This window comes from Neovison vison, chromosome 14 (assembly GCF_020171115.1).
Source record: "Neovison vison isolate M4711 chromosome 14, ASM_NN_V1, whole genome shotgun sequence".
In the NCBI taxonomy this organism is placed as follows: domain Eukaryota; kingdom Metazoa; phylum Chordata; class Mammalia; order Carnivora; family Mustelidae; genus Neogale; species Neogale vison.
Window position 1 is genome coordinate 39228555 of NC_058104.1, and position 111696 is coordinate 39340250.

Here is a 111696-nt window from a genome sequence, read left to right on the forward strand (position 1 = left end):
CAGCCCGTTCAGGGCTCGGAGATCCACCAAAGGCTGACCACAATCTGAGAAGCGAAGCGTCTGAAACCCACTCGACTTTGAGTTAGAACAGGGGGAGTCTCGCTTCCCAGGCTCTGGCAAGGTTGGGGGTGGGGGGTGGGCTTTGAGGACTGGAAGCTTCCCTGCTGCAGGGGGTTTCTTTGATTTGGACGCGTGGACGAAGGCCACGCCTCGTGATGTCGCCGGAGGAAGCTGCCGGCTCAGTGGCAAGTGAGTGGGGACAGCGACAGCCCACAGCGCTCTTAGCCTGACTTGGGGTTGGGGTGGAGGCAAGCATGCTCCCTGCTGAGGCTGTGGGCATTTGCAGGCCTAACCCTGGGGCTGCGTGCGCGGGGGCGGGGGAGGAAAGCTGGGGTCAGCCTGAAAATGGCCCGAACTCTGTCCTCTCCCACGCACATATAGAGCGTTGTCAGAGGACGGAATTCTCACTGGCTCAGGGTGGGGGGCTCGGTGGGTTAAGCGTCTGCCTTTGGCTCAAGTCATGATCCCAGGGTCGTAGGATCAACCCCCTTTCGGGCTCCCCACTCAGCCAGGAGTCTGTGTCTCCCTCTCACTCTGCTGCTCCCCCTGCTTGTGCTCTCTCTTTCTGTCAAATGAATAAATAAAACCTTAAAAAAAAAATTAGCTGATCATGAAGCTGCACAGACACAGGGGCATTCCTAGAAATCCGAGCTTAAGAATAAAAACAAGAATTATTTTAAATGGGGCAGAGACAGCAGTGGCCACCCACCCTGGGGGGAGCAGATTCACTGATTTGGCCCCGACAATTGTTAAACAAAGAAACAAACAAAAGCCAGTGACAACAACCACCTGTAGAGGGCATCAGAATCCAGTCCAAACGCAGGAAAAGCAAGTACTCTAATCTGTCTCTGACGGTGCCCAGATGTTGCAGTTAGCAGACAAAGACTTTGGAACAGCTATTATAAAATATGCTCGAAGAACTAAAATAAAAAGACTCAAAGGAAAGTGTGACAACAAAATAAATAATCTTGATAAGGGCTTAGAAAAAAAATTTTTTTGAGAGAGAGTGGGGAAGGAGCAGAGGGAGAGGGGGACAAGCAGACTCAATGTGGGGGGAGCCCAAAGCAGGGCTCGATCTCATAACCCTAACTGAGCCGACAACCTGAGCTGAAATCAAGAGTTTGCCGCTTAACGGACTGAGCCACCCAGACGCCCCAGAATTTTTTTTTTAAAGGAATGAAGTACTGATATGTGCTACATTATGGATGAGCCTTCAGAACATGCTAATTGAAAGAATCTGGATGCATAAGGAAAAATACTGGGTTTGGGTTTTTTTATTTTTATTTTTATTTTTTAAGGGAGGGAGGGGAGGGAAAGAGGGAAAGAGAATGTTAAGCAGGTTCCACACCCAGCAAGGAACCCAGCATGGGGCTGGATCTAATGACCCTAAGATTATGACTTGATCCAAAATCATGAGTGGGCTGCTAAACTGACTGAGCCACCCAGGTGCTCCCAAAAGGAAAAATATTGTATGACTCCACTTATATGAGATACCTAGAATATGCAAATTCATACACAGAGACAGAAATAAAATAGAGGTTATCAGGAGCTGGGGGAAGGGAGGAATGGGATGTTGGTTAATGGAGTTTTTGTTGGGAAATGAATCGTACATGTACTTAATGCTATTGAATTATACACTTAAAAAATGGTTACAAGGGAGGCAGGCCTGTCTGACTTAGTTGTTGGAGTGTGCACCTCTTGATCTCAGGGTTGTAAGATAAAGCCCCACGTTGGATGTAGAGGTTACTGAAAAAGAAAATCTTTTTTTAAAAATGGTTAAAATAACAATAAAAAATAAATAGGGGCGCCTGGGTGGCTCAGTGGGTTAAAGCCTCTGCCTTCGGCTCGGGTCATGATCCCAGGGTCCTGGGATCGAGCCCCGCATCGGGCTCTCTGCTCAGCGGGGAGCCTGCTTCCTCCTCTCTCTCTGCCTGCCTCTCTGCCTACTTGTGATCTCCGTCTGTCAAATAAATAAATAAAATCTTAAAAAAAAATTCAGTAGAGGAGCACAATGACTCTTGATCTCGGGGTTGTAAGTTTGAGTCCCACGTTGGGTATAGAGATTACTTAAAAAATAAAATCTTAAAAAAAATTCACTAGAGCAGCTCAACTACAGATCTGAGCTGACAGATGACCGAATCAATGAACATGAAGATGGGTCGATAGAAACTATCCAACCTGAAGAGGGGAAAAGGAAGAAGAAATGAGTCCTTCCTCAGAAATCTGTGGAATGACATCAGATATACCAGCATAAGAATAATAGGAGTCCCAGTAGGAAAGGAAAAGAGAGAGCAGAAAAAGAGACTTGAGGCAAAAATTGTAGAGCTTCCAAGTTGTGTTCCACTAGAGTTCCACATACTGGGAGGGTAGCACACCCCATTTTCATGGGACCCAAAACTCCTGAGCTTGGGACCCTTCCAGACCCCATCTGCCTAGAGGCCTGTGCCTATTCCAAGAAGTCCCCCCTGTGTACTTCTTCATCTGGCTGCTCATCTGGTTATCTGTATTCTTTTTTTTTTGCTAAAGATTTTATTTATTTATTCGACAGACAGAGATCACAAGTAGGCAGAGAGGCAGGCAGAGAGGGGGAAGCAGGCTCCCCGCTGAGCAGAGAGCCCGATGTGGGGATCATGGATCATGACCTGAGCCAAAGGCAGAGGCTTAACCTACTGAGCCACCCAGGTGCCCCGCTTATCTGTATTCTTTATAATACTCTTTATAATAAAGCAGTGAACATAAATTAAGACTCAAAGTCATGAGTCTCAAAGCCATGTGTCCAGATTCACACAACTCATAACTGGTGGAGCTGGAATTGAAATCTGGGACTCTGTGTCTAGGAAACCAAAATTTTAACCATTTTGTCACAGAATACATCATCACGAGAACTCATAGAGTACTTTATCAGGGATAAGGAAAAGAAAGAGAGAAACAATGGCCAAAAACTTTCCAAATTTGATGAAAAACTAATCTACACATCCAAGAAGTGCAGTGAATGCCACATAGGAACAATATGAAAAGTCAGTCACATCATAGTCGACATAGTCAGACACATCATAGTCAAACCACTGAAAGAGAAAACAATAAAAGCAGTAATGAAAATGATTCATTATGTGCAAAGAAGCATTGATACTGATCTACACGAACTTCTTGTCTTAAACAATGGAAATCAGTAGAATGATATATTCAAAGGGCAACAGACCAAAAATGAAATTAAGAAAGTAACTCCAAGAACAACTTTGTGCCAGTAAATTTCAGTCATATAGATGAAATGGACAGATTCCTTAAAAACAGCAACTGCCAAAGCTAACTCAAGAAGAAATAGAAAACTTAAATAGCCCCACAAATAATTAATGAAATTGAATTTGTAGTTAAATCTTCCCATAAAATTAATTGGAGCTCTGTGCCTAAAATAAAAGCATTATTTTTGGAATAGGCACAGACCTCTAGGCACTGAGAGGAAACCTGCCTAGAGGTCTGTGTCCATTCCAAAAATAATGCTTTTGTTTTTCTCTTTCATTCCCAGAAATACTCTTTCATCATAAAATTTTGTTGTTGTTGTTGTTGTTTTACAGGAGCCAACTTTCAAAATATTTGGAAACAGAAAGGATTCTCTCTCAAGTTTCTCATCATTGCTTTGCTGGTGAACTTGATAAAACCTATTGAATTCTTTTACATTTCCTATATACTGGAGATAATAAATGGAAATATTCAGGGGAAAAAATACCTACAAAAAAAATTCCAGGTACAGATGGTTCCCTTGGTAAATGTAGTAATTTTACATAGATTTTACATTATTCACATCAAACTCCAAAAACATTATTTAAAAAGATTTTATTTATTTTATTTGTTTGACAGAGAGAGATCACAAGTAGACAGAGAGGCAGGCGGGGGGGTGGGGGGGCGGGGGGAGTAGGCTCCCTGCCGAGCAGAGAGCCTGATGCAGGGCTTGATCCCAGGACCCTGAGATCATGACTTGAACCAAAGGCAGAGGCTTTAACCCACTGAGCCACGTAGGAGCCCCTCCAAAAACATTTTTTGAGAAATTGACAAGCTGATTCTAAAATCTGCATAGAAATGCCAAAGACCTAGACTAGCCAAAACAATTGGGGAAAAAAAAAAGTTAGAGGATGTTCACTACTTGATGGACTCACTATAAAGCTAGTTATCAAGACAGTACAGTATTGGAGGGCACCTGGCTGGCTCAGTCAGTAGAACATGCAATTCTTGATCTTAGGGCCATGAGTTTGAGCCCCATGTTAGGCTTAGAGATTTTTTTTTTTTTTAATGAAGGGGAAAAAAAGACTATATGGTATTAGTATGGAGAAAACCATTGAAATCAATGGAATGGGGGTGCATGGGTATCTCAGTCGGTTGAACATCTGACTCTTGATCTCAGCTCAGGTCTTGATGTCAGGGTTGTGAGTTCAAACCCTGTGTGTGGAGCCTACATTAGAAAAGAGAGAGAGAAGGGGAGAGAGAGCATGTACCTACGTGGCTCAGTCAAAAGTCTGCCTTCAGCTTAGGTCATGATCCGAGGGTCCTGGGATCGGACTCCCTGCTCAGCAGGGATCTGCTTCTCCTTCTCTCTCTCTACATCTTCACCCTTGCTTGTGTTCTCTCTCTCAAATAAATAAATAAAATCTTTAAAAAATTCCAATCAATAGGATAAAATCTGTAATCCGGAAATAGATGAACATATATGTGGTCAGTTGATGTTTTGCAAAGGTGGCATGGCAATTTTTCAACAGCAGAAAGGATCATCTTTTCTACAAAAAGTACAGACACAATTGGCTACCCACAAGCAAAAAAAAAAAAGTGTATACAAAAGTTAACATGAATGGGGGCGCCTGGTGGCTCAGTGGGTTAAAGCCTCTGCCTTCGGCTCAGGTCATGATCCCAGGGTCCTGGGATCGAGCCCCGCATCGAGCCCCATTTTGGGCTCTCTGCTCAGCAGGGAGCCTGCTTCCCTCTCTCTCTGCCTGCCTCTTTGCCTACTTGTGATCTCCCCGTCAAATAAATAAATAAAATCTTTAAAAATTAATTTAAAAAAAGTTAAAATGAACGGATCGTAGACCTGATGTCAGAGCTGAAACTATAAGACTTAATGAAGATACAGGAAGTTTTGGGGATTCTGAGTTTGATGAAGATTTCTTGAATAGGACACAAAAAGCCACAAACTATAAGAAAGAACAATAAAAAATTAAACTTCATCAAAATTTAAAACTTTGACCCTTCAAAAGATATTGATTAAAAACAAGTTTAGGGGTTCCTGGGTGGCTCAGTGGGTTAAGCCGCTGCCTTCCGCTCAGGTCATGATCTCAGGGTCCTGGGATCGAGTCCCGCATCGGGCTCTCTGCTCAGCAGGGAGCCTGCTTCCTCCTCTCTCTCTCTGCCTGCCTCTCTGCCTGCTTGTGATCTCTGTCTGTCAAATAAATAAATAAAATCGTTTAAAAAAAAAAACAAGTTTAAAGGGCGCCTGGGTGGCTCAGTGGTTAAACCTCCGCCTTCAGCTCAGGGCCCGATCCCAAGGTCCTAGGATCGGCCCCTGCCTCAGGCTCCCTGCTCAGCAGGAAGCCTGCTTCTCCCTCTGACCTTCTCCCCTCTCATGCTCTCGCTCTCTCAAGTAAATAAATAAAATCTTAAAAAGAAAAAAAATCCTTAAAAAAGAAAAAAAAAAGAAACAGGCATTTCACTAAATTTTCTGGCTGGACTTTAGGATCCCACAGACCCAGGTTCACATGCTGGCTTTACCAATTTCAGGCTGCGTGACGTCACATAGTCACTTTCCTTCACCTCATCAGCAAAATGGAGGAAACTTGTAACTAAGTAGTAGGTAGTCAAGAAAATTAAACCTAATACTTCTAACTTATTTAGATACTTAAGAAATGCCAGGTGCCCATTTCTTCCCTTCTAAATACAGATAGGTTCAGTGATCGAATTTCAAGCCTGGGAAAAGCCGGCATTGTGTTTAAGCCGAAGAGGTTGAGACCGAGAAATGTGTCCCAAACAGGGCATTGGAGCTGCCAGCCCTGGGGCTGCGGGGCACAGATCCCCGGTCGGTGGAGATCGGAAACCAAAAGCAAGAATAATAGCATCAGGACAGGAAAACCAGACGCTGCCCAAGCAAATCTCAGGCAGCACAAGCGTCTGCTGTGGGTTGTACAGGCTTGTCGCATGCTGTGTTTACGCAGGTGGGGAGACCCAAGCCAGCCTCCTGGAGAACAGGGGACCTGGTGGGGACAGGGTAGCAGCAGCCTTCACTGGGCCAGAGGGAGATGTGTGCTGGGATGGCCCCTTGGAGGGGGCTAAAGCCGTCTGGGGATGGGGGCGCAGCACCTCCCATGGAAAAGCATACTCTTGAACCAGCGGAATGGCCCAAAAGGACCAAGGGGCAGGCCTGGCCTCCAGGTGCAGTTCAGAAGTGGCTACTGACTGGAAGAAACATCCACACTTGGGCCTCGTGCAGAATGTTTGCTTCCAAATCCACCCTGGGGTTGAGTGTCTAGAGGGGCTAGGCATCTCTAGGACTTTAGCTTGGTTCTTGGGAGAAACAGAATGGAAGGCCAGCTGCTTGGACCCAGGCCTGCCACTGCCTGGGAACCTGGCATTCAGTGACCCTGCCTGCCAAGGAGGCTTCAAGCCAGCCAGGTGGGTCTGGAAGGGGTGACAGATGGATCAAAGGCATTGAGCGCCGCCCCCCGCCCCCGCCCACTCCATGGGCTCTGTGGAGCCTGACTCTTTGGTTATTTTAACTCCTTTTGGCCATCCTCTGTGGTCTTTGTCTCCCTCAAGACCCCACAGATGCCCAGGACAGACCGTGACACTCTGAGCCCAGACTCGCCTTCTCCCACTCCTGCTAGTCTTCTGGAAAACGTTCTACCAAAGACAAAAGGGTGCATTTCAGAGGTTCTCATGTCATCAATACAGTGATGACATCTGCGGGTTTTAACTTGAGCCCCCCCGGAAATTTTGCCCATGGCCCCGGGGACACCCCAGTAAGAATGACCTTACTGACCCCTCGGTCTTGTTCCCTGAGACTCTTGGATCTCGATACCTGTACACTGCCAGGTCATAGCTCACCCCTTCGGGGACAACAAATAACCCCATTAGCCCCAAGTTTCTGGTCTTGCTCGAGAGGGGAGTGTCCCACGCAGGACCAGGAGAGACTTGGCCTGTTCCCTATTCATTTGTCCTGACTGATCTCCAGTCTCAAGCTAACTGGTGGAAACAGACCAGGAAAAACTGTCCCGGGTGTGGCATCAGGCATCTACGCTGTTGGGCCCAGTGGAAGAAACGCTGACCAACCTAGGGAAGGGGGAGCGGGTTAGGAAGCCTTGTAGGGAAAGGAGGCTTTGGACCTGATACAACACACGTGTATTAACTGGTCTTTCCCGGATAAAAGAAGAGAGAAAGTCATCCCTGCGCAGGCCTGGAGAAATGAAATGGCCTTGTTCTGGGAGGAGGCTGGGGCTTGCAGTCAGCGAAGGGAAGGGAGAAGGAAAGCAAAGGCCGACGTGGAGCTGGAGGGCAGGCTCGAACCGGGCCCTGGAGACCTTCTCAGTCAACTTCAAGTTGTTGAAATTTATCTTTTTTTTTTTTTTTAAGATTTTATTTATTTATTTGCCAGAGAGAGAGAGAGAAAGCACAGGCAGGCAGAGTGGCAGCAGAGGCAGAGGGAGAAGCAGTCTCCCCGCCGAGCAAGGAGCCCGATGTGGGACTCGATCCCAGGATGCTGGGATCACGATCTGAGCCGATGGCAGTGGCTTAACCCACTGAGCCACCCAGATGCCCCTGTTGAAATTTATCTTGAAGGAAACGGAGCCAATACAAGTTTTCAGTAAAAGGGGTGGGACTTCACCTCCATGGTCTTCCTTCCCAAAACCCATAACCCGTATCTAAGCATGAGAAAATACCAGACAGAAAAAGCCTACATTTGAGAAATATTTTACAAAATACCTAGTCACGGCTTCTCAGAACTGTCCGAGTCAGCAAAAACAAGTCTAAGAAACGTTCAGACCAGAGTTCAAGGAGACCTGACAATTGCATGTGAGGGAGAATCCCAGAAGCGATTCTGACACAGACAAGGGGCATTAGGGGAAAATGAGTAAAATCCAAAGAAAGTGTGAGGGTTAGTTAATGGTAATATAGTATACATCCATACGGTGGGACAGAATTCAATTAAAAAAAGCATCGAGTACTGTTACGTGCTACACAAATGAATCTCGAAAACTGGCCAAGTAGAAGGAGACGCAGAAGGCACGAGACCACATGTTTAGGCTCCGTTTGTATGAAATGGCCACAACAGGCAACTCTGCAGAGACAGGAAGACTAGTGGTTGCGGGGGAGGGGGTGGCTGGAGGATGAGGAGGGTGGGGAGGAAGGGGGGGGCTGCTGATGGGTGGGGTTTCTTCGAGGGTCGACAAAAATATTCTAAATTTGGATTGTAGTGATGTCTCACAACCCTAAGGATATACTGGAAAAAAAAAAAACACTTAATTGTACACTTCAAGTGGGTGTGTTACATCTCAACAAAATGGTTGGTCAAAGTAATGTTGGTTCATTACAACAAAGGTACCAGTGAAAGAGGTTAATGAGGGAAACCGGCTGAGCTCACTGCACTATTTTGTACGTTTCCTGTAAATCTGCAACACCGTGTTGTACAGAAGGCTTAAGAAAAATTACATATGTACGTATCTACCTGCAGACGTGTACACACTGATTAAGGAAGGGCAAGGGTGGGGGCCTGGGTGGCTCCGTGGGTTAAAGCCGCTGCCTTCGGCTCAGGTCAGGATCTCAGGGTCCTGGGATCGAGCCCCGCATGGGGCTCTCTGCTCAGCGGGGAGCCTGTTTCTCCCTCTTTCTCTGCCTGCCTCTCTTGTGATCTCTATCAAATAAATAAATAAAATCTTTAAAAAAGGAAGAGCTAGGGAGTTAAGCCTGGATAAGGGCTTGAAACAAAGACAAGGCCCCCCGGAGAGAGAACTTAGGGATGTTCGTGGGAGGGAGGGACATTCAGCTAGATGGGGAATGTAGCTTCCAACTACAGCTATAACAAGCATAAATTCAGTGGCTTGAAAGACAAACTTTATTAGGATTCTAGAGGTCAGAAGTCTATAGTGGTTTCCACCGGGTTCAGACCCACAGGAGGGCTGCCTTTTGTGGTGGCCCTGGGGAGACTTTTCATGCCTTTGCCAGCTTCCACAGCCACACATTCCTTGGCATATGGCCCAGTCTTCCATCTTCAAATCCAGCAGCTCTGTTTAACGCCCTCACCTCCCTCTCTTCGACCCTCCAGACTCTCTTTGGCTTTGTAGGACCCTTGTGAGGACACTGGGCCCACCCACCTCGATAATCCAGAGTAACCCGTCCCCCAACTCAGTCACTGATTTAAGCACCTACAAAGTCTCTTTTGCCACAGAAGGTCCCATATTCAGATCTCTTGAGGATACGGACATCTTTGGGGGACCACTGTTCTGCCTACACACAGCATCATCCAGAAGGTTGGGGCATCCTGGGTGGCTCAGTGGGTTAAACGTCTGACTCTTCATTTCCGCTCAGGTCATGAGCTCAGGGTGCTGAGGTCAAGTTCCATGTCGGGCTCTGCATCAGGCTCTGCACTGGGCATGGAGCCTGCTTTAGACTCTCTCTCTTCTCCGCTTTACCCCTCCCTGCCCAGCTGGCTCTCTCAAAAACAAAACAGAACAACAGAACAAAACAAAAACAAACAAAAAACCAACCCTCAAACCAACGGTGAACACTGAGAAGACAGGGTGAGCTCTGGATAGGAGGTCTGTCCGAGAGCACCATGCCCTTGGCCTTCATCTCTTCACCAAACACGAAGCACCTCCAAGTCAGTCACTGGGGTTATAAAAGTGACCGGTCTTTTGCTTTTCACTTCTGAACGTTTCTGAAATCAAGACGCACCTTTTAATCAATGACATCATATAAAGGTAACTGGCAGGGGTTTCTCTCTTAAGACTTACCACAGGCGAAGGCATCTTGGAGTCAATGAACACCACGTCTGGGCTGGCACTAGCGTGGACCCCGCTACTACAGAAGATGTAGCCCTCTCTTGGGCCGCGCCTATCCGCGGCCCGTCCTCGTCTTCCTGTTCCCAGCCTGGCCCCTTCCACCTGGGGAGTCTGGTGCTTCTCCACCTGTCTGCACGCTGGAATCCCCTGGGAGCTTTCAGAAGCCCCGACCACCAAGCCACTGCCTAGACCGATTCATTTAGAATCTGAGGAGTAATCTTACAGCTCCCCCGAGACTCCCATGAACAGGGAAGTTGCAACCTCAGCTGGTGCGAGAAGAGGCACGTGGCAGCACGGGTGAGAGGCTGGGGTGTTGGGTCCAATGACACCTGCTTGTCTCCCTCCCGACCCCACGCCCCGGAATCTCAATTCCTGAAGGGGATCAGCCCCCTAGTTAGCTCAGTTCCCCCAAGGCACCAGCCCCAAACCAGGCACACTTGTGGGAGCCCAGGATACGGAAGCTTCAGGGCCTCAAAAGTGCCACAAAAGGCCTAGGAAAGAAGCCCAGTGGGCCTGGGCCAGCCCCCTGCTTTGCTCTGAGCTCGAGGGAGGCACTGGTCTTTTTTGTGTCCGATCAAGTGTTGGCCCAAGTGGCCCTGAGTTCGCCCTTCCTCTGAGGAGCTTGAGACCCCTGGGGGCCCAGTGTGTACCAGGCTTCCTACTCATCCCCGACAAATGTCCTAACCCTTGGAAGACTAAAATCTTCACTTCTGGCGCTCTACCTTATAATGGCTGCAAAGACAGATTCGGGGGTTCTAAAAGCCAAAGGCCGAAGACCAGCAAGAGAGGAAGCCTGCTCCGAAAACACTGGAAAACAGCATGTGAACAACGGGGTTTTTTCCACGGTGAGCAGAGTCCTCTGCCCCAGGAGCAGTAAACAAAGGTGAGGTGGTTCAGGTGACCAGAAACTCCCAAGAAGGAACTCGGGAAACAGTCATGAGGCGAGTCCAAAGGGGCTGTGAAGGGCCTCGGCTTCGGTCAGCAGCACAGCCAAGGCCCTGATGTACAACTAAAGGCTTTTATTGGAAAAGGAAAACTGACTGAAAAGTGGCCCCCAAATCCTCACTGCCTGAGGCAGCCGGGGCCTCCTCCAGAGAGTCCAGGAAAGAAGGGGACACCAAACTGGGCCGTTGGCCAGCTCAGGTATAGAGGTCAAAGTCAATGCGTTTGGAGTTGTAGAACTGTCCACCGGGAGGGTCCAGCTTCCGGCAATAAACACCGTCTGCGAAGTAGCCTTCGTTCACCCAGGTCTGCAGGGAGAGAGAGCAGAGCTGACAAAGGCCTGGTATGGGCGGCGGTGGGGGGAGGGAAGGAGGAAGGGGCTTACCTGCATCTGGGTGCTGGTGAAGGGTCCGTACAGCTCAGCATCCCCCGTGTTCTCCCATTTGTATTCCCACATGACGTCCACCAGACCATCTCCTGGCAACTCTGCTTCTACAAGAACAGGCAGGGCCATCTGGGCCTCTGGTGCCCTGCCCCCTGCCCCCATCACCCCTCCTCCACCTTCCAGTCTTACCTCCCTTCTGGGTAGGAGTTGGAGTCTCTAGCTCCCCCTCTGCCACTTCGTCAGCAAACATGTCCAGAGAGGGTGCGGGTGTGGGCTCAGGGGGTCCCTGAGTCCGGGACCCCAACCCCTTCAGCCGCATGGCTAACCGTTCCCTTGTCTCCTGATATACACCAAGGTTGCCCCGGGCCACCATCTGGTCAGCCAACCCAGAGAGCCGGTCCAAGCGCTGGGGGGAACTAGGCCGCCCAGCCCCCTTGCTGCCCCCTTTGCCGCCTCCTCCTCCTCGGGCCCCCAGACGCCTCAGTGCTCCAGCCACTGTCTCTCTTGGCAACAGCAGCTCCAGAAGGCCCTCCAGGAGAGCCTGGGCACTCATTGGTGTCTGGCCCAGGCCGTCCTCCTCCTCTGAGTCTGAAGGCGGGCGCTGATCAGGCGGCCGCTCCCTGATCTTCACCTAGGATAGGAAAACAGGAGGGGGGGGGGTGTTATCTCCAACAAACCGTGAGCAGGGCCTAAGCCCAGCACTTTCTGCCTCCAGACCCCCAGCCAGGTCGACCCCTGGGCCACACCCAGTCAATGTTGTCCAGCCAGCTGTCTCGGATCTGAGCATCCCGGTTCAGGAAGTAGTTGCCGTCGGCATCGAAGTGGCCTTCCTCCATCTCTTCCTGCAGGTTGAAGGGTGTGATCCGCACACCTCCCTCACTGGGGAGTGTGGCTGCTTCCTGACCTGCACCGAAGACACAGGTGTCCCACACTGAGCAAGCAAAAGGACAAAAAAGCTTTCCCTGCCCCCCACCCCCTGAAGCCCTATCCGTCCCTCCGGTGGCATCCGTTGTTGGGTTTAGCTCACCTTCCACATCCTCTGAAGCCAGGATGTCATACTTGCTGGGCCCCTCGTCGTCATCCTCCTCCTCATCACTGTCCAAGGAGTGCTTGTCTTTGAAGCGGCTCCCAGGACCCCCTGCCCCAGTCACAGGATCCGCCAGCTGTGAGGAGGAGCCAGCGAGTCAGGAGACGCAGGTCACTGGCTTCCCCCAGAACACTCTAGCTAGGTTTTTCTTCAAAGCCCCAAACTGGAAATTCTCCAAACCCATTTCCCAGGGAACGATGGAAAAGCCGGCCCTTCCTAGGTGTTCTTTGTCCCCTTCTCTCTTCTAGCTTCTAGTTCCTTCTCCCTCCCCTCACTCCTCCCCTGGATACAGGAGCCTGGCCCCCTCACCTTCTTCTTGGGGACACTGATGTCCTCGTCATCCTCCTCATCTCCGACGCCTTGGAAGGTCACTTTCCTCTTTGGCATGACTGCACAGAGGGGCCTTCCCCAAGCCGGGCCGAGGTGAAAGGGTGCGGACCAAGGGAACTGGGAGAGGCTGCTCGCCACCGAAGGGCCCCCAGCCAACGAACAGTCACCTGGTGCGCATCAGATGCAGCTTGGGAGGAGAGGGAGCCCAGAATCAGGGACCGAAAGAGAAGGTGGCAGCGCGGAGGCCCCCGAGACTTGGCTGGGTCCGAAAGAGTTGCTGGAGACTGGCCAGAGAGGCGGGCGCGCGGAGGGGCTTCCCACGGGCAACCCCCGCCCGCGACGAAAGGAGAAAGGCTCCCCCCACCCCGCACCCCCCATCCTGGCCCTCGCAGTCCTGGGGCGACGGAGCTCCGCGGGCTGACACCCGCTCCTACACCTCCAGCTCCCTCAGAGCCCGCGGGGCCCGGGCGGACCCGGACCTGGCGTCGGGGCCGCCCCCCTCCTCCCCGCGCCGAACTCCCAACTCCGCGGGGTAGCCCCCAACTGTCCGGGGCTAGCCATCCAAGTCAGAGGGGCGGCCGAATCGCGGGGATTCGAGGAGCCCCGCCGGCGCGCGCTCACCTAGGGATCCACGGGAGGCGGAGGGGAAAGAAAAAGAGAGAGGCTTTCGCCAGGGGCACTTCCGGGGCACCGGCCGCCATCACCCGGAAGAGAACTGCGAAGGCGCCGAGGAAGCCGGAAGTGGCTTCACCCGCGGGAGAGGACTAGCGGGGAAACGGGCGGAAGTGTGCTCTGAGCGGGGAAGACCGCTCCGCCCTCCCCAGCGTGACGTGAGCAGCAGGGGGCGACAATGGCGAGGACGAGGGGCCCCTGAACGCCTAGACCCTGATCGGACGAGAGCGCTGGCCGGATGCGGTTTCGACTCCCTCCGACAGCAGTTAGAGGCTCTGGGGAGAAAGTGGGGGCGCACTCTGCTTAAAGGGGCGCCCGGGGCCATGACCGGAGGACCAAAGTGGGACCGTGGGTTTCGGCCTGTTTCCCTTTCCAGGGTTGAGTCACCCTTCCCCAGGGCTGGCCGAGAGCTTTGCGCCCTCACCATCTCGTTGGGAATCCTGCCTTTCCTCTCAGGGTCCAGTTCTGCCCACTCCCACTCCTAGGTTCGGCCTTGCTCTTCTCCCTGAGGCGGCCCCGGATGGCTCTGGGGGCATTTGCGGAACTCCGCTCTCTTTAGGACCCAGGGGAAGTCACTTACCCCACGCCTATCCCCTGGGCTAGTTCCTGCCTTCCGAGGTGGGAAGTCCCCGGAAAGGTGACGGCGATACCCGTGCCCGGTACCCAGGCCAGAAGTCGCTTGTGCCCTGGTCTCAGGTAGGCCTGCAAAAGGGCAACAGTGCCCCTCTCAACCCACAGCCGCAGGGAGACAGGAGCCCAGGCGAGTGAACTGGCCCAAGGGGCAGAGCTGGAGCTGGGAGGTGTGGGTCCCAGTGCCGTGGGGGCAAGACCGCTACCTCTTGAGGACAGAGTCTTAAATCTCACTGGGCTAGGACCACCTCTCTTCTCTGCTACCCCCAGGGTTTACTCTCAGATTGGATTACCATGAAACTGCACCAGAAGTCCGTGCTCAGTTTCTTCCGTGGATGCAGAACACAGGCTCCAGACCGGGAGGGCATTTTGCTAAAGAAGGGAGCCCGAAATACCAGCTATCAACGCCGCTGGTTCATCCTCCGGGGAAACCTCCTCTTCTACCTGGAGAACCAAGCGGACCACACACCCCTGGGCCTCATTCTCTTGGAAAACTGCCAGGTGGAGCCACGCCTTGGGGCCACAGAACCCCATGCCTTTACCATCCTGACCCCCAGGGTTGAGGGCACAGGTGGGCGGGCCTACAAGCTGGCAGCAGAAAATCAGGAAGAGCTGGGAGCCTGGCTGTGGGCGCTGGCTGGGGCGAGCTGCAGGCAGCTGGTGGGGCTCCTACCCACCCTGGAGGCCCAGTACCGGGAGCTCTGCCAGGCAGCTGGCCAAGAGCCCAGCTCACCCCCAGAGGGCTGTGGCTTCCTAGCCACCCTCAGTACCCCCTCCAGCTTCCAGGAGTTGCACGAGCACTTTGGGAAGGAGATCCGGGTGCTGCAGGTGGTACGTCGAAGGCCCCAGGCCAGTAACAATGGAAGCAACAGATCCCAGGCAGAGAAGGAGCCGGAGCCCAACAGCTGTTGATGAGGGACTGAAAGATGGACCAAAGGCCAAGAGGTACCTACCTGCCAAGAGCAGCCAACTGCTTCAGTCGACACCCAGAGCCCGGCTTACTCCACTGTTTTCCACCCCCTGTCCAGTCCTTACTCTGCCCCCCATCATCAAATAACAAAGCAGGAGACAAGCCCAGGTACAACAGCAGGTTCTTTTCTGATTCCTCAAAGCGCCGCACAGGGTGGGAGCAGAGACAGAAGACAATGTAAACATTGGGTTCCACCCCCTGGAGCTCAAGGGAAGACCCCTTCCCCAGATAGGGGCTGGAGGGGAAACAAGGCGAAAGGGGGGGATCCTGGTGGAGACAAAGCAGGAGAAGCCTGAGAATACACAGGAAGGTGGTGAAGAGGAAAGCAAGGATGGCAGGTGGGAGGAGGGGACATTCCTGCTCCAGCGCATGTCCCTTTAAATAAGTGAGTGCAAGAACACTGGGGAAGGAGAACTGAAGGACAGAAGACAGAGCGAGCACACCCACCCTGGACCCACCAGGTCCTCTGTACAGAATTACAACAGAGATGTCCAGAAGGAGAGCGAGGAGAGCCTTGGCCCCCAGGCAGGAAGAGGGGGAGACCGGCAGAGCTGAAGGAGGGGAAAAGGAACCCAGCTCCACGCACGGATAAGGGGAGCAACTGGTGTAAGAATCTGAAAACTGCTGATTCCCACTGCCAAGTCACCTCCGAGGTGACAAACGGCCAATCAGGACTGCACCTGGGACGGACCCCGGAGGGAATTGGGGCAGGAGTAACAGAGACCCCAGCTGGGCCCAACTGGAGGTGAGGGGGCTCCAGACTTGTTCACGGCTGCCCCAGGCCGGGCCTGCTCTGGACTAAGGAAGAGGGAGGCCATGCAGTCCAGCCCGAAGACAGAGGTCAGAAGTAAGCATCCTGCCGGGCCTCAGATGCCGAGGACCTGTCCCCACCATCCTGGGGGGCCGGGGGCCCATCTGCCTTTCGACGCAGCGAGAGCTTCCTGCCTTGGGCCTTCTTTTCCTGCTTCTGTCGCTCCTTCTCCAGCTTCTGTTGCTCCTTCTCCTGCTCTTTTTCCCACTTCTGGCGCTCCTTCTCCTGCCTCTCCCGTTCCTTCTCCTGTTTCTGCCGCTCCCTCTCACGTTCCTTTTCCTGTTTCTGCCGCTCCTTCTCCTGCTTTCGAGTCTCCTTGCTGGGACCCAGTGGGGTGCTGTTGCCGGTAGGCGAAGGAAGGGATGGATGCAGTCCCTCAGCGGTGACCACAGGCCCTGGGGCAGGCCCCACGCTGGCCCGGCGGGCAGGAGGGGGTGGAGAGGGGGCCCCCCCAGCTGCCCGGGAACCTCGGCTCTTGAGGCCAGGGAGGCTAAGAAGGCTGGAAGAGGGGCCCAGGGGTGGCTGCTGTCGCCGTCGCTCCTCGTGGATGGCCCGGGAGCCATGTAGTCGCCGAGAGGGCCGATACTGCAGCTCCCCCCGGGTTTCCCGCCACTTCTTGAGCTGGGCCGTGTTCTCTCGCTCAATCAGTGCTTCCGTCACTGGGAGGGTGGTCACCTAGACCAAGAAGGACTGGGTAGTAGGATGCAGGGGAAGGGGAAGGGGAGGGCGGGGACAGGCAGAAGCAGGTGCCGTGGCCTTGGGCCGCTGTGGCCTACCTCGTGCACCAGGAAGTCCTCCTGCATGCACTGCTGGGGCAGGTTGCGCAGCTGCTCCATGGTCTCGTACATGCCCTGACAGGAGCGAAGCTTCTCCACTGAGCCCAGCGTGTGCCTCAGCAGCACCAGGGCCACCCGGAAGATGATCTTGACGCCTGGAGGGCGGAAAAGAGAGCACAAGCGATCAGGGCTGGAACCGCAGCCCGTCCCATCTAGAAGGGACCTGCGGGCCCTATGCCCAGCTTATTGCCATCCTCACAGATGAGGAAATGGAGGCCCCACGGAGGGAAAGGAGCTGCCTTGGGTTTCAGGTTCCCGGGAGGGAGAGTAGACTTCGGGCTGATGGAAGAGCCAAGACCGGGCCCCCGTTTCTCCGGCCCCCACACCACATACAGGGAAGCCAAGGCCCCGGCGTACCTCCCGGCAGCACGCGCCTCTCTGGCAGCCACTGTGGAAACCCCAGGCCCTGCCGTGGGCTGAGTGGGTGCAGAAGTACCTTCACAGAAGAACATGTCCCAGACGCGCAGCACGGATGCCCAGGGCAGGGTGCGGGCAAAGATGCACATGAACCACTCGGTCATGTAGAGCACGGGGTCGATGCGCTGCCGCCGCAGGTGCCGGTGTGCCAGTGGGGAGGCCCGGCGCAACAGCGCAAAAAAGATCTCTCCGTCTAGCTGAATGGCCTCCTGCGGGTGGGAGAAGCCATGAGAGGGGGGTCTATGGGGACCCCCTCAGGCTAGCCCTGTCCCTGGGAGGGGATCCTCACTTCAGTGGGAGAGGCGCAGGGTGGAGGGACAAATGGGCAGGACAAGGACCTCCCCGCAGCCTGGGGCGCCCGAGCCTCTGCACACTCACCAGCCCTGCGCTGTAGTAGCCGGGGAGGTACTTGTCACAGATCTGCACCAGGCACCAGAAAGCTTGCTGAGGAGGGCAAGAGCAAGCGGGAGAGATGGGGCCTGAGAACCAGGGAGGAGAGTGCTCCCCGGTTGCCGCTGCAGGCCCAGGTCCTCCCGGGCCCTCCCCTCCCAGGACCAGGGGATGCTGACCTCCGCAGGCATATGCATGAGCAGCACGGCGGCCACAGGGGCCTGGGCCTGGCAGTAGCCCTCGTCGGGCCGGTAGATGGTGTAGGCCTTCAGGATTCGGTACAGGTCCTGCTGCCTGTGGGTATTGGGGAAGGCGATGAGGGCAATCACAGGAGCTGGGGGCTCTCTGCCCCAAACTAAGCTTGCTCCCTCTAGCCAGCCCCATTCCAGACCCTGCCTAGACCCACTTCCAGATTAACCTCAGAGCTTTGCCACCACATGCCTCCACTGATGCTCCGAGTGCTGCCCATCGAGATGAAGCCAAAGACTCCGACCATAACCAAAGCATTCCAGGCTCCAGCCTCACACCCTGCCCGCACACCCCACCTGCTCCCTACCCGTTCCCCCGCACAGGCTGTGCTCTCCCTCCCTTCTTCATCTGCCACCATCGCGTAGACCTTCAAGGTCACCTTCTTGGGGAAGCTTCCACTGCCTGCAGCCATCAGCCCTCCTGTCACACTGTCCGAATGCTTTTAGCACCCCAGGGCAGGGGCTTTCCCAGGGCAGGGCCCGCCTCATCTGCCTCACTGGACTGAATCAGGTCCCCACCACTGTGTCCAGTGGGCCCTGGTTCTTGGAGAAGGCCTGGGAAGCCAGCTGTGCCTCAGACCTTTCTCTTGTCTCTGCAACCAAAAGGATAAAGTCCCTGCCCTAGACCCCGCTCCTCTTTCTTGAAGGTGCGCCATCACTGCGTCTGGGAACCCATTCTGTCAGCCCCACGTGGAAAAGAGAGGCCTGCGTCAGTTCCAGCGGCTCATCACCAGATCTCACCTCTTGAATTTCATTCGTGCCGGTTTCTTCAGCCTCCGTAGCCATTCTGTAGCACAAACCCTCATTTCTTACTCAGAAAAACATAAAAATGACCTCTTCTATCCCAAAATGTAGTCACTGAAGTGTGATCTTCATTCGTGCTTTGTTTCATACCCCCCACCCCGCTCTTTTTCACTTAGTCTCTTTTCTCCGCTTTGCAGTGGCATCCATGAAAGGACAGGCTGGACGCACTAGTTCTTCTATCTAATACCCATTCCAATAAACGCGCAATGCCAAGCTCCCATGCTTCCCTCACCTACCTACCTGCATGTGTCCCTGTTTCCTCCCCCATGGCTCTGGGTGAAATGTCTGTGAGCCCGGCCAAACACAGCCTTTCCTCTTGGGCGCCGCCCCCCATCCGCTCTCACCTACACCGGCCCCCCATCCGCTCTCACCTACACCGGCCCCCCATCCGCTCTCACCTACACGGGCCATCACCCCAGTCAGTCCCAGCCCTCCTGCACCATCCGATTTCCTCTCCCTATTAGATCATCCCCTTGGCATACCAACATCTGTTATTTCCTCCTGCTTAAAAAAAAGGTCTCTCACCCTCCCCCCCGCCCCCTCCAAACACCACATCGTTTCCCTCCTTACCTACTCAGCAAGACCTCAGGGCACAGACTCGCTGCCATGAAGCTCTGTCCCCCCGTTCTGCAGTCAGGCTTTAACCCACTGCCCCGCACAAAACGGCTCTTATCAAGGTCACCAATGACCTCCACTGTGCTGAGTCCCGAGGTCAATCTGCAGACTTGACTTGACTTGACTCATCAGCAGGATTTCAAGCAGCTGGGCCTGAAACCCCTCTTCAATTTGCTTCCAGAAATCACACTGCCCTGTCTTCCTTCTACCTCTCCAGTTTCTGTTTCTAGTCTCCCTCGCTGGTTCGTTCTCCTCCCATTCCAGAAAATGCTGGAGCTGCAGGGCTCAGTCTTTGAGCTTCCTTTGATATCTGCACTTGCTGCTCTGGTGACCCCATGCAGTCCTATGGGTGAGATTTAGTCCCATCTGGAAGCTGACAATCTCCAGCTCACTCCACTTTAAGCTTCTCCCCACGTCCCCGACCTGGATGCGGCAGACGTCCATCTGACTTACTCGGCGTCTCCGTCTGGACATCTCATCAGCACTGCAAGCCTCATATTCCACAACTGAGCTGCTGACGTGCCCCTCAAACTTCTTTTCCCCCATTTTCCCCATCCACATCAATATATAACAATTCCATTTTTCTTGTTTCTCAGGCCCCAAACCCTCCGAGTCAGCCTTAATTGTGCCCTCTCGCTCGCTCCCTCTTACTCCGCGTCCCATCCGCTGGCAAGTCCTTCTGGCTCGACCTTCAGAATACATACCTTCTCCTCATAGTTCCACGGCTGCCACGCTGGCCTACCTATCATCACCTCACTCCTGGATTACAGAAATGGCCTCCCAACGGGTCTCTCTGCTTCTGTCCTTGTCCCCTTATAGTCTATGCTCAGCACAGCCGTCAGAATGATCCTTTCAAAACACAGATCCGGTCACCTGTAACTCCATCTCCATTCTCCTGCTCTATTCCCCTTGTTTTAAACTCCTCTTTCATACTTAACCACCATTTCACATGCAACATACTTTTTCTCTGGCTTCCTTATGTATTGTCTATCCCCACTAAAATATAGTAAGCCGCATAAGGGCAGGAGTTTTTGTCTCTTGTTAACTGCTGTCATCTGTGGCTAGACCAGTGCCTGGCAGATAGCAGGAGTTAAGTATCTGCTGAACCAACTAAAGAAGAAAGTCCAGCTGAGAACCACTGAATACCATCTTGCATATCACTAAGGACTGATATATACACGTCTCGGGGAAGCCTAGTAGATCCAACAGAAGTACAAGTGCCTGGCACATTTTTAAGGGCCTTTGGTGACCTGGCCCTAAACTGCTTCTCCAGCCTCAGCTCTACCCAACTGCACACCCCAGACCGAGCTTCCAGAAACCCCCAGCCACGACAAACCTGCCCCTGCTCTGCTCCCATCTATGCTTCAAAACCCAGTGCAAATGCGACCTCTTCGGTATGTTGTTGTGCCCTCCTGTCCCGCCTCCAGCAGTCCCCCAAGATTCCAAGTCAGAATCTTCCTCCCAGGACATTTCCTTCAATATGGCTTGACACTCAGCCCATTAAGCGCCACTCTCCTACAAGCCCTGGAGAGCAAGAACCGCTTCCAACCCAGCCCTGTATCCACTGGAGCCCTCTACCAATGCTTGCGGACTGACGCACGTGGTCAGGTCATCTTACCCATGCCCCCCTCGAGCAGCAAACATCTCATGGAAAGGGAACTGGCGGTGCAGGTCCTTCTCAATCACATCCAGCCACTTAGGGTCCCCAGGCGCCCGTTCCAGCTCCTGCAATGGGACAGCAGGGATGATCTCAGGATCTGGGGGGACTGATGATACCCTTCACACCATGTCACATCCCCATACCCTGGACACACCTCAAACTTGCCAGGGTTCTGCTCCAGGAGTTCCTTGCTATTGGACAGGTACTGCCAGGCCTTGGCTCTGAGGGAAGAGGGGATCCCCTTCCGGCAGCGCAGCTTCACCTAAGACAGAACGGCGGGCAGGGCAGCAGCTCCAGGGGCTGGCAGAGCCTCCAGGCTTTCCCCAGCAGTCCTCAGGCTTCCTGGCACACCCCTCACACATCCCATTGGCTGGACTCCACTGGACCTGGCCTGGCCTTCTATCATCAAAGCTGCTCCTCCCCCCAGGCCCAAGTACCACCTGCCCCCAGTGTAGTCTAGAGAGCAAGAACTAACACGGCTTCCCCGGAGCACATGAGCCCTCCCAGACCTCTCCACAACCAGCCCCATTGGCCTGCCCACCACTCAGCCTTCCAAACCTTCTGGAAACGCCGTGACAGCCACTTATCCCAGTTACTGAACATCTCCAGCCATTTGAGCTCCCGCTGCCGAGCCACATCTACGGGAATGGAGCTCTCTCTGCAGGATGAAGGGAACATGGAAGGGGTCAGAAGTAGTAGTGTAAAGCAGGGACTGCTGGCAGAACTGAAGCAGTCCACCTCCCCAGTTTCAAATGAGAGACTGGATGCAAAAGCATTTTGTGAGCTACCTGGCCGTTTAGCCATCCAAGAGCCTTGCTCACCACACTGAAAAGACTTCTCTTTGGAAGGAATCTCTATACAAAGGTTGAGCTCTCATGGTGGATCTCTATACATGCTGGGTGTGTTCAAATCCTGCTTATGGCACATACAAGTTTGGAGGGTAGGATACAGAATATTTAAAAACCACACTTTGCATGAGACCTGGGTCCAGGTTCTAGCTTTACCACTCATTCCTTGTGTGACCTTGGGCAAGTCACTGAATTCTGAGCCTCAATTTTGGCATTTGTAAGATGGAGGTCATAGGAGGTAGCAAACAGCAAGTGCTCAGTAACAACAATAATTATCCACAAAATAAAATACAGAACAAATATATTTCTCTGCTCCTTAGAAGCAACTATCTGAGTTTCCTCCTATCAGACTCTTGAGATCTCCCTGGCCATCTACAATCCGCTCTACCTCCTCCTTCCTGAAATCACCCTCGATTCCCAAGTACATAAAGTTTTCCCTGCACAGTTTGCCCACTGCTCTGTCACAGCCTCACACTCAAGATGCCCCGTGAGCCTTGAAACAGTTACGTGTAGGAGCCAGCACCAGGAGGTGAGTGGAACGGAAGAGCGAGCTGGAGTTTCCACACAGACCTGAGCTCAAATCCCAGTTCCGTCCATTAGAAGTTGGGGAATCTTGGCAAGTGATAACCTGAGTCTCTTCCTCTTCTATAAAAAAGGGATGTCACCACCTACGTCACAAAGTTATGAGAGAACTACTGAGAAACTATATAAAGGACTGGTAAATGGAAGGGCTCATTAAATATTAGTTTCTTTTGTCTTAGGAGCCCCTTAAACACCTCTCATTAATTTCCATCCAAAGTCAGTTCCAAACTCTGCTAAGGATCAGAAGAATAAGATAATATCTTTCCTGCCCTCAAGAAGGTCACAAGCAGGGACGCCTGGGCGGCTCAGTGGGTTAAGCAGCTGCCTTCGGCTCAGGTCATGATCCCAGCGTCCTGGGATCGAGTCCCATGTCGGGCTCCTTGCTCGGCAGGGAGCCTGCTTCTTCCTCTGCCTGCCTCTCTGTCTGCCTGTGCTCTCTCCCTCCCTCTCTCTCTGATAAATAAATAAAATCTTTGAAAAGAAAAAAAAAAAAAAAGAAGGTCACAAGCTTGCAAGGGAGATAATTACAATGTAGTATGGGAAAGGCAATGATAAAAATTGCACAGAAGAGACACCGACTGGAGTAGGAGCAATGAATACCAGAAAAGGCTTCCTGGAGGAGGAGACATCGAGTTATAAGCCATGAAGGACTAAACAGGACATACTTAGGCAAGAAGGGGGAGAAAGGCATTCCTGGCAGGTGCGAAAGCCGGAGTAGGAGGGGGAGAGACTACAGCCCGTCTGTTCAACAGGACCACAGGACTAAGTACGTGGTAAGCAGTCATGAGAGAGAAGACCAGAAAGGCTGGCAAAGACAGATACTAAGGAGCCTATCTGCAAAATAAAGCACTTGGGACATTATCCTGTGTCCAGTGGGAAGCCACTACAAGCTTTTAGGGTAACATGTACCTCAGTCAGTCTTGCCTCAGAAGTATATTCCTCCAGCCCAGATGATAGATTTTATTTTTTTTTTAAAGATTTTTATTTATTTGACACAGAGAGAACATGAGAGAGAACACAAGCAGGGGGAGCAGCAGGCAGAGAGAGAAGCAGGCTCCTGGCTGAGCAGGGAGCCTGATGTGGGACTCAATCCCAGGACCCTGGAATCATGACCCGAGCTGAAGGCAGACGCTTAACCGACTGAGCCACCCAGGTGCCCTGATGATAGATTTTAGAGGGACAAAATTACAAAGCATAGAAATAGCAACCAGCACGGTGCCTAGCACACAAAGGGGGGCTCACTAAAATCCAATTCAATCCAAGTTCCCTAGGGCAGCATAGGACTGACAAGAAGCCCATCACACAGATCCAGATGTGAGTGGGGTTAATTCACTCAACTACTTCCATCCTGTTTCTTCACCTATAAATTGGGTACAACAATGCCTCCTCTGTGCATGGGAAAACACCAAGGTCAAACTTCGGTGCCTTCCTAAGACCATGAATGTTCGTGCTCAAAGATTTTCTATTTTGGGGATTATAAAACATGCTTAGATTATCCTCCCAAGTGCTTCCCCCAACCGCAGGCAGGTACCCCCCACCCCAACACACACATACACAACTAAATCCTATTCATTCTTCAGCATTCCCAGCAGCCTCAGCGGACTTCTGAGTGGGTCCCTTCCCTAGATGCTCAGAAAATCCTGTGATGAGCTCTAGGCTAAACCTAACACACACTGAAACCAACTCTTTAAGTATTTGTTTCTCCCTCTGGATGATGAGCACCTTGAAACAACTATTTCATCCCTAGTACCCAGCACAGGTCTGGCACCTGGGTGCTCAGGCGATGCTGGAGGCTGACCTGACCAGCAGGTGAAAGGGGTACAGGAACAATGCGCAGGATCCAGAGAGAGGGAAGGAAGAAGTCAGAGGCAATCACACTCCTACATCAGGAGTGACTCAGGCCCCTGGAGGGAACTAGGAAAGAGTAAGCCGGGCTGGGGAGATGAGGAAATGGGGAAGAGGCCTCCCCCAACCCCTTTCCTTAAGTAAGAACATAAGCCCGCCCTTCTCTGTTCTGCAGAAGAGCCCTGCCTGCAGGGTCTCCCCTCCATCCACGACTTCCCCATCGCACCGCCCCATCGGACCTAGGGCTATCGGGGAGGGGAGATGCCTGCCTCCCTCCTTTCCCCTCAGGGACCAAAGGGCTCTACCACAGCCCCTGCCCAGCCAGCTTTCCAGACTATCTGGCCCATAGCTGGAGTTCGCATCAAGGACCTGGGATGACCTTAGGTACAGTGTCATTCAACCTTTCACTTGATAGAGAAGGAAACCGAGGCACGGAGGTAGGGAAGACGCCAGCTCAAGAGCACCGGACACACTAAAAGCCCCAACCCAGATCTCCTGACACCTGGTCTGAAACCCCAACACACAAGCGCCATCGAAACCTCGGGATGCTCTAGGCTGGAGAGGGAACGCGGAGTACCTCACTCCTCTGCTGGAGGCGCTCCCCTGGAGCCTCAAAGGAGGCTGGGCTGACAGTCTGGGCAAGGCGTGTCATTTCCTCCTCCCCAACCTCTGCTCCCCTGAAGCAGTCCCACTGGACGCCCACCGGGTACTCACAGGCTGCCCGAATACTGGCTGCCCCCAAGGAAGCCATACTTGTCCGTCTTGCGCAGGGCCAGCCCGTTTATCTCCGAATCTGAGCCCATGGAGCTCACATCATCCGCCAAGGACTCCAAGGTCCCAGACATGAGGCTCACAGAGTCCAAGTAGCTCAGAGTGTCCGGGGCCTGCCCTCGAGGCCCCGAGATGCCCGGTCCCAGGCTGGACGTGGAGCCTAGGTCCTGAGAGTTTTCAGCAGGCTCCGGAGCCGGGGTGACCGTCACGACAGCGACCAGAGCCTCACTCGTCCCGGACGGGCCCGGGCCAGGCCCTGAGGGGTCCTCTGGAGCCTGTGCGGTGGATGCTGATGTTGCTGCTGCCGCTCCATGTCCGCTTGTCACCTGTCCCGCTGTCACTGCTGCAACCCGCGCGGTCACTCCTGAGGCAACTGTGGTTCCCGGCTTGGGGGCAAGCGGGGGTTTGGCGATCAGAGCCCCAGGAGCCGTTCTGGAAGGGGTCCTGGTGGGGGTCCCGGTGGGAGTCCCTGGTCCAGGGACGGGGGAGGGTCTAGCCTCTTCCGTCTTCGGAGAGTCAGCCCCCGGGCCCAAAGCCATGGACATCTCGGTTCCAGCCACCGCCGCGGGCACCGGGGGGTCTGAGCCAGCGGAGACCTGCGCCCTCGCGGCTTCGGGCGAGGCCTCCAGCGTCAGCACCACTACTGTGCTGCTCGTGGCGGTCGGGGCCGGGGCCGGGGCCGGGGCCGACGTCTGAGGGGGCTCCGGTGCCCAGGCGGGCCGCGCCTCCCCGGGGGGCACCAGGGTGACCGGGGCCGAAGTGGCCGTGGTCACTGGCGGCCCCGGGGCCACCACCACGATGGGTCCGGCCCGGGAGCCGCGGGGCGGCGGCGAGGGGGCCGCGGGGGCGCCATGACGGCGCGGCGGGGCCACCAGGGGCGCCGGGCCGGTCTCCATGGCCGCGGGCCTACCCTCACATCCCCTCGCCGGGGCGGCCGCAGAAGGCGCCGCCCCTCAGGCCGCTGCGCGCCGCCCGCCAAGGAAGGGGAGAAGGATAAGGGCGCGGCCCGGCGCGCGTCGGGGACGGGGGCGGCGCGCGGGCCGCCGCCGGGCGCGCGGAGGCGTGGCAGGGGTCCCGGGGCGCCAGGCGCCGGGGTCCCGCTCGCGCCCTCTCACCCCTCGCGCTCTCTCGCTGCCGCCCCCTCCCTCCTGCTTCAGGCGAGCGGCCGACCTCGCGCCTGCGCACATGCCCCGGTGCCGGCTAAGCGGCCAGCGTTTCAGCGTTTCACGCCTGCGCGCGCGCAGTCCCATCGCGCTCCTTTTTTTCTCCCGCCTCGTCAGAGGGTTTGGACGAATAATAGGAGAGAAGGAACTGGGTTTCTGCCAATGGTTGGAAGGGTGGGTGGGGTTGGCGGTGGGAAGGGGCTGGGTAATTTGGAAAGAGGAAATGGAGGGGAGGGCTATAAGGCCAATGAGAGGGCGAGTGAAGGCAGGAGGAGGCGGAACCAAAGGGATAACTAATAGAAAAGCGGGAAGCTGAACCTTCTGGCCAATAAAAATGGCTAGAGGGTGAGAGACCGCGGAAGGAGGCGGGAGCTGCGCGAGAAGAGGCGAGCCCGGCCACTGGAAACAGTAAAAAGGGAGCCAATGAAAAGCGGGAGCAGGAGGAGGGCAAGTTGACAGACAGCGGTGAATCTTTGGGCGGTGACAGACGGCAACCGCAGTCAATAGGAAGAGCTGTGGAATTCTTTAGGTCTCCCAAGAAGGTCAAGAAGGAACGACAGCTGGGGGGGCGGGCCAGGTTGGCTATGAATTTGCATCGTCAGCCAATGAGCGTATTCCCTCACTTAAGCGGCAGAGAGGGAAGATAGACGGCTGTCTCAGCCAATGGCAGCATCCAGAGGGTCGGGGCGCTGCCAGCAGGCGGTGCCAGCCCAGGGATGTCGGTGACAACCGGAGACAGGCGCAGGAGGAGGTGACAGTTGGGGACAGCGCCGAGAGCAGGCGGGGGCCACGGACATTAGAGCAGCCCTTAGCCAATAAGGGGGCCGTGCTGCTTGGCTTGAGTCCTTTTTGGGCTGCCATTCTCTTTCTCTCTCAAGTAAGCAAGGTGGGGCTTGAACTCACCCCGGGATGGAGAGCCGCAAGCCCTACCGACTAAACCAGCCAAGCGCCCCCGGGCTCCCATTCTGCATCCAGAGCCGCCTCACTCTGGTGGTGTGTGAGATCCCATCAGAGATCCACTGGCCTGATCAAGTACTCTCAACCTTCACGTTGTCTCTAATTATCATCTAGGCCCGCAACCAGCCTCAACACTCAAAGCCCAGACGACTATAACCAGAGCCCCCAAATCCTCTAAGCGTCCCATTTCCCTGGAGCCTCCATTTCCTATAGGAATCCCAAGCCCTAAGTTCCTCTCCTCAGCAGCAGCCCCCCCCCCCAATCTATCTCAGTTCCTCCCCAGAATCCAGGCTCTAATTCCTTGGACCTCATCCTCTCAATGCCCCCTACCCCCACATTGTAGTGGGTATCCTAGACCAAACCATGACCAAACCATGAACTCCTATATCTGTGTTCTTATTCTTTGGGGGATCTGGGACCCATCAACTCCTCTCCCATCACTGCCACACCTCTTTATACTCTCATTTTCTGCTGAGAAAACAGACCCCAATCTCATGAGCCCCCAGGCTACCATACATCACAAACACAGAGCCCTGACTTTAGGAGTCCCTCTTCTCTCTGACCCCCATCTCTTTGAGCCTCAGGGTTAGAGTTCCCCAATTTCCATAAAGGGTCCACCTCCTGAAATTTCAGTCAGGCCTAGCTCCCAATGTCCCAGGTCCTCCTTGGTTTCTGAGTTCTCTTAGGCTACTCACTCTCAGCTCAGACCCAGATCCTGTATCTCCATTCAGTGTCTGACTTAGATATACAGCTTCTGGTCTCCTTCTCCTCAATTTCCTCACTTTCCATTTGACCCAAGCTACCTGAGCACTTTCTCCCTTCCCCTCTCTGGAGTTGATCTCCCCTCGCAGAACCCAGGATTAAGTGGGCTCCTCCCTGGGCCTAGACCCCCATGGTAACCATATAAGGTGAGACAGCTGTCGACTGACGCAGGGAGGAGCCAGGGTAGGAGGCCAAGGGCAGCTGCTAAGTTTAGGGTGGCTCCTTCTCTTTTCTTAGAGGCAACAGGTGGCTGAGCCCCAGTGCCCAGAAAAGAAAATGTCTTAGAGACATCGGCATGAGCCTGGAGGAGGGCAAAGGGAGGAGGCACCTTCCTCAGGACACTGGGTCCTAGAGGGAGCAAGAGAAGGAGGAGATGGGTGTACTTGCCAACCTTGGCCTCCTGGGGTTTCCTCAGCCACTATTTCCACACAGTCAGCCGAGGTGGTTCTTGCCCGGAAGGGAGAGAAAGGAACCACTGGCCATCCCAGTCACCTGGGAGGAGGGGACCAACTAGTGTCCCTCTTGGTGCTCTGACCTCCTCCTCTGAGTTCCAAATTTCACAATAGGATCCAAGGAAATGATTATAGATGCATGTTAGATTGTGTTCTCCTGTTTCAAACTCTTCCAGGGTTGCTAAGGTCTCAGTGCTCAGCCCTCTCAGTCTCCAGCTTACACCCTCTGCTCCAGTCCCAACACCATTCTGGCGACCTGATTTTTCACTCCTCTAGGGCTTTGTCCATCTGTGCTCTCCGCTTAGTATGCCTGCCCTTCCACTTGCACCTGACTCACTTCTCCTGGCCTTCATAAAGTCATCACCATACTCCCACACAGGGGCCCTGTACTTCTGTGCTCCTAATCGGCTATTATGTCATTTTCTCCCTTTATCTTGTCTCCACAGCTAGGCTGTAACTGCACCAAGGCAAAACATAAGTATTAATTGTAATGACTATATTTCATGAAATTGTTTCCAAATAGCGTTCCTAGCCACAAGTTCTGTGGGATGGGGAAAACAGGGCCCCGGGAGCTGAAGCACAAAGCCCAAGATCACAGTGCAGGCTTTCTGCTCCGGGCAGTCTAGCCTCTTTCTCCCAAGTCATTCCATACTTGGCATCTTTTCTCAAAACATCCTCCTTGCCTCCACCAGAGGGGATGTAGAAGACGTTCTTGATTCTTCAGCTTCCCCAGACAGTTCCCTTTCAATTCTATCAGCACCCCACACACATACACTTGACTGTGAACTCCCACAATGGGAGTGGGAGCTGTGCTTGCCAAGGGGCACCCATGAAGCACAGCCCAGTGCCTGGCATACTGTAAGTCCTCAGTAATTTTGCTGGCTTTCAATCTGGATAGGGTGCCTGGCTGGCTCAGTTGGTTAGAGCATGGAATTCTTGATTTCTGGGTTGAAAGTTTGAGCCCCACACTGGGTGAAAAGATAACCTAAAAATAAAAATCTTCTTTTAAAAATACAAATACATGGAAACAGAAAAATGTTAATTTCAAAACAAGGAGTGTTTTAAAAATAAATAAATAAATAAATAAATATGGACCCAACCCGCTCAGGGGTACAGGGGCCTGGTCGATCTTTCTCCCTACTGTACCTCACTTTGGTTCCTCTCTGAACTCTGGCACATTCGAGCCCCCTTTTGGGAAAGAGAACATCCTTTCCTGCCCAGGTCCTAGGGAGACATGCATCCCAAGACCCACTCCCTCCTCCCTTCCTGGGCTCCAGCTGCTGCCGGCCCTCCAAGAAAGGAGAGGCCTTGAGCTGAGCTATTTTGGTAACTGGGGTGGGCACCCACAAGGCTAAGGTTACCCTGGTATGTTGAGGGCTCCCTGGGGCAGGACTATATAACCCCAGAGGGACAGGCACAGGCTGACTCTGCTCCTTTCCAGCCAGAGCCACAGCCTTGCCCCCCAGGAGACTGAAGACATGGTAAGAATCCCCCAGCCCCTACCCAGATCCCTCTGACCTCAAGGCAGCCTCACTTTTTAAAAGAAAGTAGCCAATTCCCAGTCCAGTAAGAGGAAACAGATGAATCCTCTCTTTCTTGGCATTGTTAATGAGGAGCATACAGAACCATGGTCTAAATCTGCTTAAGTCTGCCAAGGATCATCTGCCCAGACTCTCCACTCACAGGAGACCCATCCCTCTCAATGCATGCTCCATAGCTTCCTGCACTCCCCCTTCCTAAAACCCTCTGGGATCAGTCAGGCAAGGATTCCAACTCCCATTTTATTAATGACAGAGCAGAGATTCAGACAGGCTGAGTGAGTAGATCAGGGTCGCACAGCGAGTCTGGGACTCAGAGGAGGCAAGCTCAGAGCACTGAGAAGGGGATTTGTTGAGTCCCACTTGTTGGGAAGGATGGAGGATAGGAATGTCGGGTTGCACCAAAGCATGTCCCCTCAGCAAAGAGGTCATAAGGAGGGGAAAGCCTAAAACCAGAAGCGTTGCTTTTAAAAAAATGACTCAACTCAAAGAACCCTGAATCTAATCCATTGCCTCCAAAGAGGAGGAGGCATTAGCTCATGGACCCCTTTGCCCATTCCTCACCCCCACCCCAACCCCAGGCACCCAAGAAGGCCAAGAGAAGGGCAGTGGCAGAAGGCGGAAGCTCCAATGTCTTCTCCATGTTTGACCAGACTCAGATCCAGGAGTTCAAGGAGGTGAGTAAGGGGAGAAGGGAGACTGAAGACTGACCAAAGGCACCCCCTGCCGCCCCTCCCCCCAATACTGCCTCCCTGGAATGTGCACCTGTTTGGGGGGAGGGGAAGGGCTTAGAACTCCTTGCTCCCCTCCGCATTTGGCATGCAAGGGAACAGCTGGCTGGGGACCAGAATCTGATCTGCCTGGGGTAAAGATGCTGAAGCCTGGCCCCGGGGCACCTAACCTCTCCTTGCCCCTGCCTTCCACAGGCCTTCACGGTAATCGACCAGAACCGGGATGGCATTATCGACAAGGAGGATCTGCGGGACACCTTCGCAGCCATGGGTGAGCCCCTTATCCCACCTGTAAAGATTCAAGGCTTCCGAGTACCAGGAATTCAGAAGCCTTGGGTTTCAGCCCTGCTGACTCCACGCTGGGCCTCAGTCCACCCAGACGAAAAATGGGTGGGATGATCTGAACTTATGAGAAGGATCAACCCTTGGCATGGGACCCCACTCCAGCTTCCCCCACCCTGCTCCAGGGCGCCTCAATGTGAAGAATGAGGAGCTAGATGCCATGATGAAGGAAGCCAGTGGTCCCATCAACTTCACCGTCTTCCTGACCATGTTTGGAGAGAAGCTCAAAGGTGAATGAGGTGTCCAGGGTCTGAGCACCCCGCTGCCTCTCCCCAGACCTTTCAGGGACAGACCCTTCAGCGACTCTTCAGCTTCATGTGCCTTCTGATCCTCCAGGTGCCGACCCTGAGGATGTGATCACTGGCGCCTTCAAGGTCCTGGACCCTGAGGGGAAGGGCACCATCAAGAAGCAGTTGTAAGTGACCCCTCCAGCTTCTCTGGCACACAAAGTCTCCTTAAATTCTTTTTTTTTTTTTAAGGTTTTTTTTTGTTCGTTTGTTTTTGTGTTTTTTTAGATGTTATTTGTTTGAGAGAGAGAGAGCGTGGGGGCAGTGGGGATAGGGAGAAAGGGAGAAGCATGCTCCCTGCTGAGTTGGGCTCCATCCCAGGATCCCAGGATCCCAGGATCATGACTTGGGCCAAAGGCAGCTGCTTAGCAGACTTAACCCAGGTGCCCAAGCCTCCTTAAATTCTTACCAGATGTTAGGTATGATGGAAGGGCTAAGGGAAAAATTAGGACCGTGGAAATGGGCAATAGGATTACATCTTCACAGCACATATAGGAGGGGAAGAGCAAAAACTCGGAGGCCAGACTCTTTGGAAAACCAGTGAGGGATCTAGCGTGACTTCGGTTTTCAAGCTGATACTAGGAATGGCAACCAGATGAGGTGGGAGGGAGTGGAAAGGAACCATGAAGCCCAATCTCAACTCCCCATATGTCACCTCTCTCCAGCCTGGAGGAATTGCTTACCACGCAGTGTGATCGCTTCTCCCAGGAAGAGGTGAGCAGGGGAGGGGGGCCCGGGAGAAGCAGAGGGAATGGGGAGGGCAGCATACAGAACCCGTAGGAGACGCCCCTACATCTTTCCCCAGATCAGGAACATGTGGGCAGCCTTCCCCCCCGACGTGGGAGGCAACGTAGACTACAAGAACATCTGCTATGTCATCACGCATGGTGACGCCAAGGACCAGGAGTAGGGGACCCTGTTAGGCCTCAGCTGGCCAATGCCTTGCAGCCACCCCCATCCCGACTCTAATAAAACTAAACTGGTCTCTGTTTCTTAGCGGTGGCGCCTTTAGTGAGTTTGTGGGAGGGGGACTCCGGGGGGACAGGAAGCCAGCGATTCGTGGCCCAGAGGTCGGGGTGGGGCGGTTCGGTTCCACCCGCTACACCCGCCACTTACTCCCGCTGGGAAAGGAAGACTCGCGTGGCCTCAGGGAAACTGCTTTTATTTTTTATTATTTAAGATTTACCGATTTATTTATTAGGGAAAGCGCGCGAGCAAGGCGGGGGGGGGCGGTGCAGAGGGAGGGAGAGAGAAAATATCCAGCAGACTCCCCGCTGAACAGGGAGCCCAGGGTCGCTAGATCCCAGCCCCTGAGATCGTGACCTGAGCCGAAATTAAGGGTCCCACACTCGAACAGCCTGAGCCACCCCATCCCTGAAATTGCTTTTACTGAAGTCACAACTTGATTGAAAAGCGGCGGGGTGGGGGCCAGGGGCGGGGCGTGGCCAGGGGCGGGGCCAAAGGCGGGGCTACAGACTTGGGACTGGGCAAATCCGTTCGCCCGCGAGCCGCCTGCCGAGGCGGGCCTCTCGGGCTGGGGCCCCAGGATTGGTCAGGAGACCGGCTGAAGGCGGAGCCGAGGCACAGCGGGGCGGGGCGGGTCCTCAGAGAGCGTCCGACTGCTCTCCCTGAGTCTGGCTCTGCTGCATCTGGGCCTGCATCTTCTCCAGCATCTCTTGCATGCGGCGCAGCTGTACGGGGGCAAGACTGTGGGCGTGGGGTCGGGGAGGCCAGAGAGGGACTTCGAAGAGGACTTGGGGCCTTGGGGGAAGGGGGGAAGAGAGATCCTTGCTCACCTCTTCGTCTTTCTCGCGGATCAACTTCTCGGTGTCTGCCAGAGGCAGCATGGGCAGCGGGATCTCTGTGGCGCTCTGGCGGGAGAGTTTACTAGGGGGCGGGGGGAAAGGGACAGGGAATCAAGGGCGGGACACTCCGTTGTGGGTCGCAGGAGCGGGGCGGGGCGTGGGGCGAGGTTGGGGTCTAGGAGGCGTAAGCAAAGTGGGCGAGGAAGGATTCTGGGAGAGTGGTCTGGGGGGTGAAGGCCGGGTCCGGGACTGTGAGGGCCGGAACTTGTGGCCCCTGGGACTCAGGTCGGGCTCTCACCTACGACTGGCCCGATCACGAGCCCCAGGCCGGGCCAGGCTCTGTAGGCAGCGGGCCCGGTAGCCCTCGTAGAGCAGATCGTGGGTCACCTCCTTCAGGTCCTGCAGGTGGGTCTGCACCAGCATCCGTCGCAGGTTCAGGAAGTCGCAGTGATGTGGGTTCTCCACTGCGGGGCGGACCGGCGAGCGTCAGGAAGCTTTGAGTCCAGTCCTACTGGCCGGATCGGGTCTGCCCCGAGTCCTGCCCCCGCTCTAGGTGAGGGTTTGAAGTCCGAGGACCCCTCTTTTGGCTCTTAGGACTCCCGACTTCATGTGTTGGGTGCGGTTGACTCAGAGGCGTTCTGGGCTCCCTGTTGGCCTCAGAAGTCGTGCCCACCATACTCACCCTCCACGGTACCCCAGGAGTAGCGGCGTCCCCTCACCGGACGGGTCCCGCCGTCTCTCACAACCTCGCAGGAACCAACCACTGCGAAAGGGATGCTTTCCTGGAAGGCAGGAGTCAGGGATCACCATTGGAACACGCCACCCCACACACACACCCGCCGAAACCTTATTGTCAGCCTCCACCTCCACATCCGCCTCCCTCGCTTCTTTGAGCCTTCCTCCTTTGCCTCTGCACCTTCATTTCTGCATCCTGCCTCTTGAAGTCTTCATCCTCATCAGAGTCACAATCAGGGAACTGGTAGATGTTGATCTCCTCCTCTTTCAGCTGGTCCCGGATCTAGAAGCAGACATGCACAGACGGTGAGAAACAGAGAGGCGGTGAGCTGCAGACATTGCTTGGCTGGACCCAGTGAGACACAGGTTCCTGGTAGTCAGAGACAGAGAGGACATGAAAGAGATGGTAACATACAGGATGCCCCAAACCAAAATATCAGAGGGGCGCTGGCAGGCTCAGTCAGTAGAGCATGTGACTCTTGATCTCAGGGTTCTGAGTTTGAGCCCCACATTGGGTGTAGAGATGACTTAAAATCTTGGGGCACTTGGTTGGCTCAGTGGGTTAAGCACCCAGCTTGCTTTCAGCTCACGCCTTCATCTCAGGGTTGTGAGTTCAAGCTCCGTGTTGGGCTCCACGCTCGGCATGGAGCCTACTTAAAAAAATAAAAAAAAATAAAAAATAAAGAAATAATCTTAAAAATAAATCTCAGACAATGAGAGAGATATAGATGGTGAAAAAGAGACAAAGACACCCTAACAGGGGCACCTGGGTGGCTCAGTGGGTTAAGCCACTGCCTTCGGCTCGGGTCATGATCTCAGGGTCCTGGGATCGAGTCCCGCATCGGGCTCTCTGCTCAGCAGGGAGCCTGCTTCTTCCTCTCTCTCTGCCTGCCTCTCTGCCTACTTGTGATCTCTGTCTGTCAAATAAATAAATAAAATCTTTATAAAAAAAAAAAAAAGACACCCTAACAGGGATGACTGAGGCCTGGAAAGATTGTAAGATGAGGGAGACACCAAAGGCCCTGGACAGAGAGGCCTAAGCAGAAAGAGTGGGAGGGGCCTCTGAAGTTACAAGGCGAGTCATTCTCCCAGGGCTGGAGGGATGTCAGGAGTCATTGAGTCTTTGCTGCCACCCTCAGATAGGCCTTAGGCAAGTATCCAGTCTGGGGATTGTATTCGGGCCTCCAGGGACACTGCTCCTTCAGCCTTCCTTGGAAACTTTCTCCTACAGTGTAGCTTGACCTTAGGCTTCCCAAAGGCAATCCCAAGATCAAAGAAGTCAAAGCCGAGCTCAGATGTGATAATGACTTCTGGCTTCACATGGGGCCAAGCAACCAGAGGTCACCAGACATACCTTCTGCTTGAGGGCCTGGGTTTCCTTCGGCATCAGGGCATCTGCTTTGCCAATGACCGGGATGATGTTGACCTTTTCGTGCACTGCCCGGAGGAAGGCCACATCTAGGGGCCGGAGCCTGCATGGAGAGATCGGTCAGGGCTCAGCCTTAGGCCACAGAAACCCTCCCTGCCCCTCCCCAAATACCCCCACCCCCCAGGGTGTCCCCCAGACCCTCGGCCAAAGGGGGAGATGAAGTAGAGGCAGCAGTGAACACGGGAATCCTGAATGTTCTTCCGGTTCAGGCCGCTCTCGTCCCTCAGATACTGCTCGAATTGCTCCTCGATGTAGCGCACCACAGGCTGCCAGCTGGGGGGTGGGGCGAGGGGGTCCAGTCAGAGAAGAGCGGAAGGGGCAAGGAAGGGACAAGGCCAGCCAGGACTATGGGGGTGGGAACTAGTGTCTTGGGCTCCAACCAAAGACATCAGGAGAGGTCAGCAGGGTGTAGTCAGATGTCCGGACGCACGGGCACTCTGGGCCATGTGGCCCCCAGAAGCAGCCCCCACCTTCTGGGAAGGGCAAGGGCAGAGCAGACCAGCCCTGGAACTGAGCACTCGTCTTCACAGAGAAGCCACATCAGGCAGCTTGGTCCCCGCTCCTTCCCCTGCTCCTCACCAGTCTGAGCAATCCACGGAGTCCCCAAAGCCAGGTGTGTCCACCACAGTCAGCTTCACCTTAATACCCCCCTCCTCGATCTCCACACCCCGGCGCTCAATGGTCAGCGTTTGTGTCAAGCGAGCTGTGTGGATGGGGAGAGGCCAGGGAGCTGGGTAAGGGTCTGGGCAGGGACTGATGCCCCTTCTCAGAATCACAGTTTTCAGATTTTCCTGAAAAATTTGTGAAAATCACAAATTTTCATTTTTCCCTTCTCAGAATCACCCATTTTTCAGGGGAGTCTCAGAGAAAAGCAACGAGCTACCCAAGTCCCCAGAAAGTCAGGGGGAAGAGCCAAATGAAGAGAAAGAGAGCACAGCCTGGGGATGGGAGAGACAGAGTCCCTGGAGAGGACAGGAGGGTCTTACCACTGGCCTCTGGCAGCTGCCGGTCCTCGTAGAGATTGGTGAGAAACAGGCTGTTGATGAGGGTGGATTTTCCCAGGCCTGACTCCCCTGTAGACAAGACAGACCCTCCCACCTGGTCAGGGGAGGAGACAGCCAGGGTCTCTGGAGGAAGCCCACTCCCAGGCCCCACCACTGGTCCGCTGTCCAAAACCCATCAGACCTGCTACCATGAGTGTGAAGTCAAAACCCTTCTTGACGGACTTGCGGTGCAGCTGGTTGGGGAGGGCGGCGAACCCCACATACTCCTTGTCCTGTTGGTGGGAGGGCACACAGTATGAGGCTGCTGGGAGCGGCAGGCAGGGCCCGCAGGATAACCTGCCCTTGCGGGAGAGAAGTCAGCCTACTGTGGCTTGACCTGAGCCTGGCTACTTTGGGGGTTGGGGGCTGAGGGCAGAGATGCCTGTATTCTGGGGCAGGAGGACTCACCATGACCCTGCTGGCTGTCGCTGCACCTGTTGTCTCTCCCCACTTCCTCTGGTGGGGCAGGAAGTTGAGTGTGGCAAATAAGGGGGCGGGCAGTGTAGGAAGCTGAGATGCTCAAATGGGTGGGGAAAGCCAAGACCAAGAATACCTGGAGTTCTCACTTCCTGGATCCCTTTGGCTATCCCCCCATGAGAAGCTTCGGCACCTCAGTTCTCTGCACACCCTTATCCAGAGCCCCTACTGTAGCCCCATCACCCTGGTGGGAGGGAGGGGTGTAGGCAGAGAGGAAGGAAGCAGATTGGTGTCTCTAACAAGTGAGATGAAGGCTTGGACTGGGATGGTTAAAAAAAAAAGTTCCCAGGGTCTAAGTGGACCAAAAGTCATAATAGGATTAGAGATGGAGGGGGCCATCAATTTTCCTTACTAGCTTGGGCAACTGATTCTTTTTCTTTTTTTCCATGCAATTGATTTTTTTTTTTAAGATTTTATTTATTCCTTTGGGGAAAGAGAGAACACTCTACATGTGAATAGGGGAGGAAGGGAAAGGAGAGGGGCAGAGGGAGAGAAGCAGACCCCCAGCTAAGCAGGGAGCTCACCTTGGGGCTTGATCCCAGGACCTTGAGATCATGAGTAAGCTAAAGGCAGACACTTGACCACTGAGCCCTCAGACACCCCTTTGTGCAACTGATTCTTTTTTTTTTTAAGGTTTTTTAATTATTTATTTGACACAGAGAGAGATAGATCACAAGCAGGCAGAGAGGCAGGCAGAGAGTGGGGGGAAGCAGGCTCCCCGCTGAGCAGAGATCCCAATATGGGGCTCGATCCCAGGACCCTGAGACCATGACCTGAGCCGAAGGCAGAGGCTTAACGCACTGAGCCACCCAGGCACCCCTGTGCAACCGATTCTTCAAAGGACTTCAAGTCTTTGGACACCACTGCCAGAGAGACCTTCCATTAGAATCCTGGCCAAGGCAGTCCCCTGATGTAGCTCCTTCAGGGCCTTCCCAGTAAATTCAGAATTAACTCTGAGTTCTGGCCTGGCAGCCAGAGCTTTCCTCATCTGACCTCATCAACCAACCCTCACTCCTCCTTGGAGAGTGCCCACATCCTTCACTCTGTCCACATTGAGCTTTTCCTTCTGCTCTTCCAGATCTTTCAAGGGTTTGGTTCCAAGATCTCTTCTTGCTCCTCTAGGAAATCTTGCCCAATTATGCCAGGAACAGTTGTTTTCCCTCCTCCAAACTCTCTAACACCTTCCACAGACCTCTCCCCAAAGCTTGCATCTGTTCATCTGGCTATCTTTTCTGCTGGCTGGGCTTTCTGAGGTCATGGACCATGTCCTCTTCATTTCTACATCCTCAGGGTCTTGCCCTGGGCCTACCACAAAGCAGGTGTGGGGCAGTAATGTCCTAGATGAATGTGTGCGTGAAGTAATGAGTGAATGGAGTTGGTCATGGCCCGAGGCTAGCAAAACAGGTAAAAGGAGCCATGCTTTGGAGGCAGAAAGCTCTGCAAACCTCAATTCTCTCACTTATTATGGGACCTTGGGTGAGTCACCGCCTCTCTAAACTCCATTGTTCTCCTGGTAAAATGAAATACACACATTTCCACCTGGTTTTCAGGACTCCCGAGTAGTTTTGAATGCCATGAGCTTTGGAGTCCGATCAGCTGTATTCATGAACCCTTTATGAACTGTAGGCTTTAACCTTTATGAACTGAGTCACCTCTCTGAGCCTCTAAAGCTAGTCTCCTCCTAGGGCCTCGAAGGCCTGGCTTGAGCTCGATCGTGTCTGCTGCTCCAACCCCCTTTTCTTTCTCCACTGCTTGTGGTTCTGCTTATTATTTTCCTGTTACCCTCTGTTGTGGGCTCAATTATGTGTCTCCCCTCATGCCCCAGTCCCAAATTCATATGCTGGAGGTCTAACCCTCAATGTGACTTGGAAAGAGGGCCTTTAAGAAGATAATTGAGGGGGCACCTGGGTGGGTCAGTTGTTAAGCGTCTGCCTTCAGCTCAGGTCATGATCCCAGGGTCCTGGGATCGAGTCCTGCATCCGGCTCCCTGCTCAACAGGAAGCCTGCTTCCCTCTCTCGCACTCCCCCTTGCTTGTGTTCCCTCTCTCACATTCTCTGTCAAATAAATAAATAAGTAAAATCTAAAAAAGGAGAAGAAGGTAATTGAGGCTAAATGAAGTTGTAGGGACCCCTGACCCCATAGGTCTGGTGTCCTTATAAGAAGAGACACCTGTGATCTCTGCATAGGTGCAGACGAAAGGCCACATGACCACAGAAAGCCACTATGCGGAGGAGTTCCCACAGAAGGCTCGTTACTGCGAGCATGGCCTGAGCGGAGGGCCATGACAGTGTCACCATCCCAAACCTAGTGACTGCTCCTTGCTGAGGATCCAAATAGGAACTCAGAGTTTTGGCCCTTTGGGGAGACGGAGACAGCCACCGTAAGTGCCACAGAGCACGGGTGCTAAAAATGTCGTGCAACCAGGAGATAAACAGAGGACTTGGAGAAGCCAAGGGAAGGGATAATCATAGCCCTCCTCCTCCACCGCAGCCCTTCCTCCTATTTCTTATCAAGCTGAGCAGGCCTAAGGTCTTAATTAAAACACGGAGCTCCTCCCCTCTGGGGGACACAAGAATGATGGACCCTTGACCAGCACTGGTTTAAACTGGTTTAAACTGTGCAGGTGGGGGCACTTATATGAAGACTTTTTTTTCCCCATAAATATGTCCCTATAAATGTATTTTCTCTTATGGTTTTCTTTCTTTCTTCCTTTCTTTATTTAAAGAGCTTATTTAGGGGCGCCTGGGTGGCTCAGTGGGTTAAAGCCTCTGCCTTCGGCTCAGGTCATGATCTCAGGTCCTGGGATCGAGCCCCTCATCGGGCTCTCTGCTCTGTGGGGTACCTGCTTCCTCCCCCCCCCCCCGTCTGCCTCTCTGCCTACTTGTGATCTCTGTCAAATAAATAAATAAAATATTTTTAAAAAATAAAATAAAGAGCTTATTTATTTATTTGACAGAGAGACACAGCGAGAGAGGGAACACAAGCAATGGGAGTGGGAGAGGGAGAAGCAGGCTCCCCGGGGAGCAGGGAGCCCAACGCGGGGCTCCATTCCAGGACCCCAGGATCATCACCCGAGCCAAAGCATAACCAACTGAACCACTCCGGTGCCCCATTGTTAATTTATTTTTAAAGAGATTTCATTTACAGGGGTGCCTGGGTGGCTCAGTCAAGTATCTGCCTTTGGCTCAGGTTATGACCCCTGGATCCAGCTGGGACAGAGCTGCTTCCATAATTTGGCTATTGCAGATAACGCTGCTGTGAAAGTCAGGGTACATGTATCCCTCTGAACTAATGTTGTTGGATTCTTTGGGTAAATACCTGGTAATGCGATTGCTGGGTTGTGGGGTAGCTCTATTTTTAACCTCTTGAGGAACCTCCATACTGTTTTCCACAGTGGTGGTACCAGTTTGCCTTCCCACCAACAGTACACGAGGGTTCCCTCTTCTCTGCATCCTCGTCAAGAACTGTTTCTTGTACAGTTGATTTCAGCCATTCTGACAGGTGTGAGGGGAAACCTCGTTGTAGTTTGTTTGTTTGTTTTATATTTTATTTGTTTATTTATTCGACAGACAGCGATCACAAGTAGGAAGAGAGAGAAAGAGGGAAGCAGGCTCCCTGCTGAGCAGAGAGCCTGATCAAGCCCTGGGGCTTGATCCCAGGGCCCTGGGATCATGGACCCTAGATCCCAGGGTCCTGAGATCATGACCTGCGCTAAAGGCAGAGGCTTTAATCCACTGAGCCATCCAGGCGCCCTTCATTGTAGTTTAGATTTGCATTTCCCTGATGATCAGGGATGTTGAGCATCTTTTCATGTATCTGTTGGTCACCTGCATTATAATTTCTACAGGTGTTGGTACTTGGATTGACTCCGGTTTTACTCAGTTGACGAACAATGCTGGCCTGGGTTGGTCATGTTTGTGGAGCCATCATTGTGTACTTGTCCAATGGTTTCCTTAGGCCTTTCTGTAAGGGGAATTACTGAGTCAAAGGAAGTCACGTATTTGAGGCGTTTGTGCCTGTTAACACATTGCCCTACAGAAAAGGCTCTTGGGGGCGCCTGGGTGGCTCACTGGGTTAAAGCCTCTGCCTTAGGCTCAGGTCATGATCCCAGGGTCCTGAGATTGAGCCCTAAGTCGGGCTCTCTGCTCAGCAGGGAGCCTGTTTCCTCCTCTCTCTCTGCCTGCCAGTCTGCCTATTTGTGATCTCTGTCTGTCAAATAAATAAATTTTTAAAGATCTTAAAAAAAAAAAAAAGAAAAAGAAAAGGCTCTTGGCTTGTAGAGATAACATGAATTATGGGGGGCACAATATTCCATTTACACACTTATTACTCCAGTGAATTATGTCCATTCATTCATGTAGTAAGTTTTGGGGCCTGTTCAGAGAAAAATCCTACCTTGAGAGCCCTATGGAGTAATATATAGTAGATAGACATCTTCGCATTTAATCATCTGGATTAGTTCTTTTTCATCTTGCCACCAACCTTATATTCCCAGCAGGCATCTCTAGATGGGGGGTCTCTAGATCTCTAGATGGGGGCTTCTGCACCTTTGGACCCAATAACTCCATGCTTTTTCTTCCCAAAGTCAAAGGTAGCTCTGTGAGGAGTCTGGCGTGCGGGCTGGCCACACTTCAGGGGAAGGTTCCTCCAAGAGGGGCTAGCTCTCTGTCGTTTGGTACCCTCTTATCTCTGTTTTCCAGCTCAAGTGCCTGGCACCTGTTGGGGCTCCAGGAAATGTTTGTGGAACAAATGAATAAACTTACTGTTCTATCTTCAGTTTCCACTGCTTTCCAATTATGTGAACTCATGACACATTAAAACACAACTATTCTGTCTTTCTCTCGGAGAATAGGTCTTAACCATCTTTGGATCTCAAACTTCTAGCACATAGTAGGTTTTCAATTAGTGTGTAGGCAGGTGTTCATTTCATTCCCTCTGCCTGGAGATCACTCAAACCCTGCTTCACCTGCTCTGGACTTGCAGAAATCTGAGCTGTTCTGAAAGGTTTAGCTAAAAAATGCCAGTTTCTTTCTTGGTTGCTCCAGCCAAAAGAGTAAAAGCTAGTATTTTTGGCTAAGCACTTTATACATATAACTCATGTGAATTCCTAACCACTCAAGTTAGCTATTATCATCCCCATTTTACAGGTTAGGAAACAGAAGAAATCTCCCCAGGGTCAAACAGTAATAAATGACAAGGTCAGGAATCAGACTGCAGGAATGGCCTTAAAGACAGAGTCCACAGCCGCCACCTCGACAGATCTCTCTCCACTCCCATCATATTTTTCTCATCAGGTTGGTAGAGAATCTGGCTTATCACCCGTGCATCTCCATATTCTACTGGACCAAGAGCTTCCTGAGTTCCTTAGTATTTTCAGCGCGTAGACAGTGTCTAGATATTGGGTGGTGATCCCTAAGTATGTGCTGATTGATTTGTGGTTCTGGTTTCGGTCAGTGTCTAACATCCATGCACACCAGGCACCCAGAACCATGCAGACTCATACCCACAGCTTAGAATTCTCCCTGCTCTCCCACACTATCTTGTAGCAGTACATGGAACTCTCTCATGCCCTCACAATTCTTTTATTATTCATTTGAGAAAGGTAGACACAGATGGAGAGAGAGAGAGCACAAGCAGGGGAGAGGCAGAGGGAATAGGAGAAGCACACACACACCCCCCCCCCCCCCCCCCCCCCCGCCCTGAGCTGGGAACCCAACAGGAGGCTTGATCCCAGGACCTGGAGATCATGACCTGAGCCCAAGGCAGACGCTTCACCATCTGAGCCACCCAGACGCCTCTCACAATTCTTTCTTTTTCATGATTGGTGTGTTTACTACATGGAACCATCCAAGGACAAATCTTACATGTGTTTCATCTCTTTATCCCAAACTCTTGGCTTAGCATTAAGGTGCTAATTAAATGTGAATTAATAATACAAACCTCAGTCACCCCTCCCTATCATGAGATCATCAAGGGACACTTCCAGGCACTCCCCTTTTCCCCAAAGGCAAGCTTGCTCAGGGCGCATTTCCCCGGGAACCAGCCATGGCAGCCGGCAGCCGGTGGCCGCACCAAGCTGGGAATCAGGGTTTAATGTTTTTAGGTTCTCCCTGGGTTTGGCCTCTGTAGGTCTGTTGACCTGTCCCCTAGTCTCCCCGTGGCTCTTTGTGTCTCTATCTCTTTGTCTCTGCCTGTTTCACTGTCTTTTGTTCCTCTGCCTCTTGGCCTGCTTCTCTCCGGATTCCCTTCCTTTTCTTATAGTTTCTCCGACTGCGCTTCGTAACGATCTCTTGCGTTTCTACATCTCTTTGTCTCAGGTGGCCAGTCTCTTGCTCCTGTATTTTTAGGCCGTCGCCGTCTCTCTCTCTGCCTTTGTGTCCTCTCTGACTCGGGGCTCTTAGGCTGCGACTTTAGGAGTCTGGCTCAGGGTCTCCGCCCCGCGACCCTCTCCCCACCGCTTCCCTGGAGCCCGCCTCCACCCTCTAGCTGCCGCTCGGGCCTCGGTCGCCCCTAGCCCAGCCCCCTCCCCACTCCACCCCCGGCCCGCGGCCTCTCGGACCGGCCCCGCTTTGTCTCCTGCGTCTCGGCGCCCCGCCCCCGCCCCGTCTGGGGTCTCCGCCGCCCTCCGCCGCCCTTTGTTTGGCGCGGTCTCTCCCCCACCGCTTTCCCCGGGTCAGTCCTCGGATCTCTCTTTGTGTCTCCGGGCCGGGGTGGCCGGCGCGGTCGGGCAGCCCCGGGGGTCGGCGCCGGGGGCCCGGCACAGCGGTAATTAGGCGGCGTCTCCGGCCCTCCCGCCGGCTGCAGCCCAGGAGGTACACAGTTAATACCACCGAGTTCGGGCCGCTGTCCTCGGCTTAGAGTAGCCCCGTCCGCGGCTCGCGGGCTCCCGCCGGCCACCGAGCTCCGGAGGACGCGGGCGGCCCCGCAGGCGCGCGGCTCCGCCCAGGTCCTAGAGCGGCTCGGCGAGGACCGGCGCTTCCGCTTCCCGTCCCCGCCCCCGGCGGCCGCCCCCGGGACGCCTGGGTCCGAGCCCCCTCCCCATTTGGCGCGGAGCCCGCATCCCGGGGCCGCCGGCGGCTCGGGCGGCGGAGCCCGGCCGGGGAGCCCGCGAGGGTGTTGGGGTGACACAGCCGGAGGCGCCCAGGAGGAGGAGGGGGCGCTGCGGGCCGGAAGGAGCAGCAGGTGCAGGGGCGGCCGGCGGCGCGGGCGGGGGTCACCGGGAGCCGCGCCCCGCACCTCGGACCCGGCCGCTGCCCGGTGCTCGCGGTGGCCGGCAGAGGGCAGCGGCAGGGCGCCGCGGGCCGCACATGGCTGTGTGACCGTGGGGTTGTGTCTGTCCCCTTGCGCAGGGCGGTGTGCGGGCGATGGAGCGCGCGGTGGAGCCCTGGGGCCCGGATCTCCAGGGCGCAGAGGACAGGGAGCAGCTGAGAGGCGCCCGCACAGGTGAGGGCCGGGGCGGGTGCGCCGCCAGCGGCAGGTAAAGGCCGGGTGGGGACTCCGGGGCTGGGCTGTGTCTGGCCGAGACCCAGAAAAATCGGACTTGAACTGTGCTTCCAGGGGGAGGGGGAGGGGAGAAAAAAAGCCGAGGTGAAGGAGCCAACGTCTCTGAGCACCTCCTGTGCGTCAGACCGTGGGGGGCTCCGTCTCAGGGACTGTCCCGGCTCCTCGACAAGCCTCCCCAGCCTCACTGCCTCTGCCCTACTTCAGGCCTCGTTTGATCTCATCCTGACAATTGCAACTGCCTCCCCACATCCCTGTTCTCTTCAGCGATGCACTCAGCGGCCACATTGATCCAAGTCTAGATTTAATCCTGTTTCCCTTCTCGGAAACCTTCCCTAGCTCCCTTCTGCCTACTAATCAAAAGCCTAGTGTTCGATCTAGGCCTTACATGTTTAATCTAGTCCCAACATCCCTCTCCAGCTTTTCTCGTCCCTTACCTTACACCCGGGCGGCGCCGGCAGCGACCCCAAGCCCCGCCCCCATCCTGTCCGCCAATGGCCAGCGGCGCTGGAAAACTGTGGTTCAAAAACAATTCCGATTGGAAATTTGCAGTCCAATAGGAAGCGGAGAGTCTCGAGGTTGGCGCGGGCGTTAGAGCTCGGAGTTCCAAAGGCAGAGACGCTGGGGCGGGGCTTCAGATGCAGCCAATTAGCGCACAGCATCTGCGAGGGCCGACGGGGGCGGGGTGCTTGTAGTCTAGTGCGGTGGGAGCCCGGAACGGGACCCGGAAGTTGGTTCACCCGGAAGCGCGGCGTCTGGGCACGCCGGACGCGGGGGTCGCTGCGTCTCACGTTCGCGGACGTGGGCAGGACTCCCTGGGTCCCTTCCTGGCATCACTGACCAGATCCGCTCTTTTTGAGATTGGCTCTAAGTGTATGCTTTCAGGGGCCGCGTCCAGCTCTGAACCCTCGGAGCTCACAGCCTGGACCCCCAGCTTGCCACCTGGTGTGGCCTTGGACGAAGCGTGGCCCGTCCACCAGCAGGGGCTGCTTCGTCCTCCGGCTGCTCGGATTCTTGAATACCTCCAAAGCCCGCGGGCTCACCATCTGGGGTCATACATTGCCCCAGTCTTCTTCCAACGCCGCCCACAAGCCTCGGGAGTAGCACACTCTGTTCTCAGCCTGGCGAGCGGAGATACTGCCAGGACCGACTCACTTGTTAAGACTTTTCAGTGCACAGCTCAACCCTGGCATTCACCTGCTCATTCAATAAATATTTGCCGAGCGTCTAAACGCTAAACTATCAGCGGCGGCGCGGGGCGGGGGAGGCGGGAGGCGGGGGCGGAGGGAGTCCTTACCCTGGTGGAGATCCTGTTCCAGCAAGAGGCACAGAATGAATTCATTTACTTCTAACCACTATCTTAGAAATGGCACTTTGGGATCACAACCATATAAGAGAAAAACGAATCCAAGTAACTTTTGAACAGAGTACTTTGACTTTATACCACCAATCTAAAGACAAAATAATTGGCAAAGAAAACTTGAACTTTACTTAGTAGGCTTATCGTTTGTTATTATAATAGGATTATTCAGAAATTGAGCAAGTGAATATATTTTTATATTTAAATATATTTGCAAGTGAATAAACATATTGATGTATTTGGCAGCCAACAATCTTAGTATGGGACTATGGAATTTGAGATGGGAAAAGGAGAGAAAGAATCTTATGACTGATTGAACTTGGAGGTATGATTTTAAACATAGATTTAAAAATAGGTATATTTTCTAGCTCTAACCTCTGAAAGGGCCTAGAAGTAGTCACATCTCAGGAGAATGAGGACCGCTAGTCTAGATACTGATTTCAACGTGACAGGCCCCAGTTCAAGGAACCAGGACTCCTTGGGAGAAATGACCAATTCCCAGGCTGGAGCAGAGAAAGTGTAAGATGAGCCTGGAATAATTTGTGCCAGAAAGCAAGTGAAGAAATGTGGGGACTTATCAGGACAAAAGAACTAGGCTGATGCAATTTCCACTGGTCAAAATCAGAAACAAAAAGAATAATGAGACAGGGCCACGAGGGAGCCTTCTAATGTGCTAGAAATGTTCTGTTCACCTAGGTGGTGATTATACAGATGGGTTTATATGAAACATTCACCAAGCCACACACTTAAGATCTGTGCACTTTACTTCATGTAAATTATACTCCAACCAAGTATTTTAAAAGGATGACAGTAATGGATAAAACAAATTGAACTAAAAAACAATCTGAGACCATACTGACACTAAAAACTGTAAATAAGGGGCGCCTGGGTGGCTCAGTGGGTTAAGCCACTGCCTTCGGCTCAGGTCATGATCTCAGGGTCCTGGGATCCAGTCCTGCATCGGGCTCTCTGCTCAGCAGGGAGCCTGCTTCCCTCTCTCTCTCTCTCTGCCTGCCTCTCCATCTACTTGTGATTTCTCTCTGTTAAATAAATAAATAAAATCTTTTAAAAAAAAACTGTAAATAAGAATTTAGGAATGGGGCGCCTGGGTGGCTCAGTGGGTTAAGGCCTCTGCTTTTGGCTCAGGTCATGATCTCAGGGTCCTAGGATGGAGCTCCGAGTCAGGCTCTCTGCTTGGCAGGGAGCCTGCTTCCCTTCCTCTCTCTCTCTCTGCCTGCTGTGATCTGTCAAATAAGTGAAATAAAAAAAAATAGAAGAATTTAGGAATAAAGGGCCTTCCACTTATTCTCAAATGGCTCTGCAATAACAATATGTATATTTATTTTTTAAAAAGATTTTATTTATTTGACAGACAGAGATCACAAGCAGGCAGAGGAGGCAGGCAGAGAGAGGGGGGAGCAGGCTCCCTGCTGAGCAGAGAGCCCGATGCGGGGCTCGATCCCAGAACCCTGGAATCATGACCTAAGCCAAAGGCAGAGGCTTTAACCCACTGAGCCACCCAGGTGACCCAACAATATGTGTATTTAGAAAGATCTTAAAACAAATGTGGTGAAACACGCGGTAAACGTGAAACGTGGTAAAACATGTGAAAAATTATAAACCTAGGTGAAGAGCACACATGAGTTCATTGTACTATTCTTTTATTGTTCAGTAGGTTTGAAATTTTTTCAAAATGGAGTTTAAAAATAGCAAGACCTAAAAATAAATAAATAATTCTCTCTAAAATGTGCCCAGGCAGGCAGCATTTTACACCGATCAATCGGCATCTGTAGGGCCGAGGTCCAGGCATTAAGTACTTTTTAAAGCTCCCCAAGTGGTCTACTATGAAGCTGATTGAGAGCCACTGCCCTAGGTATGGCTTTTACCTAGTGTTGTGACTCTAACCTCTGGGACCAGCAATGGATACTCTTCACTTTTCTTTCCTGGAGCACTTTGGAACATTGAAGACAACCACCTTCCCCTTTAAACCTCTCTCTTCAGTGTGCAACAAATATCTTTAATTCCCTTAGGTGCTCTGCTGGTCTCTGAATTATGGTGAAATAGCCCAAAAATTCAGTTCCCAGGGCACATGTACTCCAAGAGGCATATATAACAATGTCCATAGTAGCAAGATTCGTAATATCCCCCAAATGGAATCACCCCCAAAGTTCACCAACAGAAAATGGCTAAACCGCTAACAAAGTCATATAATGGAATACTCTACAGTAGGACAACTCCAGCTACACCGAATATTGATGGATCTCACCGACAACAGTAAGTCGCACAAGTCACACATAAAAAGAATACATAGGACTCCATTTATATAGTGTTCAGATGCAGGCAAAACCAAACCCCACTGCTGGAGGTCAGAATGCTGGTACCTGTGCGGAGAAAGGCCGGAGTCGCCATCGGGAGGGTCGAAAGGTGGTCCGGGAGCGCCTCAGGGTTCAACTTCTTGACTGAATGATGGTTTTCAGATGTTGGCTTTGTGTTAACTTAAAAGCTATGTATTCTTTTTGGATATTTTCCTACATATATGATATGCTTCACAATTTGAAATATGTTTAATCGCTTCTTGGCCCTTTGGCTAAGATCAGGTGTAAAATATGTTTAAAATATTACTGGGGGGCACCTGGGTGGCTCAGTGGGTTAAGCCGCTGCCTTCGGCTCAGGTCATGATCTCAGGGTCCTGGGATCGAGTCCCGCATCGGGCTCTCTGCTCAGCAGGGAGCCTGCTTCTCTCTCTCTCTCTCTCTCTCTCTCTCTCTGCCTGCCTCTCCATCTACTTGTGACTTCTCTCTGTCAAATAAATAAATAAAATCTTTATAAAAAATAAAATAAAATAAAATATTACTGGGAGGGCCCAAGATAAAGGATATAAAAAGTCATGATAATCCTACAGACTTTCACATCCAGGGCAGAAATTCACCTGCTGCCGCCATCCCTTTCATTCCTCTCTCAACTCTGGAACCAAAGGCTCTGAGTTCAATGCCAGCTCAGAATCTCACTAGCTGTATGACCTTGGGTGCCGGCTTCCTCAACTATAAAATGAAAAGAGTGAAAACACTCTTACTGAGTGGCTGTGAGGGGTGAAGGAGTTAAGTAACAGAAAGTGCTTAAGAACACAGCTTGGAATATAGGAAGCACTCCATAAATACAGGAGCAGCTGCTCCTTGTCTTATCTGGCCGCAGGGACTCTCTGTTGATGCGCAAGGGAGAAGCTGGGTTCTTTCCAAGAAGGGAAACTTCCAGGAGAAGGAAAAAAGAAGAAAAACCCTCTTGCAGCTCCTAGGTAAGGGAAAATGCAGACTTTTGCCATCAGTCAGATGTTTGTCTGGCTCTCGCCAAGGGCCAGGGGAAAGTAGGGGTACAACAATTAGACAGGAGCATTTCACCGCTAAAAAAGATTTTTATTACAAAACAAAGTCTAATAAAATCAGGCCTGGTCTTCAACCCCACCTCTGGGTCGAGGCCCCTAGGATGTAGCAGGCTGGGGGAAATAGGGGATGGTGGGCACTGAAAGAACAGAGCAGGCTGGCCTCCCCTCAACAGTTTTAGCTGCTGCCCCCTTTTAGAAAGGTCTAGAAGAGCTCTTCCAAAGCCTTTTGAGAGAGGCATCATCCTTCCAGCCAGGAAGGACCACTGCTGGCCTCAGACGCTAGCAATGCCGCACTGCAGGATCCAGGAGCTCTTGCTGACTCTCAGCAGAGGCCACCCAGGGTCACTCAGCCTGGGCGATGGCATAGGAGAGCAGCCACAGAAGCAGGGGGCCCAGAATGAGGACAGCAAACCAGACAGCAAAGCTGGCCAGGATGAAGTTCCGGGCCCGGGCCCCCCAGTGCACTGCCTCCTCGAACCGGCCTGCCTTATGCCGCTCTTCCGCCTGCGGGGGCAGGTTTTTGGTTAGGTTCTTCCCCTGCTTCTTCCCCAAAGAGCCCACTGTCCCACACCAATCCTCCATCCTTGTAATGGCTCAAAACCCGACACCCAAACCCCCTGAAATAAAATGTCTTTTCCCTTTCCAATGTCTATTTCTCATGCCTCATCTACAAAGTAAGGTTTCTACTCAGCTCTGTGTACTTTTCCAAGTAGCCATTGTTAGCTCACAAGATCACAGATGGGAAAGTACTTTTCAAACCTTTTATCCCCAACCCTTTTCTATTCATCCCACATTCATTCAGAATTTGGAATCCTTGGCAAGAAACCGAGAGATAGGGGCGCCTGGGTGGCTCAGTGGGTTAAGCCGCTGCCTTCGGCTCGGGTCATGATCTCAGGGTCCTGGGATCGAGCCCCACATCGGGCTCTCTGCTCAGCAGGGAGCCTGCTTCCCCCCTCTCTTCTGCCTGCCTCTCTGCCTACTTGTGATTTCTCTCTGTCAAATAAATAAATAAAATCTTTAAAAAAAAAAAAAAGAAACCGAGAGATATCTTGGAGTCTTTCCCTCCCGTCCAGCCGAACACCACCCCCTTCTCATTAGCCCAATGCGCCTCATCATTTTATTAAGAATTCTTTTTATGATTTTGATCTGATGAAGCCAGAAAGTCTCAAGGTCATAAGAATACAGTTTCTGATTATTAAAATAAAACCAGGATTGAGAAAATTCCCATGTGACATTTAAGTTGCCTGTGTGGCCATTCAAAAGGTGCATGTGGGGGCACCTGGATGGCTCAGTCCGTTAGGCGCCTGCCTTTGGCTCAAGTCATGATCCCAGAGTCCTAGGATTCAGCCCCACCTCAGGCTCCCTGCTCAACAGGGAGCCTGCTTCTCCCTCTCCCACTCCGCCTGCTTGTGTTCCCTCTCTCGCTGTCTCTGTCAAATAAATAAACAAAATCTTAAAAAAAAGGTAAACATGCAGTTTCGATTAGGTGTTTGGAAATGGTGGAGCCCTCTAAAAAACCCCACAGCTTCTTCCTGACTGCTATAGATTGCTCTAATCTCTGCTCAACTGCCTCCAGTCCTGCCCCTTCCAACCCACTCTCCATGTAGGCCTTAGAACACAAACCTGACCATGTCACTCTCCTCTGCAAAAAGTCTTTAAAGTACTCCCCAGCACTTTCTTTTTAAAAATATTTTATTTGACAGAGATCACAAGTAGGCAGAGAGGCAGGCAGAGAGAGAGGGGGAAGCAGGCTCCCCGCTGCGCAGAGAGCCCACTTGGGAGGCCCTTGGGAGTCTGGGCCCTCTGGCTTCATCTGTCACCATTCCTCACTGGTCCAGTCGTGGGCAACGAAGAGCCCAGGCCTTTGCACACACTGCTCCCTTTACCTGGAATGCCCTTTCAACCCTTAGTCACTCATCCTTTAAGGTTACTCTCCTGTCTCCTACCCTACATACACAGGTACGTAATCACACATATATATCCGCCCTTGCTTCCAGAATACCTTGTGTCTCCTCCATCACAATACTGATGAGCTACATTTCATTAATTACCCATGTTCACAGCTCTCTCTTTCATTAGACTGTGGCACTCTGAGGGCCAGAAGCAGGTCTCATTTCTGACACCAGGCCCGGAGCCAAACTGTGACAAGTACTTAGCAGCTGTGTGATCAGTGCACATAGACCAAATACGCTAAACCATCACCTAACTACACCCACCCCTCTGCCCCCACAGGAATCCCACTCCTCACCTTGATGGCAAACACAAGGGCCACGACTCCCAGACAAGAGCAGCCGCAGATAATGCTAGTAGCTGCCAAGTAGCGGAGGCGGAGCCAGCAGCAGCGGACGGGGGATGGAGGATGGGCAGCTTCCATGTTGCTCACCAAGGTGTCCACTGCCTTCTCCTCGTCCTCCATCACCTGTGGGCGACAGTCAAGGTACTTGTAAGCCCAACAACTGAGCCACTGGCCTGGGTCGGTCAGACTCCGCCCCTCTCTCCGCTGTGTCCTTGTGACCTAGCCCAACTCTCAGGAATGCTGCCTTACTGGGGAATTCCTCTCCTGACTCACAGACCAAGAGAGGAAACGTTCGGCCGGAATCCTTTTTTCTCAGCCTGAGATTCTGAGTGTTTAAAGGCAAGCCGGCACAAAGGCAGCATCATCTGTATTACTTAACTGTTTTGACAAGCCGGGAAAAAAATGACAGGTGCACACGGATAAGCAGGAGAAACACAGAATCTCAAAAGCTGGTTGGAATCAGACTGCACAAATCAGTGAATTTAAACTGTATTTCAAAGGGTCTTAACATTCTCTGAAGTCCCTCAAAAGCTGCTCGTGAATATTAAGAAGGGCTCATGAAATGGCCCCCTGAGCCCTGCCACCCCACTTCAAGCACAGCAGCTGTCTCATGTGAAAACGGAGTGGATGAGACACAGAGATGGGAGAAAGCAGAGGGCAAGGACCCATCTAAGCTCTCTTCTTGGCTGATGAAGCTGAACTCAGTAAAACCAGACCTCCCCAAACTGGGCCTCCTTTGCTATGCTGACTCCCTGCTGCCTCTTTTCGCCATTTTAACCCAGGCCACCCAATATATTCAGAGTAACACCATGACCTCATAACCCACACAGAAACCTGCATAATGATGCTTAATCATCTCTCCTCTCCCTAACTTCTCAGCCCCTCTGAGCTGTGGCAGCAAGCCACCTTTCCACCCCCATCTCCAACCATCCCTACACCCTGTACAAAACGGAGCCCCTTGCGGTTCTCTGAACACAAGCAACAAGGGCTCGAGTGAAAGGAGGCAAGATAAGCCGAGCCCAAAGACGCTCTGCCACACAGTTGCAGGACAGGGGGTATGAGGAAAGAGCGGATGTGCTGAACACAGACACAGTCATTAGGAGAGGGTTTAGGGAGTGGAGACCAAAGGAAATCTAAAAACCGAACAAGGGCTCTTACCTGGCTATGGGCCTCGAGGGACTGCGAGTTTCGGCTCCTGCCTCTGGTTTGATTTGGCTTGGGTGAAGATGGAGCTGACTCAGACCTCCAAGCCAAGCCCGGGGGTGGGGTTGGGTGGCCAGTCACCACCCAAAAGGCCCCGGGAGCTCAGAAAGGGGTGTGGCTGACTCAAACTAGTTTGGCTAGATGGAGGAAAGCAAAGAGGGGAATGGAGAGACTGAAGGTTGGACGCCTGCCTTCTGGAAAAGGAGTGAAAGCACCTGAACAAGAGGGGTGAGAGCAGGGAAAAGTCTGAGGCATCAGAAAACTCTGAGTGAAAGCCCAGGAACTAAGGGAATAGGAGGAAAGAAAAAGTGGGAGTTGGAGTGACTCAAAACTGAAAATATAGGGAAAGGCACCCTACCAGATCAGATTTGCCAAACTTTCCTCCTCTTGCGGGACTTCTGCCTCAAAGACACATAATTCTGGGTTAGATATCAGGTACTAGGGTTTTGGCCAGAACGAGAAGAAGAAAACGATGCCCAAGTTCCCACCCAACCCTCCACCAGACCAGAAAATCAGAAGCCTCCTTACGCGGATGCTCATACAGAAACTAAGTTTATTATTTTTTCTTCTTAAAAAAAAAAAGAAAAAAGAAAAAAAAAAAAAAACTCATGGTAGAGAGAAGCCCCTCCCCCTTCCCCTAAGGGCGGGGGGCCGTGAGAGCCGGGGAATCAAGTACAAGGGGGTGGGGACAGAGACTATCTTGCCACCCTTAACACTGCCCAGCCATGTGGGGTGGAAGGGAAGGGGGTATGTGAAGAGCCCCATTTCCATGACAACCAGTTGCCTACCCCCTACTTTGGTGGAAAGAAGGGAGAGGGCCCCTATGTCTCCCAGGAGGCTTTCCCCCTCAAGACTTCAAGTAGTGGTTAACAGAGTCAGGCCTGGTTGTGGAGGGAGAGGGGCCATGGCGGAAAGCCTAGGTGGAGGGGCGGCCCACTCACGTCTTGGCCTTGCGGCCTCTGTGACTAATGGTAGGGCCAGTCAGATGGGGAGGGGCGCTGCTGCGCAGAATGCGCTGGTCCCCTTGGTTGGTGGCCCCACCAAGTCGGCGGGGGCCAGGCCGGCGTCGTGGGGTCCCATCCCCTTCCTCCTCCTCACCTGAGGCTTCAGCCTCAGACTCCTCTACTGAACCCTCAGGTCCCAGGGGACTTGGAGGTTGTAGGCGGCCCCGCTTTGCCAGCCCAGGACCCCCGCCAACTGGGGCCCCCGCCCGTTTGCGAGGCACCTTCTCAGTCTCTAGCGGGGGGACCAGAGACCCTGGCCGCAGGCGGGTGGAGCGCAGTTTTGGAGCCAGCGAGACCACGGGAGGTGTCAATTCCAACCCGCCTGGCCCACTATCCGCTAAATCCAGGTCATCCTGAATTACCGCCACCACCATGGACCCTTCGCTCTTTCGTGCCCGCATTCCTTCCGCTTCAAGCCGCAAGCGGGCCAGGCGGGTGAGGGGGCGGCTTCCGTCCTCGTCAGAGGAACTGCCCTCACTCTCCCCCTGGCCCTGGGGTTGCCGCCGCCTCCCCAACCCACAGCTCTCAAGGACGGAAGAGCCGTCACGGTCCGAGGCAGGGAGCCGGCTGGGCCGAGGGGACGGTGGGTTCTTGGGAGGCCGGCCCCGCTTCCGCTTGGGTGGGGACGTTGGAACGGTGAGACTGCTGACAGTGTTGGCGACAGGAGCTGTGGGACAGGCTAGGAGAGGCGGGAGTGGTGGCAGGGGAGGTGGCGGCGGGAGCGGCGGTGTCCGGCTCTCTGAGTTGCCATCCCCTGGAGAGGAAATGGTCCCAGGAATGGGCACATCTCGTGCCTTAGGGGGCCGCCCCCGCCTTCTCTTCTCCACAGGTGACAGGATGAAGGGCTCTGGTCTGTGAACGGGCGGGGCTCCGAGAGGCGGGGGCCCAGGACTAAGCTGGGGTCCCAGGACAGGCTCCGCCACAATAAGGGTCTCAGCCCCAGGGACTGGGTCAGCCCCGTTGGTTTTTCCCTTAGAGGTGGATGAAGGCACCTCATCCACCCCTCGCCCAACATCTGCTGGAGACCTGTTCTTCTTGGGGGGCCTCCCCCTCCGACGTTTCACAGCTGGAGGGCTGATGGCAAGCAGTGCCCTGTCTCCATTCTCTGGGCTGCCCCCACCGGGCACCCCCAGCTCAATGCGACGGCGAGCTATGAAGGGCTGCTGGGTTGGGGTGGGCAGTGTGGATGGGGGGGCCGCTTCACAGGGCCCACCGGCGGGAGGTGAGGATTCCGGCCCCGACACGCTGCGGGCAGACGGGCTTCCCGGGCTGGCGCCCGTCTCGGACACGCCAGGCACTAGGGCGCCGGCCGGTCCCCGCTGCTGCCGCCGTCGCCTCACCAATTCCTTCTCCTCAACCACGGTCACCAGCCGTCCCGGCAGCTTGCGGAGCACTTTGGGGCCTGGAGGCTGCCCTGGCCGACCAGCCCCCTGACCCCTAATTTCTACATCGGCACTGGTGCGACGCCGAGGGGGCCGGGCAGGTGAAGGGCTCTCCGGCGAGGAGGTGGCGGAGGATGAGGTGGATGGGGCTGCGACCTCTGGTGAAGCAAGTTCCTGGGGCTTCTCTGGGCTGGAGGTTGGGGTCTGGGCCTCCATCAGCTCTTCTGAGCTCTTGTCAGCCTCCACGGGCTCCGGAAGTAGCTCATCAGATGCTCCTGAAGGTGGGAGATCCAGCCCATTGCTCTCACTCAGACACGAGGGCACCTCCTCACCGTCAGGCAGCACTGTGAGGACGGTCCCCTCAGCAGGCTCTGGAACTTCCTGCTCTTGACCGTTGGGGACGCTGTCAGCCTCCAGGGTTGGGCTAGGTGCAGAAGAGGCGAGAGAAAGGTTCTTCTCTGATACAGGCAGGATCTCAACAGCAACTGGCAACAGATCCTTAGGGGGCACACGAGGAAGCGGGGACGTCTCGGAACTGGCCAAATCAGCCAGCTCCGGGGACTCGGTAGACGCCAACGCTTGTGCGCACAGCTCTGCCTCCGGCCCCAAGCCCAGGGAGAGGTTGGTGACCGGCGGGGAGACGGGCACAGAAGGCAGACCAAGCAGGAGCGGCGAGGAAGGAGTGGAGAGAGAAGTTTGGGTGGGAGGTGGCGTATGAGCTGGAGGAGGGGTACAGGCGGGAGGAGGGGTACAGGCGGAAGAACAAGAGGGAGGAATCGGTGAAGGAGGCAGTGGGGGAGAGGGCAAGATATGAACAGGAAGCATGGTTATTGGATTTGGGGCTGAAATGGGGATCGGGGCAGGAAGTGGAACAGGGACTGGGGCAGGAATTACAGCAGGAGCTGAAGCTGGAGTGGGCCGGGGCCTAGGTGCTGGCCGGGGAGCCCTCTCCCTGGCAGGGCTGCAGCGTGGGGTTGTGGAAGTGCTGCGGGTGTGATGGGGGGATGTGACAGGGGTGTGGTTTGCCCCTTGAGTCTCAGCCCGGGCTCCACGAAGACGCTCACTGACGCGAGTCCCTGGCCTTTCTGGGGCCTTGGCCTTCTTACTGCGCCGGTGACTGCCTCCACCAGTCCCACAGGAAACCTCATCCCCAGCCCCTGGCCCCTCCTCCTCCTCTTGGGGTAGGCGGAACACCTCCTCCTTGGCTTGGTCCAGATCCTTGCGGGCAGCTTCCACCTGTTCCTACCAACAAGAGAGCCCAAATGGTGGGCGGTCAGAGGGAGGCAAGCAGGGTCGGGCGGGGTAGAAGCAGCCGCTTCTCACTTCCACCCCGACCTCCTAGAAATACTCACTTCTGCTTGCTTGAGCTCCTCTCGGCTCACCTCCTCCAGGGAAGCTTCCAGGAATTTCATGGCGTAGCGCTCAATGGGGGTCAGCTGTGCGAAGAAACAGTGGTAATCAACAACATAAGGACTTGATAACCAGGGCCCAATACCCTTATTTTCACCACAGAAGACAAGAGGAGGATCACAAGGCCCAGAGGAAGAAGCTGTGAAGGGTGAGGTTGAGAACTAGTGGGTCCAACACTGACCTGTTCTACAAGGGCAGCGATTTCTTGCTCAGCTCGGGACATCTCTTCATCCTCAGCCCCAGGCCGGCTGGCCTCCTCTCCCTCACCAGCAGGAAACCCATCATTCTCATTGAATTCTGCAAGCTCAGCCACCTGTTCGGCCTTGGCCTGGGTGGCCGCACGGATATCCTCTTCATCCTCTGCCCGACACAGTGCCTGCAAAGGTGTGGGGAAGAAAAACGAGGAGAATTAAAGAATTCTACATCCTGTGGTTTGATTCAGACAAAAATCTGAGGCCACATTTATACCAAACCAGGTATAACTGAACTCAACTCTCTTCTGAGCCCTCGAAGTTATCAAAGCAATGCGGTATTCCACATAGGATAAACTAGATCTCACTTGGAAGCCCACCAGTGAGAAAGCATCTGTTTTAAAAACCTCTAGCTCCGCTTCCTTTTCCATTCAAGTCCACCTTCTGCCTCCTTAAGAGAACAGTCCCAGAAAGCTGTAATTACAAAAAAATCCCTAACTCTTTTGTGCACTGAGATACCGCTTGACAACAGACTAACCACCTCTGGTTCTTTCCCCTGTGACGAACAGCCAGAAAGCACACACTGAAGTCACCGAGGGACACAACCTAGAGTGCGTGCAGGGAAAAGCCCCTCCGTACTGCACCTTATAGTTCCCAACATCTACCTCTGAAAAAATACAAATGCCCAGCCTTCGCCCCCCGCCCCCAAATCACAACTTAGTAGATTCTCAGATGGGGTCCCAGGAATCAATCCTTTAAAAAGCTCTTTAGGGTCACCTGGCTGGCTCAGTCAGTAGAGCACACGACTCTTAACCTCAAGGTCGTGAGTTCATCGAGCCCCACGTCGGGCTGGGCGTGCAGCCTACTTAAAACAAATTAAAATAAAAAGCCAAAAGGTTCCCCAAATTATTCTACTATGTATCAATCAGTATCTGGAAAACAAGAGGTCACACCACACACAAAGCACTTCTTACGTCCACTATTCCATTTCATCCTGTTACTTCCTTCCCATTAGCAGTCCAGAAAGGTGAAAAGCAAGACTCCAGGCTCAGAAGATGAAGCCGACTTGGCTTAACAAACACAGCTAGAAAGAGGTTCTATCAGAATTCAAACAAGTAACTGAGGATTCCAAATCCTTTGTTCTATGAAATCTTATGAGCCAATAAGCAATCTACTCACAACTCCTAAAGGCCAACAGTCATTCGGGAAGCAGCAGAAATGTTCTTTCGCCCCGGACAGCCCCCACCTTAACGATCAGCTCTACTCTAGAGAGCGCCTGCTCTTTGCTCACCTGCTCCAGGATATGGGTCTGCTTGCTGGCTACAGTCTCCTCCTCCTCTTCAGGGGCAGAGGGTACAGATGAGCCAGATGGCTCTTCCAGGGGCATATCAAACAGCTCTCGGATGGTCTGCTTTGGAGAGAAGAGAGGGAAGTGTCAGAGCCAATGGAATGCTGGACCCAAGTGTACTATGCAACAGAAGCTCTTAGAAATAATCAGCAATGCCACCAGTTGAAGAGGCAGATCTGTGGAGACCAAAGCATCTTAGTTACTTATTTTTGTTAAAGATTTACTGTCTAACTGTTCTAATACATCCAGCCTTTATCTCAGAGAAAAAGAAAAAGAGAGAGAGAGAGCAGGCACTTGAGGGGAGGGGCACAAGGAAAGAATCTTTCAAGCAGACTCCCTGCTGACTGTGGAGCCCAACGCACAACTCAATCCCATGAGATCACAGCCTGAGCTGAAACCAAGAGTGGACGCTTAACAGACTGAGCCACCCAGGTGCCCCAGAATCGACTTTCATGAGCAGGAGCAACCCCTATGGGCACTGCAGTTGTCTCCTGCGTAGACTGGAAGATCTTAGTACCTGTTTAAAATAGGCTGTGGTGAAGTTGCCTCCCTCAATGGCCATGTCTCCCAACATTCTCTTCTGATTTGCCTTTTTTAGGATGTTCTCCTCCACTGTCCGTTCACTGATAAGTCTAGGGAGTGACGAAGGCGATGTGTAAACAGCCAAACAGATTAATAAAACCCTACCAGTAAAGAGGCTGCAAAATGAGGGGAGAGTAGGCAATACCTGTAGATGTGGACATCTCGGGTCTGGCCAATTCGGTGACAGCGATCCTGGGCCTGAGCATCCATGGTGGGATTCCAGTCGCTGTCATAAAAAACAACAGTATCTGCTCCTGTCAGGTTCACACCCACACCCCCACTCCGAGTTGAAAGGATGAAGCAGAATATGCGTTTGTCTGCATTGAATCGTTCCATCAAAGCCTAGAGAGAAAGAAAAAAGACTGTATCAGGAGACACGGCCACCCACACAGACCCAAGGCTTAGTGGGGCCCCTTCTGGAAAATGGAGACAGTAGCTGAGGTGAGCCTCAAAGGGCTGCAGATGTCCAGGTTACCTGTCTCTGTTCAACTCTAGTAGACCCATCCAGACGCAAGTAGAGGTGGCCATGGTAGGTGAGAAACTGTTCTAATACATCCAGCATCCGGGTCATCTGGGTGAATATGAGCACCCGGTGGCCCTCCGCCTTGAGCTGTCGCAACAGCACTGCCAATGTTTGCAACTTTCCTGACGAGAAATGAGGGATAGGGGAGCTTGTTATAAGCTGGAATAGGGAGAACACTTAGCACTGAAAGACTCTAGTTGAAAAATAATAAAAGCTTTAGCTGAGGGTTTCAATTAGCCTAAAAGATCAAAAATATTTAACTTTAGGGGTGCCTGGGTGGCTCAGTGGGTTAAAGCCTCTGCCTTTGGCTCAGGTCATGATCTCAGGGTCCTAGGATCGAGCCCCACATCGAGCTCTCTACTCAGCAGGGAGCCTGCTTCCTCCTCTCTCTCTGCCTGCCTCTCTGCCTACTTGTGATCTCTGTCAAATAAGTAAAAATATCTTTAAAAAAAAAAATTAACTTTAGGAGCGCCTGGGAGGCTCAGTGTCTGACTCTTGGTTTCGGCTCGGGTTATGATCTCAGGGTTGTGAGACGGAGCCCCGTGCTGGGCTCTACGCTCAGCGCAGAGTCTGCTTCAGATTCTTCCTCTCCCTTCCCATCCCCGTACACATGCTCTCTAAAATAAGTTAATTAATTTTTTAAAAAAGATTTTATTTATTTATTTGTCAGGGAAAGGCAGCACAAGCAGGCAAAGTGGCAGGCAGAGGCAGATATAGAAGCAGGCTCCCCACTGAGCAAGAAGCCCGATGTGGGACTCGATCCCAGGACCCTGAGATCATGACCCGAGCCGAAGGCAGCGGCTTAACCGACTGAACCACCCAGGAATCCCTAATTAAATATTTATTTAAAATATATTTAACTTTATTTCCTTCTTTTATGGGATCCCCCTCTTCAGTCTGCTCCTGTCTAGGATCTACCTTCTATGTCTAACCGGGGGTAGGATAACATATAGACCCTCAGGGGAAAAAAGGAAACCCTCAATGGTAATGAGCAAGAAGGAAATCTTTAAGGCGCTACTGTTGAGTTATGCCAGCTAAAACACACAACAGATTCACAGGACAGACAGCAACAACATCCACTGGATGTTATGACTTACATACAAGGATTGAAGATCCCTAAGATCATAACCATGGGGAGAGGATCCTATGAGGTTATCTAATTCAATCTCCCATCAAACACAGAAATACCTTCTCTAATGTTTCTGATGAAAAGTTTAAATGCTTTTAACAAAGACTTTCAATTTGTCTACTTACTCTAAATGGTTTCAAATGTTACAAAATTGTTTTTTTACTAAAATATTTCTTGAGCATATGTTAATAAAAATTTTGCTGTCTTACATTCTAAGGCCATTTACAAAATCTCCAAACATGTTACTGAAAAAACATCTCTGCTGGGTTGTTGCAGAAACAATTCACTACTGTCCAATAGATACTCTTGCATAAGGAACCTGATTTACACTGTAGACACCCTGGCAGAGATCCCTTGATCCAGGGAGGATAAGCCCCAATCCAACCCCAAAAGATAGATCATGACTGGTCTAAAAAAGCCATAGTTGGGGCGCTTGGGTGGCTCAGTCGGTTAAGCCTCTGCCTTTGGCTCAGGTCATGATCCCAGGGTCCTGGGATCAAGCCCCACATCTAGCTCATTGTTCAGCGGGAAGCCTGCTTCCCCCTTTCTCTCTCTGCTTGCCTCTCTGCCTACTTGTGATCTCTGTCAAATAAATAAATAAAACCTTTAAAAAACAAAAATAAAAATAAAAAAGCCATAGTTCCTCTTTGCCATTTCCCTTTGTCAGAGATTATTCTAGGGATGGGCATATGGACCAAATTAAAGCAATGAGCTATGAAGCATCGTCAATGAGAAGAACTTTCTTCCCACCCCCAAAGAGAGAAACTTGCTGAGAATATTTTATCTCAAGCCCTGTTTCCTGCTCAAAGCACTGCTGTGCTCCCTGGAGTTGTGGCAGCCATGGTAGAACCACCAAGAAATAAACATGAGAATAAGAAGATAAAAGCTAAGGATGGGAGAAAGACCAGAAGGTCCTGGGTCCATGAAAACATCAGTAAGCTGGACCCATCATATGCCACTATTCTCAGAATTTCTCACTAAGGAAACAATAAATGCTCTTGTGGTTCAAGCCACTATTCAGTTTTCCAATACTTGCAGCCAAATGCATTCTAACCAAAAAGATTCTAACCAAAGACAGGAAGATCCTTGTGTTTTCCTAAAACACAACTTACTATACTGTCTTATACCACCTTGCACCTTTCCCCATGAATCTGAAAACTTTCTGCTGTGCTATCTTATTTGCCACCGTATCCTAAGTGTAAAATACAACAGATACTCACAAAATAATTACCAAATGCATGAGTTAACACACATTTTCAACTTTCATCGAAGTCAAATCCATGAATGCCAAGAATCCATCATAAGGTCTACATTTCTCCATCCTGCCTAGAAGTATAGCCTGAAAAACTGGCTGATATTTAATGAAATTCACAAAAATCAAGCTATAGCGTCCCTTTGATATAGTCTTTGCTACTCACAGTTGGGGGGGGAAGGTCTAGGGATCCTTACTGACCAATGAACTTACCACAGTCATACTGGATGAGCCTCAAGTCAGGGAACTGGGTGCGCATGTTACACACAATACGGTGCAAAGGACGAGCCCGTGGCCAGAGCTCACAGGCCAATTGCTCTTGGAAGGCTGCCTGACGTGGGGCCAGCCAAGGAGGTGGGTGGCAGGCATGCAGGGAAGGGGGAGGTGCCTCCACAGGAGGCATGACAAAGATGAACCTGTGAAGGAAGAAGGCAAGCAGCATAAAAGATGGAACTCGGAAAGGGCCCAAAAGTGCACCTTCACCAGCCCTAACCACTATATCCACTCAGAGGCCCCAAGACCCGGTTCCCATTAGCACTTAGCCCTGCCAACCTCTCAATGATTTCTGACAGCTGGTCTAGTCGTTGCTGGGGAAACAGTACAGCCTGGCGGGCAGCCTCGGTATAAGTCCAAAAGGTGGGGTGGCTGGGGCCAGGAGAACGAGGGCCGATGGGGCTGGCAACAGGTTGGGGCAGGGTACAGAAATCCAGGACTTCAGTCCCATACACAGGTGCCAGGGCCCCATGAGCCTCACTAAGTTGGAAAATCCGTTCCAGGCGTTCAGACCGCTGCCGCTTCCGCTTTTCCTCCAGAGAGTCCTGGGGATGAGAGGAAAACACACACACACACACACAGAAAAAGTGATCAGTGTCCTCACAGAAAACCTGACCATTCATCCCAGAATTAAACATAACCTATGGAAACCACAGCATTCAAAACTACATTATGCTTTTAGTGGTTTTTTCCAAGCTGTCAATAACGAGAGTTACTCTTTTCATAATGTTATATGAAATAACTTCTCTGCAAAAAACCCCCGATCTTCCTTTATATGTTACCAAAACAGAATGCCTAAATATTCAAAACTAAAATCTGTATATTTAATAAGCTTATAAAATGGATGATTTCTGGGAATTTTCTTAAATAACACTTAAACTCTACAACATTCAAATTAATTTGGCTTTTAGAAGTGGATCCGAAACAATTATTGAAAGCCTTCCTCCAATCACTGACCAGGACAGAGTGGCTAATCAAATCCATGGGAGGTTTCTGCCAGGGGCCATACTAGAATGGGGTAGAATTGGGAAAAGCTAATCAGACATCTGGGTTTCATCACCCTAAGAGAGAAAAGGGGAGGGCCCTGGCAGATGGGAAATTTGTAGGACTTTGACCCAGTCCTTTCCCATCACTAGCACTTCAAGTTTCACAGGCTAAAAAACTACCTCTTTTTTTGCAGCACTCACCACATTGTTTTACATCTGTATGAGTCTTTGACTAATATCTTCTATCCACAAAACTGCAACCATAACACATACTGTATCTTACCTTGCTCACTATAATTACCCACTATCTAGCTCAGTTATCTGGCACCAAGCAGGCTCTCAATAAACAGCTGCTATGAGAATGAACAAATGAAGATGAACCCTGGAGATGATCCTGAAAAAAAGCAATGTCCCAAATCTCCCTTCCTGTCTGCTCCCTTCAACTTGAGGCTCCTGGGAATCAAAGTGAAAAAGGAAAGCATCCCAGCAGAGCAGGTCACTCTCAAAAGTAGTAGCAAAGGAGAAAATATCTGCATATCATGTATCTGAAAAGATATTTGTATCCAGAATGTATCTCTCCAATCAGTAAAATAACCCAATTAAAAAGGGCTGGCTCAGTTGGTAGAGCACAGTTTTGAAGAGATTTTATTTATTTATTTATTTATTTCTGAGAGATAGACAGAGAGCGCGCACACACGCGAAAACACAGGCAGAGGCAGAGAGAGAAGCAGGCTCCCTGGGGAGCAAGAAGCCCGATGCAGGACTTGATCCCAGGACCCTGGGATCATGACCTGAGCGGAAGGCAGTGGCTTAACTGACTGAGCCACCCAGGTGTCCCTAGAGCATGGTTTTGATCTTGATCTCAGAGTTGTGAATTCAAGCCCCACACTGGGCATAGAATTTACTTAGAAAAAATAATAATAAAAATAAATTTTAAAAAATTAAAAACACAAAGGATCTGAGTACCTAACATTTCTTCAAAGAAGATACACAAATGGCAAACCACTAAAAAGATGCACAACATGACTGGCCATTAGGAAAACAAATCAAAACCACAAGATACCACTTCACACCCACTAGCATAGCTACAATCACAAAGACATAACAACAAGTGTTGGCAAAGATGTGGAGAACCTGGAACCCTTCTGTGCTGCCTGTGGGAATGTCAAGTGGTATCAGTGGTTATCGCCACTTTGGAAAACAGTTTGGTAACTCCTCAGTTAAACATAGTTTAATCCGACTCAGTAATTCTGCTCCTAGGCATACATCCAATATAACTGAAAACATATGAAGACAAAAAAATCTTACAAGTGAACTTCAGGGCAGCATTATTCGTAAGAGCCAAAAAGTAGAAATATTCCAAACGTGTCCATCTACTGCTGAATAGATATATAAAATGTACTGCCACACAATGGAATGTTATTCAACAATAAAAAAACCAAAATGCCAACATATGCTACAACATGGATGAACCTCAAAGACATTACGCTAAATGAACAAAGCCAGTCACAAAAGACCATATGCCATGATTCCATGGCAAAATCTAAAAAAAACAGAAAAATTAGTGCTAAAGTTTAGCTAAAGTAAAAATAAGCTAAAGTTAGACGAGATGGAAGAGTTGGAGGATGATGGCTAAGGGTGTGGGGTTTCTTTTCAGGACCATGAAAATGTTTTCAAGTTGACAGCAGTGATGGGTGCAACCTATGTGAATATACTAAAAGCCACTCTTTACATGGGCAAACTGTGCGGTTTGTGATCTTTATGACAAACTGCTTAAACAAAAAAGTGCTTAAAAAAAAGTGCTGAGAAGCTTCTACAGGGGATCATTAAGCATCTGCCTTTGGCTCAGGTCATGATCCCAGTTTCCTGGTAGGACCTGCTTGGTGGGAGGCCTGCTTCTTCGTCTCCCACTCCCCTTGCTTGTGCTCCCTCTCTTGCTGTGTCTGTCAAATAAACAAAAATAAAATCTTAAAAAAAAAAAAGCCTCCACATACTTGCAGAGCAACCAAAATTTAGCGCAGACCATGCAGCTGCCTCTCTTGGGCTAGATCTCGCTCCCTTCTCTCTCCCTGCAGCAAGCCAGAGCAACCTGGCAGCATTAGAAAAAGACCGAAAGGTGGAGTCAACGGCACTGATGGAGTGGGGGTCTGGGGCTGAGGAAAAACATAAGAGGGCAGCTCTGAATAAGCAGCAGCTCCCTTTCTTTTAAAGGGACAGAAAGACACAAAGGACCTGGAACAATTCACTAGCTCTTTCTTCCTATTAGTTCTTGAATTACTTACTCGAATTTGAGCTATAAGTTTAACTTAAGCAAAAACATGTATGGATCCGTACACGTAACAAAAAAAAAAAATGGTCACCACAAAATTCATGGAAGGACAAGAAACATAGCTCCTTTTCCACTGTGGAGGTAAAACAAAAACAAAAACAAACCAACAAACCTACAAGAGAGAAGCATTAGTCAGAGGCTTGTGATCTTAGGGAACTGTAGTCCATGGTGCCACTCCCTTCCCCCAGAAGCTCAAATACTTGACAACTGCGATGGTTTTAGCAACTGGAAAAAGTTTTCCTATCTCTGAGGAATGCCTTTTGCGTGGATCAGGAGAAGGCAATGGAGTCAACACATGGGAGTTCTCACAAGTTGTGGCACCTTTATAGTATCACTCAGTGGGCTAGTTTTTCCAAGTGTAAAATGAGGCCATCAGACGCTAACGCTGAGTCAAGAATAAGCAAGTACCAAAAAGACCAACAGTACCAAGGCAGCCTTGAATGTATCAGTAATTCTTCATAGTTTTAAAAAGCACATTAGGGGGCGCCTGGGTGGCTCAGTGGTTTAAGCCTCTGCCTTCAGCTCAGGTCATGATCTCAGGGTCCTGGGATCGAGCCCCACATCGGGCTCTCTGCTTAGCAGGGAGCCTGCTTCCCCCTCTCTCTCTGCCTGCCTCTCTGCCTACTTGTGATCTCTCTCTATCAAATAAATAAATAAAAATTTAAAAAAATAAATAAATAAATAATAAATAAATAAATAAAAAGCACATTAGGTCCTCAATTACTCCTCTGGAAAAGCGGAATAAAGATGATCATTCCCATTACACAGAAAAAAGGAAAGGGCCAGGAAAGAGAAGGGACTTGGCCAACTGCACACTCTGAGTATCAGGTCCACAAAACTAGGCTGTGTAATCTACCAGGATTAACCTCGTTCTGTTCCATTCACTCTACCAGAACTCCAAAGAAACCCCAAATTCCTGTTCCCTCTCTCTGAGGGAGTAAAACTTACCAGATAGAAAGGGGAACGAGGTGGTGGTGGGGGCTGGCGTCGAGGCCGGGGACCACTGAACGAGGTAGCAGTGGAGGGAGGGCTGGGGGGACCAGGGCGCAATGTCAGTGTCTCAGGCTCATCCTTGGAAACGGGCAGCCGGGATACCATGGTGACGGGCAAGGGAGCAGCGCCAGATGCCGAAACCACAAGGGAGGATGTCTGGGAAGCTGGGGCCTGTGTTGAGATTGGGGCCAGCGCCAGAGTCTGGGCTGCAGCTGGACCCAAGGTGGACACCGGAACTGGGGCAGGGCTCAAGGTCAATGTTTGCACTGAAGCTGGGGTCAGGAGTGAAGCAGATGACGATACTGGAGCCAGAGTCAGCGTGTGAGCTGGGGCTGGGCCCATCGGAGAAGCTGGAGTCAAAGGGGGTGCCGGAGCCAGAGACAGCGTCTGTGATGGACCCAGTGGTGGTCCTGGTGCCAAAGACAAGGTCTGGGCTGGAGCTGGTACTAGGGATGACGCTGGAGTCAATGACAATGTCTGAGCTGAAAAAGGCCCCTGAGGGTTCCCCGTTGCCAAAGAGAGGGTCTGAGATGGAGAAGAGCCACCAAGAGTGGATGGTAAAACTGGGGCTAAGGCCAGTGTCTGTGTAGAAGCTGGACTTGGAAGAGGTGATGGAACCGGGGCCGGTACCATGGTCTGCGTTGATGATGGAGCCGACACAGGAGCCGGGGCTGGCACCATTGCAGAAGCCGAAGCTAAAGAGGTTCCTGGAGTAGACGATGAAGCCAGAACTGGAACCGGAGTCTGCGATGGAGCCAGGAGGGGAGCAGGACCTGGCGACGGAGCCAGGACTGGAAGAGGAGCCAGAGAAGGAGCTGGAGAAGGAGCCAGGATTGCTGTCTGTGGAGCCACCATGGGAGCCAGAGAGGTGGCTAGAGCCTGAGATGCAGAAGGTGCTGGAGCCAGAAGGGAAGCCTGAGCTGGGGCTGGATTTGGTGCTGCCGGAAAAGGACTGGCCAGAGCAGAAGCTGGTACCAGGACAGGCGAACATGCCGGGGCCACAGCTGAGTTCAAGCCTGGAACATGGGAAGAGGCTGGAGCCAACAACAGAGGGTGACCAGGCGCCTGAGATGAAGACAGGGACGGAGCTGTGGCCAAACCTAGAGTCAAAGCGGACGCTGATGGGGAAGCCCCAGCCGGTGCCAAAGAGGGAGGTCCAGGAGCCGCTGAGACAACAGGTGCCAGCGCTGGGGTCACGTTGGTCAACAGAGCCGGGCCAGAAGCCGGAGCAGGCAGGGGGGCGGAGACAGGGACGGCGAGTGGAGCTGACGCCGGGGCAGGAGGCGCGGTGGAGATGGAGCTGGGAAGTGGAGACGACACTGGAACGGAGACTGGAGGGGACACGGGGCTAGCAAGGGGGGAGGAGTTGGGAATCGGCATTGGAGAAGAGGCTGGCCCAGGGAGTGAGGACTGCACAGGGAGAGGAGAAGAGATGGTCAAGGGAGCAGCTCCGGGTGCTGAAGCTGTGGAGACAGAGGAGGAGTTAGCCCCAGGATTCTTTTCTTGCTCTACTACCCTGTCCCCCCCTTTCCCTTACCCCCCCACTTCATCCCTTTCCCAGAAAACCTTCACTCCCACCCCATGAAGTCCAAGATTCAAGGACTTTGACAATTTAACATTTCCTTTCCCTCCCACGATTCTAAGAAGTATATTCTAAAATAAGGCAAGACCTCAGCAGCCTAGTTCTGGGGCCCACTACAAAGCAAGTCAGTACGCAGATAAATAAGAAACCTATGCGACTAAGAAATCCTCTGGACCACCCTCTGTCTATTCCTGGAAAAAACATCTGCTCTTAGCCACCTGGACTCACCACTGACTTCGGGCGAAGGACCGTGGACCAGCTTGAGAAGGGGCCTCACCAGAGCGGACGTGGGAATGGGGGCGCGGGCAGGACCCAGAGTAGGCGTGGGCAGCCGGCCAGGGGCTAATGTGGGGCGTGGAGTCAACACAGCTGGAAGCCCGGAACTCGGAGGCCGGGGTGCCGGGGCCAATGGAGGAACAGGAGTCAGTCCGTCCCGAGGGGCCTGTCTCACGACAATCTTCACCACGCCTGTATTATTCACCATGGTTGGTGGCACTGCAAGAGGAAGCTACATTGAGGGGAAGGTAGAAAAGAAACAAGAGACCCAGAGGATGGAAATAGTCCAGGGGCACGAGAGGGTAGCAGACAGATACTAGAGATCCCGGCAAGGGAAAACAACACTGAGGGAAGGCTGGACAGACAGTAACCCGGGGCATGCCTGAAGGGACCAAGGCCAGCAAGGGCGAAGTAAGTAGGAAGGCCAGGAGCCTCACCCTGGTTAGCAGCAAGCGGAAGGCTGAGGCCAGTGGGGGCAAGGGTGGTGCTGGGGGTCGAAGAAGGCAGCACAGAGACAGGGGTGGGGCCAGGGGTCGGGGCCACGGCCTGGATGAGAGCCACATGGGCAGGCTGGCTGATGAGGTGGTGCTGCCCCCCTGCGGACACCAGGTGCACCACATTCCCTGGGTTAAGGGAAGAGAGAGAGAGAGAGAAGCAGCTATCAGCCCGAGGAGGACAGAGGCAAGGGCAAGAGGAAATGGAAAGAACAGAGAGGGAATAACTCCTCTAGAATGAGGGCAACCCTATCTTTTTCAGAAGACCCCCTGCAAACGTTCCCTTCGGCCCCACCCACCAGAAGCTGGGGAAAGAAACATTAAGACCGACGTCTGAAAAGAGCAACAAAAACAAAGAGACAAAGAAGAGGAGAAAAAAGGCAGGACAGGGGGTGGGTTTTACCTACTTTGCAGCGGGCGGGGCTGCCCCACAGCAAGCTGGCGCACCTGCGCACCAGTCAGAGTCAGCTTGTTGCCCTGGATCTGGAAGGTGAGAGGCTTGCTCCCCCCTGCGCTGGCCACTGGACGCTGTGCCAGTGAGGCCAACTGCCCGATGCTGACCACTTCGCCTGCTGGGAACAGAGAGGGCCGAATATACCCAGGGACAACTCGACACCACTTTGCCCCACGAAGCACAGGTCTCCACTTCCTCCAACCCTCCCCCTCAATTTTCCAAATTCCAGTCAACTCGGCCTTTGAGCCTCAGTGTGCTGCCGCTTTCGATCCCACTTGTTTGCCTACAATCTCCTTTGCATCTGCTAACGGGCCGCCGTGCTACCGAGCTCATCGCCACCCCCAACTCCACGGTGCCCGTTCACCCCGAACAACCGTCCCACGCCTAGGGTTACCATTATTCACTCCTCTCTGGGAACTCCCTGACAGCTGTGGATTATGAATTTCCAGCATACAGCGAGAGACTTCACGCACATTAGCTACCTAGACTTTTACACTTTTAACCTCCTCAGCTTCTCTCCAGCCCCGCAGCGTGTGAACTTCGCGTCTCAAAGCCTGCACTCACAAACCGCGAAGAACTTACAAGGCAGGCGAGCCTGCATATCAGGAGACAAGATGAGGCGCTGCGGTGCAGGAGCCGAAGCCGGTGCCGCTGTGGCGGGAGCAGCAGCCGTGGTGGTGGAGGCGGTGGTGGCAGCGGAAGGGAACGCGTAGCCCGGTGGCACTGTCAGGGGCTTCAACAGGCTGGAGGAGCCCGGGGGCGGGGCGGGGCTTAGGCGAACAGGAGCAGGTGGGGCCGGTTTCAGGGACAGGGTTGGCGTAGGAGGCCGTGAGGTCCCACTAAGGACCCCCAGGGGGGATGGCAACACTGCAGACACAAAGCAAACATCGGTCAGATATACCGACTGGAGCCCCAGCCCGCTCCCAGCAAGCTCCACACACGCTCCCAAGCCAACAAGCACCACAACTCTGTCTCCAACTTCGCTCCCTCGACACTAATTACTTTACTCCTTCCCCAACCTGAACAATCTGCCTGAGGTAACCCCCCAGCAGGTTGGCCCCCTTGTAACTCACCCTGGGGCAGAGGCCCACTGTTTGGCTGCAGTGGGGGCAACAGAACAGGGCCAGGAGGCCGGGATGCCGGAATAAGCGGGGGCCCAACAGGCGAGGCCGACACCATCAGTGGTGCTGGCAGCACTGGGGGGGCTGCGCCAGGGGTGGGCTGGGTGGAGAGCTCAGGGCCTGGAGGGGGTCGGACAGGGACAGGGCCCATGGGGGTCCGTGGGCTGTTCACCACCACCACTGTACGGCCTTCCTGCTTGGGCACTGGCTGCAGCATCCTGTAAGGACAAAATCAAAAGGGTGGGTAGGGAGGGAAGGAGAATAGGAACAGGAAAAGAAAGGAATAAGGAAGATGAAGCAAAAACACAAGACAAACATTACAAAAACAAAGGAGATAAAGGCAAAGGACACAAAGGAAAAAGAGGCAAAGAAATCCAAGATAACCAAAAAGCACCAAGCAGAAAAAGGGGGCAACAGATCGGTGACAAACACAAGGGCGCCTCCCAGGACCCTCTTCTCTCCCCAGCTTCCTCCAGTACCTTGCATCCGTCCCATACAAACATTTAGCCTAGCCTCCAACTCTCTCCTTTCCACCCCAATTTCTGCCCCCAGCCAGCTGTAGCCACTTTTTCTAGGAACCCATCCCTTTCTCCCTCAGCCCTGGTACCTGTTGACCTTCATCTTGACAGGTTTGGGCCGGGGTGGGGGATCAGGAGCCGTGGCCACCTCCAGCAGCACCCGGCGGGAGAGGCGGTGCCCGGGTAGAAATGTGTCAGCTTCGTATCTAGAGACACGACCCTCCAGGCCAATAAGATCGAACCGACCCATGTCTATCCGCTGGCAGAAACACAACAACATGGTGTCAGATGGACCAACAAGGCAATGGTTTCCTGGATATGACGCCAACAGCACAGGTGACAGAAGAAAAAAACGGACCATAGGACTGCATCAAAAGACACTACCAACAAAATGAAAAGGTAAGCCACAGAATGGGACAAAAACATTTGCAAATCACGTTTCTGGTAAGAGGATAATATCCAGAACATATAAAGACCCCCCACAACTCAGTAACAAAGCCACCCAATTAAAAAAATCAGGCAAATATGCCAAATAAACACTTCTCCAAAGGAAATACACAACGCACAGGAAAAGTGCTCTGCATCACTAAGCATCAGGGAAATGCAAATCAAAATCACAATGAGGTACTGCAGCCTCACACCTGTTAAGACGGCTATTATAATAAAACAAAAAAACACCAAGTGCTGGCAATGATATAGAGAAATCAGAACGCCTGTGCACCGCTGTTGGCAATGTGAAATGCAGCAGCCACTATGGAAAATACGACAGCAGTTTACCTCAAAAAATCAAAAATCAAACTACTATATGATCTAGCAATTCTATGTCCCCAAAAGAATTGAGAGCAGGGATTCAAACTGGTATCTGTACACCCATGTTCACTGTAGCATTATTTTTAATAGCCAGAAACTAAAAATAAGCCAAAGTTATTTACCCATCCACTGATGGGTAAACAGGTGAACAAAATGCAGGAGATATACATGTGTAAGCATGGATGTATACAGACATGTAGACACATGTATGAAACGGCATCCCCACTTAGCAAGGAAATTCTGGCACATGCTATAACATGGACGAGCCTGGAAGACAATCTGTAATAAGCCAGTCACAAAAGGATAAGTACATATGATCCTATTTATATGAGTACCCAGAAGAGTCAAACTTAGAAAAAGCAATGGTGGCTGCCAAGGGCTGGGGGACAGGGGAGAATGAGGAGTTATTTCGTGTGCATGGAGTTTCAATTTGGAAAGATGAAAGAAGTTCTGGAGATGCGTGGTGGTCGCACAACGGGACTCTACTCATGCCGCTAAAATACACACTTAAAAAGGGTTAACGTGGTAAAACTCTGTGTATTTTACCACAACAAAATCAGAAGTTGGGGGTGGTGTCCAAAAAAGGGGAAGGAACAGGAAAACAAAATAGTATTTAAGTATCACTAACATGCCAGGCACTTTCAAAAATATTAACACAGTTTTTACAAACATATTGCAGCTAATAGGCCTTTGTAATCCCTACTTTCAAGGGCAACCAAACTTAGTGTTAGAGACCAATTAAAAGTTAGCTTGCCCTAAGTCACACAGACAGAAAATGATGAAACCAGGGGAACAGTGCTCAATTCACAAGGGAAGGATGCAATAACTGGACTCTAGCCTTAAAAAAAGGATACAGGGTTGTGCTAGGGCCAATAACTTTGGGAACAACTTACCTGGAGGGGGTGGACATCAGTGGCCCTTAGCACCAGAGAGGCGGTGCTGAAGCAGATTCCTGGGGTGATGAAGGGGGAGGTAACAGGTCGAGGGTCAAACAGGTTTGGATGATTGCAGACTTTTCGTAGCTGCATCAAAATGTTGATGACACTCATGAAATGGCCTGTGGCTAGTGTCTCCTTAGTGCTGGGAGAGAGGAAAAATAAATGGGGCACCCTGACAATCACACCTGTTCCAATACAAGGCCCCAGGGTCCACCCTCTGTCCTCCCTTACGTGGTCTGTGCCATGAAGTCATCATAGAGACAGCGCTGACGCTTGGAGAGCCGGCAGCGGATAACATGCTCATATTTTTTAGGCATCTGCTTCTCAACATCCACCTTAACCCGGCGCAGCAAAAAAGGCCGCAAAACCTAAAAGCAAATAAGCAGGAGGCTACTAGGAGAACGATGGGCACTGCCCCAGCCCAGCCCCTCTAGCTGGGTCTTGGCCTAATGACCAGCAGAACCCTAGCTTAGCCCTTTGTAAATACTCGTAAAGCCATAAAGTATGCCAGGAATCAATCACACAAAGAGGAATCAAATGTAAGCTCTCCACTCAGGACTTTACGGTCTATTGAAGGAGATCCATATAAAGATGATAATACCACTCCTTAAGAAATGCTTTAAAAAAAAAGAGAGAGAGAGAAAGACACTGAGGGCAGAGTAAGTATGCAGAAGGGATGACTTAAATTACATTTCAAGAAGGAACTGTAGGGGTGCCTGGGTGGCTCAGCGGGTTAAAGCCTCTGCCTTCGGCCCAGGTCATGATCCCAGGGTCCTGGGATCGAGCCCCGCATCGGGCTCTCTGCTCAGTGCAGTGCCTGCTTCTCTCTGTCTCTGCCTGCCTCTCTGCCTGCTTGTGTTCTCTGTCAAATAAATAAATAAAATCTTTAAAAAAAAAAAAAAAGAAAAAAAAAAGAAGGAACTGTAAATTTATAATATTATGAAAGTAAATCCAGGAAAGAAGCTGAGAACAAAAATTGTGGCAGTGACAGACAGCAGAGAAAACAAAAGGCGAATCTGAAATCCAAGGAGGTAAAATCTGATAGGATAGTTTTTAAATAGACATGGAAGAAACGAAAAATATAAATATAATGAAGAAAAGACACATAGTTAAAGAAGATTCTGGTTTCTAGTTTGATTTACCGAAGTGACAGTGTGAAGAAAACAGAGTAGAAACAGTAGGCTATAAAATTTGACATGTTTGGCTTAAATACAGTGTATTCAAGACTCGAATTCAGGAACTCTGAATTAAAGGTACCAAGTCAGAAATTTAAATATAGATTGGTTGGGAGAGTAAAAATACAAATCAGAAAGTCTTTAAAGCCTTAAGACATATGAACTGAGACAAAAGAGCTGTCTCCCCAGAATGCTGAGAAATGTTACTCAGAAGCTGGACAAAGCAGTAGAGCATCCGACTCTTGATTTTGGCTTGGGTCATGATCTCAGCATCCTGGGGCGGAGCCCCACATCATGCTCTGCGCGCACTGCGGAGTCTGCTTGTCCCTCTCCTTCTGCTCCTCCCCCTCCCCTTCTCTAAAATAAATAAAATCTTCAAATTCAAAAAAAAAGAAAAAAAAAAAGGCTAGACAAAAGGAGCCAGAGAAAACAAAAGGAAAAAAAGAAAGAGAGAGAGAGAGAGGAAAAAAAAAAAACCCACAGAAAAAGAGAAGAACCCAAAAGTGGAGGAAAGCCTGGCAAGAAGAAACCTGAGCAAGGACCAATCAGCAGGACCATTCTACTCAGAGAATAAAGACAAGTGTCACTGCTGGGGGGTGGGGGGGACAAGTAAAATGACGACTAAGATGAGGTCACGCGATTTGGCAATGGGTCAGTCACCAGAACACTGCCACCTGACAACCGAGCAAACTCAGCCCAGCACTGATTTCCCTCTCCCTAAAGGTCTTCCAGGCACTACCCTTAGTTTGCCACTCCCAACACCCTGCCAAACTGTTTCCGGCCCTACCTTGTGCAGGCGTTTGACCAGACCTTCATTGTACTCTTGGCTGCCCTCAATCATGCCCGTGAGGGGGTTAGAGAACCATTCTTTAAACTCGCGATGAGACTGGAAGACATGGGGCATCAGAAAGTGCATCAAGGACCACAGCTCCATGAGGCTGTTCTGCAGTGGAGTTCCTGTGAGGAGCAGGCGTCTCTGGCTGCAAAGAAACAGAGGGAATTGGAAGAAGGATGATCAGCAGGATCCCAACCTCCTGAGCATCCCACTCTTCGAGTCAAGTCAACCCTCCTCCAAAGGCCCATTCGCATCCGCACCTGTTGAAGTTGAGCAGGGACTGCCAGCGCTGGGACTTGAAGTTCTTGATGTTCTGAGCCTCGTCCAGAATGAGATAACGCCAGTTCTTGCGACGGAAGGCCTGGTGGTCCTGCAGCACCAGCTTGTAAGACGTGATACACACGTGGAAGGCATTGGGCTTGGTCCAGCCCTGAGGAGTCAGGAGAAAGCAGCAGATGGTGGGGTGAAAAGGAAAGAAAGGATAAAGAAAAGGTATGCTAAGGTCCTCAAAGGACATAAGTCACGTCTGGAGAAAAGAGCCGAGTCCCAGAAGAAGAAGGCAGCAATAGAAAGGGGAGGAAAAAGAACTTCTTTGAGAAAAGGGCCTAAGAGTAAAAGAGGCATCAGTGTGGGGCAAAGGAGGCGCGGGAGTGATCAATCACACAGAGAGCGAACCTGCCGCTTGAGCTTCCTCTCTTTCTGGGCTCCATAGTAAGTGAGGATTTTAAAGCTGGGACACCACCGCTTCAGCTCCATCTCCCAGTTCAGCATCACACTGGTGGGGACAATGATCAAATGGGGACCCCAGTTACCTGTTTAGCAAAAGAATGAGACATGTACAGCATGGTGACTATAGTTAATAATACTGGACTGCATATTCAAAAGCCATTAAAAGAAATGTTAAAAATTCTCAGTCCAACAGAAAAAAAGCTTTTGCAAGTGTGCGGTAGTTGAGGTGTGCTGTGCTCATCATTTCGCAACACATACTTGTCTCAGAACTAGACACCTAGAATGTTATATGCCAACTACATCTCAACTTACAAAAACAAAATAGAAAGATTTTAAGCAGAATTAAGAAGAGAGATAGTAAGGAAATACAAACTTGAGGGCTCTGTTCTGTTCCTCAGGTATAACCCCGATCACTCTACCTAACGGCCCCTCCTAAGAATCCTACACTGGCATCTCCAGTTACTGACCAGAGTCAATAAAGCTACCAAGACAGCACAAAACAGGGAGTGGTTCACCATCCCGCGGTTAGTCCCCATTAAACAGTCTTTGCAGGGGACTGGCCAAGGAGACCCAAATGCGAGGGCCCTGCCTCGTTACCTTTTTCACAGGCCAAGTGAGCAAGCAGGGAGATCGTCTGGATTGTCTTGCCTAGCCCCATTTCATCAGCAAGAATACCATTCAGTTTCTTCTCATACATAGTAACCAGCCAGTCCAGCCCAATGTGCTGGTACTCCCGGAGCTGGCCCCGCAGGAGCAGGGGGATGGGCGTCTTCACCTGGTAGGGAAAAGAGGCAGCACAGTAGAAAGGAGGCACGAGTCACTGGGAAACAGAAAAGTCAAGACATGAGAAAGCAGAAGCTGGGCTCTGGGGTTACCTGCGTGGTGGCCAAGGTATAACCCTTGGGCTGAAGACTTTCAGCTGCCGCCGCGATGTCAGTAATTTCCTTCTTAGGGCCTAGGGCAGCGGCAGGTCCTGGGGTGGGAGGTCCACTCCCCGCGTCTACCTCACTCTGCTCCTCATCCCTGGCAAGCAAGTACTCCACCCCGAAGTCGTCATCGTCTTCCTCCTCCTCCTCCTCCTCATCTGCCTGGCTCTGTGATGGAGACTCCTCAGACTCGTCAGACTCAGATTCCTCTGATTCGGAACTGCTGCTCGTTTCTTCCTCCTCCGAATGCTCATCTTCCTCTTCCTCGCTCTGCTCCTCAGCAGATTCTAAAGCACAAGACCAAGGCTTAGTGCTCACCGTGCCTACTCCTCCAGTATCTCCCCTCCAGGGTGCCCGTGGCCACACAGTCACCTGACTGACTGCTACTATCCTCTTGAGGAGCCTCTTCGGCTTCTGTGGCCCCCTCTGGTTCACAGTCAGAGCTGTTAGCCTCAAGCTCATCTTCGTCTTCCTCTTCACTACTCCCAGAGCCTGGGACAGAGGCGTCGGAAGCATAGGCTCCTGCGTACTGCTGCAGTAGCTCCTCCATTGAGAGCTCACCTGGAAAAGAAACAACGGCTAAGCTTCTGGGTGCTTTGAGGGAAAAGGGGTAAAGACAAAACCGAGGTCTGAGAGGTGCCCATTCATTCTATCTGGGTTTCTACAGACACCACTGGGCTCAGGTCTGAAGGGAGACAGAAGAGTGTGCTTTCAGCACCAGCTACAAAGCCAAGCCCCACAGCCTGGGCTCGAACTATGGCTGCTGCTGCCTTCCACTGGGAAGGACAACATCAAACTAAACCTCTCTCTAAGGTTCAGGTCAAATGTGGCCAACATGCTCTTATATTAGCTCCACTTCTCCGACATGGTCACGTCACTCTGTTTAAACTTCCATCATAACCGGTCGTCATAGTCTGTTTATAATTATTTGTTTACATCTCTCTTTGTCATTAGACCTGTAGTTCCTCCAAGGGGGATAAAAAGTCTCTGTCTTATTCATCTCTTTATCCCTCGCATTCTGCACCAAGCGGATGCTCATGAAACGTCTGGTGAACGTCACCTTCTCGAGCCAACTCGCTCAGCTCCATGGCATGGTCCACGTCCCCTTCCAACTGCTCCTCAGCTGCTATGGTATCCTCTTCATCCTCCGCTGAGAGAGAGAATGAACCAAAATCAATGGGAACAGAATCACAGGACCCAGTACAAGTTGAAGAGAGGAGAAAGCATGAAAATGTTAGGTCCAGATAATTCGAAGGGCAAGGGGCAATAAGATAAAGAGAACATGCCTGACCTTCATCCTCATTGGCAGTAAACTCTTCGTCATCCTCATCTGGATGCCAAGGCTGTTTGTTGCGCTGTGTGACAGAGGGTGGGGGCTTCACCTGAATGGCAAAGCATGAAAAGGGACAAGACCTAAGGTTAGAACAGCAGGAGAAAGGTGCAATGTTGAATATGACGTCACAGAACAATCTCTCTGTCCCACTGAGTGACAGATGCCACTGGCACAGTCCCAGAGCAAGGATGCAATCAAGGGTTTTCTTTCAGCACCAGCTACCAAATCCTGGCCCCACTGTCCAGAGGAGGATCTGTGAAAGTGCTAGATAAGAAACACAGGCCCCCGGCACCAACCGCACACGCTCAGACTTGTAAGAAAGCGACAGCTTAGGTCCAGAAAAGACTTCAGGATTATCATCCTAGCTCCAAACCTACAAACCAATAGGGAGTATTGGGACCATTTCACAGAAGTGGCAAGAACTAGATTAAGTATTTTTTTCCAAGGTCATGTAGCAGTTGTAGAGTCCAGTCCTCTTCCACTACAGCACTGGAAACTTCCCATCTCAGAACGCAACTTGCCCCAAACCCAGATTCTTCCCTATCCATCCCTCAATGAGAGCCAAACGCCCTTAACCAGGGAGAACTCCTGAAAACCGCAACGACCTTATGAACCAGAACTCAGTCCTTGAACCTCCAGCTCTGCTCCCACGGAGTCCTCCCTCTACCCATTCTCCCCGTACCTGTGACACCCGAGACGGCTCTTCTTCACCACCTTCTTCAGGCCCATCGCGGGTGTCACTGTCACGAGATGAGGGGGTCCTTGAGGGGCTGGAAGGCCCTCCTAGCAGCTGAGGGGGGAGGGAACGGAGCAGCTCTTCCAATGGCAATTCTCCCTCACGTCGAAGCAGCTCAATCTCACGCCTCTGGGTCTCTGCATCATTGCCTTCCTGTTGTTCTTCAACCTCAATCGTCTCCTCATCATCCTCTTCCTCCTCCTCTTGGGGTTGGAAGTCCCCATCTATAGCAGGAGAACAAGGTCACAAAGTCCACGGGGCCCTGCAAGCCACAGGGTGGGTTTTCAGCTCTGGAAAGGGTACGTGAGGAAGAGTAACAGAGCCAAAGAGGACACACACCTTCATCATCGAGCCGGGAAACCGGGGGTGGAGGACTAGAGGCAGCTGAGGAAGAGCCAAGGCAAGGGGAAGAGCCAGCTTTGCTGGATGCTAGTGGCTGGTTGAGGCTCTGAGATAAAAGGTCTGAGTACTTTTCAGTTTGCCCCACAATGAAGTCCAGGTGCAGATCCAGAGCTTTTTTACGTTTTTCCTCAAGCCGGGACTGCTGCTTGAATTGCACCACCTGCCACAGCATGAAATGGACAGGTCACGAATATAATCTTTTATTCATGTAATCTTTAACACAACATTTAGGGAAACCTCCTCTGTGCTAGTCTCTGGACTTGCTTTTCAAGAGGGAAAAACTAAATGTCCTTAAAAGTGCTTTTGAAGAAAACAAAACAAAAAAGTGCTTTTGAAAAAAGCACAAAGGGAGCACAGGAAAGAGAAAAGCCAATTTATCTTCAGGCAGCAGAAAAAGATTTACAAATGTATCTGGAGCTGAATCTTAAAGACTAAGTAGGTGTTCCCTAAGTGGGCATGAGAAGAAAGGCATTCCTGGCAGCAGAAAGACATGGGTAAGTTATCAGGGATGTGCAAAAAAAGAATACTTGGAAGTAGAAAAGAAAAGGAACTGGCAGGAGACAAGACTGAATGTTTATACAGACAGAAACCAGGCAGTACTTGAGAAACAAAACTTCACATATGAGAACAATTTGATTACTGAGAACTTCGATGATGTTTAAACAGGTAAATGGCATAAAGAGGTTTTAGGAAAAGCATGCTGAATGCCCTGCAGAGAGAGAGATGGGGAAGCAGGTTCCCCGCTGTGCAGAGAGCCCAATGCAGGGCTCGATCCCAGGATCCCAAGATCATGACTTGAGCTGAAGGCAGTCTTAACCCACTGAGCCACCCAGGTGCCCCTCTCTCAAGAAGTTTTGATCATTCCTGCTACCATGCTACCACTAAGCAAACCTGCGGCATTTCCCTTTCCTAATCCCTGTTGCCTACCTTCTCCACATTGCTCCAAAACTGCCTGACATCCTTAGCCATGGTGGAGGCAATTCGGCGTAGCTTGGCTTGCTCTTCTCTCCGAGCCCGTTCCTCTTTCTGCCGTTGCTCCTCGTGGTGCCGGATGACCATGCGCACAACCTGTGGGAATACGGAACCAGAGTGAAAACATTCCAAGGCCAGTCTCCTACTCCCTCCTCAAACCAACAGCAATGAGAATAATCAAGGCCAAGAAATCTGGGAAGTCAGAGCCTGCCTCCTGAAACTATGGGCATTAATAAGCACGCTATACTGTTTATTCTCTTTGGTTCCCTTCAAACCAACCCACTTATCAAGGAAAAGGAAATCTGGAAAAGAAATAATGGAAGGTACACCCAGCTGATGACCTACCTTACGGGCCACACCCCGTTTCCAACGACGCTCCTGAGCAAAGTCAGCAGAGAGCCACTGCATCTCCTCACAAAGATAGTCCCAGTGCCCTTTGGGGCGGGGAGGCTCAGGCACCTTAGGCAGCCTCTTTAACGACCAGAAACCCTCCTTCCGCAGCTCAGCAATCCGAGTCTCAATCTCAGCCTCCTAACAAGGAAGAGCCAGGTCAGTCAAGTTACTGCACATATATGCTACCTCATGAAGACAACTGAATTCCTAGGCACTGATTAAACATAGGCACTGTCTGGACGGAATGTTGTATGTGACTTAAAGTCCGCACACCAATCCTGCAAGTAAGTAGGTATTATAACCTTTTCAAGTGAGGGGGGGGGGGAAAGATGAGAGATTAAGTGATTTACTTGAGATCACACAACCAGGAAGTGGTAAGGGCTGGGAATTAAAAATAGGTCTAATGAGTCCAGACACAGATTTCATGTTCTTTCTGTTATTTCACTCAATCTCCATGCCCCACGAACATAGGAAAGACTGCGGAAAACAGATTTCAAGGGAAGCCTCCAGGGAGGCAGGGGGCGTACCCTCCCTTATAGACTGGATACAAAGGATCTTCATCGCTGTTGAATTCCACTTAAGAGTATGTTCATGCTTAGATATATAAAGCCCAACGTACACAATCTGATTTGTTTTTATAAAAATATACATTTTGGTGAAAATACTGAAAAGTTATACGTAAAAGATTAAACAATAGTATGACAAAAAGGTAACATGTTTCTACAATGGCTAAATTTCACACGCAAAAAAGTGAAAGCATTTGAAATAGACAAAAGTGACTTAAAAGCTCAAGACAACTGGGAGCCCTAGTGGCTCAGTCAGTTGAGCACTGGACTCTTGATTTCAGCTCAGGTCGTATCTCAGGCTTGTCAGATCCGGCAGCCCCGTCAGACTCCCCTCTGAGCTTTGCTCCCTGCCCCTATCCTTCTGCCTCCCCCTGAACAACTTACTCTCTAAAATAAAGAAATAAATCTTTAAAAACAAACTCCAGGGGCGCCTGGGTGGCTCAGTGGGTTAGAGCCTCTGCCTTCGGCTCAGGTCATGATCCCGAGGTCTCTCGAGGTCATCGGGCTCTCTGCTCAGCGGGGAGCCTGCTTCCTCCTCTCTCTCTGCCTGCCTCTCTGCCTGCTTGTGATCTCTGTCTGTCAAATACATAAAATCTTTAAAAAAAATAATAAAATAAAAATAAAAATAAAAAAATAAAAACAAACTCCAGACAACTGCTTTCATTATTCTTATCTTCTCCTGACAAAAACTAAGTCATAGGAAATAAGAGCCAGAGAGGACAGGGAACTAAATGGCCTGATGGTGAAGAAAAAAATGAAGAAAGACAAGGGTATTATTAGACCGTAGCTCTTATATTTAAGCATGCATCAGAATCACGTGGTGTGCTTTTTAAGACAGATTGCTGGGCCCCCACCCTCTAGCTTTAAATGGATAGATGTAAGAGAGGTACCAACAAACTTGAATTTCTAACAAATCTGCCAGGTGATGCCAATGCTGCTGGTCCAGGGACCACACTTACCACTGGGTAAAGCAGCAGAGGCTAGAGGACAGAAATGAGCAGTAGAAACCAGTAAATCTTAAGAACCTCACCAGTTTAAAAAGCATTCCAGGTCTACTTCCTCCTTTAACTTAGAGCTCACAACAGTTTATAGACTACTACACCACCTTTAACTTACAGACAAGGAAGTTCAGAGACCAAGCAACTTGCTCAAGATTTGCAATTTAAGGCAGAGCCCATACTCTAAATCCACAAGGAAAGAAATGTAAAAAGTTCATGGGACTCCGAAGTTGAGGAAAGAGAGTCCTCATGGGCCCCCATACGTACATGCTTGGCCTGCTCTGCAATCTCAGCATGGCTCTTCTCCCACTTTGGGCCCTTGTTAGCCAGGTCAGCAGCCTGGGGTAAGCTGAGCCCCTCCAGGGGCACTGTGGCACCATCTGGGGGCCCTGGAGGTCCATCCAGAGAGGAATCTTGAGCTATATGCTGGGGGGAGAGGCCGCCTGCCCCACTAGAGGCTGGGGAACTGGAGGAGGCAGGGGACACAGGATTGCTGCCTGTCATGCCGTCCGACACCATCTAGAAATAAACAGAAAATGACAGATAAAATGAATGCTTAGCAAGATACGGAAGTTCTCATCATATTATCTCATTCCATCTTACAAGAAAAAACTCGAGTAAATAACCAACCTCATTTTTACAAACACAAATATACAAGACATTATGTTTTGGTAAGGTGTTCAATATAGCAGACCCAGGTTTACAGATGCCTGGCGTGCAAAAGGAGTCACAGACATTTACAGTTCCCAAATTCAAGAATAATACCATCGCATATAATTTCAAACACTAATGATCCTTTCAGAACCTAAAGAAGTTCATTCATATACACAACTCCCCATTTTTTCTTCCTTTAACTGAATGGCAGATTCACCTATTAGAATCAATCTCGGTTACCACCAAGTTCAAAAAGCAACAATGACCACCTCCAAGATTACTTAAACCTCCTTATGTTCTTCATCAATCTTGGTCGTTTCCTTTACTAGGAAGGTGGAAGGGAAGGGGAGGGGGGCTGGTCACTGTTCTCAAACACTCACCTACTACTTCATAAAACAGATCACTCCAGCACACTTGCCTAACAGGTGTGCCACTGGAGTTCCTACCTCAGTTAAATGACAAAAGAGTGTGTATCACAAAATTCCCCAGCTGCTCAGGAAAAAAATTTTTTTTTTAATTTTTATTTATTTGACAGAGAGAGATCACAAGTAGGCAGAGAGGCAAGCAGAGAGAGAGAGAGAGAGAGAGAGAGAGGAGGAAGCAGGCTCCCTGCCGAGCAGAGAGCCTGATGCGGGACTCGATCCCAGGACCCTGGGACCATGACCTGAGCTGAAGGCAGAGGCTTTAACCCGCTGAGCCACCCAGGCACCCCATGCTCAGGAAAATTTTAAGTATCAAATCCATACCCATCAAAACCCTACTCTATGCAAACCTACGTATGTCTACTCTCAAAAGCCACATTTTTCCTACTCTTACATTTCCTTAGTATGAGAATAGCATAAACACTACACACCATCCATAATACTTATGTTTTTCCAGTTCCTAAGGAAACTAAGCTATTCTCAAAGCTCAGTCTTAGGAAGCATGTTGTCCCAATCTCCATTTCCAACCTGGACTAATTCCACCCTTTTTAGGTAACAATGAGTTTCCACACTCTTAGCGATCATATTATTGTCAAAAAGCGTGTCAATATCTAATCACACTGATGGTCAACCTGAGCACCAAAAATTTTCCAAATACAGATTAGCTGTAGGATCATGGAAATGTGGCTAAAACTTGCCACATTTCTTCTGCTTCAGATCTAACAGCCCACAAAGCAGAACCAGAGAAGGAATCCTCCCCACGTTCAAACCTGTGTCTGCAGGATTGGGAGCTGAGGGTGAGCAGGGGAGGGGCTGCTCTGCATGGTCCCACTCCCAGGCTCCTCTTTGGACGCCTGAAGAATGACTGGGTCGTTATCACCACTGCTGCTGGCCGAGGGGCTGGCGTCCGGCTGCAGGGCATGCTGGGAGCTGGCCTCATTCTGGGCCACCGGCCACCGGGACCCGCCTTCCAGGGCCCGGGGCCCACTAGGGCGTCCCAGCCTCCGCTCAGGTCCACCGGCCTCTGGAGCACCTAAAATAGGGTAAAAAGAGTAAAAATGGGATTTGAAAACATTAATGAATCTTAAAAAAACAAACACAAACAAAAACCAAGAACAACGTTAAGGAATAAAGATAATGGGTGCGCCTGGGTGGCTCAGTGGGTTAAGCCTCTGCCTTCAGGCCAGGTCATGATCTCAGGGTCCTGGGCTCGAGCCCCACATTGGGCTCTCTGCTCAGCGGGGAGCCTGCTTCCCCTACCCCCCACCCCCGCCTGCTGCTCTGCCTACTTGTGATCTCTGTCAAATAAATAAATATCTTAAAAAAAATAAGAAAAAGAATAAAGATAATGAACAATATTTGTAGGCTGTGTTTCCCAAGCTTCCACTACGTGTCATACTTTACTAAGCACCGACTTGATATGTTCTATAATCTTCACACCTACCTTGCGAGCCAGGTACCTTTCACACCTTAATAAAAATTTAGTTCCTTCTTTGTACTAAAGATAGAGACACACAGAGAACATCCCTGACCTAAATGAAGCCTGCATTCTAATGCTTTCCCCATTTCATGTTAGAAAGTCCTCACACACAGAGACGTGAATGGAACTGACAGGAAGACTGAAACTGAGGTCGTTTCATGCCAAAACCATGGAGAATGTGCTCCTCGCCTGGGGAAAACACGGATGATCAGACCCTTCTCTCCCCACATGCCCAGTTTGCTCCTGTACCACTATCATCACACCGGAAACACGGACGTGTCATTTTCTCATTACTCCTCTCAAACATCACCCCATTAGCACCCGTGCAGAAAAGGGTGTCTGCGCCCTCACCTGTGTGAGCTGAGACCACACCCCCTGTGAAGGTCTGTACTTCCACGGTGCCGCCGTGCTGAGGGGAATCACGCCTGAAACACACAGAAGGGACGGGAAAAAACAGTGAGCAGCCAACGCACGTTTACCAACATCTATCAAAGCCTTTTTCACAGCGACTTCGGAGGTTTTTAAATACACCCAAATCAAAGGCTGAAAAGAGTTACAACAGTAAGAAAAGCTCACGTTTCGAAAAATAAAAGCAAATCACGTTTTGCGAAAAAGGAATTTCCTAAAGACCAAAGCTTCTGGCTGGAGGAGAAGCCCTGAAGTGAAGCAAAAAAAAGTTTAAGACGCTCCAGCGCACTGAATGGAGCGCTCACAACAAAGCAGAGCGCGCTCACATCCAGAAGCCCGGAAAGGGGTTGGCTCCGCTCTGCCGCGAGCGCGGACCCAGTCCCAGGAGAACGCACCGCTCCCCGGGCAGCGCCCCGGAACGCCTCCACCTGCAGCGCGGGACACTTCCCCAAACACCAGAACGGCGGCAGGAAACATCAGAGGAGAAGTCAGAAGCGAGCAGGACCGCTCCGAAGAACCGGGCCCCGGAAACAGGCGGGCTAAACCCACCGAGGCCCGGAAGTGTTTCCCCAGTGAAGGAAACTCCCTCACCAGGGTGCAGCCTTTGATTCACTCCTTCCTCCACAACAGCTTCGCAGGACCCGAGCTAACCAGACTCCAAGACGCCTGAACTCTTGACCCCCGGCTTCACTGCTCTCTCCCAACTCCTTCCAACAGACTGACCCCGCGTGACCCCTGACCTCTGCCCCCGGCTGCCACTAACCCTAAGCTAGCCCCGCCCCCTCCCAGACTCCCACCCCACCCAACGTGCGCGACCGACTGGGGGAGGGGCCCGCGCGTGCGCGCCTGGAGGTGGAGAGAGCCGGCTGCGCGCACCGCCCGGGGGCTCCCGCCAGAGCCCAAACCCACGCACACAAGGGTCGCAGGCTGGGAAGTCTCTCATCCCTACCCGTCAGGGAGCCCCCCACCACCTGACCGCGAAGGGCTGACATAAGGGAGGGTTCGTGCCGCCGGGTCCTGGTTACTGACTGGATATGGTGGGCGCGCGCGCGCCGACTCCTCGTCCCACGCCCCCCTTCCTCTTCCCGCGCGCCCCTGGGGGGGGGGGCTGGGGTTGGTGGGCGGGCAGGAGCGCACCTGGGTCCGTCCTCTCAGGGCTCGCTCGCTCGCTCAGGCACGCGTGCGCAGACGGGCGGGAGGGGAGAGGAGATGCGCCCGGGCCCTGTGCTGGCCGGCCTGGCCCCCCTCAGCCTGTCTCTATGGGCGCGCGCCGACAGCCTCGCGCACCGGCCCCGGGGCCCCGGCCGAAGGTGCGCGCGCAGCACCCCGGGAAGGTGGGAGGAGAGGCGGTGGCGGAAAGATGCGCGCGCAGTCACCCGTCAGGGGAGGGGGAACTGTGGAGCGTCCGCCATCTTGTCTCCCTCTCCTTACCTGCGTCCTCGGGGGCGTGCGCTCCACCCCCCCTCCCGCCGAGGAGGGGGGAGGGCCCCCTCTTGGCTGCCGCCTTCGCGGCCTTTAAATTCCCCTGGGGCCCGCGGCTACTTTCACCGCCTTGCTTCCACTGCCTCCTCTCGCGGCACAGAGATGCGGGCGGTGGGTGGGAAAAATGGAAGACGCTACTCTCAGCGAACCGCCGCCGCCGCTTCCGAGGCCCCACCAAAATGGCCGCCGCCGTCTCGGCCGCCACCACCACCACCAGCACCACCACCACAGCTCACTATCGCTACCGCCGGCGCGGCCCGTCCTCTCGCGAGAGACAGTAACTGGAGGTTGGGGGAACGGGGAGGCTCGCGTGCTAGCGTAGGGCGCTGCCTGAAGCGCAAGGCAGGCTGGGTGATGTAGTCGCCTTGGCGGCTCCGCGCCTGCCCCGCGGCAAAGCGTCTTTATCCTCCGCTGGAGAAAGTGCCCGTGAAGCTGCATTGCGGCTGCCAGTTCGGAGCAGTCCCCGTTTTTGAGGAGATCACCCAGAGCGCCGAAGCTGTTTGTCAGCAAGTTGGTAGTAGAGCCTGGGCCTCTGGATTGCCCCTGCAGCCCACTTGAACAGAGAACGGCTTCGTTTTCCGCCAGGGGGGTGGTCCCTCCGTGCCGTTCGTTGGCCAGCTTCCTCCGCGGTGCCCCCACCCCAGAATAGAAGAGTAACGGTCTCCTTCTACTGAGACCACTTTATGCACTGATCCTCTCCTTGAATCCCAACAAACTCCATTTTACAAGTGAACTGAAGCTCCTCGATGAACCAGGGACAGCGCGCAGCAGGGTTCAGAGCCAAGCGGTCTAAACCACAAGCGTCCACGTGCCAAAGACGCCGACTCAAGCCCGCCTTGGAGCCCTGATGAAGTTCTGCTTCAGAAACTCTTCACTCAGTTTCGTTCTCCCCTGCTTTACTCAGAGAGCTGATCCTTCTCTCCGCGTCACCTACTTGAAGATCTGTTCTTCTTACAGCGAAGGTCAGGGGTTGAAAACTGAAGAACGTGAGCCCGTGAAGCTAGCAGGACATTGTATGCTAATTATACTTCAGTAAGAAAGTCAGTGTGAAAAAAAGAAAGAAAACTCAAGTACCTGAAAGAGCCACGGAAGTAATATAAGTGAAGAGGGTCAGGTGAGGAATGAGAGGGACCCGAGAGTATACCTCTGTTGCGCAAGAACAGCCACTATTCAAACCACTGTTTTCCAGTGGTCGCCCAGCGGGCCAAAATACATCTAAGGGTCAAATTCAGCCACACGTTGCCCATTTGCTGCCTCTGGCCTATGCTGGAGCCTCGAGGCATACAGAGGGACTCAGGACAGATTATTTGATTGAAGAAGTGGATGAATGTCCACCCATTTAGGCCCAGGTGGGGGTGGTGGGGGTGGTTTTTTCCATACCAAGCTTACATATTTCTGAGACCCCATCATAGAGCCACACTGAGCTCCCAAGAGATCTCCCATTTCTTGGCCTTCCCATAAACCATTTCATGCTTTTTCAGCTATTCTTCCTTCAAAATTCAGCTCAAGGGTGACAACCCCCAGGTGATCCCATTTGACCACACCTAGGCTGCTGCCTTTACTGTTGGCTCCCAAAGCCTCCTGGGTTGGTTTGTTTCTTTTTTTTTTTTTTTAAGATTTTATTTATTTGTTTATTTGACAGACAGAGACCACAAGCAGGCAGAGAGGCAGGCAGAGAGAGGGGGGGGGAAGCAGGCACCCCGCTGAGCAGAGAGCCCGATGCAGACCTTGAGACCACGACATGAGCTGAAGGCAGAGGCTTTAACCCACTGAGCCACCCAGGCGCCCCCCTGGGTCCTCCTGGGTTTCTTAAAGCACTGATTGCATTATATCTGGATTCGTGTCTGTCCACCCCACCCCCAAAAGTATTAACCCCTTGAGGATAGGAACATGGTTTATACATGAAAATCCACGAAGCCAGTCTCAGAAAGATTATTCGGGAAACTTATTAGTGTGAACTACTTGTATTATAATACTTGGTTAAAAACAAAAATAACTGGTATTGGATTCATGAGCTCAAACTGAAAATAAGCCCCAAATCTCTCTTCTGTTTCTATGACTATCACCCCAGAGCCAGCCACCATTATCTCTTGGTTGGATTATTCCTGACTGGCTTCCCCACATCCACTCCTGTTTCTCTTTACTCCATTTTCCACATAGCAACCAGAGTGACCTTTACATATAAATAAGATCACGTTGCTCTCATACTTATGACCCCCGAGTGGCATCTTAATTCACTTAAATTATGTATCTTAAAATCTCCATAGGACAGACATTATGTTGAAGAAGCCAGACACAAGAGAATTGACATATGATCCCATTTATATAAAGTTCAAGAGCAGACAAAACTAACTCCGTGGGGCGCCTGGGTGGCTCAGTTGTTAAGTGTCTACCTTTGGCTTGAGTAATGGTCCCGGGGTCCTGGGATCGAGCTCTGCATCAGCTCCCTGCTCCGTGGGAGGCCTGCTTCTCCCTCTCCCACCCCGCCCCTCCTTCTCTCACTGTGTCTGTCAAATAAATAAATAAAAATCTTAAAAAAAAAATAACCGATGGTGATAAAAATAATACCCATTGAGAGAGAGGGCTTTTACCTGGGAAGAGACACAAGGAGGATACTCGAAATGTGTATCAGGCGCTGGTAAATCACGGCCCAGAGGGCAAGTCTTGTACAGCCCCAGGTTTCATACAGCCTGCCAGTTAAGAATGTTAACAAGTCGAAGTGACAAGCCTTACGCTTACAAATGGTTGAGGAGCAGTCAAAGGAAGAAAACTCTTGTGACACATGAAAAGCAAATGTACATCAAATTTCACTGTAACTAAAGATTTCTTGGAATCCCACCATGCCCACTGACTAACATGGCATCTATGTCTGCTCTCCTATTACAGTACTATAGCTGAGTAGTTGCAAGAAAGGCCCTCGGCCCACAAAGCCTAAGCGATTTTCTGTCTGATGCTTTACCAAAAATGTCTGCTGACCGCTGTTCTCTGTCTTGATCTGGAGGAGGTCATTTCCAGATCGAGATAGATGTGAACATTCATTGAGCTGTGTACTTAACATTTGTATATTTTGTGTACCTCAAAGCATGTATCTTATACTTCAATTTTAAGAATAAATACCCTACAGGATATGACCCTGTCTACTTATTTTTTTAAAACTTCGTTTACACCTTGCTCACTGCACTGAAGCCACCACGTCCTTCTCCAAACCATCAAGTTCATTTCTGCTTCCAGAGCCTGCCTTTTTGTTGTTTCTTCTGTCTGAAAGTTTTTCTTCATGGCTAGCTCTCCCTTTTCATGAAAGTCTCAGTTTAAATGTTGCCTTCTCAGAGAAGTCCCTGACTCTGAACAGCCCTACTGCCAGTCACTCCCTATTCCATGCTTTCTTCACAACACTTACGTGGAAATTACTAATTTATCTGATGCTTGTTTATTGTCTGCCCTCCTCCCGTCTAAAAGATAAGCTTCCTGAGAGCAGGGACATTGTGCTAGGGATTACAGTCCTCTGGATAACATTTCAGACAACCCTGTAAAAAGGAGATTATTCCATTTGACAAATGAAATTTCAGTTGAATGGAAAGTGAGTGTTGAAGACCGAATATTGTCAAGATGTCCATTCTTCCCAACTTGATCTACAGATTTGGGGCGATCCCTATAAAAATCCCAGCAAGTTATTTTGTGAATATCAACAAACTGATTTTAAAAGTTTATACCTGGGGCACCTGGGTGGCTCAGTGGGTTAAGCCGCTGCCTTCGGCTCAGGTCATGATCTCAGAGTCCTGGGATCGAGTCCCGCATCGGGCTCCCTGCTCAGCAGGGAGCCTGCTTCCCTCTCTCTCTCTCTCTCTTTCTGCCTGCCTCTCTGTCTACTGTGATCTCTCTCTGTCAAATAAATAAATAAAATCTTTAAAAAATAAATAAATAAAAGTTTATACCTTAGGGGCGCCTGGGTGGCTCAGTGGTTAAGCCGCTGCCTTCTGCTCAGGTCATGATCTCAGGGTCCTGGGATTGAGTCCCGCATCGGGCTCTCTGCTCAGCAGGGAGCCTGCTTCCCTTCCTCTCTCTCTGCCTGCCTCTCTGCCTACTTGTGATCTCTTTCTGTCAAATAAATAAATAAATAATCTTTAAAAAAAAAAGTTTATACCTTAAACTTTAGAGGCAGAAGAGCCAGAATAGCCAAGATATTATTGAAGGAGAACAAAGTTGAAAGACTTCAAGACTTACTGTAAAGCTGCAGTAATCAAGAAAGCATGATACTGGCAAAAGTATAGACAAATAGGTCAAAAGAACAAAAAGATCAATAGAGAGCCCAGAAGTAGACCCACATTGATATGGGCAACTGATCTTGACAAAGGAGTAAAGGTAATACAATGGAGCCAAAATACTCTTTTCAGCAAGTGAAGCCAGAACAGCTGAACGTGCATAAGCAAAAATATTAATCTAGACACAGAGCTTACACCTTTCACAAAGATTAACTCAGAATGGATTGCAGACCTAAATGTACAGAGCAAAACTGTGAAACATCTAGAAGATAACATAGAAAATCTAGATGACCTTGACTGTGGTATTGATGCCTTTTAGAAACAATAAGAAAAGGATGATCCATATAAGAAATAATTGGAAATCTGGGCTTCATTAAAATTAAAAAATGTCCCTGTGAGTGCTCGCTTCAGCAGCACATATACTAAAAATGTCCCTGTGAAAGTCAATGTGAAGAGAATGAGAAGACAAGCCACAGATTGGGAGAGAGTATTTACAAAAGACATCTGATAAAGGACTGTTACTCAAAATATTCAAAGAACTTTTAAAACTCAATAAGAAAACATTAAAAATGGGCCAAAGACCTTAGCAAAGAAGACATACAGACAGCAAGTGAATGTATGTAAGGGTGTTCCACATCACGTGGCATCAGGGAAATGCCACCTAAAACAACAGTGAGATACCACTACACATCTATCAGAATGACCCAAATTCGGAATGTTGACAACACCAAATGCCAACAAGAATGTGGAACAATGGGAACTCTCATTCATTGCTTTTGGGAATGGTATAGCCAATTTGGAAGATGGTTTGGTGGTTTCTTACAAAAGTAAACATACTCTAACCATACAATCCAGCAATCACACTCCTTCTAATTCCCAAAGGAATTTTTTAAAAAACCTACATCCACACAAAAAACTGCAAATGGATGTTTATAGTGCTATTCATAATTGCCAGAACTTGGGAGCAACCAAAGTGGCTCTCAGTAGTTGAATGGATAAACCGTGATACATCCAGACAGTGGAATATTATTCAACACGAAAAGGAAGTGAGCTATTGAGACACACAGAAACATGGAAGAGGGGGGTGCCTGGTTGGCTCAGCCAGTTAAGCATCCAACTCTTGAGTTTGGCTCAGGTCATGATCTCAAGGTTGTGAGATCAAGCCCTGCATTGGGCTCTGCCCTGGGCATGGGGCCTGCTTAAGATTCTTTCTCCCCCTCTCCTTCTGCCCCCTCTCCCCCATAATTCCCTCTCTAAAAATTAAAGAAAAAGAGAGAGAGAAACATGGAGGAAACTTAAATGCATGTTATCAAGTGAAAGAAGCCAATCTGAAAAGGTTACATACTGTATCATTCCAACTGTAGGACATTCTGGAAAAGGCAGAACTATGGAGACTAAAATAATCAGTGATTGCCAGGGGTCAGTGGGGGAGGGATGAATAGGAGGCGAGAAGAGAGGATTTTTAGGGAAGAAAATACTCTCTCTATGATACTGTAATGGTGGATACACATCGTCATATATTTGTTTAAACTCATAAAATGCCAACAGTTAACTCTAAGGTAAATCATGGACATTGGGTGATTAGACTGTGTCAATGTCGGTTCATCAGTTGTAACAAATGTCCCACTATCATGAAGGATGTTGGTAATAGAGAGACTCTCATGTGTGGGGACCGGGTGTATCTAGGAAGTCTCTGTGCCTTTCCCTCAATGCTATCAATGCAATATGATTCTAAAAGTTAGCTTTAATTTTTATTTATTTTTTGCTTTAAAAGATTTTATTTATTTGACAGAGAAAGACACAGTAAGAGAGAGAATACAAGCAAGGGGAGTGTGAGTGGGAGAAGCAGGTTCCCCGCTGAGCAGAGAGCCCGATGCGGGGCTCGATCCCACGACCCTGGGATCATGACCCGAGCCAAAGGCAGATGCTTAACAACTGAGCCACCCAAGTGCCCCCTAAAATAGACTTAATTTTAAAAAATTAAATGGTGCCCATCTTTTTAGACCCTCTTCCCATCACCTTCAGAAGACAGGAAGCCAGGCCAGAGTCCGAAAGGGTTGGACCTAGCCTTGTGCTACTAATTCCTTGCTATGTCATCTTAAGAAGCACCTCACGTCTCTGAGCCTCACTTTTCTCACACGTATAAGAGAGATAGAGTTACTGATGTAAAATTGCTTTGAAAGCTCCAAAGAGAGGGGTGTACTTTGGATCCATATTTCAGTCTCAAACTCCTGGCTCTTCAGGTCAAGTTAGTTTTAAGATATGATTTACAGGGTGTTTTAATGTTCCGAGTGTTATTAATACTTTAGGCAGAAGAATGAAAGCTCCTACTTGCCACAGACCCCGCCATTCCTAATTGTCTTGCTCTAGGTAACTTCATGCACTTATCTTATCTGTCTGGCTCCTGAGCGTAGTTGAATCTGCAACTTCTTGTTCCTGCATTTGGGTGGTAGTGGGTGTGCTCTCCTGACCAGCATTTTCCCTGCCCACTGAGTGTCAGGGCCTATACTGGGTTAAATGGGAGAGACAGGAGAGATGATAACACAGTCTCTGCTCCCAAGAACTTAGCCTCACTGGGGGTGATCTTTGAGCTTGGTGAAAATCAGGGTAGTGTTTTGCTGTCACAAGAGAAGGTGGTCAAGGGTCAGATCAGATCAAGTCGGTATCAGGGAGGGCTTTCTAGATAAGATGTCATTGGAGACCGACCTTGAAAAATTTAGGCACGAAGGGTGGGCAATCCAAGAAGATGACACAGCTGCAACAAGGCTGAGGGTTGTGGGGATGGCGAATAGATCATAGGGAGCAGATTGAGATAGACAAGTCACCTGGAACCAGGCGGCCAAAGGCCCAGCATTCTTGGCAGTGGCATTCGTTTGGAGGTGACAGGGAGCTAGTGAAAGTCGCGGAGGTGGGATGGGCGTGGTCCAGGCTCCACTAGAGGCTGGAAAGGGAGATTCCAGAGCTGTCACCCAGTTGTAATGGGGGCTATTGACCAGGAGGTGGCAGTGGAGTTAGAGGGCGAGACCTTGCGGGGGCTGCCTTAGCAGGACTTGGCGCCCGGCGATTGCTAGTGATAATGATCCTCTAAACAGCCGTTCTTCTTGCCTTCTGTGAAGCCTTTCCCAGTCTCCTCCTACCTCCCTGCACGCCCCTTCTCAGTCTCCCTCACAGGCCGCTTCTTCTGGACCCGTCCATCAATTGTAGGCGTTCCTCAAGATTCTGCCCTCCATTGCTTTCTCTTACCCAATACATCCACAAGGGCAGAGGCGGATACCCTGAAGCTAAGAAGTTTAAGCTTCTGGACCCCTTCTTTACAGGGGCCCGCCATTGCTAGAAGTATCTGGGGGCTATAGAACAGTCTAGATGAAGTGGAGAAGCCCATCTGCAACCAGAAAACATTTACATGGAAGCTTTTCTGGTGGCAACTAGACTTAAGGCGACTTAACTTGCCTAAAGAGGTCTCAGAAGAAAAAGGCATTTTGTCATGATGTCATTGTGCATTCCAATGACCATCTCTTAAGCCAGACATTTGCCCCAGCTCAGAATTTGTGTTCCCATCTGTGTAACTCCTGGGTTCCTCCAGGCCTCCCAGCCGAACCACAGAATCTGCTCTGAGGAGATGACACCACCATGCCCCCAGGTGCTTAAACTAGAAACGAAGACGTCACCCTCCCTTTCCCTCACGTTCCACATCTGGCCACCAAGTCTTGTCCATTACATCTTAAAGATTTCTATATTCTTGGGGCACCTGGACAGCTCCGTCGGTTGAGCCTCTGCCTTTAGCTTGGGTCATGATCCCAGGATCCTGAGATCGAGGCCCGTCGGGCTCCCTGCTCATCGGGGAGTCCGCTTCTCTCTCTCCCTCTCACCTTCCCCTTGCTTGTTCTCTCTCTCTCTGTCAAATAAATAAAATCTTCTAAAAAGATTTTTAGAATGTATTTCTATATTCTCTTTTTAAAAAATATTTTCTTTATTTATTTGACAGAAAGAACGTGAGCAGGGGGAGCGGCAGAGAGCGAGAGAGGGAGAAGCAGGCTCCTTGCTGAGCAGAGAGCCCGATGGGGCTCCATCCCAGGGTCCTGGGGTCATAACCAGAGCCAAAGGCAGAGGTTTAACTGGCTGAGCCACTCAAACGCCCCCAAATTTCTATATTCTATTTCTCTCCAGCCCCACACTTGATCCTTAGCCCTTGATGAGCCAGCCGGCTGCTCCTAACCCTCCCAGCAAATCAAAGCTCCAGAACTCTGGCCATCCACACCAACCTCCTCATCGGTCTTCCTGTGGCCAGTCTCTCTCCCCCTCCCCAAAGTCCCAGCTCTTCTGGAGGTTCCGTTTCATTGGGGGTGACACGGGAGCACGCGGAAGAGAGAGTGGCAGAGGCTGACTCAAGTCCCGCATCGGGCTCCCTGCTGAGCGGGGTCCTGCTTCTCCCTCTGCCAAATAAATAAATAAATAAAATCTTCCAATTTTCGTATATGTGCTGCCGAAGCGAGCACGATAAATAAATAAAATCTTAAGTAAATAAAATCTTTGAAAAAGGAGAGAGTGATAGAATGTCAGGGCTCATGATATACTAAAGCAGGTGAAGAGGGGCAGAGATGGGGGGCAGGGAAAATGCCATTTTATTTATTTTACTTTTTAAAGATCTGATTTATTTATTTGATGGACAGAGAGAGAGAATACAAACAGGAGGGAGAGGGAAAGGGATAAGCAGGCTCTCTGCAAAGCAGGGAGACCAATGTGGGCCTCGATCCCAGGTCCCTGGGATCATGACCCGAGCCAAAGGCAGACACTTAACGACTGAGCCACCCAGGCGCCCTGGGATATGCCATTTAAACAAGGTGGTCTCTGGGGGCTGTGAACAGAGACCTAAAGCAAGAGCCAGGGAAGACTTGGCTAACTGTTAAGTGGACAGAGTCAGTCTGCAGCTCTGAGTCCCTCCTTTACACGGCTCCTGGGGCAGTCTTTTCTGAGGCCACCGGAGCCCCGCCTGCCGGTCCCCCCAGAGTCTCTCCCCGCACTTGCAGCCACACAGGCCTTCCCACTGTACAGGCTCTTTCTCCGCCCTGAGCGTTCTCACACGTGGGTCTCTTTCCTCTCCACCAGCTCGGAACTTACAGAAGTTTCCAGGACCTCTTGCTGACCCTCAGACTAAGTTATATCTCCTGAAAAATTCGGTGCTTTGTTGTCTCTCAACACTTTTAACTCTAGGCATAATTATTGGAGTTTCTGGAGACTCACAGTAAGAGAAGGGGTCACAACTGTCGTTAATTTCTGTGTCCGCGTCTATACCCATGGTCTGGGGGAGTGACAGGCACATACACTGGTAGGTCAGAGTTGGGTCACGTTTGCATATATATATGTATATGTGCGTGTGTGTGTGTGTGTGTGTGTGTATAATAAGAACCCGTAGGTGTTTAACTCCCGCAGAAACTGTAATAGTGACAAACACCAGCCTATGTTTTCACGTGGATTAACTCATTTAGCTCTCAAAACAACCTAATGACAGTAGATTATCACCTCTGTTTTATAGATGGTAGAAAGGATGGTTAAGTAACTTGCCCCAGTGACGCAACTGGAAAGCAGCAAGAAGATCGGGGCTTGAACCCAGAGAGACTGACTCACGGCTGTGCCCTCAACTGTGGTGTGGGACAGACGGTCAGATCCAGCTCCGAGCAGTGCCAGGCATTATCCTAGGCCCAGGGGAGATAATACTGGAAAAACAAACCAGTAAAACACTTGAAGTTCCAGCTTTTATCAAGCTTACATTCCTGGTGAGGGAAGACCAAGAACAAACACACTAAGTCGACATATAAAATAATGACAGGTAATGTGTGTTAGGGAAGTAGAAAGCAGGGTTCGGGCAGGGGAGGTGCTGTTTTAGACAAAGGCGGCCTGGCAAGGCCTCTCTGGTGTTGGTGACATTTGAGCAGAGGATGCTTGGGGGAGAGAGCATTCCAAGTAGAGGTAAATAAGTACAAAGACTCGGAGGCTGGCCCAGCTTATCCCAACAGGAAACATCCAGGAGGCCCAGGGGACTGCAGGGAACTGGGGAACTGTCAGCATTGAGATGGAGAGAAGGGCCGGGCCTGGACTGGACAGGCTCTGAAGGCCAAGCTCAGGAGTTCAGATGGGATTCCAAGTGTAGCAGGAAGCCTGTGAGCAGAGGCTAGTGTCGAGAAGGACTGTAGGGGTGAGGCCCCGGGGGCAACTGCTGCAGTCCAGGTGAGAGGAGCAGAACGGGAACCTGGGAGCAGAGTTGCCAGATTCAGCAAATAGCTCTTCCGGGGGGACCTCTGAGCGGAGCCTCTGCAAGGCAGCTGTCAAGTGGCTGAGATCCCTGGAGGCCTGGAGAGGGTGGTGAGCTACTACAGCCCCTCTCTCCTCTCTAGGAGGACTGGGAACTTTTTTTAAGGAAAGATTTTATTTATTTGTCAGAGAGAGAGAGAGAGAGCGCACAAGCAGGGGAAGAGGCAGGCAGAGCGGGCAGAGGGAGAAGCAGGCTCCCCGCTGAGCAGAGAGCCCCATGCAGGGCTCGATCCCAACCTGAGCCGAGGCAGATGCTTAGCCGACTGGACCACCCCGGCATCCCTAGACTGGGAACCTTCGCGAACACAGCCAACACAGTGCGGGGACCTTGCGGGTGGGATCCTGTCGTTCTTAAGCAAGCACGCCAATCCAAAACACCCGCAACCCTCCAAGAAGGCAACTAAAATCATGACGTTCTGTTCCGGGAAGGGGGTGGAAAGACAGGCACTCACACACGCTGCGGGGGCTGGGGTGTGTACATGTACGCAGTATTTTTTAATTTGGATTTTAAATGAGATTTTATGTATTTATTTGAGAGAGAGGAAACACAAGCGAGGGTGGCAGAGGGAGAAGGAGAAGCAGACTTCTGGCGGAGCAGGGAGCCCAACTCGGGTTTGATCCCAGGATCCTGGGATGGTGACCTCGGCCAAATGCAGAGGTTTAACCTACAGAGCCACCCAGGTGCCCCTGATTTGGCTTTTTAAACGATTGTTTCTTAAAAAGAAAAAAAAAAGTTGTAAATTTAGAATATATCCTTTGTCCCAGAGACCCCTGGGTGGCTCAGTAGGTTAAGCATCTGCATCTGGCTTGGGTCCTGCTCCCAGGGTCATAGGATCGATTCCCACGCTGGGCTTCCTGCTCTTCAGGAGCCTGCTTCTCCCTCTCCCCCCTGCGTGTGCTCTCTCTTGCTATCCCTGTCACTTGTTCTCTCTCTCTCTCTCTCAAATAAATAAAATTTTTTAAAATAAAATAAAATATGTCCTTTGTCCCAGACATTCCACTTTTAGAAACTTATGCTAAGGAATGAGGGGCGCCTGGGTGGCTCAGTGGGTTCAGCCGCTGCCTTCGGCTCAGGTCATGATCCCAGGGTCCTGGGATCGAGTCCCACATCAGGCTCTCTGCTCAGCAAGGAGCCTGCTTCCCTCTCTCTCTCTCTCTGCCTGCCTCTCTGTCTACTTGTAATCTCTGTCTGTCAAATAAACAAATAAAATCTTTAAAAAAAAAAAAGAAAGAAACTTATGCTAAGGAATGAATCAGAAAAATGAGCAAATGTGCAGGTGTGAAGATGTCCAGCACAGCATTATTTATAAAAGCAAAACAATTTGGACATGCCATGGAGGTTTTAACAACAGAAAAACAGGCAAAGAAGCAGCAGTTGGGAGGCAAGGAAACGCAAATGACCAGTAAGTATATTGAAAAGATGGACCACCTCATGAATAACGGAAAAGGGGAGAGTGATAACTATTATTTCACAGAGCAAAGAGGACTTCACCTGTATCTGTAAAGTTGCATTTATTTTGACAGTTTTGCATCCTAACAAAGCAACTTAGTGTTCAGATCGTAGTCTTAAAAAGGAACTAGGAAGGGCTGGTTGCCGAAAAGGCCGAGTCTGTGACTCCGGCTGAAAGGTACAAGGTAAGCCTGCGGTATCTCATTGAGCCAGGAAGCCACGAGTTTTTCAAAGATTAATGAAGTCTTATTGGAAAGACACAAGAATCTTCACTCAGGGCCAACTCTAAGACTACTGAAACCTCAAAAGGAGAATATCAACTGTCCATATTGGCCTTGGTCCATTGAAGTTTTCACAAGAGAGTAAACCTGAAGTACTGTATTCTAAAACAAGGTGTTAGGATAAAACACATTCCATTTTGTTGTCTTATTAACTAAAAACAAGGAACCAAAAAATTAACAGAACACATGTTTACTAATTCTAGGATATAAGTACACAGGTGTTTGTTTTAGTTTTCTTATTTTTTTAAAACTTAAAAACAATTTTATTTTCTTTAAGTTTTTTTTTTATTTGTTTGTCAGAGAGAGAGAGTGCACAAGAAGGGGGAGAGGCAGGCGGAGGAAGAATCAGGGACCCCGCTGAGCAAGGAGCCCCAGGCAGGGCTCGATTCCAGGACACTGAGATCATGACCTGAGCCGAAGGCAGCCACTTTTAACCAACTGAGCCACCCAGGCGTCCCAAAAACAATTTTAAAATAATATTTCTAGGGTAGAGGTCACATAAATGTTTGCTTTATACTTATTTTTTTATTTTTTTTAAAGATTTATTTATCAGAGAGAGAGGGAGAGAGAGCGAGCACAGGCAGACAGAGAGGCAGGCAGAGGCAGAGGGAGAAGCAGGCTCCCTGCCGAGCAAGGAGCCCGATGTGGGACTCGATCCCAGGACGCTGGGATCATGACCTGAGCCGAAGGCAGCTGCTTAACCAACTGAGCCACCCAGGCGTCCCTATACTTATTTTTTTAAAAATACATGTACTTAGGGGTGCCTGGGTGACTCAATTTGTTAAGCATCTGCCTTTGGCTCAGGTCATGATCCCATGATCCCACTGAGCCACCCGGGTGCCCCAAGACAGACAAAATTTTTAAAAGAATATACCCCGAACTATTAAATACGACATTTTGTTAAGGGTAAGAAGGCAAAAACTGTCATCTTCTCTTACTCATGTGCTTCTATATTTTCTTTAAAAAAATTTTTGCAGTGAGCAAAATTTGCTTCTTTTTACATTGCTTCTATTTTTTAAAAGATTTATTTATTTATCTGAGAGAGAGCATGAGTGGGAGGGACAGAGGGAGAGGGAGGGAGAATCTCAAGCAGACTTCCCGGCTGAGTGCAAAGTCAAAGTGGGGCTTGATCTCATGACCTTGAGATCACAACCTAAGCTGAAACCCAGAGCTGGATGTTCTACGGACTGTGGCCTCCAGGTGCCCATAGTGCTTCTTTTTTCAAAAAAGATTTTATTTATGGGGCACCTGGCGATTAAGTCGGTTAAGGTTAAGCATCTGCCTTGGGATCAGGTCATGATCTCAGTCAGGGTCCTGAGATCAAGTCCTGCCGTGGGTGCAGGGAGTCCCCAGCTCAGCGGGGAGTTTGGGTCTCCCTCGACCCTTCCCCCTGCTCATGATCTCTTTCTCACTCTCTCCCTCTCCCTTTCTCAAATAAATGAATAAAATCTTTAAAAATATATATTTTTGAAGATTATTCGAGAGAGAAAGAGCATGCACAGGCCTGCACTAGCGGGGGAGGACAGAGGAAGAGAGTCTTCAAGCGGACTCCCCACTGAGAGCAGAGCCTGATCTGGGGAGGTGGGGGTGGGGCTCGGTCTCACAACCCATGAGATCATGACCTGAGCAAAAAAAACCAAGAGTCAGACGCTCAACTGACTGAGCCACCCAGGAGCCCCTTAGGATTTTATTTTAAGTAATCTCTACATCCGGGCACTTCGAAGACGTCTGCCTTTGGCTTAGGTCAAGATCCTCGGATCCTAGGATTGAGCCCACGGGTCCGGCTCCTTGCTCTCAGGGGGCCTACTTCTCCCTCTCCTCTTGGCTGGTGCTTTCTCTTTTTACTATCCCACAACAAATAAATACAATCTTTATTTAAAAAAAAAAAAAAAAGGTAGGGACGCCTGGGTGACTCAGTGGGTTAAAGCCTCTACCTCGGCTGAGGTCATGGTCTCAGGGTCCTGGAATCGAGCCCCGTATCCGGCCCTTCACTCAGCAGGGAGCCTGCTTCCCTCTCTCTCTCTGCCTGCCTCTCTGCCTACTTGTGATCTGTCTGTCAAATGAATAAATAAAATTTTAAAAAAGCTAATCTCTAAATCCAACATGGGGCTCAAACTCACAATCCCAAGATCAAGAGTCATGTGCTCTATGGACTGAGCCAGCCAGGCGCCCCACATGGCTTCTTTATAATTTATGAACTACCCTCCAGCTTCACTGAGATGTCATTGACATGTAATACTTTGTTTTGAACTTCTTCTTTTTTTTTTTAAAGATTTTATTTATTTATCAGAGAGAGAGAGGGAGAGAGCGAGCACAGGCAGACAGAGAGGCAGGCAGAGGCAGAGGGAGAAGCAGGCTCCCCGCTGAGCAAGGAGCCCGATGTGAGACTCGATCCCAGGATGCCGAGATCATGACCTGCGCTGAAGGCAGCTGCTTAACCAACTGAGCCACCCAGGCGTCCCTGTTTTGAACTTCTAAAATACATTTTTAATTTAATTTTTTTAAGTAAGCTCTATGCCCAGCATGGGGCTTGAACTCATGACCCTGATATCAAGACCTGAGCTGAAATCAAGAGTCAGACACTTAACCAACTGAGCCACCCAGGCACCCCTAAAATAGATTTCTTTTATTACAGCAGTAATAAGTGTTTGCTGTTTATAAAAAAAAATAAAATCCAGTATTAAATATAAACCAGAAAGTATGTCCTTCCCTTTACCCTTTCAATTTCACTCCTGAGAAGTAACTGGTGTTAACAGCTGTCTGCATTTGCTCAGGAATTTTCCATGCATATGTGTGTCTTTTATGCCTGCAAATGATATCATACTATATATATTGTTCTGCATTTGTCTTTTTACACTTAATGTATGTGTAACATCTTTCCAGGTTAATACATACAGACATCTCTTAATTTTATTTTATTTTATTTTTTTAAGATTTTACTTATTTGTCAGAGAGAGAGCGAGCGAGCACAGCAGGCAGAGTCGCAGCAGAGGCGGAGAGAGAAGCAGGCTCCCCACGGAGCAAGGAGCCCGATGTGGGACTCGATCCCAGGACTCTGGGATCATGACCTGAGCCGAAGGCAGCTGCTCAACCAACTGAGCCACGCAGGCATCCCTTACTTTTATTTTTTAATATTTTATTTATTTATTTGACAGAGATCACAAGTAGGCAGAGAGAGAGAGGGGAAACAGGCTCCCCGCAGAGCAGAGAGCTCCATGTGGGGTTCCATCCCAGGACCCTGGGATCATGACCTGAGCTGAAGGCAGAGGCTTTAACCCACTGAGCCACTCAGGCGCCCCAATCTCTTATGTTTAAACAGTGGCTGAGTACTCACTTGTGTGGCTATACCATGGTGGGTAGCTAATTTTGTGTTGTGCTGTGACGGCAATCTTGTACACTTATATCTTGGGCGGTATGGTGAATCTATAAATTCTTTTTCCTTTTTTTAAAAAGTAATCCTTATGGGGGCGCCTGGGTGGCTGGGATCGAGCCCCGCATAGGGCTCTCTGCTCAGCGGGGAGCCTGCTTCCCTTCTTCTCTCTCTGCCTGCCTCTCTGCCTACTTGTGATCTCTGTCTGTCAAATAAAACCTTAAAAAAAAACCCCTCCATTTTTATTCTAATTTCTTTTTTAAAAGGTTTTATTCATTTATTTGACAGAGAGATAGAGGCAGGCAGAGAAAGTGGGAGAAGCAGGCTCCCCGCTGAGCAGTGGGCCCGCTGCGGGGCTCGATCCCAGGCCCTTGGGATCATGACCTGAGTCAAAGGCAGATGCTTAACTGACTGAGCCACCCAAGCACCTGTATTGTAATTTCTTTTGATACTACTCTTGCTGAAAAGATAGTCTATGCACAGGGTAAAAAAATAAATAAAACAGGGACGCCTGGGTGGCTCAGTTGGTTCAGCGGCTGCCTTCGGCTCAGGTCATGATCCCAGCGTCCTGGGATCGAGTCCCACATCGGGCTCCTTGCTCGGCAGGGAGCCTGCTTCTCCCTCTGCCTCTGCCTGCCTCTCTGTCTGCCTGTGATCGCTTGCTCTCTCTAACAAATAAATAAATTTTAAAATAAGTAAATAAATTAATAAAACAAAAATCCCTATGGTACGCAAGGTGTAAAGTAAGAAGGAACTCTCCCTACCCATGACTTCCTATCTCACCCAGTCCCCGCTTGCCTTGTGAGAGACTGTTGTTCTATGAATAACATTTTATATGTATGGATAATGGATAGTCCCCCCACCTAACTTTTTTACACAAGTAGTAGTGTATGGTACATGCTCATTTTTTTTTAAAGAAAGGACTTCAGGTATAAAGAATTGGTTTAATTAAAATCCTTAATCTGTGACACATTGTTACTTTCTGTGCATGACCCTCTTTTATTCATTTACTTGCTTTATGTTTTTATTTGTTCATTTATTTATATTCTTAGGTTTTTTTTTGAGTGAGAGAGTGTGTGTGGACACGCAGGGGTGAGAGAAGGGACAGAGGGAGAGAGAAGCCCAAACAGCCTCCATACCTAGTGTGGAGCCTGACCGGGGCTCGATCTCATGACACTGAGATCATGACCTGAGCCGAAATCAAGAGTCGACTTAACCGACTAAGCCACCCAGGTGCCCCTATATATTTACTTATTAATATTAAGATCATATTGACAATAATTCACATCTTCTGATGACTTCTACCTCTATCCTATTCAAGCTGCTTCTCCCCTCTACAAACCAGGAAGCCACTATCTTGAATTTAGTGTTTATTGGTTTTTGCCTTTAGTTCTGTAGCTTTTTCCACAATATGATGATGAAACAATATGTTGTTTAGCTGTAGTGTTTCTGAATTTTAGAAAAAGGATATCGTGGTGTAGGTAGTCCTTGGCTTCCTGTTTTCTTTTTTTACACTCAGTATCATATTAATAAAAATCTTGGTTTTGGCTCAGGTCATAATCTCAGGCTCTGCACTCAGCACGGAGTCTGCCTGAGATTCTCTCCCCTCTCTGCCCCTCCTCTCCCCCCATATGCACTCTCACTCTCTCTCTCTCAAATAAATAAATAAGTTTTAGGGGCGCCTGGGTGGCTCAGTGGGTTAAGCCGCTGCCTTCGGCTCAGGTCATGATCTCAGGGTCCTGGGATCGAGTCCCGCATCGGGCTCTCTGCTCAGCAGGAAGCCTGCTTCCTCCTCTCTCTCTGCCTGCCTCTCTGCCTACTTGTGATCTCTCTCTGTCAAATAAATAAATAAAATCTTTTTAAATAAATAAATAAATAAATAAGTTTTAAAAAATCATCCATATGGTATGTGTGGCTATGATTCATTCAAATTTCACTCTGTAGTATTTCTTTTTTTTTAAATTTTATTTATTTATTTGACAGAGATCACAAGTAGGCAGAGAGGCAGGCAGAGAGAGAGAGAGAGGAGGAAGCAGGTTCCCTGCTGAGCAGAGAGCCCGATGTGGGGCTCGATCCCAGGACCCTGAGATCATGACCCGAGCTAAAGGCAGAGGCTTTAACCCACTGCGCCACCCAGGCACCCCTCACTCTGTAGTATTTAATTTGGTCTATGTACCTTCATGTACTTATCCATTCTCCTGTTGAAGGGCAGTTGGAGTTCTTTCTGTTGTTGTTGGGATTTTCTTTTTGCCATTTATTCACAGCTGTTATGAATATTCATATATTCATATGAATATATCATGTTAATATAGTCATATATTCATAGGAGCACACATATAAGACTTGCTCCTGGATATTTGCCCAAGAGTGGAACTGCCATGTTTCAAGGTATGTGAGTGTTCCATTTTACAAGAAAATGATAAATTGCTTTCCAAAATGGATATACAGTCCTGCCAGCCATGGGCAGGAGACCTACGGCTCTTCTCCAGCACCTAGTGTTACCTGACTTCTTAGCGGTTGCCACAGACTGCATATAAATCGATGTGGCATCTCATTGTATCTCCCTGATTACTGGTGATGCTGAGCATCGATCCCTTCATGAGATCTTCAGCCACGCTTCCTTTCATGTGCATTTTCAAGTCTTTTACCTATTTTGTTTCACTGGTTTGTTGTTCTTTATTGATTTGCATCTTGATTTCATTACTACAGCCTTGAAACAATCCTGGTACAGAAAACCTTTTCTCTTTATTCTTCCGCTGCTTGCCCCTTTACTTCTCTCTCTATATATAAAAATAAATATATTATTTATTTGAGAGAGAGAGAGAGCATGAGCAGGGGGAGCAGCAGAGGGAGATGGAGAAGCAGACTTCCTACGGAGCAGGGAGACTGATTACGGGTTCAATCCCAAGACCCCAGGAGAGTGCCCTGAACCAAAGGCAGACACTTAACAGACTGAGCCACCCAGGCATGTGTGTGTGTGTGTGTGTGTGTGTAAAGTTGACTTCTTCAGGTAATCTTTACACCCAATATGGGGCTTGAACTCATGACCCAGAGATCAAGAGTCATATGCTCTTCTGAGTGAGCCAGCCAGGCACCCCCTCCCTATGTATTTCTTAATTGACTTGTTGAATTTCATTTTTTAAAAAATCCTGTTGTCCCATTTGCAGCACTGTCTCATACTTTAAAAAGCCGTGCTGGGGGACGCCTGGGTGGCTCAGTGGGTTAAGTGTCTGCCTTCAGCTCAAGTCATGATCCCGGGGTCCTGGGATCGAGCCCCGCATCGGGCTCCCAGCTCAGCAGGAAGTCTACTTGTCCCTTTCCCACTCCCCTGTTGTGTTTCCTCTCTCGCGCTCTCTGTCCAATAAATTTAAAAATCTTAAAAAACATATCTTTAAAAAGTCGTATTGGTCCACTCACTGTGTGAATGTCAAATGATGTATTTTCTCTGTCTCTTATTTTGGACACTGGAATTGTTTCCGTTCCCTTCGTTCTAGAAAGAATGCTTCAGTGAGTATCTTCGCGTGTATGAAATCAGTATTTTTTTCATCTCTCTCTATTGCGCACTAACCAGCCTGCTCTGCGGCCAGCACAATGGGCCTAGGCGCCCTCATTCCTTATTCCTCACCGTGTTCCTCCCCATGTGCTCCCCGGGAGACCGTCAGCGGCTCCTCGATCCCCCAAAGGTTGTGGTCAGCGTCTTCCTGAAGTTAAGGTTGGGGTGGGGAGGTTTGGGGTAAAATAAACTGATTTCCTTAGACAAGAAAAATTGCTTCGTTTCTAAGTGGTTCCCGGCTCTTCATACACATTTCCTCGAAGTCCTCCTGCACCGCCCCCAGCCCTGAGGGGTTAGCGTCCTTTGGCCTGAAACACTAGGAGGCTTTGGTTCACACAGAATTTTAGAGACCGCAACAGGGGTCCAACCTTGGGTTATCCCAGCAGGCCTTGGGAAATCTTTATTGACGAGTGTGAGTACATCAACAAACACGTGTGAACCGATTTTTCTCCTTTCAAAGTTTTAAACATTTCTACCGCAGGTGTCAACGAGCTCATTGTTTTGTTAATGAAAAAAGTCAACATTCATTTGCATCCCTGAGGACCTCTCCTCCTCATTCACAGTGGGGCGGGGGAGGGCAGGAGCCCGTGTTAGGGAATGAGTTAGAGACCGCAAGACCTAGTCTGCCATCTGACCTCGGCCCCTAACACAGGCGACACCTTGGTCCCTACATATTATCATGCAGAACCTTTCCAGAATAATTACCCTAACAGCAGCTATTTCCTGGACAGCTGCCGTGCGCCAAGCCCTATGGGAGGCCTTTTCTTTTCCAGCAGCTTTGAATCCTTGAAGTCCTGTGAGGTCTGAGGCCTTGTCCCCCCCTTTTTTTTTTTCCTTGTCCCTTTTTGAGAGGTTGTGGTTAACTCTTGGACTCAGAGAGCTAACTAGCCTAAAGTCACGAGGCGAAAAGGCTGCAAAGCACGGATTCAAACTCCTATTTTTGTACGACCCTAAACTCTGCCCGTCTTGAATTTTTCACCAAGTCTGAAAGCCCTTTTCATCTTCGTGCCTCGCTGAACTTCCTTACAAAAGGGGCGTAGCTGTACCAGCCTTGCCGGTCTGTGTAATTGGGAGAATAATTATACTCTTTTTATTCAATAGGCAACGCGAGTAGTCCGTGCTGAAGGCAGACTAATATTCACAGTAATTCTAACTACTTTTATTTGTTTATTTTAAAAGATTTTATTTATTTGTTTGACCGAGAGAGACACAAGCGAGAGAGGGAACACAAGCAGGGGGAGTGGGAGAGGGAGAAGCAGGCTCCCCGCCAAGCAGGAAGCCCAAGGCGAGGCTTGATCCTACGACCCCGGGATCATGAGCTGAGCTGAAGGCAGACGCTTCACAGCTGAGCCACCCGGGCGCCCCAATTCCAACTACTTTTTAGAACTCACAACAGTTCCACGGAGACAGACTTAGATCGGGTTTCCCATTTTGCAGATGGGGAGACTAAGGTTCAGGAAGGTGAAGTCCTTTGCTCAAGAGGCGTTGCGGACTCTGGACTTGCTGGAGAAAGGGTGGCAGGCAGTGAAAGAAGGCGAGAGAGGGCTCCTCCAAGACCGGCGAGGGCTCCCTCCAGGACCGAGGAGGCATTCTGGGAGTTGGGAGGAATTGGGAAAAATACCTCAGTCTTACCCACCACCGCCCACAGCCAAATGCCAAACATGTAGAAAGTGCCCCACAGATGCCTGTCACAGTCTTCCCTTTGATCCGTAGCCAGCGACAGCCACACATGGCCTCTGGCTGATCCCCCGGGCCGCCCAGCACATTTCCACCTCAGCCACTAGGCACTGCTGCTCCCTCGGCCAGACGGAGCACTCCTCTCCCCAATTCTTGATTTTTGTATTTTTTAAATTCTTCTCGTGATATTTAAAATGTATGTTTGCATGAGAGTTACACATAAACATGTTTTTCAAAGATTTTATTTATTTATGTTATATATTAAGAGAGAGCACAAGCAGGGGAGCAGCAGGCAGAGGGAGAAGGAGAAGCAGGCTTCCTGCTGAGCAAGAAGCCTGATGCAGCGCTGGAGCCCAGTATCCTGAGATCATGACCCGACGGGAAGGCAGATGCCTAACCGACTGAGCCACCCAGCCACCCCAACAGATGTGTTTCTTTTTTCTTTTTAGATTTATCCATTTATTTGACAGAGAGAGAGATCACAAGTAGACAGAGCAACGGGCAGAGAAAGAGGAAGAAGCAGGCTCTCCGCCAAGCAGAGAACCTGACACTGGGCCCGATCCCAGGACCCTGGGATCATGACCTGAGCCAAAGGCAAAGGCTCAACCCACTGGGCCACCCGGGCGCCCCTCTCACCTTCATTTTTGAAAACTTAACAATCCATCACAGAGAGCCTTCTCTGTCTCCCACATTTGCAAAGGCAGACACACCCCGTTCTTTTTGACATTTCCATGTTTACGCACTGATGATCCTACAAGTGTATTTAACAGATCCTTGTGGATAGATATTTGGGTTGTTTCCAGTCTTTGTGCTATGATGAACAGTATTTCTGGGAACATCCCTTGTCATTATTATTGTTATTGCATTACAATTCATGTACCATACATTCCAACCCTTTAAATTATACAATCCAGGCATTTTTGGTATATTCACAAAGTTGGGCAGCTATTACCACCTAACCTACCTATTTCTGCGGAACATTCTTGAACACGCATATTTATGGCTTTGTACAAAGGGGTCAACAGAAGGCAGTTCTAGGGTGTGGGTGCTGGGCTTTGGGGAGATGATTCCTTCCAATGGGAAAAAAAGGTAGGCTTATTTGTCATCCATGAGTAAAATCTTTGGGATTAGGGGCTTGGGATCACCACATTAGCCCATGGCCAAACTGAGCCCATGGCCGTGGCTGTGACTGCCCAGTCCATTAAAGAAAATCAGGTGCATCTGAAATTTCATACATTGGATTTGCTTAAAGCAGGCCCGGCTCCTAAACATCCCAGCTGAACAGGCTAATGATGGGAAATGCTCCCAGCGGCACCTGTACTGTAATGTCTCAATTCCTAGACCGTGCTGTCGTTTGGTCCTTTATTTTTTTCTAAAGATTTTATTTATTTATGAGAGAGAGAGAGAGAGAGAGAGAATGTGTGTGTGTGTAGAGGCAGAGATAGGGAGAAGCAGACTCCTCACTAAGCAGAGACCCTGATGCGGGACTCGATCCCAGCACCCTGAGATCAGGACCTGAGCCAAGCGCAGACACTTAACCGACTAAGCCACCCAAGCACCCTGTATGGTCCTTTAAAAAGCTAAATTGAATAATGTCATTCCTCTGCTCCAAAACTCTCCAGAAAATTTTTTTATACAGGTACAGCCGAAATAAGCTTTGGAATGGCTAGTGCCTCTCTCAGAGAAGCAGCCAAGGTCCTTACAAAGGCCTCGGGGGCCCAGCGCGATCTGGTCTCCACTTACCTCCTCTCGAATCTCACCTCCACCAGCTCTGCCTCTCGCCCACTCTGCTCCAGGCCCCTCGGCCCTCCGGCTGATCCCGCGGCCCACCAAGCACACTCCTGCCTCAGGGCCTCTCCGCCGAGAGCAGGCCTCTCCCAGATGACCGCACGTTTCCTTTTCTCACTGTATTCCCACCTCCGCTCCCTGGACAACCCTCCGAGAAACCTTGAATCCATCTACATAAAATAGCACCCCAGAACTTTCTAGCCCAAACCCTACTTTTCCCCCCAACAAGTATTGCCAACCCACATGTATTTGTTCCTTTACTCTCCGTCTACCCCCTCTAGAATTTTAATCTCCCAGAGCGGAATTACCTTTGCCCTCTCTGCTCACTGTCACATTGCTAAAACAGAGTCTGATACACAGTAGGTAAACAAGTATTTGGTAATGGAAGAAATGAAGGAGTAGCTTTCACTGAGGCACAAACCAAAGGTGATTAAAAAAACAAAACAAAACAGTGAGTTAAGCGTCCACCTTCTCAGGTCATGATGCTCAGGTCATGATCCCAGGGTTCTGGGATTGAGCCCCACATGGGGCTCCCTACTCAGTGGGGAACCTGCTTCTCCCCTGTGTGTGCGTGCTTTCTTTCTCTCCTCTCTCTCTCTCAAATAAATAAATAAATAAAGCTTGGGGCGCCTGGGTGGCTCAGTGGTTAAAGCCTCTGCTTTTGGCTCAGGTCATGGTCCCAGGATTCTGGGCTCGAGCCCCACATCTGCTCAGCAGGGAGCCTGCTTCTCTCTCTCTTTCTGCCTGCCTCTCTGTCTGCCAAATAAATAAAATCTTTAAAAATAAATAAATAAATAAATCTTAAAAAAAAGAGAAAGAAATGGAGAGCAGGGCGAGAGGGGAATGAGCAGATGTTTGAAAAGGGAATTCACAGAAAACAAAGACACAGAGGACTTGTAAGTGTCCAGCAAGATGCTCAGCTTCACTCAAATTTAAAAGAAATGCAGATTCAAACTTCTATGAGTCACCATCTTTCACCTATGGGATTGGCAAAAATCAAAAAGCTTGTTAGCTCTCCGTGTTAGCAAGGGTGTGGGGAAACAGGTCTTCTCTTATGATGTTGGTGAGAGTGAAAACTGGCAGCTGGTACAAGGTTTGGACAGGACAATGCAGCAGCATCTAGATGTTGAAAGCATGTACTCTTCGACTCAGCAATTCTCCTCCTAGAAATTTATCCTGCAGATGCATTTGCTCACGTATACAAAGAGGCGGGTAGCCGCTGCAGCACTCTTTGTTCTAGTAAGACTGGAAAGAACACAAATATCCACGAATGGAGACTGGTTAAGTATATTACGGTAGAGCCTTCCATAGGAATGCTATAGCCTGCAAGAGAGTTACTTTAGAAAAACAGCATACGGAACAGTATGTACTATTTGTAAACATTTGTTTGAAAGAAGAAAAAAAGAATTGTTCTGGAGGAACAAATGAGAAATTAACACGGTATCTCTGGAAAGCTGAAATGGAGCAACAGGAATGATCAGGGGAAAGAAGGAAACTTTTTATTCTACCTTCTTTTTAAAAACATTTAAAAATATAAATAAAATATTTTAAAAAGTAAAAAATGAATATATTCTTAAAAATAATTTTTCTTTAAGTCCTCTCAAACCCATGCCCCCAAGATCAAGAGTCACATGATCTACCAAATGAGCCAGCCGGTCACCCCTCTTCTACCTTTTTGTTATAAGCTACACAATTTTTATGTTAATTACACTGGCAGTTTTTAATTTTTAAGAACAGATAATACATGCACATGAGACAAAACTGAAAGATATAAAGGATAAACATTAAAAAAATCAGCTTCTGCTTAAAAAAAAAACCAGCAACCTATAATGAAAGGGACACAGGAGCCAACTGAAAACTGGGGAGTAATAAATAAAATAGTACTGATATAACATAAGTAGAAAAGAAATATCCATGAATCCATCATAATATAAATAAATTATTGAATAAATATGTAAAGGGAGAGGAGACAAATTTCCCATACAGAATTCCAAGTAACGTAGGTAGATACTCCGTCCTCAAAGAGGTGGAGCGTAATTTCCCAGCTCCCACAGTCCGGGCTGCAGAGGGACTTCCTTCTGAAGAGTAGAATAGGCAAAGAAGGGGGAAAGACTAATTTGGCAGCAGAAACTGACAAGTGCTGTCTCAGCCACAACAATGGAGAGATGGTCTAGAAGGGGTGTACCACTGATTCATTGTAATAAAAACAGCCCTTCGCCTCTGCTTCCTCCCCAAACCCAAACATCTGGTCTCATCCTAAGAAAAACAACATACGAATCCCAAATAAGGGTCATTTTCTAAAATACCTGACCAATACTCCTCAAAACTCAAGATCACCAAAAACAAGGAGAGTTTAGATAAGTCACGGTCCAAAGGAGCCTAAGGAGACTTGAGGACTGAACAGAAGGTGGTGTCCTTGTGGGATCCTGGAACAGGCAAGGGACATGAGGCAAAACTAGGAAGTCTGGACGCACCTGCGTGATGCAGGCCGTTAAGCATCCAACTCTTGTTGGTTTTTGGCTCTGGTTGTGATCTCTTCTTGGAGTGTCAAATCAGAAAGGTATTACCAAGGTGCATCTGGGTGGCTCAGTCGGTTAAGTGTCTGCCTTAAAGAAAATATTTTTTTTTTTTTAAGGCATCAACGGATAATGACAGCAACCATTGTTCGAGCACTTTCTCTGTGCTAGGCACTGTTCTAAGAAGTCTGTGCTAATTAACTTAGCAAATTCATATAGTAATACGAGGACAACTATTACAAAACTCCATCTGGGGCGCCTGGATGGCTCAGTTGGTTAAGAGTCTGTCTGCCTTCAGCTTAGGTCATGGTCCTAGGTTCCTGGGGTTGAGACCCCTGTCTGGCTGACTGCTCAGGGGGGATCCTGCTTCTCCTTCTAATCTGCCTGTGCCCTGCCCCCCAGATTTGTGCACATGTGCTCTCTCAAATAAATAATCTTTTTAAAAAAGTTTTTTATGTATTTATTTGAAATATATAGAGAGAGCACAGGCATGGGGAACAGCACGCAGAGTGGGTGGGAGATTTTAAGAATTAAAAAAAAAGATTTATTTATTTAAGAGAGATCGCATGCACGAGCAAGGAGGAGGGACGGAGGGACAGAGGGAGAGGGAGAAGCAGAATCCCCACTAAGCAGGGAGCCTGATGCAGGGTTCAATCCCAGGAATCTGGGATCATGACCTGAGCCGGAGGCAGATGCTTAACCGACTGAGCCACCCAGGCGCCCCAAATAAATAAAATCTTAAAAAAATATAGTGCAACCATGTTGAAAACTACTTTGGGGGCTCCCCCAAATGCTAAACATAAGAGTTACCATACAACATGACAATTCCAATTTCCAATCCAAGGTATATACCTAAGAGAATTAAGAACAAAAATTGGAATTAAAATGAAAAATTAGAATTAAAGAATTAAAAACAAAACCTCGTTCCTGGATATTCACAGTGGCCATAACGGTTAAAAGAAAGAACTGGGGTACCTGGGTGGCTCAGTCAGT

General features: G+C 50.5%; 7 protein-coding genes and 1 non-coding gene across 13 annotated transcripts; 2 read left to right on the forward strand and 6 right to left on the reverse strand.

Annotated features, from left to right (window-relative positions):
• Positions 1–11095: 11095 nt before the first annotated feature.
• CD2BP2 (CD2 cytoplasmic tail binding protein 2) lies at positions 11096–14015 on the reverse strand. Of its 2 annotated transcripts, none has more exons than XM_044233919.1 (7): positions 13932–14015; positions 12815–13022; positions 12446–12581; positions 12165–12322; positions 11608–12049; positions 11419–11525; positions 11096–11341 (listed from the first exon to the last, which is right to left on the reverse strand). In XM_044233919.1, the coding sequence occupies exons 2-7, from the start codon at positions 12890–12892 to the stop codon at positions 11231–11233; spliced, it is 1032 nt and encodes a 343-aa protein (XP_044089854.1). In that variant the 5' UTR covers positions 12893–13022; positions 13932–14015; the 3' UTR covers positions 11096–11230. The 2 variants fall into 2 exon arrangements, with proteins under 2 accessions (XP_044089854.1, XP_044089853.1); XM_044233918.1 differs by lacking the exon at positions 13932–14015 and adding an exon at positions 13457–13538.
• On the forward strand, positions 13992–15213 carry LOC122896000 (sesquipedalian-1-like). 2 transcript variants are annotated; one of them, XM_044233922.1, is made up of 2 exons: positions 13992–14203; positions 14380–15213. In XM_044233922.1, the coding sequence occupies exon 2, from the start codon at positions 14432–14434 to the stop codon at positions 15047–15049; it is 618 nt and encodes a 205-aa protein (XP_044089857.1). In that variant the 5' UTR covers positions 13992–14203; positions 14380–14431; the 3' UTR covers positions 15050–15213. The 2 variants fall into 2 exon arrangements, with proteins under 2 accessions (XP_044089857.1, XP_044089856.1); XM_044233921.1 differs by having other exon boundaries at positions 14408–15213.
• TBC1D10B (TBC1 domain family member 10B) lies at positions 15212–25976 on the reverse strand. Its single transcript, XM_044233917.1, has 9 exons — positions 24878–25976; positions 21447–21546; positions 21043–21150; positions 20847–20953; positions 17741–17855; positions 17550–17615; positions 17191–17380; positions 16695–16849; positions 15212–16593 (listed from the first exon to the last, which is right to left on the reverse strand). Exons 1-9 carry the CDS (start codon positions 25828–25830, stop codon positions 15949–15951), a joined length of 2439 nt encoding a protein of 812 aa, XP_044089852.1. The 5' UTR covers positions 25831–25976; the 3' UTR covers positions 15212–15948.
• Positions 25977–29704: 3728 nt separating this feature from the next.
• Positions 29705–32110, forward strand: MYLPF (myosin light chain, phosphorylatable, fast skeletal muscle). The gene is made up of 7 exons (XM_044232547.1): positions 29705–29749; positions 30388–30483; positions 30733–30808; positions 31005–31109; positions 31216–31294; positions 31832–31880; positions 31972–32110. Exons 1-7 carry the CDS (start codon positions 29747–29749, stop codon positions 32074–32076), a joined length of 513 nt encoding a protein of 170 aa, XP_044088482.1. The 5' UTR covers positions 29705–29746; the 3' UTR covers positions 32077–32110.
• A 584-nt stretch (positions 32111–32694) lies between these two features.
• SEPTIN1 (septin 1) lies at positions 32695–41090 on the reverse strand. The gene is made up of 12 exons (XM_044232920.1): positions 41052–41090; positions 36587–36688; positions 36321–36411; positions 36122–36208; positions 35715–35838; positions 35274–35408; positions 35061–35178; positions 33888–33989; positions 33654–33753; positions 33270–33435; positions 32963–33053; positions 32695–32857 (listed from the first exon to the last, which is right to left on the reverse strand). Exons 1-12 carry the CDS (start codon positions 41088–41090, stop codon positions 32771–32773), a joined length of 1242 nt encoding a protein of 413 aa, XP_044088855.1. The 3' UTR covers positions 32695–32770.
• Positions 41091–48905: 7815 nt separating this feature from the next.
• On the reverse strand, positions 48906–52873 carry LOC122895834 (transmembrane protein 265). The gene is made up of 3 exons (XM_044233579.1): positions 52350–52873; positions 51144–51314; positions 48906–49399 (listed from the first exon to the last, which is right to left on the reverse strand). The coding sequence occupies exons 2-3, from the start codon at positions 51309–51311 to the stop codon at positions 49238–49240; spliced, it is 330 nt and encodes a 109-aa protein (XP_044089514.1). The 5' UTR covers positions 51312–51314; positions 52350–52873; the 3' UTR covers positions 48906–49237.
• Positions 52874–52896: 23 nt separating this feature from the next.
• LOC122895832 (helicase SRCAP-like) lies at positions 52897–85529 on the reverse strand. 4 transcript variants are annotated; one of them, XM_044233577.1, is made up of 34 exons: positions 85450–85529; positions 83962–84035; positions 82901–83163; positions 81322–81573; positions 79443–79628; positions 79053–79193; positions 78063–78285; positions 77670–77947; positions 76946–77036; positions 76715–76804; positions 76027–76215; positions 75604–75941; positions 75326–75503; positions 74675–74811; positions 74260–74429; positions 73952–74144; positions 72221–72357; positions 71945–72131; positions 70331–70500; positions 69676–69941; positions 69185–69469; positions 68556–68717; positions 68092–68277; positions 67607–67873; positions 65752–67259; positions 61768–62033; positions 61429–61631; positions 58787–58956; positions 58457–58653; positions 58247–58361; positions 57673–57792; positions 56372–56566; positions 56133–56216; positions 52897–56022 (listed from the first exon to the last, which is right to left on the reverse strand). In XM_044233577.1, exons 3-34 carry the CDS (start codon positions 82952–82954, stop codon positions 53332–53334), a joined length of 9729 nt encoding a protein of 3242 aa, XP_044089512.1. In that variant the 5' UTR covers positions 82955–83163; positions 83962–84035; positions 85450–85529; the 3' UTR covers positions 52897–53331. The 4 variants fall into 4 exon arrangements, with proteins under 4 accessions (XP_044089512.1, XP_044089510.1, XP_044089511.1 ...); XM_044233575.1 differs by having other exon boundaries at positions 68556–68720; XM_044233576.1 differs by lacking the exon at positions 85450–85529 and adding an exon at positions 85156–85268 and having other exon boundaries at positions 68556–68720.
• Positions 77127–77255, reverse strand: LOC122896235. Its single transcript, XR_006382395.1, has one exon. It is a non-coding gene; the product is annotated as a small nucleolar RNA SNORA30/SNORA37 family (small nucleolar RNA).
• Positions 85530–111696: the final 26167 nt, after the last annotated feature.

Coding starts and splice junctions, on each gene's coding strand:
- MYLPF (XM_044232547.1), top strand. Junction 30,484..30,732: donor AGATCCAGGAGTTCAAGGAG/GTGAGTAAGGGG, acceptor TGCCTTCCACAG/GCCTTCACGGTAATCGACCA. Junction 31,110..31,215: donor GTTTGGAGAGAAGCTCAAAG/GTGAATGAGGTG, acceptor CTGATCCTCCAG/GTGCCGACCCTGAGGATGTG.
- LOC122895832 (XM_044233575.1), bottom strand. CDS start 82,954: ATGCAGAGCAGCCCCTCCCCTGCTCACCCTCAGCTCCCAATCCTGCAG. Junction 75,504..75,603: donor ATACCTTGGCCACCACGCAG/GTAACCCCAGAG, acceptor TTTCCCTACCAG/GTGAAGACGCCCATCCCCCT. Junction 58,654..58,786: donor CTAGAGTTGAACAGAGACAG/GTAACCTGGACA, acceptor CTTTCTCTCTAG/GCTTTGATGGAACGATTCAA.
- SEPTIN1 (XM_044232920.1), bottom strand. CDS start 41,090: ATGTCTATCTACTATATATTACTCCATAGGGCTCTCAAG. Junction 36,209..36,320: donor CTTCACACTCATGGTAGCAG/GTCTGATGGGTT, acceptor TCTTGTCTACAG/GGGAGTCAGGCCTGGGAAAA. Junction 35,179..35,273: donor ATCTCCCCCTTTGGCCGAGG/GTCTGGGGGACA, acceptor CTCTCCATGCAG/GCTCCGGCCCCTAGATGTGG.
- LOC122896000 (XM_044233922.1), top strand. CDS start 14,432: ATGAAACTGCACCAGAAGTCCGTGCTCAGTTTCTTCCGTGGATGCAGA.
- LOC122895834 (XM_044233579.1), bottom strand. CDS start 51,311: ATGGAGGACGAGGAGAAGGCAGTGGACACCTTGGTGAGCAACATGGAA. Junction 49,400..51,143: donor CCCTTGTGTTTGCCATCAAG/GTGAGGAGTGGG, acceptor CTGCCCCCGCAG/GCGGAAGAGCGGCATAAGGC.
- TBC1D10B (XM_044233917.1), bottom strand. CDS start 25,830: ATGGAGACCGGCCCGGCGCCCCTGGTGGCCCCGCCGCGCCGTCATGGC. Junction 17,616..17,740: donor TCATGCATATGCCTGCGGAG/GTCAGCATCCCC, acceptor TGCCCTCCTCAG/CAAGCTTTCTGGTGCCTGGT. Junction 17,381..17,549: donor GCTACTACAGCGCAGGGCTG/GTGAGTGTGCAG, acceptor TCCCACCCGCAG/GAGGCCATTCAGCTAGACGG.
- CD2BP2 (XM_044233919.1), bottom strand. CDS start 12,892: ATGCCAAAGAGGAAAGTGACCTTCCAAGGCGTCGGAGATGAGGAGGAT. Junction 12,582..12,814: donor TCAGTGTCCCCAAGAAGAAG/GTGAGGGGGCCA, acceptor TCCTCCTCACAG/CTGGCGGATCCTGTGACTGG. Junction 12,323..12,445: donor GGCTTCAGAGGATGTGGAAG/GTGAGCTAAACC, acceptor TCTTCGGTGCAG/GTCAGGAAGCAGCCACACTC.